Source organism: Psittacula echo (genome assembly GCF_963264785.1).
Source record: "Psittacula echo genome assembly, chromosome: 4".
Taxonomy (NCBI): Eukaryota; Metazoa; Chordata; class Aves; order Psittaciformes; family Psittacidae; genus Psittacula; species Psittacula echo.
Window position 1 is genome coordinate 369,898 of NC_137738.1, and position 144,179 is coordinate 514,076.

The 144,179-nt window shown below is 44.8% G+C and overlaps 1 protein-coding gene across 1 annotated transcript; it reads right to left on the reverse strand.

The window, feature by feature from the left end:
* Window positions 1–15,761: 15,761 nt before the first annotated feature.
* EML4 (EMAP like 4) lies at window positions 15,762–95,897 on the reverse strand. Its single transcript, XM_080615587.1, has 24 exons — window positions 95,727–95,897; window positions 77,445–77,627; window positions 69,514–69,643; window positions 64,715–64,888; window positions 62,558–62,686; window positions 59,417–59,442; window positions 58,966–58,998; window positions 48,058–48,181; window positions 44,467–44,616; window positions 42,945–43,014; window positions 41,519–41,629; window positions 39,176–39,271; window positions 37,129–37,263; window positions 36,771–36,906; window positions 34,835–34,986; window positions 33,186–33,311; window positions 32,936–33,067; window positions 32,278–32,345; window positions 28,164–28,252; window positions 27,002–27,099; window positions 23,449–23,536; window positions 22,098–22,196; window positions 17,681–17,811; window positions 15,762–16,648 (listed from the first exon to the last, which is right to left on the reverse strand). Exons 1-24 carry the CDS (start codon window positions 95,788–95,790, stop codon window positions 16,184–16,186), a joined length of 3,009 nt encoding a protein of 1,002 aa, XP_080471713.1. The 5' UTR covers window positions 95,791–95,897; the 3' UTR covers window positions 15,762–16,183.
* Between the last annotated feature and the right edge of the window lie 48,282 nt (window positions 95,898–144,179).

Genomic DNA, 144,179 nt, shown 5'->3' on the forward strand with positions numbered 1-144,179 from the left:
ACAAGAAAATGTCACAAGCAGCAGACTACAGGTCATTCCTTTTCAGAATAAAATGGGAGCCATCACTGCACTGCTTCGTAATGAGACCTCCAATCACTCCTCATTATGATGACAAATGTAAGGCACTATTCACCTGAGCTGAACGTAAATCAGAGACTGCACTGTAATAAATCCTGGCTAAAACATTAAACTCAATGGAATTACATTCATCAATTCAAGAAATAACCTATCCCTTGGCATATGGAAAGCTCTGTGCTGTTACGTGAGAGCAGCTGAAATCTTTGGGAATGGGTAATGGAGAACAATAGCATCTTTTTCATGGAAAGAAGAGTGGAAAGTCTATGTAAAGAATATTCTCCCAGGAGACACCTGGAAATAGGAATAAATAGTTTTGCATTCATAATTTACTGAATGGCTTAAAAAAAAGATTGTATTTTGTGAAGTTGTAGCTCCTCATAAAGAAGAGAGAGACATTTATTGAAAGAGCATGTTGACTCCCAGAGGATACTAAGAGTGTTCCCAGTAAAGATCGCAACCCATTGTGAAGCCTATCTTTATCATGGGCTCTCCTACAGTCTCCTCCTCTTTGAGTCCTTCTGCTTTCTGCCAGCTTTTGACCTCGCAAGCGCTCAGGAAATGTCATGTTACGGATGGAACTGGTAAGGAATTTTCCTCTGGCATTCCCTTACTCTCCAGTTCCTTCCTTGCATCCCAGGATATGCGCATCTGCGTGGACCAGCAGATCATTTCAGCAGTAAGCTTCCTGAGGCTTGCATTAAAACATCCAGCTGATGAGGTTACATTTGGAGGGGTGTCCAGCTTTGATTTCTGCTCCTGAGCCTCACCTGTGTTTGACATGAAAAGGCAAGGATGCAGCATCCACAGCTGGGAGACTGACCCCACTTCACAACAACTCCATTTACACACTGGACATTATTCACGTCTTACTTTTGGAAGGCTCAGAAAGCTGGCCAGATCCAACCCAATTTCCACTGAAACTCTCCAAAGTCCTTCCCAATGAAAGCTGTAATACCTGCCAAATGTCACTTCTCAGCTGCATTATCCAAATATTAATTCTGCAATCTTTCATGAAGGACAAAACCACTATTATAAACAGAATACAGACATTTCATTAACATTTAGTGAATGACGAAAAAGGGCTGCCTTCCCAAGCAATGTTTTAGCATCAGAAGGGAAAGATTCCACCTGAACGAAATGAGGTAATTTTGACGGCTGCATCATAGAATCCCAGACTGGTTTGTGTTGGAAAGGACACCCAGTTCCAACCCCTGCCACGGGCAGGGACACCTTCCACTAGAGCAGCTTGCTCCAAGCCCCTGTGTCCAACCTGGCCTTGAACACTGCCAGGGATGGGGCAGCCACAGCTTCTCTGGGCACCCTGTGCCAGCGCCTCAGCACCCTCACAGGGAAGAGCTTCTGCCTTAGATCTAACCTGAGCTTGCCCTGTTTCAGTTTGAACCCATCATATGATCACGCTCCATTCTTGCAAGATCACTGCAGCAAGTTCTTAATCAACAGTGTTAATGTTGATTCCTTGACAGAACAAGGTCACACCACCACATCATACCTTGTCCAGAGCATGTCTGGGTGAATGAAGCAGCAGCACTGACACCCCAAGTGCTGATCCCACACTTTTGCTCAGCTTGGAAGACCTTATAAATTAAAGCAATAAGCTGTCAAATCACATCATAACTTAGCACTAGATCATTCAGGAAAGAAGAAGACCAGCAAAGTGCATCATGACTCATGCTCAGTTTTGTATTTGTTTTTGCAGACTCCCAGAAGCCTGCCAATAGTTTGCTGCATGTAGGAATATTCTCTACTGCCCACAAAGAGATGCACAAACCACTTTATAATTCATCATTTTTACTGCTATGCTGACAAACCTTTATTAAGCCAGCAGAATAGATCTTGCACTGCGTCATGGGACATTCACACTGGTTTTGCCGCAGTGAAGTACAAATCTCAGGTTATCTGTTTTCACAAAGCTTAGGCTTTAGATTAAAAGAATTCAGTTTCAAGCTTATTTAGTAAATCTTTCTGCCAATCTCAGGATAAGTTTTCTGTCACATGTTATTTGAAGGATCTTATATCACTATGCTGGGAGAGGAACAAGACTAGCTGCTGATATCCGGGGGAGGAAAGGGAAAATGATCATTATTAATTTTGTACCTTGTTGTAAAACCGTTTTGATATTATTTGCTGGTTTTATAGGTTTCATTAGAATGTACAAAGATGGAACTTCCGCCTGCTTGTGCATGATTTGTTAGAGGCTTTATGCACAAAAGCAAACCCAAAAGAGAGAAGGAGAGAGGTGCCCTAGCAGACAACTTGGGGTCACCCCTTCCTCAGTGAGAAAGCTCCCGACTGACCTGCTGCACTGCTGGTATCTCCAGGAGCCATGGGCATGTCACAGTCCTCACCAGCCCACTCCTAAGGCTGCTGTACCATGATCTGGAAGGTGGATCTTCCCTCTCCAGTAGAAAGCCATCTGTGGAGGATGAAAACACCATGCAAGAAGACAGAGCCAATTCTAATCTCAACCCCTTCAGCTTTCCCTGCCTTTTTCACACTATGAGGAGGCAACATCTCAGTGTTGTCACTCCATTATCACCCTGTGGCTGAGTTTGGAATGTCCCTCATAAAAAGCCCTTGTATCTGTATTTCACTTCCAGACTGACATGACATTGCCAACTCTGTCAATCCTAAACCCAGGAGAAAAGTTGTGTTCTATCTTAGCTAAGACTACAGTCAGGGAAATCCAGATCAGCTAGCTATTTAGCTATGGGATCACAGCCAATCTTAGAAATATACTTGTGCAGCTTCGGTTGGAAAATGATTGGAGCTGGCATCAGACTTATTGCATAGGAGATTGTCTCTAAACATGCCCCATCGTTGTAATCACATGAGCCCATGGTCCCTAGAAGAGTTGACGAATTTGCTATGGGGAGGAAAACCAGCAGCTGTTCAAAGACACTTTATAGAAGATGTATTTCATTAATTACATCCTTCATTACATGAAACAAAGTAAAGTAAAAGCAAGGGAAGCTAGGAGATAACTTCTGCTCCTAAGTAAGCTGGAGAATGTGCCCTTCAATGAAAACACAAGATCCTCCTCAAATACCTAAGTATCATCCCCTTATCTCCTTTCCTCATTGCACCCAGCAATCTGACACCCTGGATATCAAACCCTTTGACCATGAACAGACTATTCTCCTAACTTGAATCTCCAAAACCCTGTAAGTACACATTTCCAGCATATTAGAAATACCTCTAGTCTGGGAATGGCTGGGCTAACTAGTGCTCAGTCCTTCCTGAGAAGCATAATTATATCCAGTTGATCTCCCAAAACCTCAATACCTCAACAGATTCAACTGACTGCCATCCTCTCTATTTCTTCTCTATTATTTTCCCAGCAGACCAAATCCAAGGCACAATAGATAGAGGAATATATGTGGAGTTAATTACAGGCACTGGAGAACAGCCAAGGAGATATACTGCTATGAAACATTTACTCACATTCCAGAGGTCACATGAAAAAATGTAATGGGATTCCCAGCTTCAAGACTGCATGGAAATGAGAGTGGGGAACTTCCCATAGGAATAGAAAAACGCAAGCTAAAAATGGCAAGTCAGACAATAGGGAAGGAAACTTCAGGACTTAATGCAGGGAGCTGTGCCCTCATGAAGCGAGCACACACATCTTTTGTACTGAAATGCAAAACGTAGGTTTTAAAACCCAGCATGTGAGTATGCAATGATAAAAACAGGGAAAATCATCCTGCCATCAGGTAAGGCCTCTCTCCAGGTACCTGACTTTGAGAGAAACACTCACATAGCAAACAGCAAACATCAGGCAGATTTGTTCTGATCTTCTTTTCTGATTTCCTCCTTATCGATTTGATACTTAACCTGTGCAGCCACGATCCAGAAGATCCTGGTTTGCATTCCCTGGAACCAAATCCATCCTGGTTAAATCCCTCGTTTCTGTACAGTCCAGCTGCCGACAGCAGGACAGCCTGGTTTCCCAAAGCCTCCAATGGGACAGACTGACGGATGCACGGGCATGAGAGGGGTTAAGATTCCCAGGTACAGTACTCCCAAAAGGGGGAAAAAGGATAAATTGTGATGCCTGGAGCACCTCTGTGTCTGCTGGGGTCAGGAGCGCAGTGTTACAGCAAATCTCCTCATGGATCCCACTCCCTGTGCTCGAGGAGCACATGTACTGTGCTTAGGGGCAGCGAGTCCGCAGGATCAGGCTCGAGTACACGCTGCAGACATCAGACTCCCCAGCATTAACTGTTTTACCTTACAGACCATCTCCTGCTGCAGAGCATTTGCTGTTAATACCAGCATAACCTTAGAGGAGTAATTACCTCATCCGGACCAATCTGAAAAGGAATCAGTGAGACCTGAACAGATTTATCCCACATTCAAAGACATTACATACTCCTAATTCACCTTCCTCTGACTGTTTTCTCACCTACATCTCGCCTACAAATACATCTCTCTCAAATACACCTCTTTCTTTTATACCTCCCAGTATTTGTTGCTGTCACAGTGAGTACCATGATTGCTATTAGAAGAGGTGGATCTGTTTGTCTCCACAGAAAGATGCCGTTGAAGGATGAGATCACCCAGCTACAAATCCACACGTCTGTCAGGAATCACTGACTTTCATCTCCGGGTTACCTTTTCACTTTGGTTTGAAGAGAAGTTCCTAGTCCAGGTTGCTGTAAGGGAAAGCTCCATCCTGTGATCCAGGAGCAGCGATTTGTGAACCAGGGAAAAAAAAAATCAATCAAACGTATTTATTATGAAAATAAATTCTCCTTATGATAAATTAAATGGGGGGCAGGGGAGAAGGCAGAATGAAAAGGGACCAGTGCTTAACCTGTGAATTCTTGTGGTTGACAACTCTTTCATCCAATCCCCACGCTGACACAGCCCCATTACAGCATTAATGCATAGTGGGACCTGTCCCCTGCGTGTGCAAACCACAGAGTTCTCTCTAACTGCACAGAACTCAGAAGCTGACCAAGTATCTTTTCAAGAACCCCCAAAACCTAACTGCAGGTATATGGGAACCTCACCCCTTCTCAGACACCACAGGCTGCAGAGCAGCCATGGATTTCTTGTCTTCTCAACCGCTGCATCAATTCTGGATGAGCTAAACTCCCCCCTGTGAGAACTAACAGCAGCTGGTAAGCACAGGGCTTCTTAGGAAGTTCACAGCTCCATGGACAAAATCGCAGCGACATAAAAGCACTCTGTGCTTTGGTTCAGATAATGAAGTATGCAGAATCTTTTCACGCGCATTACAGCACAGTAACACCACCGACTGCAACAAAGCTGCTGCTGCTTTTGTATGTGAGAGAGATGAACCTGGCCTCTCACTGTAAAATGTCTGGATCTTTCTTCTGTCATTCAGCCAACAGCACTTTCAATTTGTCTCGCTGACATCCCGTAGCCACAATGTCCATCCATGCCGTATCGTGCTTTCTGATCAGACTCATGTATGTGTGGGATGCAACTATATCCTTAATGCAGGCCTCCAAGAGAAATGCAGACTATTAAAAGCATTCCTTCCAATTTTAAACAGGATTCTGCCAAAATACTTAAATATAGCTGGTCAGCAGACTGCACAGTGGTTACTGTGATGAAGTGAGACACCAGCTTAAGCTCTGTCTGCAGCACAGATTTAACCAAGCTGGTTAGCAGGGCAGTCTGTTGATCTGGGCTCATCTCTCGCTATAATACATCCTCAGTCCTACTTGCTTCCATCAACAGAGCATCCCAAAGTGTCTGTGGGTCTAGGAAGGCATGTGGGGTTATGTGTGTGCTATTCACAGATGTGATGCTGTAGACATGCAGCAGAAGGAATGGCTAAGGGTTGTTTAAACTCTGATTTAAGGCCAGGATTTTAAAGGTGAGTAAAATGAAAGCCTGGCTCCCAGCACTGCTTTGCAAGCTGAGACCAGGTGAGTTTGTCTCTGAAGAGCTGATGATTTACTTTCTGATCCATATCCCTGGGTACTCCTTTTCTCCTTTCTTTTTTCACAGCACTGACGCAAAATAGCACTAAACCAACACCAGAGCCGAAGGATAATGAACACTTTCCATCACATTGCACTGACATTATCAAGCAGTGGGTGGATTCACTGCCACGGTAGTGGAAGTACAGCTCAGCATTGGTTCCATTCTTTAGACATGCAGCGCTGCTGGCACGCATACAGGAACGCCTACAGCTCTTGGGGGAATATAAGAGTTGACCTAAAATATTTGTACACACTGGGTTGTTCAAACAGTTTGCAAAATCCTTCTGAGATTGAGCCTCACTGCAGCTTGATCTCTGGGCTCCAGAAACAGCTTGCTCTTAACATGGAATTTACTGGGAATCTCAATTATATCCCAGTGCTGAATGCTTGGCCAAGGAGAGCTAGGGTCCCGGCCAGCAGAAATATACACAGGGAGACAGGCTGCCTCGGCGTCTTTTACCAGTACCCCACCACATCTTGGACTGATTTGAAACCACCGACTGCAGCTCTATCCCACCACAAAGAACAGTTAATTTGGGCGCATTTCACTAGGAACCACCTCAGATGGAAATCTTTATCGTGTAATCTTTAAAGGGAGGGAACAAAAGAAATAGATGAAAGGAAAAGAAACTAACGTTTACGTAAGTGTGCCCAGGCAGCCACTTAACCTCATCTGGTTTTACCTTTCTTTGCATGCAAGCCTTCAGCTAGAGATGCAGAAGTGATGAGGTTTCCTTCCCCTTAGAAGAGATCTACAAAATACACCCCTTTTTGCCATTATAACAACCAAATATCAGCTATGGAACAGAAACTGGAGTGAACGATTTGCAAGTATTTGAAGGTGAGCGAATAAAGGCATTCCAAGACATCAGAGCTGTCTCACAGCACAAAACAAGCCCTGGGCTAAAATTCAAGGGAAAGAAAACAACCAAGTAAACTGGAAGAAAACTGCTCAATGAACTGTATGCCCAGAGAGACAAAGGAAATGACACCGGTCACTTGCGGTGGTAGCAACTGCTCTATACAGAGCACAAGAAAAGGTGGGTCAGGAGGAGCCTTTAACGCTGGGGAGAGGACTGAAACCACGATGTCATAGACTAGCATGAAAATGTCAGTGTTCACCCATTTCATCCTAGCTCTCATCACATACTGGCTGCAGAGCCTTAGGTCCCAAACTCTGTGGGTTAGGCTAAAGCAGCTGAGCCTTCATGTTCATGGTCGCTTAGGAAGTCTGTATCATCGGGCTTCAAATATCAAAGCAGTAATCCCAGGGCTGGGTTTGTGTCCTGAGCAATAGCTCACCCTTCCTCTCAAGTTGCCCAGAAATAACATTGACATAAGACCAAGGGTTGACAGACATTTTCCAAACCCCTCTTTTTAACAGCATTCCCAAGCTGAATGTTATTCGCACTATCCATTGCTCCTGATGAGAGCACACACACAAACTCTGATCCATGCAGGGATAAAAAGGATGCATGCAGGCAGCACACACAGCATCCAAGCTACTGTGCCCAGGGCTGGTCACTGACACTGACTGTTGGTCTAGGACAGCAGCGTGAGCTCACCTTCCAGTGCTTCCATCCCCTCCACGGGAGGCAGGAGGACTCCACTGCTGGATGCTTCCAGCCCAAGGCACATCCTCACTGCCTCTATGCCTTTAAATTCATTTTCTTCAGCCTGGATCAGGAGACAGCATTCAGAACATCTCTCCTGGTTGTCATCACCTCGGTGTGCTTTGGGTTCACAGCCCCACGCAGTGGCACAGCATGCAAACCAGGCTTCCTACCTATGAAACCTGAAAAGTTTCATAGAAGATGAACTTGGATGGATCACAATGCCTCACTCCGAAGTTTCTGGGTTATTCTTTATCACTAGAAGCTGAGTTGCAGCACTGAAGCCTTATATCCATTGGTTCCACTTCCTCCTCTAATGGTGCACTCTGCAAACATGCCCACGCAGTTACCTGCTACCAGGACCCTTCCCTCTCCTTGAACCCATAGCTGGTTCAGCAGCATCCCAGGCAGTACTTGTCCCAGAAACCTACCTCTTCACAAAGTCTTCACACCCCCCGTACATTGAGTCCATTAAATCAAAGCAACACTGCAATGCAAATCCATGGAAATCATAAACAGCAACAGCAGAGCTTCCCTGCTCCCAGCCTCCAGGTCAGGGTGGATGAGGCTTTGGGTAACCTGGTCTAGTGGGAGGTGTCTCTGCCCATGGCAGGGAGTTGGAACTGGATGACCTTGTAGGAGTTTTCCAACCCAAACCAGTCTGGGATTCTATGATGTAAAACATGCTAAGAACAACTAGGGCCGAAGAGCCATTTTCTTGTAGTAGGTGCCCAGAATCCACGTCCTTTTCTCTGCTGTGTGGCCTTGAATTAGTTTAGTTGGGAACGCTTTCCCCAAAGGGCACCACGTTATTTACTGCACAAAACCCAACTGGATTCTCCGCAAGTACAATGAACAGCACTACTGGAATGAGCACATGGATCCCATTTCCTCCCTGCTCTCTCATCCAGGGTACATGAGAGAGTCCAAGAGAGCTTTACAACCTAGTTAGAATTCCCCTCATCTCGCACGTGTGCCTGTCCTGGTGACCTGTGCATTAATCTCACCTCTTTTTGTTGTTCTCATTGCTCAGATGTTTACCAGCCTTCAAAGCAAAAGCAAACCAGTTTAGATTATAGCGGAGTGCCACCTAGTGCCAGCCTGGTTTGGAGCCAAAGATGTGCTCTTATCTGCGAGCAAATAGCGACCAAACATCCACTCCTCACTTGCACTGGCAGCCCCCTCGGAACGGGTGCAAGGAAAGCCCACGAAGTGACAGCAGGGAAGATTATAACAGAGCCTGAACTGACTCCGTTCTTTGTAATGCTGATTCTTCACCATCTGCCATTAACGAAGCCCTGCAGCTCAAGGTGAGGGCATTCAGACTGTTCCATGAGCTTTAGATGTTGATGGATGTGAATGGAACAAGAAAATGTGACTGAAATAGGTTCAAAGTACTCTAGAAATGCCACAGAATGGAGAGGATGGGGGGACGTGTGTGTGTAAATATATACACACTTAAATATATGTATATATGTACATACACATACATACATACATAAAACTTTGCTTTAGGCCAGCTGAAGTGTTTGGCTTTAGCAAGGCAGAGAAACCAGTTCTCAATCTGTCGATGAAAGGAGAGGGAGCAGGCAGAGCTGCGCAGTGATTGCCAATGGGGGCACTTACCTCTATGCCAGACTTGCTCTTACCGCGCTTCTCCTGGTGCGGGATGGGTATGAGCTGCACCCTCGCTGTGGGTGGGCACTCTCTGTTCTGCTGACACTGCAGATTGCACTGTGGGCAGAATCGCTGCAGAAAACCTGGATTTCAGCGTTGCACTGGGTAGAATTGTTCCTCAAGCAACTGGACAACGCAGAACGAAGAGTGGAGAGAGTCAGCATCCTGTGCACACACAGGTATTACTGCTAATGCTAAACAGAGACTTGGCGTGAGAGCTTCAGGTGAGATGGCTGTGCTGCAGACAGGGCTCTTAAACGGATCCCGTTTGCCCCAAGTTTTGGCAATGGAGAATGGAACGTCAATGGAGCATGTGAAGCTGGAGCTCCCACGTCAAAAGGTGAACGCGTGTTCTGATCGATTCACAGAGCAGGGGATCTCCAGGACTGTGGGCTTCACAAATGGGGAACCCTCTGGAAGGGTTCATGGGCACGTCCCATTGAACAAGGATCAGGCATTTTACAGAACAACAAGCCTCAGCTAAAATGCTCCGTGGCCACTGAAAGCCATTCCCTCCCCTCCAGCTGATACAACTGGAACCAGTTTCCACCCATCCCACTTCTGTCTGCTTCCCTTCAGTAAAGTCTGAGCAAAGTATTTCCGCTCCCTCGCCCTCCTTAAGCTTAAGGCTGCCTGATAACCCTCTGATCCATGGGAACCGGGGGGAAAACTGCATGAGGTGCCTTGTTCCGTTAGAGACACAGCTCCTTACCCCTGGGACACGCTGGAAGGTGACAGTTCTGCAGCGGGAGAGAACCGTGAGGCTTGTAAAGTCATCGTTGAGAACAGGAGCCCTTCGGGAGAACTGGGTCACGTCTGACTGCTACCATCTGGCCACAGCACTCCGGATTACCCGGGAATGTGCTTCACATGTGCCTCTGGAGCAGCACTGCGAGCTGCCAAAAGGAAAACACTTCACAGCTGAGCACTGCACTTGGCTCCCAGCAGCTCCGACACAGGGACCCCAGGGAAGGCTCCCACCGAGAGCAGCACGGAGGCTGCTCGGGATCAGCCCCTTGGTTTCATCGGTGCAGTTGGGGCTCCTCCTTGTCTGCTGGATTGTGGTTAAAGACTTCGGCTGGGACAGCAGCTTCCCAACGCGGAGCAGGCAACTGCCAGAGAATCACAGAATCCCAGCCTGGTTTGGGTTGGAAGGGAGCTTAAAGCTCCTCCAGTTCCAACCCCTGCCACGGGCAGGGACACCTTGCACTAGAGCAGGTTGCTCCAAGCCCCTGTGTCCAACCTGGCCTTGAACACTGCCAGGGATGGGGCAGCCACAGCTTCTCTGGGCACCCTGTGCCAGCGCCTCAGCACCCTCACAGGGAAGAGCTTCTGCCTTAGATCTAACCTGAACTTGCCCTGGTTCAGTTTGAACCCATCACCCCTTGTCCTATCGCTGCAGTCCCTGATGCAGAACTGCTTTGCTGAGCTCTGGGGTGAGCTTCCAGGCTTTATTCCTGTAGCAACAGCACCATGTTTGTGCCAAGTTCCTTTTACCTAAGACATAGTTCTTTAAGTTCCCAATTCCAGTGCAGTGCCACACAGCACCAGAGACACTCATTTACAGCATAAGAACTGCCAGGGGCTTTTGTACTTCCATACTAGACAGCATTAGAAGCTCTATCCCTTGTCTGATGCAGGCAGCTTATGACTTCCTTCCTTTACGATATTCTGGCCTGCAGTTACAGGTGCACAGGAAAGTGTGAATGCTCTTCAGACAGACTAAACATTATAGCTCTGAACACAATGGGGACATACCATAAAGTCTCCACACACACATGGAGACTGACTGGAATGACAAGGCAGTGGATTTAAAGGTGAAATAGATTCTGAAGCAGCAGCAAAAGCAAATGTCACCTCTTGCTTCTAGCCTGGGCGAGCAGTGATGCACAGAGCATAGAGTGTGCTCTGTGACAATGAGGATTCAGAGCAAGGCAAAGCAAGAGATGTGGTACACTAACAGCGGATGATGGAGCATCCCACAATAGGGGATAGAGTATCTCAAGAGCTACCTGGAGCATTTATCAGGCTCATCAGAGAAAAGCATGTTCTAGAAATGGTAACTTAAAGGCATTTTATAAAAAACTAAAGCTGGGACAATGTGACTAATTCACCCATTAAGAATTCATTAACAACGGGTGTTTTTACAGCTGCCCCCAAAACCAACAGTCGAGGCCACAAGGATGCTCAGGGGCTGCATCACCTCCCACATGGAAACAGGCTGAGAACATTGGGGCTGTTCAGCCTGGAGCAGAGAAGCTGCGGGGAGACCTCAGAGCAGCTTCCGGTGCCTGAAGGGGGCTAACAAGGATGCTGGGGAGGGACTCTTCATCAGGGACTGCAGCGATAGAGCCAGACCCGCACAGGAGGGTACCAGGGACCCAACCCAGGCAACAGCCCTGGTACAACCATGGTCCCTCCGCCGCACCTCTCCCAGTCCTCTTGGCTCTCCATGCCGCTGGGAATGTTTCTCCCCCTGTGCTCCTAAACCTTCTTAATTCACTGTGGCCTGAACTCATCCATGTTTCCCTTCCAAACAAAAAGCCCCAAAGCTTTGAGCAGCCGCATGTTTGCTGCTTGCACGCACACGCAGATGCACCGTGCACATTAACTACATTACTGTGTGTACCCTGCCCACTCCTCTGTACTGTATAATCCTACTGTAAGCAGTTCTTCAGCCTCAGCTGATTAAAGTATTAGTAGAAAACATCTGTCAGAAATAGAGATCGGGCAACAGGCTGAGGCTTGTGCAGGAGGAAAGCAAACAAGCAGAACAAACACCGCCTAAGGAATAGCCACCTCATGTCACATTAATCCTTTCACTGCCAGGAACCAAGGTCTTGTTGGCACGAGGCACCGGAGAGTTTGGTGTTCGTTTGGCTCAGCCGACCTTAAATTTCACATTGTACTTACTTACAGCCTGATTCAGCCGAGACACTGCACCCAACTGAAGTGAATATAAGGGGTAAATATAACACATCTGAGGGGGTGAGGCAGGAAGTACAACATATTGACCGGTACAGACTGTAATCAACGTAACAATCAAACTTGAGCTGTTGCTGTGCTTTCAGAGACAAGAGCCCAGGCGCTCTGGGGATGACTGAAACAGAAAGAGGCTGGGATTTGACATGCACGCAGCATAGGCAAACACTTGTTATTTAGGAGAATTACAGCAAAATCTCTTGGTTCATCCCCACCCATCCACATCCCAGCCTCTGCCTCACCTATCCTGGGAACTGCTGTGGAGAAAAAGAACAAACTCAAGTACGTGGTTAAGTGCCCCTTATACATAACCCCCCATTCATGCTACTTTGCATGGCACACACCCACCGTGGACACTTACTTGAGCTTGGCATTTCATGCCATTCAAGTGCACCACTGCGCAACCTAAACTGACATCTTTTAAGGCAGGTTTTGAATGTAAACGTTCAATGTGTTAAATGGGATGCTGTGAGTTTGATGCCTTCAAGTGGAGTTTCCACCCTCACCTTCAGCCCCACATGGCCAACACCATCACTGCCACTGCCTGAAGTGATGCTGCCCTCCCAAACAGAGTGGGCTCCCGGAGCCCTAACCCGCCTCTACCACAAGGGAGGCCCCACAGAAGACCCCTTACCTCCTGCCTTACCGAGCCTCCCAGGGAGGGGGCGGCAAAAGCCTTGAGCTGAATCTGGAGAGGGAGGAAGCAGAGCCTGGAACAGCACAGCCCCACCTCAGACCATCTGCTTGGTGCTCAGGCTGGAACAGCACCATTCTCCTGGTAATACGGTGGGAAATAAAGAGTTGTTGAGGTTTCCACTCAAACGCAGGGGGTGACGGTGATGGGGGTTTGTTGGGTTCTTCCCTCTGAGCAAGGAACACAAGGTATTCATCTCCTGCAGGTTTCCTTCTTCTCTACCCCACCCTCCTTCTTTGTGAAGGACAGAAACCAGCTGCAAGAAATGATTCAAAGCCTTTCGAAAAATCGAGAACCTTTCACAAGGAGTCTCTTAAGCATGGTGTGACCTTTTGCATCTGCACTTGGACAGAGACTAGCAGGAATGTGGAGGTACCCTGGTATTTAGCACTTTACATCCAAAGTAAACTTGTCCTGTTTGCGTGACTTTCAGAAGGAAACTTCTGGCAGAACCCTGGAAGGCAGACATAGAATCACACAACCCCCAACTGGCCTGGGTTGGAAAGGACCTTAAAGCTCACCCAGTTCCAACCCCTGCCACGGGCAGGGACACCTTCCACTAGAGCAGCTTGCTCCAAGCTCCATCCAACCTGGCCTTAAGCACTGAGAGCACACAAGATGAACATTCAGCACTGCCAGCATTAATCCTGATGCTGAATTAACTCAGTTTTAGTCTGGGAGGCTATGAAAAAAGCACAAGTTCCAAAGGTTCTTTTAAAGCCATAGTCCCAGACATGATCTGTGATCCCAGCACCCACTCTGCACACAGAAGGAACCAGAACAAAGACACTGCAACGTATTATTTTGATGATTTTATTATTTAATCTTCAAAACTTTCTGCCTTGAGACAGGAATGCATGATAGATAGAAATGGCTCAAACATCTTCACATGAAACACTCGGAATCAGAATTCATTCACAATTAGTTCTCTAAAACATCTACAGTTACATAATCCCACCCATTTCCATCCATTATCACAGATTTCATTATTTGTTAAACAGTAGTTGCCAGCAATGGAAAGCTGTAAGGCTTTTTGCATATTAGTAGAGTCTTCTGCACTACAAACACAAGAGTATCACAACTATAACTCTCACTTTACGTGGCAACCCCAGGTGACAGATGTCCCAAAAAGAAATGTGTTGCGTTATGTGGCGTTCATGAAACCGACGGAGAGAGCTCTGCGCCTCCTCAGCTCCACAACCCTTCCTTTCCTAAGGTTATTTCCTAATCCTACAGCGTATTCCTCATTTGGAACCAAGACCTCCGCTGAGTTGACCTTTCTCTCGAATTGCTGCTATTTGGCAAACCTGCACGTCAGGCAAACTCGAGCTCTCCAATACAACTCTATGTACAGAGCACAGTTTGAACAGATGGGTTGCTTGGAATCCACATCTCCCTCCATCTGAAGGGAATTACTTTGAGGTTTTCTGGAACTGTTGTAAACAAGAGGATAATTTTTTATATATATATGTGTGTATATATATATTTATATATTTTATATATAAATGTTCTAAATGTCCTTTGGGAGTCCATTTGTTTTTTTCTTTCCAAATGATGACTAAATACCTGATCTGTAGCATTTCTCCTGAGAAGATACTAGTAAGGGAATGACAGTTTTGATGCACTTTGGAATGGCACAATCACGTAAACGCTTGCACAATTAAGACTTATGAACTCATCCAAAGTTTCTAAACATGATATCCTACCTAAGAACTAAAATACCAGCACGATGCAGCGAGTTAAAAAAGAAGAAGAGAATTCTATGTAATCAAAATATAAACAAGTACGTAAGAAATGGCTATCTGTCAGTAAGTCTATAGCTCTTTAAAGTAGGAAACGTAGGTACTTAAGGAAAAACTGTAGCTATCTGACAAACTCGGTAAAAAAAAAAGGTACTTTCCAAATGCATAACAAATGCCAAGATATCCCGTAACTGGCCAGGTATAGCCACATGAGAGCTGCATGGCTTAGAGCAACCCGGGGAGGGGGGTGGAAACAAACAAACAAACGAGCACAAAAACAAGAAATCAGCAAGTCTAGGGAAAAAAAAAAAAGAGAAAATCACATCATCATCATCATCATCATCTAAATTCCTGTGTGCTTCTATCCCAACTGCTAACGGAGCCAGGGGGGAGGACAAACCAAAAGTAGAGACTGCAGTTTAATGACTCTTCAGAGTTCTCTCTACAAATGCAAAAGAAAAGAATAATCAACTGAATACACTAATCCTAAGCACCAATTTAATAATTTAAGTTAACTGTATTTATAGTTCTCCTACTAGGGATGGAGCAAGTTCTGACTGAAGGCTTAACATTTAACTCTGGAGCCCATCTGACTTGTGTGTTCTTGTCCCGCTTCCTCTGCTGTTCACATCAAAGTCACTGCAAAGATCCTCTTGAAGGTTCGAACTCTAGGCAAGCAATTCCTTGAAGAGACAGTGACATCCTACAGTTTCAGGTCATGAAGAGTGAAACACGACAGCATTGGGTTAGTCTGTTATTAACCAGTCTGAAAATGGAACAGCCAACACCGTTCCTCGACGGGATTTGCCTTAGAACTAGCAGCACCCAGGGCAGACCAACTGCCAACACATCTAGACTCCACTGGGAATTAGTAGTGTTAGAAAATTGCATATGTGTTAGGTCAAGAAGGCATTGCCATACACGTGGCATCACGACGTTGTTTTTCCTCTCTTTTTCTCATGAAGAAAAACCAAAGGAAAACAGCTCCAACAAGGAGCTTTTTGGTTGTCTTTCTGTCACAGTGCTCCCCAGCTGGAGCAGCTCAGTGCTTCCCAGCAGCTTAGCCCTTTCAGAAAGCACTTTCACATAGTTCAGGTGGTCTACTTGAGCTAATTCTCAGAGCTAACCTTTTTCTCCAGTATGTATTTCATGCCACTTCCTGACAGCAATTTCAGAACTGAAATGGATCTATGGTAATGTCCACTACTAACTGTGACCGGATCTTGACACAGCCCATCAAGCCAGGCCCTTGGGATGGTTCCACACATCGAACTGAAGCTCAGACTAAAAAAATCTCACTGAAACTCAAAAAGCTGGGGTGCTCATGAATCTCAGCTACTTCTCCCTATTTGAACCCTCACCCTGTAATGAAAGCACGCACACCAAAAGAAACCACAACCGCCTGAGCTGGGAGCGTTAAGACACCGGTGAGATATCCTGCTGCTCTTCAGTGACCGTGGACTCGCTGTGCTCCTCGCTCATCTCGTTGGAGGGCTCCTCATAGCCCGGCTCGGTGGGATCCAGGCTGCTCCCCTCGCTCTGCTCCTCGCTCTGCTCCTCACTGGCCTCTGCAGACTGCTCCAAGTTGCTCTCCAAAGAAGCTGGGGAGCTGCCAGTTACACTTTCGGTTTGGTTCGTGTCACTGAAAGGCTGTGGCAGAGGAGCAGGGGACTGTGCAGTGTTGTCACAGGCAGGGATGGGCACTTTGGTTGTGCCGATGTCTACGACAATGTCATTTTGTGGCAGAGTGACCTTCTCCACGAGTTTCCACTGGATAATACTCATGTCTTTCCCTCCAGTTGAAATCAAGTGACAATCGCTGTGGGTGAAGCTGACATTTGTCACATGGCTACTGTGAGCGCTGTATTTGTGACTTGGAGCCTGTTGGAAACAAGCAGAAATACAAAGCATAGAATCCCAGACTGGTTTGGGTTGGAAAGGAACTTAAGGCTCCTCAAGCTCCAAACCCCTGCCACGGGCAGGGACCCCTTCCACTGGAGCAGCTTGCTCCAAGCCCCTGTGTCCAACCTGGCCTTGAACACTGCCAGGGATGGGGCAGCCACAGCTTCTCTGGGCACCCTGTGCCAGCGCCTCAGCACCCTCACAGGGAAGAGCTTCTGCCTTAGATCTAACCTGAACTTGCCCTCTTTCAGTCTGAACCCATCACCCCTTGTCCTATCGCTGCAGTCCCTGATGAAGAGTCCCTCTCCAGCATCCTTGTAGCCCCCTTCAGACACTGGAAGCTGCTCTGAGGTCTCCACGCAGCTTCTCTTCTCCAGGCTGAACAGCCCCAGTGTTCTCAGCCTGTCTTTGTATGGGAGGTGCTGCAGGCCCTGATCATCCTCATCTTATGCTGAGGACAGCAGCACTGCACACAGGGCTGCAAGTGGGGTCTCACCAGAGCAGAGCAGAAGTGCAGGATCGCCTTGTTTGACCTGCTGCTCATGCTGCTTCTGAGGCAGCCTAGCACTCGGACGGCTGACTATCATATGTTCTTCTAGCACATGGTACTGAAACCTAAAACTACCACTGGTTTTGCTTAGCCCTTCAAGAGAGCTCTTTATTCACATAAGTGTATAGAATTGCATTTATATTAGGGTTCACCCAAAACTATAACCTCCCTTCTTAAGGCTTGTCGCTCGGGACTGATTTAGATCTTTATGCAAAAAGCAATGGCCTTAACACCAAGGCCAGCAAACAGAACATGTCAAGTTTCTGCTCCAGAACTTAAGGATAACTGTTGCCACTTCACTTTCAGGTATATTATATGGTATTTTATATATTTTCTATATAAACCTAATGGGGAAAACCATGCTTCTGTCCCTAGCACTGTTCTCACATATAAATGAGCTGTAAATTTGGCAGATATAAATTTGGCTGCCAGCTTCCACAACGACTGAGCTGGAGACTTACCTTTGGCTTGGAACAGGGATACTGAAAGAGATGGACCTTACAAAAATCATCAGCAACTGCTATCACTTTTCGGTTCCGGGATCTGACAAGGGCATTGATGTCTGTCCCATCTGATCCCTCAGGCCAAACCCCTAGGAGAGAGCAGAGCAGATATTTAGTGATGGCAGTTTTAGAAAGCTGTGAGAAAAGGAAAGCTTAACAAAAGGCATTCAACTGAAAGCTGGAATATGTAATGCATTAAATGGTATTAATACTTTGCTAGCCCAAAGCTGCTCCCCCAAACCCTCAGCCTTGGCCAGGTAATCCTCTTGGACTTACCATAAGTTTTCTGTTCAAAACCTTAGTCTTGTTCAAAGCTTATTTTAAGATTAAGTTTGCTCCTAGAACTGGTAACACTTCTGTTTGTGCATAACGGGTTTAAAAGCAAGGCTGGTGATGGAGCATGGGACAACACGGAGTAGGCAGAGATTTCTTTTGGTTGTCTTTTAAATCTTAGTATTTGCATGATTCTAAGGAGCCTGATGACAGTTTGTACAGAAAGCCAGCCTGCAGGAGTTTCCTAGATGTAAGTGCTGTCGAGTGCTTAAGCACAATTCAAGATGCTTTCAAGTGAAAAGAATGACACAGATATGTCTAGACAAAAGAATAACAACAGGGCCTGGATGAAATGCACTGAACAGACTGGGGAGGGGGGAGGCTTTAATTTTAACAGTAAGTAAAGACCCTAGAGATCCCCATAGCAAAACTGCTGCTTCACAGCTGCAAATAAAGCTGAGCAAAAGGTGAGCAAGGGGTTATAAGACAGTCACTTATGCCAAAGGTGCCATATTTTTACAGCTCAGATTTGGGCTTCCGAGAAGTTCAAGAATTAAAAGGAATTTTCCCCCCTCAAATTTCATACCCTGAATAATTGTGCCCCTGACTCACCGAGAGGGATGCTCCCTATCAGATGGGAAAAGATCTTCTTCCTCCCCTACAAACATTGACTTTGGTAAAATAAAACCCATGTGCTGTCCGCTATTTCATACAGCGCAAAATGCCAGCTTAGAACTGCCTGATTTTTCTCAAACTCCCCCACTCTCTTGCCTTGTTTTTATGCAAAATGGCAAATATCCTTTAACTTGAAAGTTGGTTTTTTCCCCATTCTTCAGTGGGTGGAGTAAGAACTTGATTTTCTCTGCAGAATAACAAAGGCAGCTTGTTTCAATGCCAGTAAGCTACGTTGTGTCTAATGTACTAAGTAAAGACATGAAACGCTAAGGCAAGTATTTAGAATCATTGTAGTGCTCTCACATCAGTGAAATCAATCTGAAAAATAGGTATTTAAGAGCTTTCCAAATGAATGCATTTTAACTTTCTCCTGCATTCTATATATAAAATACTGTCATCAGGTGGGAGTAACACACAAACTTCTAATCAGATTCCTGATTTCACCTACCATCGCACACCCACTGTGCCAAATAGCTAATGCCATCGCCTCTTCTCTTTCACTTCAGATTAAAAAGACTAATATTCAAGCCTGTATTTAATATCTTTTGTGTTCAGAAATTCCTTTACCAGCTCTAAAGGTAAGGCAACCCTTTGTCATAAGACAGCAGGATTTGCTTTCAGTGCAGCAGGCAAATGTGGAAAACCCAAGACATTTATATGTCCAAGTTCTTAACTTGAAAAGCAATAAAACCCACATGACTTTGTTATTAAGTACGACAGCAGCACTTCCATTTTAATGGACTGTGCTGCCAGCAGCAAGCCTCTTGAAACAATCTGCTCCCATGGAAGTGTGGGAAATGTACAGTAAATGAGAGAGTGACTTCAAGTGCTCGGGATGCAGATTAAGGAGACTGCTGAGCCAACGAAGTGATACCAAGCGCCAAAAAGGAGTGATGCTATTCTCATCTGAAGCAGGCATTTCAATCCTTTCAATCTAACGCCTGAGCCTATGGACACACTATTCTACAGAGCTAAATTAGTAAAACACATACCCTGAAAGCCCAAATCCCATAAACTTAACCCTCTTTCCTGAACATCAAAGTGAGCAACCCTGGCTTGTTTGGATGCCTGAGCCAGCTGACCCTCGGGTCAAAGCCAGACTTCTCCTTTGGGCAGCAAATACCTGCTAGGTTGGCTGAGCTGCACTGTCTGATTTAATGGGAAAATCCTTGCCTTTGTCGGAGGCTGAGCAGCATTTTAAGTCTCTGCAAAGGGTGTCAGCCTCCCAGACAATATAAAACTGAACATGATGAATTTTGGCTGGAAGGTTAAATACATTCTGTTCTGCCCCAGAATAACATCACATTATCTGCTTTGTCTACTTCACTCCCAGGCCCTCTGGCACCCCAACGATTCTGAGAGCAGCTGAGATTGATTCAGAGTGGTTTAAGTTTGTATGAATCCAAAAGGGAATGCAGGCAGGATCAGCTGACTGAGCCACTCGTTATAAACAACAAGTGGAAAGGCTGCTCCAAACAGTGGTTATGGGAGCTGCTCATCTCCAGCCTGGCTCCAGTTACCAGTTAGCTTCTGTCCAAGAACTGCTGAAGACACAAAGCCAATGGTCTCTGTGAAACCAGACCCCTTCTGCACTCCCACACCTCATCTCCTTAGGTCAGGAGTAAAGGACTTCTGGGAAAGCGCTGGGATTCAAAGCAGTTCCCTGTCTGCTCTAGCACCAAATGTAATGGTAGAAGTTCAGCAGCAACAGAGCCACCGTCTGCTACCTCCACGCTTCTGGCAGATTTAAGTACTCTGCATGAAACATAAACCAGCTTCAGCTCCAAGGCTATTCCAGAAGGAATATTCAGTCCTTACAAAGTTGCTTCATTGCCCTTGAAGAAAGACATTATATTAGCATCAGTTTTGCTTTCCATTTTCTCTAGTATCTCCCGAACCTTATGATACTCCCTTTAAAGCAAGGCATTTGTGCTGCACTATTATTTCAGTCTCAGAAGCAAAGGCAGTGAGGAAGTAACTGCTGTGGACCAGTCCCCTGTCAGCCTAGGCTTACATGGACAGAGCATCAGGAGGGAACAGCCATTTCCCTTCTCCTTCAACCAGAGAGACTGAATAAAGCCAAACCAAGCACATACACAACCTGGTTCACAGTTCTCAGGCTAATGGGAGACATATTTTTCATCAGTACAAGACAGACACGGAGATGTTGGAGAGGGTCCAGAGGAGGCCACAAGGATGCTCAGGGGCCTGGAGCATCTCTCTTATAAGCAGAAATTACAGGAGCTGGGTCTGTTTAGTCTGGAGAAGAGCAGCCTGAGAGGGGATCCCATCAATGCAGATCTCAAAGGAGGTGCCAGGAGGATGGTGCCAGACTCTTTCCAGTGGTGCCCAGCGACAGGACGAGGAGCAATGGCCATAAACTGAACCACACCAAGCGTCAGCTCAACACGAGGAAGAACTTCTCTACGTGAGGGTGGCACAGCCCTGGCACAGGCTGCCCAGGGGGGCTGTGGAGTCTCCCTCTCTGGAGCCATCCCAAACCCACCTGGACACATTCCTGTGTGCCCTGCTCTGGGTGGCCCTGCCTTGGCAGGGGTTGGACTGGATGATCTCCAGAGGGCTCATCGAGCACTGATGGTTCCAGGGTTCTGTGATCTAACCAGCAACAATCACTTAAGGCCACTTGCTCATGAAGCACATGCCAGTCCTAAAATCCGCATGATAGGTGTCAGAAACCACTCAGACCTGACCGATATTCTTCTACCCTGCATATAAACTGATATTCAAATAGGCCTGAACTCCTAGCCAATGTGCAGAAAAGATACGTAGACCGAACCCTCACCTCTAAAGAATGTGACGATTTACCTGCTTTTGATGTTTCCAACATGAAGACCAGAGGCAGATATGTGATCTCTGCGATGGAAGCGAGACATTCAGCATCCTGCTCGCACAACTTGGCTTTATAACACCGCCAGGCTGAATCCTACTTTTTAACTCCCAGAGGAGCTCCTCATTTATGGCCAACAGCTGCCTTCAGCAGCGTGTATTACTCACCTTTGACTACAGGTATCAACGTGCTGTCATGACTTTAAGTCATGAACTATAACCTACACTCACATAGTCTTGTTCCCGGCCCCAAGATAAGGTAAGCAAAGGAGAATGCACATGTGCCATATGAGCACTTTAAAACACCAGCTTTTTGCTTCAGTGCCTCCGAAATTGGTAGCCTAAAATGACAGCAGAAAAATCAAATCCCAAACTTCAAGACTAAATAGAAATCAACTGTACATTGTCTGTAGCGCATCCAGTGCTCTGTATCACAGACAATACTGTGGCCAGCCTCTTTGGTCAGTCATCTCAGCACCATCCTCAACAATCATTAACTGGTTTTCTAATGACAGATTGAAGCAAAAGCAAACACAAAGCACAGCATGAATAGCTTAAAAGCAAGTTAGATGGTGCTTACCAAACACCTGGAAGCCTAGCACACAAGTGTATGTTGTCCAATCTATATCCTTACAGTCAGAACGATTCCTGATTAGCTTACAGCCACTTGGAATGTCCCCTGTAAAAGAAGTGAATGATGAGTTATGCCATAGAAAATCATAGCCACGCAGGTGCTCTTTTGAAAGTGCTAAGACAGTAAATAAATGCATCTTAAAATCAATCTGGAATCATATCGTAGAGGCAAAGACAGACCAGTACCTTTATCACATTTCAGCTACTTGAAGCTTTGCTTGATACATGAGTCACATTGTACTTCTCATTTCCTTCTTCAGATCAGGGTGCCTCAAAACCTCTTCCCTACAGCCTGAGTTCCCCGCTACCTACTCTACAGAATGTTTTAATAGAGACTGCAAGAGGACAATGTCTCCTTCCTACCAGCTCCATGGCTATGCTAAAACTTAACCAATGATTCAGGAAGCTGTGCTTTGAAAAGAGTGAGCAACTACTGCCAGAGGAGCCTCAGGCTGCTTTTCAGCTTCTAACTAGGAAAAGAAAGATTGTCCATCTTGTAATACCCCAATATTACTAATGGGTCACAGCTCTTTGCTTCCCCATACAGGCAATTGTAAGCACCAACACTCCCTTTTGGTATACTGAGATATTGCACTACCCAGACTCAAAACCTAAGTTGTGCCAGGCAGAAAGAACATGTTAAGCTGACAGATACTTGAACTCCTGGCTCTTCTTGCCTGTCCAGGAACAGAGCTACAATCCTCCTGGATCTAGTTAAAGCCACAGGAAAACACGAATACAAAAATCAATGGAAAATCAGACTGATCCGCTCTACGCAAGTCAAACATACTTTTGACATAACCACTATAGATTAAATTCATATTTCCATACATTAAAAAAGACAAACCCATTCTTCATACTAACCCATTAAAGTAGAATTATGGCTTTGCTTAGTTTTCAACACCACCAGCCATGAGAGAGCTTAAAAAAAGGAAAGCCCAGAAGAGAACAGTGGCACTGATTTTCTCCCCCCAGAATAACTGGTTACTGTTGACGCTAATTAGACAACTGTATATATTATGTTCAATCTATGGAACTTTGGGCCAACATCAAAACATAGGGCCACTTGTTCTGTACATTCTACACTGTGAAGCTGATTTATGACCTTGTAAAGAAGTAAGCTATATTTGGCATTGCCATTAGGTAATACACAGCTCTGAATAACATCAAGATATCTGGTTACACAAGTTCAAACTGGCTCCTTTGTCAGTAAGCATTTTGTACAGTTCTGATCAAACACACCCCTCTGACAGCTAACACATACTTTCTGTTTCCAGCAGATTTCATTCCATACTTACAGTATAGTATTTCATAGTCTCCTGAGTTTGACATTATATACTTGTTGTCTGGGGACCAGTCAAGGTGTGTAATATAGCTGGAATGTCCCTGCAGAGGAATGCAGTAACACCAATGTGAAACACTGCTTTTCATTCCAACCAGAGCAGAAGCTGCACCCACAGCTGGGACAGCAAAAAAGCTCCTCCCCACCCACCCCAGTCTGCTGCAGTTCACTCGTGCTCCTTTCAAGGCTCCTTACTGGGCAGTGCCACGAACAGCTACATTCTTCACTTGTAAACCACGTCCTTCTCAGAGCCCAGCGTGATTTACTTCTAGAAGGTCGCTAAGATATGGATGAACTCGCATTTGTACTTGAATTAAAGTGCACATTGCTATAACTGAGAAAGGCAATAACTTACACAGGATCGGTTTTAGATAGCAACAGAAGAAGTGACAGATGGGACTCTATTTCTTCAGCCATTCAAAAGAATTTCCATTAAATATAGGCACATTCAAACAACCTTTGCTCACCCTAAAAACTTGGTTAACTTGGTTAACAACCACCATGGAAAAAGACAGGATCAAGGACTGATGTTACAAAAATACCCTCGTAAGGTATCCTGCTGTGCTTCTTCTGCATGCATGCCAGTGCCAGCTTTGGAAGGAGTCTTCCCTATAGGCACAGGGTCATCTAGATAAGAATCAAACCACTTCGGCCTAATTGTTAGTTCTAAGCATGGAGAGCACGCTGAGGGCTAAAACTCCATCTTGGTTTTGAAGGAAGAAGCTGAATGCAGCTGGTTAGAATACAGTCCTGTGCAGGAACTTTTGTGTAGTAGTAGTAACAGTAATAATAAAGCTACGTAGAGACTCCAGAGAAGCCACAGATTTGTATAAGATTTGTATAAATTATTTCTCTGAGGAGGAAAGGGCAGGAAATAAATCAAAGTGACACCCGTGTCCCACTATTCTTCCTCCATCCTCCCATTTCTTCTTACTGCTGCTCTAGCTCTTGTAAGACCATCCATTTCCTCCCCTTCCTCATTCTGCCAGGCAACAAAATGCCACTTTCTTGACTGGTGGATGTCAATTCATCCCTCTCTCAGTGGGCATTATGAAGATCATGTCCCTCAGCACCCCTCAAGGTCTCTTGGCCCTGCCTGTGCCCACCATCCCAACTTCCTCTACAGAGAGCTACGAGATGCTTTGGATTAAAACTAACCTTTAGGATTCATTTACTAGTCTCTGCTTCAAGCAGAGGAACTGTGCATTGACATAACTGCTCTGCAGCATGGTGGAATATACGATATCAACGCTCACACTCAGTGTTTTGAAACAAGAAATCAATGCACAATTGACTAGGATTTGCCCCGCACTTCCCTGACTTCCCAAGCCTTTCCAAGCGACCTGCAACATGGAAAAGAACTGGTCAGTCACTTCCAAAACCCTGCCAGACATTTGGCAGCTGTTAAAATTCCTGGGGGTGGTGGGGAAGGGGCTCCACGCTGCAATATCCCTTCAGGCAGCAACCACTGAACGATGAACTGGAACAGAACATTATCACCTCGTTTTCCATAGGAGGATCCCATTTTCCATTTCAATCTTTCTTTGGGACCTGCCCACTGATAAGGCAACATTTCCCTCTTTCCTTTTCTGTGCCTTTATATAGAATGAACATAATTACTCTTCACTGGCTGATAAAACTATCTGACTAAATGGACATCCTCTCCTTCACTGGCAATGTTCATCTGTTTCAGACTTAGATGGCGCAAGGGTTGAAATGCCCACAGCCTGTAAAGACAGGCACATTAATTATTTCAGGTGAAGTCCAGTGCATTGAACACTGCAGTGTGGCTGCCCCTGGGGCTCTCACCCCACAGCCCTTTCAGTGAACACATGGCACTTGCTTCCCCTTTGCTAACATCTCGCTCTGATGTAAGGCAAACGGAGACAGCGCCAGTTACCCTGGAGCTGCTGACATGCTGGAAGTTCCTACCCCAGCCCATACCTTCCCACTGCTGACTGCATAGCTGGAGCCCTCAGGAAACAGCTGCACCACCCAAAACGGTGGTTTCAGCTCATCTGAAATTCTTTCTGATCACAACCAACACTGCCCCTCACTGGAAGCACGCTCTCAGGTCACAGCTCGCCCCTCTGGCAGCAGCAGCAAGCCCGCATGTGACTGAAAGGGATTGAAACGTAACAGCAGGCATAGAGCCCTTGTGCACAAACTGATGCTGCTGCAGTAGATCAAGTCCTCCTGAAAGTATTCAAATAACGTCTTCAAGTTGGAAGAAACAACCAGAAGTTGACTCACCAGGAGGACTGAGTCATACTACTTGGAGGTCACCCGCGAGGCTACTGAACGACAGCACAACGCCAGCAGGATGCGGTGCCAGCACCAGGACAGCGCTCTGGGTCCTGGGCATGCCTGGGTGTCTCTCCCTGCTTAGCGTCAAGCTGGGATGGACCCCAGTGTGCTGGCGGCAGTGACAAGGAGGGTACAGCCATAGGAAATGGGATAGTCATCCCAGTCAGCTAACACACCGATACCTTCTGCACAAGCTGCCCATTGGTCAGGGGAGCTCGGTCTCCACCAAAACCAGGTTCTCAATTCTGGCTTCTACATACAGGCACTCAGAATGACAAAAACAGTTAACAGAAACCTGCTTCGAAGCCTTAATGCTTCTGCCTGAGTATAAGAGTGCCTATAGCTCCCATCCCAGTTTTTACAAGTCCCTGACAGACAGACATAGAGATGCTGGTTTAAATCCAAATACGCTCTCTCCTGGTACATACAGGACATACAATATACAGAAAGAAATGGTCTCACACATCTTCAAAGAGCTCACAGAGACCTTGAAGTACATAGCAAGCTAAATATTACATACATAGAATCGTAGAATGGTTGGGGTTGGAAAGGACCTTAAGCTCATCTAGTGCCAGTCCCCTGCCATGGACACTGGACCATGTCACCCATCCAGCCTGGCCTTGAAGATGAGCCATCTCTGAGTGATTTCATCTTTCATGGTTAAAGAACAAGTGATGTGAAATGCTGTCCTGAAGTGCAGCCATCTGCTGCTGCCCCCACCAGCCCCACTGGGGCCGAGTCTGAGCTCCCTGTCAGCTCAGCCCTCTCCCCACTGCCTCAGCTCCCTTGGGAAGGATGCAGATCTGATTTCTTGTCTCACAAGTGCAGTGCTTTACTCCAAAGAGTACTTTACCTACAGGGGGAAAATACCCCCAGACAAGTGTAATATTTTCCCCAAATGAGTCTCAGCATTAGGTACAAGGCATTACTCCACCTGACTGCTAACTTCCCATTGCAAAGAAGTCAATAGTCTGAAAAATAAGTCACGTTTGGTGCCAAAGTGTTCACCCAACACTGACAGTTGCAGCACCCATTACACTAAAGTTTAAATTCAGCCACATGCTGAAAAAACCCTCAGAAAACCTGAAGCAAAACCTAAAACCAGAATAGTATCAGCCCATAGAGTTCCACTGCTTAACATCTTAGTGTCTGTAGAACATCTAAATAAAAGAACTGCTGACTGTGTTTGCTCCAAAACTTACAGTGCATTTTCCGTATCTGCTATACTTTCTTCCATTTTCTGTTACTACGTAGAGGTAAATGAAGTTGTCGTGGGATCCAACTGCAAGTAAGGTGCCATCTACAACACAAGAGATTTGCTATAAATGAACAGCATGCCTGGTTTCCACAGGTTAATGATTTCAGATTGATCACTAAGGTGGTCGTCTCAATGAAAACAACTGCTTACAAACTTTGGTTAAGGACACACAACCTTAAATCATTTTTCAGTCAGTATTTATTGACTTTGGGGGGTATGTTTTTGGAGCAAGTTCTTTCACTTCTGCTTTTTTTAAGGAAGTGTCCAATGGACGGGATAAAGCCTCAGACTGCACTGGATTTCCTGTCAACAGCAGGCAGTTTGAGTGTTCTCTATGGTTATCATCACTCTATGGTTAGCTCAACCCTGGGGTTGGGGACTGCACATGAATCAGCACTGACTAATGGCTACAGAAGATACAGAGCATCCAGACGTTATAAGCAGTTTTCTAACTGCGTTGTCCTCACTTAAAACCAAAGCGCATGGACAAGAGTTGCTGTGAATCATGATCAAATGCCTCTAGTTCCATGAACATCAGTGCTTTTAATAGTGAGGAGCCAGCCGCTGATGATCTGTCATGTCATGTCTGAAGAGGACACTCAATCCTGGCCTGAAATCCCTGTAATCCCATAGCAAATACTTAACAACCAGCTGAGTTTCAGAAAGATTTGAGCTTCGTTCTATGGGAAAGTATTAATAAACATGAAAATTAACTAAGAAGTATATAAAACATCACAGCTTTTGACAGACTCTTCTATTAACCCGTTAACTATTTAGCTGAGAACTTATAATTTTTCTGGGAACAATATTACTAATATTGCTAATTTTACTTGGTTTTACTTATATAAGCTAATATAACTGATACCAGCAGAGTGTAAGATGAAGGAAAAGCTGGAAAAGGCAACCGTAGAATTTATAGCTGCAGAACTCTGAGATTTAGCATACACAAGCAAATCTTTAAGCAATATTCAGTTAAGCATTAAGCACCTTAAAGGATCTTTTCCAAAGCTCTGCCTTTTCTAGTGACTGGGGTGGTGTTTAAGACGGGTTAACAGAACAGACATCACATTAATCAGCAATTACCGTGACTAGAAAAGGCTGCCTACCTACTGAGTAGCGCATCACCGAGAGCTGCTCATTGCCATCAGTGTGTATTGAAACCAGATCCCTCGTTTCCGCATCCAGAACAAACCACCTAGGGAGAGAGAAAGAGAGAATTCCTGTGAGAATTCCACTAAAAAAAGCAAGCAAAAGAGCAATAATCACTGCCTGACTTCATCTTCTCATGCTAGCCCCTCAAGGGCAGCACAGCAAACATCTGGTTTTAATGGAAAGCTTTCCTGGCTCAAAAAGCGATAGGAGTTTCATAGAATCCCAGACTGGTTTGGGCTGGAAAGGACCTTAAAGCTCACCCAGTTCCAACCCCTGCCACGGGCAGGGACACCTTCCACTAGAGCAGCTTGCTCCAAGCCCCTGTGTCCAACCTAGCCTTGAACACTGCCAGGGATGGGGCAGCCACAGCTTCTCTGGGCACCCTGTGCCAGCGCCTCAGCACCCTCACAGGGAAGAGCTTCTGCCTTATATGAAGAATATATAAAAGATTCTAAATAGAGCCCGATTGCCCCCCTTCCCTGAACACTGCAGTGATCACCATAATGTCTGCTGGATGATAAACATGCCACCAAACAGCTAATGACTGCCCCTCATCATCCTGAAGCCTTAAGGCTAAAGCTGAATTTTAATCTACTACTTCTTCCCCATTTTGAAAACCACCTGTGATACAAAAGCTGATCTTTCAATTCGTATGAAGGGAAGTTAAAACTCCCTTAAAAATCAGGAGCAGCAGGAGGGGGTGGGAAGCATTTCCATGTTCCTTGTAAATACAAAGCTTATTCTAATTTGGTATTTTCCCGTCAACCCTTTTCATTTCTATGCATAATGCTATCAAAGCAGGAACAACCATCTACTGACGTTTGATGGTTCACAACCATGCAAGCCTCCTGTATTTGACTGAGAGCACAGAGGTGGCACTGTGGTATCAAATCCAATGCAAAACTGCTGCTGCTCTTAAGAGTGCACAGTGAACATCATCTGGCATTAGGAGACAGCATTTTGTGGCACCAGTCCTCCTCCAGAACTTCTGAACAGGAGATACCAGCAGCAACATTAGCTGGGCATGGGAAGAGCCAGTGCACCATGACAATCTTGACAACAGAGCTTAAGAACAGAAGCACAGGTCACATCTAGTCTGATGTAATGAGACCTGCTCTCTTCAACCTTCCAAGCTCTCCCAGTGCCATGGCATCTCTCTTCTTCCCTTTAAAAAACATACCAATAACCTAGCTAAAAAATAGGCTTTCAGAAACAAACACTTTCTGATCAAATCACCAGGGAAACAGATCCTAAAGTAGTTATTATAGTTTTGCACTCATACCTGCAATTCCCACCTTTAATACTGAATGCTGAACCACCAAGGCATTTATGAGAGAGTGAACAAACCAACGCAGCTGACAGCATTGGTTCCCTGGGATACTTAGGCTTCTTCATCTTCAAAGCACAACAGATGCTAAACTGGTATAAATCTCAATAGCTCTGTTGACTGATTTAACCTCCTTATGGCTCTGGCTTATGCTGGTCTTGTCCTTCACCTTTCAGTTTTCTTAATAATGGTGTATTTAGTTCTTTCTGCAGTACATTTGAGTACTTGTATGCACAGCACTCAAGATATTCTACATGACTAGGCATAGAAAGGTCTACTTCCCTGCAAGTAATACCACTGGCAGTATAGCAAAAGGATCCATACAGTGCCTTGAAAACCCCACTTTTCCAGTAGGATTTCCAACTGCCAGCCCTCTTTAGTTTTCCAGCTGTGCATTCCCAGCAAACAGCAGGATCCAGAAACAGTTGTCTCCAAACCAGGCTTAATCCCAGAAAACTGATGATCAGGAACACAGCAGGTACTTGATGAAATGGTAACAAAACCTGCAGCAGAGCATTCGCCTGCAGCCCAAAAAGGGGAAATGATACCTTTTTGGGTATATAAGGTATACATGATACCTCAATACTCATCATGGGAAGTGGTATGTGAAAAACACACCAAAGCCATGATGATGTGCTCACCTGATAAAAACACACCACTGGGAAACAACCAACAAGAATGGGAAGAGAGGCAGAAAATGCTGTTTTCTTCAGATGTCACAATTTGAATCATCAAACTCAACTTTCCTAATGCTCCATTCCCTAGCCCTGTCTTACTAACCTCCACACTGGAAGAAGAGCACCACTAGAACAGCAACAGATGGACACATCCAAGGATTTGGTTTATTAGGTTCTAAAGAGATTAGGCTCCTTTCATGTTTGCTTTAAGCATTTTGGGCTATGAATCAAGTTATTAAATGACCTGTTATGGGTCTGAGATTATTTTCTTATACATTAATCAAGATGTATCATGCAGCCCTTTTACTCTGGGAAATAACTCTCTTGGACCATTTGTTCTGGCACAGAAAGTACTGTGTACTGATCCTGGTTAGGCAGTAAATTTGAAACTGGTCTGTTTATCCTGATTCACAACTCCATTTATTCCTTGTCTACTTGTACATTTACCAGGCCTCATTTCAATTCAGTCTCATTTGTGTATCTCAAACCTACCACTAAATCACGCCATTTCAGAACTCAATAAAACATAATAGCGAGAACGGAACTGCTTGGTTCCAAGAAGAACAGATTAAAAACTCAAACAAACCCAAACCCAAGGCCATCACCACAAACTCATCCAACACAGTATAAAAACTGCTTGCCTCAAGTAATTTAAAAGTAAGAATTGAAACTGAAAATGCTGAACTGAAAACGTTACGTTAAATGGTCTGAGGAGGGTGTATGTGGGAGTCAATCAGAAGCAAACAACAGCCTGAATGCTTCAGCCCCTCCATATACCTTGATTGCGCTTTGAAGTGATTTCAAACATGTCTAGTAACTCATAAAACATGGAGCCTGACCTTCTTTTCCCTTCTCCCTGTTTCAAGTACTATTAGGCCGGTATCTTCTGCTCTGTTTAATCAAGGGAGAAACACTTGCTTAGTTCAATGCTATAATTAGAAAGAGATGAAAAAGAGGAAAAGTACAATGTGGAACCCAAACACATGAGAGTTCAGCAAGCTTTTTCTCACGAAGGTGAAAACTAGGTTCCTAAGCCTGCTGTTATAGCTAATGAATTTAGTGCAGACTGCACCTTCATTCTGTAGAAGGCAATTCCCTATAAAACTACTTAACATCCTATGTTTCCAGGACAATCAAGGGGTGTTGCACATGCTCAGCAGTTTCTAAGAACCAAACTTTCAATGATTTTTAGGCATGAGGTTAGGTATGAAAGGATTTCTAGGGGGGGGAAATAAGCACACACAAAACACTCCCCGTTTTCTTACATGCACTATGCATTATTTTATCACTGAGTTGTCAACCATGAGGTTTAACTGAAGAACAGGATAAACATGCCAGTAGATTAGTATCTGCTCTTCTCACTGTTTTAATGCTATGAAGAGCCCGTTATTCCTTTCAATTACTACTTGCTAAAAAGACATTGCACAAGACTCCTTTGTTGGGAGATGGTATCAAGCCAGAGTTGGACTATGAAGTAACACAAGGTTTTCCCACCACTAAAAGGGGATGGAATTCAAAGATTCAGCTTGTGTTTTGATAACTTTCCAATATGCAATGATTTCAGGAAGAATAGGAACAGCTCAAGATCAGTTCATTGCAGCAATGTGCCATGTTGAACGCTGTCTTACACAAGTTCACTTGCCTATCCATGTCAATACAGGAGGTTGCAGGTGTTGTTTGGTTTGGGAAAGAAAAAGATCTGAACTCTTACCTTCTTATTACAACATACACACACACACACACACACTATTAAAATATATGATACTTAGTAAAAGCAATAAGGAGTGCTCATGGAATCCTCTACCAAAACAATAGTTAAGCTGAAATCAAGATCTGGGCTTTCATGAAAGAGTAGTTAAAACCAAAACAGACTACCAACAGTCAAGTAACCTTCTGCCTTCATCTAACCCATGTAAGAAAGGCTGCCCTCTTCTCCCAAGCTTTTTAGGCTGCATAATCTCAAGCACAAATAAAAAGCAAGTTAATTCATATATATACCATGCACAGTATCAAATTGTCTCCTTTAAGCTTGCAATCATCACAAGTCACTTCAAAGGCGTTTACCTGCCCGAGTGCGTTCCTATCGCAACCACTGCTCCGCTGGGATGGAAGTCAGCACAGTGCCCTGGTTCCTGAGTGGGGAAGCACAGACACATCATTCACCCTTCTGCTTCTTACAGTTAAACACCTCTCCTTATACCAAAGCTACCCTGCAAGTCTGAGGTGAACTGACCCGGTCAAAAACAATCAGGTAGCAGCATGCTCACAATCGTCTCTTAGTGACCTGCACTACATGAGCTTTCTGAAAGTAGAAAGCCTCAATTTCTGTGTAAGAAGATACTTTTGCTTGGGTATTAGGACAGAAGTAGGCAAAATGCAAAATGGACAACGACAATAAGGAAGGACAACCTTGCACAACTGTCTGATGCCCTGTTTCAACTGTCTGAATAACTGGGAAAAAAGTTAAACTGAACAAGAACAAATGACGAAGTTTTATCCAGCTTGGATTGTCAGGATGTCATCAGAAGTGGTAACCGGATTACAGTCTATGCAATGTCTGATGAGCTTAGTTAAGTTTATCAAAGCTTCCAAATAGCTGTTTCTAAAGCCACAACGACAGAATTTTTGCTCCTCTTGCAATCAGATGCAACAATGGTGTTGCAGAAACCAATTTTTTTCTCCTATTTTTCAGCTTTCTGTTTAACACTAAAGGGTTACATACATCTAGCAGCCTGGTCCATTCCAGTGTGTGGTCCACAGAATTCCACATACAAACTTGCCTATCTTGGGCACATGTTAAGAACAGGTCTTTGAAAGGATGGGATGCCAGTCCCCAGAGCTCATCTGTATGTCCCTGGAAAGACAACACACAGGATTTAACAAGGAACGGAATAAAGGCTCTCTTAGAATAACCCACCAGCAGGGAAAGTCTTTCCATTGCTGGGTTATAGCTTAAACCAAACTGTGCTCACCTGTACCTCTACCAGGAAACCATCATTAAACGTGCCCCGCAAGACAAAGTTTCGTGAAGTACCCACTAAGAATTGATCTGCTTTTCCTTCTGCTACTGCTCTGATTGTTCCGTACTGGTCAGGAACCTAGGAGAAGAGACATGAGAAACCACATCATGCATCCTGGAGGGTGCTTATTCCTGAAGGCCACATACAGTGCAACAACAACAGCACTAGAACTACAGCTCTCCCAGTTAGAGGGAACGATGTAATCATGTAATATGAGATCAGGACTTGACCCAAAACCTACCCCATTCCTTTGTTCAGTACAAGCGTACAAGATGATCTCACTCCAAGACAATCACAATGATGCCATTTTAATATGCCTTACAAATTAAATTACAGGGATTCTTAAGTGTCAAATCCACTGAACAAATGCACTCCACAACCTCCAGCTCACAAGGGCAGGAACAATACACAACTACTGCTTCCTTCTCAATACATCATGTGAAAACTAAGAAAAATCTTATAGCCTACAGCAAATGCTTCCTGATTTTCCTAATGCTTTCTGATTAGCCTCAAATAAATATTCCTATGCTTTATGTCGGCAATGAACCCGATTTCTGTTGAGTTTGTTTATTGCATGCTTGAATTCTAAGGCACTGCCTTATTTTACAGCGTGCATTTATTTGGTTTTCTAAATTCCTTCGCTTTAGAGAATACACTTATTTTAGCCACCCAAGATAGAGGAATCAATGCCAGCATTCAGGAAGCTGTCTGTCAGGGTTCTGGTAATATTTCTCAACATAAAAAAATTAGTTTTAACATAACATTATTAACAGAAGAAAAACAGTGGCACTGATGTGAACAGAGTCTGTGACTTAAGCCTAAGAGTTGTATATGATAGTCACTTCTTACTCATGTTTTCCAAAGGTCAATACTAGATTTAAAGCAATAAACTCTAGATGGAACTTAACATATGTGTTAAGTAAAAAATGCTGCTATAAATGGACATGAGGTAAGTAGGGTAAACCATTATTAGAACAACTGTTTAAGAAGAATGTATTATTTCAAGAGCTCATCCTATTATCATGAAAAAAAAGGGACTTTAAAATCCATAATGTCCATTATTTTTCCAGTCCATCCCCATTTACCTACCACTGCCATACAGCCAAATCACAAAGCCAAACATATTCATTAACCTGATCTAGGATAAAGTTAATGGTTCATAGGCTATGTCAGGAGCTTCTTTTAATTCTTACAACATACCCTGGACTGTTTGCTTTATGTCAAACCCCCCTTGGTAACACTGTCCTTCTTCAGACAGACAAACTTAACAAAACCCCAGGCAACACTAAAAGCTGTCCTCAAAAAGGGATGAATAAATACCAAACCAAATCCCCACAACCTAAGGAAGGGCTTGGAGGAAAGAAAAACCTTAACATTTCTGTTCAAATTAAAGAGAGAACCCGTAGCCTCATATGGGCTCATCTACAGGCTGAAAATGTGAACATTTGCATATTATACGTAAGCCTTGCCATCCACTTAAAGAGACAGCAATGAGAAGATAATCTATCATCCTAAATACTGATCCTCCAAAGTGCGGGGAGGATCTCTTGCCAGTCAGTCCCTAGCTCCTGGCAATTTCCTTGTCGCTCTTGCTTTCTTACCTCAATTTCCCTTTCAGGATTCATATCATGATCCCACAGGATGATCTTCCGGTCTTTCCCACCTCCAGTTAGCAGCATCCCATTCCTCATTTGGCAGAGTGTGAACACACTGCCATCGTGAGCTTTGATTTGTCTGCTTATCTGATATACTCCTACATGCACAGAAATAGAGAACACTACTTGGTTTTCCAGCTGGGCTTTACAAGAAGCTGTGCCTCTTGGCAGGACAAGGAAGTAACTGTGAGCAATAAATAACACCATTTGGACTGTCAGGCTATTAGTATTGCATTGGTATAGCAAACACAAGGTGGTAGTGTTTTCTTACAGGACAAAATGATCAAGCGCATGCCTTTCTGAAGAGAAAAATTTTTGTGACTGATTGTCCTACAACTTGTAAAGGCAAGAACAACTACTTGCAAACTACTTTCACCTCTCTGCCTTCCGAAAGAACACAACTTTTCCAGATCCAAAAGAACCTGTCCTTTAGAGTCAACAAATATTCAGCGAGTCATTATGAAGGAAGAATTAAAGCTATTTTATGAAAAGAAACTCCAAAACTTGTTGTCTATAGTCTCATGGGAATAAAAAGCATATTATTTATAGCAAAGTTTCCAGGATGCATGAGCCTAATACCTAATGCTGGATATTGCTATGCTTAAAAATAGTAGGACCAGCATTTGACATCTATCAATATACGCAAAGGAAAACACTAGGAAGAACGAAAGAGAGATGAGAAACTCAAACAAGACAGGTAGCAAAGGAAGCCTTTAGCATCTGAATCAGGTCTTGATGTCAAAAGAGAGGCTGTAGGAAAGTGTGTTTTAGAAAAGAGAGAATCTGGTGCTTTGAGACTTGCATATTTTCAAATCGCAATCACAGAAAAAGCCTAAACCAGCACCCAAATAAATCCCAGGTTAACTTCACTGCCTCTGCCTATGGCTCAGGTCAGTTCAGGTCAGCCTGCTCTCTCCCTGGGAAAGCACTTTGAGTTCAAGTCCCATGACCAATCTAATGCGATAAACTCATCAACAGATCCCAACTCATGAATCCCACACTTAATTAAGCTAATGTACATTAATGTTCTACTCAATATCTTTTAAGATTATACTGGGAAAAGGTTATTTTGACACAGGAATGTCAGATAATGTGTTAAATGAGTTTTCCATTGCAGTCAGCTTCAAAGGCAAGAAAAAGATTTACCTACAAAACCAGACTTACTTTTGACAGGACTGTTTTCCTGGCATACCCATTTAAACCAGAGTGTTTGAAATTGCTGCCAAGTGCAATAAATTATCCTTGCATTTATAAGTTATCTTACGGCTCAACTGTGCCAGGTCTGCATTTGTTGGGTAACAAATCATTTTCCTTACTTTCTTGCAATAGCTTTGCCCTAAAGAGGGAGTTTAACCCAGATTTCAAATCAGATGGGTTTTAAAGTATATTTTACAGCCAAGACTTGAGTATCTGCTAAACCAGACACTGTTGTTTGTTTAACTGGTACAACTACATACTGTGTTTTTCCTTTGCATACAAGTCCTGTTCACATTAACTTCAACACTTCATGGTATTCCTCTGAGACTAAGCATGGCACAACATACACCTCAACAGGCAAAGGTAGCCCACAGAATCCTCAAACTGATCCTACAGCCTCAGGATGAAAGCGAAGCTGACGAACTGCCCATGGTCTGAAATGTGAGGCATTTAAATGAAGCAGTTTTCCTTCATTTCAGGCACAGTCTCGTTAATTACTGAGAAAGCAGACTGCTCCTAAGTCAACAAACTCATGAGGCCTGAAGGACATCAATACCACCAGTTAGTAATAGACAGTGTACACCCTTAGTCGTGCCTGCTCCCCTATTCCTTTTCTAATGCAATCCTTTACGTTTGTCTTCTACAGCCTAGCTAAAACCTGCGATTAACTGTGAATGGCTCCTACCTTTAGGTCCTTTTCCTGGAGTAGATTCTACAGTAGTTTTGCCCCATATAAGTATTATCCCACCTGAGTCTCCAGTGAGCACATCACCATTTCCCAAAAAAGCCAAACACTGAACAAATTTGGGTTTTTCATATTTCTGAAAAGCAAAAAGAAAGGGATAATTGCTTGGACTCTTTCCATCAGTAGCATAATGTATCCATCCCCAGACACCCTGCACACACTTAAGCATAATTTAACCTTGGTTGTTTCTTTACTGCTCTTCTTAAACAGCACATGGGAACAACAGAGCAAATGTATAGGAAGCATAAGCAGATCATTCTGTTGATTTAAAACTGACCTGCTGTCAAGACATTCTTACCCCAAATATCCCTTGCTTTCTTGATAATGAATTGCCACTCCAGGTCCAGAAAAATATATGAGATTTGCCACACGTTATTATGGTATTTGCATCAGTTGGATGGAATTCTACAGCAAGAACAACTTCATTTGTAGTCTGCAAGAATAACAGGCATAATGTTTATTCAGGTGGGACATTAACTACTGGAAACAGATATAAAATACCAAGGTTCAGAACAGAGATAGGAGGAACTAAACAGCTCATTGTATGCTTGAAAGAAACAAAGTGTTCTGTGCTAAATCACCTGTCTGAATGACCACACGTAACTTTATATATATATTGATAGTTTACATTTGTAACACACCTTTATAAAACTTCAGTAGAAAAGTCAGGGGTTTACATTCACTTTTTAAATCACAAAAGCTTCTACCCTCTGGAATAGCTCAGATTTCTGCAATGGAAAGTGAACGATGTATAAAAGATACTTGCTTTGTCTTTACACAGACTGGTTTTCTCTTCTGGATAACACAGGCGTGCCAGAGGCAAGTGGGACAATGGTAACATGGAAGGATTTTATCCATCATTTTCTTCTAAAATTCCATCAGAAGTCCTTTTGGTTCTTTCCTCCTTCCAAAGAGAAGCCTGCACACCTTAAAACTCAGAAACACCGAGTCCCAGCTTTGTATCTTTACTGGCTGCACACACTGTTACTGAATTACTGACACATCAGTGAGTGTTTTTCACCCTTTACAAACTGAGTAACTTATAATGTGTATTCGACCAAACTGTCTTTGAAGATGGCCTCCTGGAGGCAATGGCTCTACAGAACACTTAATGCATCAGTGCATTCACTTCTATGGCATCTAAGCCTATGCTTCAGTGATGTACACATAAAAGCGCTGCTGAATCAGCAAGTGTGGTGATTTCCCCACTCACCATTTTTTGGCTCACTTCAGAAAACAACCTTCATTTTTTATTGAGGGCCATATTAATTCAGTTCTGCTTCTCACACACAGCTTCCTCCATGTGAGCAGATCTGCTCTAGCCACAGATCAGATGGAAACTGAGGACTGAGACATTTAATGGAGTTCAGCTGAGAAAAGGCTTCTGTTCTGCACCTGAGCCCAAGGGATGAAACTGTGCCGACACAGGAGATGCTTGAAATATTGCAAGATCAGTCCTAAAAGTGAGGAAGGGCAAGCTGACCCTGCCTCATTGTTCTGATCCAACCTGAAATCCCAAGGAACCCCCTGGACAGTAAAAGAAGGCAAACCAATGTCAGTAAAATAGGAAATATAACTAGTATGGGTCAAAGGAAATGGGTCAAACCAACATGATTCTGTTATGTGAAGTTGTAAGTTTGTGATCATATGGAGACAAATGCTTGTAGAGTATTCCGCTTGCTGACACATGATAAAGCACTTAGTTCCACATCCAAGTACTGTCTCCTTGCTCGGTGTTGTATAAGGCAAAGCAAGACGTCTCAAAATAAGGACTTCAATAGAAATTCATCATTGGATGGGATCTTTCCAGTGGAATTAACTTCACCTGAACACTGAGCACACCACTGAGCATTTCTCCTGATCAGAAATTGAGGTGGTCAGAAAAGAAACAGGAGAGCAGAGAGAACTGCAACCTGCAGAAGTACCAGTGGCCTTCAAATGAGAAGACACACATGTACCAAGAATCACTGCCTGGAACTGGAGTCAGACAAAAATGAGAAATACGGAATGTCTGTAAGTATTTAGCTTGTTTTAAACCACCAACTCCAGCCTGAGCCATCACTGCAGCTTCTGAAAGCTCCCAGCATTCACTGATTTTTAAATCAAGAGAATATTAGAGAATGGATTCGAACTGGCTCTCAGGGAGAAGTAAAACGTCATTTACAAGTGCTCCAATACTCAAAACTTTTCCAATCTGCAAGTTAAGAACACGTTTCTTTTGTGCCCTTACGCAGTATTCCACAGTTGCTGTTTCCAAGCAAGATTAAACGTGTCTCTCACAAACTGTTGTATACATGGGAATAAAACCACTTTTATTTCAGGGTAGGAATTTGTGCAAGAATTACCTTGATTTCTGCTATTTTTGATTTCCTCTGCCAATCCCACACAGTGAGCATGTGCTCATTAGAGTCATCGATTACACACAGATGAGTACCAGAGTCCTAGAGGTGAAAGACAAAGAAAGAAGTGCTGACAAAGTCCTATCATACTGCTTAGAGACAGGGCAGGTCTCTATTTAAAAACCCATAAAGGTACAAATACAAGCAAGTCCTTTTAAAGTAACTGTAAGGTTGATATATATGGTATAAAGTTAACACTTTCTGAATAAAATGAGGCTTACGGAGCAGAAAGACTGGCACCTACGGACAAGCAGCAAATATGCAAACATACTTGTCAATGATGAAGTGGAATAATCTTAAAGACACTACTGGTGCTGGACACAGCTCTTGCATGGGTTGATGGAACTGTGTGGGACACAGCTCTAGATACTGCACATTCACCGTTTCATTCTAGTGAGGAAACGTGAGACTGCAATAAGGTATCAAATCAGGCTCAGCTGCAAAAAGGAACTAATAAAATCCAAAATCTAGTCCTCAAAAATACCTTAGGGTTTGTGTTTGTGATGGAACATGTATTTATTCACCTTGAGAACAACTGTATCCGAGTTCAACAGTGTTATTGGTTTACTGGAGTGACAGGAATGACAGCCCTCCTTTCACATCATCTCACTTGCTTTATGCTACCCCTAACTGTAACCTCCCTCCTTCTCTTCACGTGCTAAAAGACAAAACCTATCTCTAACAAACCCAGCAACACCACAAGTGAAACTGCTGCAAGAGAGAGGCAGGATTCAGTTTTAACAGGTCACCCTGTTGAATCTCCATCCCTGGCAATCCCCAGAACCCAGCTGGACCACAGCCCTGAGCAGCGGCTCTGGCTGAGCTGGCTGTGGGCAGGATGCTGGATGAGGTGATTTCCAGACTTCCCTTCCCACCTCGGCTCTCCTGGGAATCTCCTCCTCTTTCAGCAAAACCAGTGAAACGTTCTTTTTCTGCCTTTTGCACTTCTTCACATGCATTAATGCTTCTTGCGGGGATCAAGAATCACAGCCCGGGCTTTCATAAGGTGTGATACATCCCAGTGCTTTGGCAGAAACACAAAGGCCGCTTAAAGATCAAAAGAGACACAGATTTTACCAAAGCAAATAAGCTCCTTGCCAATTTTGGAATGAAATCTTTATCAGTGCCAAGCAGAAACCTCCGTTTGCTACTGATGTTTCTGATAAATTCTGTTTCTTTTTGGCATATGCACAAGTAGGGGCACAAGTTGAACAAATTATTCCTCGGGAAGAAACAGCACAAGGTAACATGGGGTTTTTTGTTTATTTCCTGTTGGTGTATACTTGCTCCAGCTGCGCAAGCACAAAAGTCACCTTTTTCATCAGAACTCACTCAAATCTGTCTTCATGAACCTCACTAACAAGCTTGTTTTTAACACACAAGGGAAACACCCAAGCCCCTCACGAACAAAACTAAATCACAAACCAGCAGACTTCAATGTCCAGTTAAGGTTCTTCTTGCCTGCCAGTTATTCACATGCTAGTTATGACAATTTTACACATTGCTCCAAGCCCCTGTGTCCAACCTGGCCTTGAACACTGCCAGGGATGGGGCAGCCACAGCTTCTCTGGGCACCCTGTGCCAGCGCCTCAGCACCCTCACAGGGAAGAGCTTCTGCCTTAGATCTAACCTGAACTTGCCCTGTTTCAGTTTGAACCCATCACCCCTTGTCCTATCGCTGCAGTCCCTGATGAAGAGTCCCTCTCCAGCATCCTTGTAGCCCCCTTCAGACACTGGAAGCTGCTCTGAGGTCTCCACGCAGCCTTCTCTTCTCCAGGCTGAACAGCCCCAATGTTCTCAGCCTGTCTCCATACGGGAGGAGCTGCAGCCCCTGAGCATCCTCGTGGCCTCCTCTGGACTTGCTCCAACAGCTCCACGCCCTTCTCATGCTGAAGACACCAGCACTCCACACAGTGCTGCAAGTGGGGTCTCAGCAGAGCAGAGCAGAGGGGCAGGATCACCTCCTTTGACCTGCTGCTCACGCTCCTTTGATGCAGCCCAGTACACGGGTGGTTTCTGGGCTCAAGCATACACTGAAGTCGGCTCATGTTCAGTTTGTCATTGTCCAAGACCTCCAAGTCCTTCTCCTCAGGCTGCTCTGAATCACTGCTCTGCCCAACCTGTAGCTGTGCCTGGGACTGCCCCATGAAGTATACATAAACTTCACTAGCACACTTTCAATTCCCTAACAGATCATCTGGACAACCTCACAGACACACTCCAGAGACTGCCTTCCCATTTACAAGGGATTGGATCCAGGACCCCAGTGAGTAACCTCAGCCATCTTACCGCTTTGGAAAAATCCAAACACCCCACTCCACGTTCAAAGGTGCCAAGGCCGATAACCTGCAGCGTCACCAGGCTCACCGAGTCCCATACCCTAACATGGGGCTGCAGAGGCTGCGTGAAAGAGCAAGGGGACAATCAGCGTCATCAACAGTGCAAGCATCATCTGCAGGTGTCACATTTTGTCAAGCAGATGCTACCTGAGTTACAAACTGCAGACCGAAATGCAGGATGAGCTGTGCCAATGATGCTGCTGGGCAGTATCTTGAAGCTCAAGAGCTGAGAGTCAAGACAACCTGGCTCCCTGTGCCTGGGCTACAGGCATGGCAGCGGTGCTGCTGAGGCAGGATATAAAGCATCTGGTAGCTGTCAAAGCAAATCTTTGCCCAGTTTAAGTCACTGAACAAAAAATGGAAGAGTCATCTTGCATTTCAGACCCCAGCCCTAGCAATCTTAAGCAACAACTGATAATAATGATCGAACCTTGGGGTTCATATATAAAGTAGGAAAAAAAATAAACCCTGGTGCAGCGAGTACCCTGACCATCACCAAGCAGTGAATGAACATGTCCATGCTTGTGTTTCATACAGATCCCAAACCAGCTTAGCTTCAGAAATGTGAAACAACCACAAATGAAGTGGGGATTAAGTTGGCTTAAGGACAGCATTCACCATAGAAAGTGACAATAAATCATCCCACTGATGGAAAACAAACCAACCAGCCCTAAGAAGAGAGGCAGCGGAAATCATAACATCTATACAACCCCCCTGCATTCACTGCTTACAGAACCTAAGAAATCAAGCTGAACATCTGAATATGGGTTATATTTAACATGTTTCTGCACCTCATAGGCTCTATCTTTTGGTTCTCCACCCCCTTTTTTCCCTTCTAACTTCATGAAGATAATCCAATTATTCCAATTGTGACAGAGTTTGCCAAGACCCAGAGACAAGAGCATTTAAATGCACTTGCTCTCCAATGGACAAGTTTGCAGGAAGGCTTGACACACCTTCCATGAATTCTCCAAGCTGGTTCCCTCTTCCATGAAGCCTTAAGAGTGACCCATAGAACTGGGGACTTGTTCTCCTCTGGGATGAGACTTATTGAAAGGAATGTGACAGAACTGATGTGGCCTTAGAAATCAATGACAAGCTTCCCGTCTGCTTGCAAATTAAAATTGAGTTTCCTGTGTCCCTAGTAAAGGACTTTCTGAGCTTCTGCTCTTTTCGAGGTATGGATGAGTGCTTAGTTGTAACTGGCCTTTGCTAGAATACAGGCTGTCACCTTAGAAACAGCAACATAGCTCAGGAAGTGCAGTGCATAAACTCAACTGCAAACAGAAGGTGAGGAGGAGATTATCAAAACCAAAACCACACTTTTTCCTGATGTTCAAAACAAGATACTACTGCTCAACAGCTCTATTACTTACCCTTCCATCTTTATCCACTCCAGCTAACTGTCCTGTTGCAATTCTAATTTTGTCTGGATGAACTGCAAGACTAAGACAGACAGAAATATGACTTGCTTTTGCTGTCAGAGGTCTTCAAAACTGAGGTTTTTGTAAAGTTTTCTTTCTCAACAGAAGCCCATGAAGACACTTTAATGATCCTAAAGCCCACTTTCAATCAGACAGCTTGAATGGCTTTCATCAGGCTATTTAATTACACACGGTATGGATCAGGCTCTTGCGATGGGTGCTGGCACACAACCAGGAGGGCCAGAGGAGCCACCTCCACATGTGCTCTGACACATCTAAGGTTTGCACAATACCAGGGAGACCACTTGTGACAAGATACACATTGACTCATGATGAACTTCCTACATGTAGCTCTGTTTCACATTTATAAGCACCACAGCAGTGTTTACGCCTAAATCTACAGACAGCATGAATCTGGGGGAAAAAAACAGCTGAAAAGGTGGCTTGCGCACCCAGGAGTGAGGAATTACTGCCACCTGCAATGAGTTACTGATACAGTTGTAGTAACTGAGTTCTCCCATGTGGTGCACTACAAGTGGAAGTAAAGTCTGCTTTTGCTTATCACATTTTGTTTTGGAGCTGATGTGAAAAACCTGATTTCACAATACACATCCTCTTAGTACTAGTGATTTTCTGACCGATCTTCTTATGTGCTTTCTCTATAAAGTTACAAAGGTGAAGAAAGCCATCGGAATAGGACCGAGGAGCAGGGGAAAGCCTGAAGGGGTCACAACGCTGGACACCAAAACCATTTACAAGTCAGGCTAGCTTTCTGAATGGAAGTGCAGAACACAAGACTGACAGCATTCCTCCCACAGGAAGCAATTGCAGCCATCAAAGCACAGCCAAGAGAAGAGGTTTAGATGGCAACTCTTCTCCACTGAGGTACAGTAGGGAGCTTATATTCACCACTGCATTAAGTGCTCCACTCTTTGGACTAAATAAAGTCAACAGCTGCCCCCACAATAACATCACCTTCAATTTCCCTGCTTCTCTGTGTTGTTTTACAAATGTCTTTCTGATTTCCCAGACAGTTTTAATACTTGGATGGGCATCTGTTAAAAAGGGAGAAAATTAATGCTCAGTTTCCCCTTTGGTTTTCTCATCCTTAAGGCTACGCCTTTGCCATCCTGCCGGTAAATCACTGCTTTAGAATTAGGCTGACAATTGTTCATTTCTGGAATATCCATTTAGAATAATTTAACTCAAAGGCCTTTTCTCTCCTCTGGCACTCTGACATTGTCTAAATATGGTGCTGGTTTACATTCAAGCCAGAAATCCTAAGCTAGCATGGACTGCTCTAGCACCATTCATTTGTGCAGTGCTTACTACAGTGATATCTACTGGGACGGATGGAACGGAAATTAACTACAATTATGATGACACTGAGTTCATACAGACAGTAGGAGAGAATAAAATCAATACATTTCTGCATTATTACACACATACTTACATGCAAATGTTCTATACTAACCATTTAACACAGTCTGTGTGACCCAAGTAGTGTCGCTGAGTTCTCTCCTCGTAGTTAAATAGTACCACCACTGATGCTATGAAATACACGATTTCTCCGGTAGGAAGGAGGTAAACGTTGGCTCGACAGTCTCTTCCACGATACCCATATCTACACATGTATTTTTGTTCAAGTCAAGGTTTTCATAACCACTCTACAGCGGGAAAATAAAACCAAAACCAAACCACAGCTTTCCCCTTAAAGGCCTCCCTGGGAGCTCTCATGTCACCAAATGCATTTGATGTTTTCCCTCTGGACTTCCAGCACAATTTCAGGAGCACAATATTAAAAACCAAACCCAACCCCATACAACTGGAGTTCAGGAAACCAAATCCCTTAAAAAGTGATGCTCAGTGATGTAAGCAGTAAAATATGTAAGTAGAACAAATACAGTGTTAGCATTGTACGATAACCTTCATGTGACATTTCAGGACTCATTGTTCTGGTTTAACATTTCTTACAGCAACAGCGCTATGTGTCTTCACCCTCAGCACCAGAGCATTCCTTTCCTTTGGCCTCTTAGAAGAAGCACATGAACATTCCCAGTGTCCTTCAGACAAAGGCTTCTGCACTGTGGCTGTCAAGTGCAGGCAGCGTTTCTTTACACTGTTTTAGAGTGTTTTTAAAGCAAACAGAACTCAAAAGGCACCAACACAGTGAAAATTACTCTAGTTGAATCTACCAGAACTATATCAAAGGGATGAACTGTGGCAGGAAACCTGCTGCTAATGACATTCAGAGGCTTTATGCAGAGAACCAGCCTTGGTTAGCACCTATCAAAGGTTATTACAAGTCATTATTTCTTTGGAAACAGGTGAATTTTCTTCCTCTAGCCTGTTGATGTGGCTGCCTGACTGTACGTCAGCTCCCAGGGTCACCAGCTCAAGATTTTAACAGTTGCTCTGTAGCCTCAAGACAGACCATTTTCCTGTTATGCCCTGCACTTCAGAGAACTGTGCACTTCCATGCCAAGTAATACACCTGCAGCAGCAAGGAAAATATGGGAATTATATTAAGCAACTTAAGCTGAAGGATTCCAGGCTGAGTTCCTCATTAACCCGGTAAATAAAAGGGAGTCAGAGACCCACATAGAGCAAGCAGGATGGATGAAGCTGGCCCCTTCCCATGCATGAAAGCAGATGCAGCAGTCCAGTTTGGGAGTGTCTAAACTGCCATCATCTACGCTGAGAGCTGGATCTCTGTTCTTCTTGGGAAAGGACTACCAAAAATACCACTACAGCCCCCAAATGCCCCACCACACTACCTGTTCTCTTCTGCAGCCCCACTGAGCCACAGGACTGCTATAGCACAGGAACATGCACAAAATCAAACACATGCTGTAACTAAACAACAGTTCAAAGGGGGACGCTGCATTCAGTTGCCAAATCTCTGCAGAGTATGGAAAGCCAAACAGATTTCTATCTTGCTGTCTTCTGTTTGTTTCAGAACTCAACAGCTCTTCTGAAGCAGAGGTTATTCATCGCTCAGCAAATGGTATCAAGAGGAATGCTGATACAACACAATGCTGCAGGCAAGAAAAAAGAAAGGATGCCTCTGTTTCTTCTCCATCACTGTTTACTTTCCCACTAAATTTTCCTCTTTTTAATTCTTTTGAACACTGACGGAACAAAAAGAAACTCCAGAATGGCCTTTTGTTAAAAACCAAACCAACCAGACCACTGAGCTTCCAAAAACAATGGGCTGCAAAGCAGTGAACATCCTTTGTCTATCCAGAAGCATGAAGAATGCTATCCCAAATCCCTTCTCAGAGGAGAAAGGCAGATCTCGTTAAACTCCTGGATACAATAGGGAGTGTATTGATAAGGATTTAGTAAGATTGACATCTCTGAACATCCCTCCTAGAAAAGTATTAGTGATTTAGGCAAACATGCCTTTCCACAGCAGAAGTCCGCCATGCAAAGCTAAGGCTAAGACCCAACATCACTGAGCTCTGGCATCCATGAGACTCCAAAACGCAGGTTACATATTCTCAACGCATTTCCTTTCCCCTGCTACATAACGAATGGCAAAGAGTGGCTGCATTTTCTAGGAGCGTGTTTTTAGGAGCGTGTAAAGGACCTGCTCTGTGGGAGAAAGTTTTTGCTTTCTTCATTCTCCAACCCAGCCTCGCTTAGAGAGAAAAGACACGGGGTTCCTGCTCCCCAGCAGTTCTTTCCTTCCTCACACACGCAGAAGGAAGCAGCAGATGTGTTTATACAATAACTGTTAATACAGGAACTCTCCAGAAGTAGGGGTGACACAACTCTGATGTTTAATTTCCATTGAACTTCAGTGTTTATAGAATCATGGAATCCCAGACTGGTTTGGGTTGGAAGGGACCTTTAAAGCTCATCCAGTTCCAACCCCTGCCACGGGCAGGGACACCTTCCACTAGAGCAGCTTGCTCCAAGCCCCTGTGTCCAACCTGGCCTTGAACACTGCCAGGGATGGGGCAGTCACAGCTTCTCCTTTACAGTCTAAGCTTCCACAGCCTCACTGAAAAGTTCAGAGGACATGAGCTCCGCAGCGGCTCTTCAGAACCACACACCCAACAGCACGTTTCAAGCATCCATTAGTTAATAAAAGCAGGAAAAATAATAGAGGAATCTTCTTTCCTAAAGCGAGTAACAAGGGGCGGCTTAAAATACCTGCATGCCTTTGTGAGTAACGGGTGTGCTGAGAGGCAGCAGCAGCCTCTGTCTGTACACATCCTGGCACAGGACAGCGTATCATCAACATCCCTGAAAATCCTCCTGCCTTCAGCAACATCAGAGGGATCAAACTTGGGATTATTCCACGAACTCAGGTGCTGCTTAGACATGTTATTTCACTGAAGTACTGAGACACTTACACCATCACATCTCATTGGAAGAATGCAGAGAGATGGTCAGGAAGTCAGGATGGTGGTCAGGAAGACCCAAATGTGTGCAAACCCACATCTCCTATAATGAAGTTAACATCTCATCTACTAACCCTGGAGAACTGTCACCAACCACACACCAACTCCACTCTTCAAATGATAAATGGATTTAGTGCGTTTAACGTAAAATAGTCTCCGAGACATGAACCCCTTCACTTTGGAGCTGAAACACAGAAGCAGCGCAAGGAATGGTTGCTTCTGCAATCCTCGCTCCACAGGTGAGGACAAAGAGAAATTCAAGATCCTCCATAGCTCTAAAACCCCCTCAAAAAGAACAGATACTGAAAGCATGTTCCTGAAAGCAAAGCCTCCATTAATATGGCAGAGGAGGACATCTCTGAAACTCTGTACCCCTCCAAAGACACTTTCTTTCACACTAAAACTAAACTGCAACTGGGTTAAACAGCAAAATGAAGTGTGGCTTTCCTGTGCCTCCCTATTTTGCAGCTTAAACTCATTTCAATTGCAGCTACAAACCACTTTGATTGTTGCATTACATTGAACTCTTCTTCCCCACTCTTACGTAATTCTTACCTCTGAATACAAGACCAGAGTTGAAATTTGGGGGGGGGGAGGGGGAGGGAAGGCAAGACAAAAAGGGACCAACAAGTAGCTCCTGATGTCAAGGATACACCCACTCCAGTTTTAACTTCTCAGGAGGCAGCTCTGTCCTAATATCATCATAGTTTTCTACATCTGAAGGAATGAACATTGTGATAGGTCGACCTCGCATGAACATCTTGATATATTCTCCTTCTGTAGAAACAAAGAAGAGGATTAATCATGTGGCAAGCTTACACAAGGAGCAAGCACGAAAGGTATAAGCACGGAGATGCAAATAACACTTGTGACAGAGCAACTGCTTTTGAAAGGCGAGCTTGGGAAAGGACCCATTTTCTTTGGCAAAGAAAACAACCCAGCACACTGAACACACACGCACACATGCACAAGAAGCGTTAGTTGGGTTTGAGATAGAACAGACTCAGCATGTAACGTTTTAGACATGCAAATTCAATTGTAAAGGCAAATGTCAAATGCAAATTCAATTCGAAATGGAATAAGCAGTCACACAAACACAGGATAATGTATTTCACTGAAGGGCCATGAGGTCAGACGAGGGTTGCTCAGGGTTTTGCATAGTCCAGCCTTGAAAACCTCCAACGATGGAGATGGCACAACCTCTCTTGGCACCCGCCAGCACCCCCTTTCCCGCAGAGCAGCCCCTCTGTCCTCAGGCTGTATCCCTGCCAGGGGCTCTTCCTTCCTTGCCATTTGTCCTGGCTTAATTCTGGGAGGTTCCTGCCCAGATACCCCTGGTTGGCAGCTCTGCCCTCCAGCATGAGAGCTGCTGTCATCTGCACACTTGAGTGTGCACTGTGCTGTCAGCTCCATGTCACTGCTGAAGATGTTAAACAGAACAGGGCCAGGACAGAGCCCTGCAGACTCCACTTGTACCTACTGGCCACCAGGTAGATTATGACCCTCTCAAAACACCAACCATCAAACCGGTTCCTTTACCCACCTACCCAAACCATAGCAGCCAAGCTGAGAGACGATGCTGCAGCAGAAAGTGCTGAAGGAGTACTATTTGGAGTTACAAACCATCACAAAGTAATAAACTAACTTGAATTATTAATTCACTGAAATCATTCACTGTATGCTGCCACATCTTGCATCATACCCTTAAGAATGGAGAGAAGCAAGAGCTCCTTATAAAGACTCTAACACTGTCATAACACTTAGATATATGATAACACTATCATTATAACACTGTTATGTTATATATATTCTAACACTGTCATCATAACATTTTCTATAGCTGTGACAAAATGCATGCATCTCTCTGCTGGGGCATCTGAGCACTTCTTGCCTGTAGGAGTTCCTTTTCAAGGAACATGAGATTATTTTCCACTAGAGTAAACTCATTACAGAGTAGCAGAGTGGCTTGGACACTACCCACCCAGCAAAACCAGCACTAAGGTTAAACCAGGCCTCAAACCCACCAGGATTAATGCCAGCCTCCAATGCTGCTGACACAGGAGGTTCATTTTGAAATGCACTGACAACCAAGACCTCAGTGTTCAACTCATTTTACTTCTATGAAGCTGTAACTTTTTATCAGTCTTCAACTTCTTTAGTAATGAATATCCACCATTAATGCAACCAACAGCACAAACACAAAGTCGTATCCTATTGTGCTCTGAATCTGGAACTGCAATGCTTTTTATGAGTAGGAATTGGAAAAATCACAGCAGACAGGGAACTCAAGAGTTTCAAACCAAAATGTAAAGAGTTGAGTGGGAGTAGAGTAGAACAGCACCTGTGAAGCAGCAACACAGTATTAAGACACCTCTAATTGCATTTGGATTATGGATCCATCTAATATTGGATGCGACCAATACTGAGCCATAAAATTCAGGTCTTTAAACAAATACTTCTGTATTTCTCTCCAATGACAAGCATGAGACAGACTTCCCCGTAAATATACAGTATCCCTTAAGTGTTTGCTCCTTTGATGCTGGACTTGAATGGCTCAACTCTCATTGTATTGATCTTCTAAATAAGACAAAACCTTTATGCATGTGTTAGTTTTACAGTGCTCCATTAGAGGAGATGGAAACAGTCATCCCAATGCTTTTCAAGAACAAATACAGTTCTTTTTAGTGAGAACCCTGGGAGTCCATCTACTGACAACAGTAGAAAACCTGCCTCAGATCAAGTACCAAAGAATAAAGAAAATCACTTCCCAGCAGCTAATTTTGAGGGTTTTTTTACCAAAGGTGCATTGCTTCACTGCATGCTAAAGATTGGTCTTGTCACTAGCTTGACACCAATGTGTAGATAATTACTACAAACTGGTAACACGTCTCATTTTCAGTACTATGTATTTTACAGAGATAAAACAACACAGGCCAAACCCAAGGGTAAAGTATTAATAACGACCTTCCTATTAAAATCTGGCACTTGCACTCTTATAAATCAAAGCACAGCATAGCCTGAGGGTATTTAGTGAAGACCCGCCTTTTGTGCAAGTCAAATCCTTGATTTAACACCAAGCTTGGCACTTCAGGTTCCACAAGACCAGTGCAAATTGGTACCACAAAGTTAGGATCAAATTTCTCAGCGCTGCTTAGAACAGTGGAGACAAGCTGCAACTGAAATCCCTACGGACAGAGGCACCCGTGCGACTCTGCAGATGAAAGAGATGCAGAGTCCAGGGGGAATTCAGTCAGGTCTTTGGCCAGAAGAGATGAGGCTCTCCTGGAGCTCAGGGCAAAGATTCTCTGCTGGGCACTCAGATACAAATTAGCTCTTGGAACCTCACCTGTTTTCTTTGCTTTTATTAGCTAGCTGCATGTTATTGAAGATACATATTCAACACGCTTGTTAGAGAGACACAGGCTAGGCATAACTTGATTAAGCCTCTCCTTACAGAAGACGAAGGATTAAAAAAGAGGAGACAACCTACTGAAAGATTTTTGTCTAAGACTCTAAATTTCCTTTCATCACATGAACCTGTAGGGCAGATATAATATTAATGTAAAAGTCTTTTGAAATTCTAGAGAGGATGGCAGCATATCAACAAAACCATTCTCAAACAGCAACTAACTGCCTGAAGCCAAAGTCTTGTATTTGCAAGTTAAGAAAAGCAGTGATTTAACTCTTTCAGAGCATACTGGCTCAGCTGAATGCTCAAGAGCGTAAGACTGTTCCATTCCTGCATTTCCTGACCTTCAGTGTTCAAGGCCATGTTGGACGGACCTTGGGGAACATGGTCTAGTGTGAGGCATCCCTGCCCATAGCATGGGGTTGGGACTGGATGATCTTAGGGTCCTTTCCAACTCAATCCATTCTGTGATTCTACGATTCTCACTATTTCCAGGTACAAAGCAATACATCAAGATTTTTTTTTCCCCTCACTTGATCTTTTAGAAGAAAAAAGTCTTGGTCATCTCACAACAGATTTGTTGGTAAGGGGGTATAGAGGAAATAAGGTCAGGAGAGTGTGTGTGTGTGTGTGTGTGAAGAGACAACAAAGAAAAATCCTCAACAATACTGGTATCTACCAGCCTGAAAACAGGAGGTATGAAAGTAGAACCCGTATATATACCCCATAGAAAAAGATGCTCAGCCATACTAGCCACTGTGCAGGAGTACTGGGGGGGAGGCAGGGGAAGAGAAGGACACACCTGAAAGGTCTTCAGCACTTGCTAAATTAATCTGCAGCTGCAGGCATCCTATAAATCCTTCCCAAAATGAATCAAACCAACCTGAAAACACAGTTCAAGCTCTGGAGATGGCACACCCAGGCACTGTGGATTATCCACGCCACACAAGAAGGCCTAGGGATGCTACGAAAGGCAGCATCAGATGGATGCAGCACTATTGGCTTCAGGAGTCGGGTCTGCACCAGGAGCAGCTGTAACTGCTTTTCTGCAGCTCTGAGCTCAGATTCTCAGCCCTTGCCAAGCTCTGCTTGGCTCCGCAATAATTCACCTCTGCAACCTCAACAGTTTCTTTGCACTAGTGCCAGGGGACACAGGACCGGCACGTCCAAGTTTTACTCCCAGGCCTGGCTCAGCCTTATCCACCTCACATGGGGAGCCCTCTGGGTGTTTTGGACCCAAGCAAACTCCATGCAGGTCTCAGCTCTCTGTGGGATCCTCAGAGGTCTGAGGATCTATGAAATCAGCTCCAAAGATGCAGAAACACTTGATCTTACTACGCCTTGGCCCCAGTCAGCTGAAGGGACGTAAAACATTGCTAAGGAAGAGTGATGCAAAGACAGAGCCCATCAGCTTGGCAGGAGCCCACCTACAGATGGATGTGAGCACTGATCAGTCACCAGGCTCCGCAATCCCATGTCACGAGCTGGAGGAACAGCCTGACAGACGCACACATGGCCCCTGGTGAAACTCTGGTTTCTACTCTGGAGCTGCAGCACTCACTTCAGGCAGCAGAGACTGGGCTATTGCTGAGATACACACCAACACACTCTGCTGCTTTCGGAATGTCACCCAAAAGCCTCCTTCTCCTACGAGCTGGGAACCTCTCCACCTGCAGGCAATAAAGCACAGCAAGATGGTCTGCTCTTTGTGCGTGTGACAGCGTGGCTGTTAACTTCGGCACACTCTGCCCATCTGCTGCCTGAAAGCGCATCGGGTGAGCATGAGAAAAGCAATCGTGCTCTTCCTCCTCCCGGCCTCCAGTCTGCCAAAGGAAAACCATCCAGTTGGTTAAGTCTCTTTTTGCATGGTAAGGGTCCAGTCAGTCCCCACACCACCACGAAATTCACCTTTTGTGACTGTGGGTGGCTCTAACCGCAGCATTACAGAGGAGAACCTACCAAGGTTTTGATGCATTAATGTTTTCCATAAGGCTGCGTATCCCCGTTAGAATTCCTTCTGATACAACCTGGGATTGCATTGCGTTTTGAGAGCGAGTGAATGGTTCAATCTTTGTGTGATTAACTAGCGTGTTAGAGCCCTTTTCCTCACCATTTAATTCTGGTTTTATAGCTAAAACATTGCTAGCACGTCCTGCATGTGCGGTCTTTCCCTTTGAACGATTTAATTTTGGCTTACACTGCTCCAGGCCCCAGGAACATCTCAGGTTTACTGTATTAAAACCTCAGCTTCCACTGCACCAGTTGGGTCTCTCAGCTTCATGTCATCAGTGAAATTTCATCAGCATTCCTACTTTCCTGTGTTAAGTTCATTAGTGCAAACCCGAGGCCAAATAGGTCCCAGCAGGCTGGAGGCAGATGTTAGCAACCAGGGTATCTACTGTGGGTTCTTGGAATGTTTATAGTCTGCTAAAGAGAGGAATAAAGACATCAGTAAAACAAGGTGCTGCTACTGAGAGGGAGCCCTAGCAGCCTGCCTGATCTACAAGGAAACAAGTGCGTCTTCTTCACTGGCACTCACTGTAAGGCAGCGCGCTTGCCCTCCATGGAAGGACGCTTGCTAAAGCAACACCAAGAAGCCAGGACTAAAACTCGGGGCAAATGAAAACCTGGAGACAAGCAGTAGACAGCGGCAAAGCCTCCATCAAAAGGAGATTCCCACTAAAATAAATAAGCTTTTAATCGGGCCTCATACAAGGGAATAAAAGAACAACCCACAAAGCCAGGAAAAGCAGCACAAAGGTATCAGTAAAATTTACCTACAAGCAATGCATCAATGCACATTAATTCACCCTTGGAAGAGAGTTTCAAACCCAGTGATTCAGGGAAAGCAAGCTGGAAGGTAGGACCAGTGAAAACCACTGCAGGTGATAACAGACAGCAAAGATCTGGCAATACCAAACACTGGAAAGGGTGAAATGAGTGCTTCCATGAAGGCAGCACAGGAAGACCCATGCACTGACACTTAAGCAATTTATGACTTTCTGTAAATCAGGTTCTTAGGGGAATATGGAAGGTTTCCAGATGAAAATAACAGAATTAATAGGAACTGAAAGGAGGATGAAAAGAAACAATCAAAGAAGCCTTTGTAGATGAACTCACAAGTATCTACAGAGAAGAGCAATGCAGGAGACATGAAAGCTACTGTTCAGATCCTTCAGGAATGTGAAGACAAAACAAAACCAAAATACTCCTGGTTTCCAGAAAACCATCCTCCAAATGGGATGGCCAAGGAGGACACAGCAGTTTCCAGCAGGATGTGAGAAGCCCTCACCTATTGATTTCTTCATCAAAACTGGACAGAATACTAGGAAAATGTATTTTTTATTTATATCATTATAAATTATATTATATATAAATTATTAAATCATTATTTTATGTTTATATCATTACTTAGACCCTGAGGTCTGTGCTGTAATGAACTGCTCTTGAGCTAGCAAGTGTATGCATGGGCAGTCTAATGAGCATACAGTAGATTATACATGTATATATACACACACTCTCTCAGATTAGATAGTGAATAAATAACCAAATTATCTGTTTTCTGCATGGTTAGAAGTTTAATTCTTAAGGCATCATTACAACAATCTTCCATTGCAAATTATTAGTGGCTATTTTTCAGTAGGATTCCCCCATCTAGCCTGAAAGAGCAACACGGACTGATGCATCAAACCCTTGGCTCAGTTCTACTTGTGTTCAGCAATCTGAATCTTACCCTTACAAGCAACTGAAAAACCCCTAAAGACTCCAGCTAGCCTGGCCAAGCACGACTGTCTAATATACAATAAACTACCACATCCAGAGTACATTTATTAATCTGTCTCCACCTTCTAGTTGCCTGACCAGTGAAGTTATGCTTTCTAATACTACAAATAGCTTCTTTCCCACAAGCTTTCTGCTTTCAGGCCTGTGTCCAAGAACTCTGTAAGACCACGAACCTGAGAGACAAAGGCTTAGAAGCCTGTTTCTAATTTAAACAAGTGCTAGCAGCAGAGACGAACACAACCAAACGCAGCCACCATGCCCAGACCACTACATTAGAAGTTACAGTGGAATGAAAATCCAGCTGTAGGTCTGCCCCGTCTCACCCTGAGCTGTGTCAGTGCTTGCTGATCCTCACAAGTGGACATGCACTGTCACTATTGAGAGCTGGTGCAATGCAAATTGAACAGTCAAAGAAAAGCAGATGAGATGAGAGATTTGGAATTATTTTACAGCTTTGCCTTGTGATTTCTTAATAGATCTTGGGTTATTGATTTTATATAATAAGTAAATCACAGTTAAACCCCTGGTTTTGCAACACACCAGGTGATCTTAAGAATCTAGGTATTAACAGTTACCATTTGAATTGAAATAATTCTAGTTTAAGGACTCAAAAAGGAGCACTGGACACTGGCTTCCTGCTTGAATAATAAAATCCTGACCTCAGGAAGAATAAATGATAAAAGCCCACAAATACAAATTTGTTTTTCTGACAGTATCTATGGTTCCTAATAACAGCCCTGAAGGAGAGCAGGCGGCCCAATAATAATCATAGAATCCCAGAGTGGTTTGGGTTGGAAAGGACCTTAAAGCTCATCCAGTTCCAACCCCTGCCACGGGCAGGGACCCCTTCCACTAGAGCAGCTTGCTCCAAGCCCCTGTGTCCAACCTGGCCTTGAACACTGCCAGGGATGGGGCAGCCACAGCTTCTCTGGGCACCCTGTGCCAGCGCCTCAGCACCCTCACAGGGAAGAGCTTCTGCCTTAGATCTAACCTGAACTTGCCCTGGTTCAGTTTGAACCCATCACCCCTTGTCCTATCGCTGCAGTCCCTGATGAAGAGTCCCTCTCCAGCATCCTTGTAGCCCCCTTCAGACACTGGAAGCTGCTCTGAGGTCTCCACGCAGCTTCTCTGCTCCAGGCTGAACAGCCCCAATGTTCTCTGCCTGTCTCCATACAGGAGGTGCTCCAGCCCCTGAGCATCCTTGTGGCCGCCTCTGGGCCACAGACCATGTCTCTATTTGAGCTCAGGTTCATGAGCACCTTCAATAAGCATCTGACAGAAATCTGTGCCTAAAGCAAACCTGACAAGATGCAGTTACTGCATGTAGCACTCTCAGTGGACATGACACATTCATGCTTCCCAACTGACCCATTCTGTGAAGCTGCAACTCCACCACAGTTAAACTAATAGAAGAAGAAGTACTGGAAACTAATAAAGCACCCTCTAAAAAGAAACAAACTTAGGAATGCAGTGAATGGTTTTCATTAATTCTTTCACATATGGTTTTTATTGCCAGCCCCAACCAGCTAAGTGTCTCTTATTGCTTTATAATAAGTAACAAGTGATGCATATACAGAGCTGCTATCACTGAAACCCAAACTCCAACATGGGATCTCAGTGCAAAAAACCTACCTTTTATCTTAAAATAAGCCATGTCTTCTGTCTGTGCTGAAGTGAAAAGCAAGATGGCTTTTACAGGCAATTCTAGACACCTGCTGGTAAGGAACAATCTGAGCTAGTGTCCTTGTAAGGCTGTGATAAGCACCTGCTCATTTCACCCACAGCTTTATTGGGTTTTCATGGAATTTTAATACCTCCTTAATATTGGATGTGATTGTAAAACGTTGTCCTGGTTTATACGGGTAAACAAACAGATGGTTGAAAATAAGCTGAAAAACCTAAACCTGAAAAAAGTCACTTCAGCAAAGGGATGGAAGTACATAGAACACTTCCTTCACTGGACTGGCATCACCAAGTGTTCCTGGCTGTATTACTTCTGCTGCAGCACATACCCAGAGATGCATAGAGCTAAGGAATAACCTTCATGTGCAAGAGATGCAACTCACCCAACTGAGAGAAACAAAGGCTCTAAGAGAACAAAACTGGGTAGCAAGGTAGAAGGTAGGTGATGAACAGTGGTGCCATGCACGTGCGTACCAGAGGAACCTCAAGTGACTGCCCAAGGCAGCTAAGAGCTCAGCTCCCCATGCTGCTGCTACTGCAGAGGACAACACATACCAGCAGCACAAATCACAGTGAACATGCACAGATGGACACAATACAGGTAACACTACAGTAACTTCTGCTGCTAGAATAAACAAGATCCCAAGAACCAAATGTGCAAACCCATATTTCTCTCTATTTTGTGGTACTCTATAATCAACGTGTTTCAAAGCAGTTTAATAGCTGAGTCAAAACAAATTGATTCCAGGAAGTCGAAAGCTGCACAGAATTGGATCTTCTATCCTATTATGCCATACAAACACCTTCTGCTAGGATAATTTGCAAGTTTACTGCATTTCCAAGCTTATTTTATGTGTATGTAAAGACACTGAAGTGTTTTTAGGTAGATTTTCTTTGAAGCTTGACAGTCTGCACTACAAGAGAATTGGCGAGGTGTTGCTAAGCTTCTACTGGAAAGGATGGCAGGATCCTATGCAACTGCAGTAACTAACAGGCGGTTACTTCTGTGGCAGTAAATACAATACAAAACCTAACACAGCCTTACACAAACACACACTCAAAGCTGTCAAAAATACACCCCTTGGTCCATATAAAACCATAATCTTTGGAGGCTGAATCCTGCTAATTGCAACTGCACCCATGTCAACAGCAGAATAGCATTTTGCCACTGTACATGTTTCAAATGTTAGCAAACGCATTTTCCATGACAAGACTTTCTCTCCATCTCCCATATACGTGGGGCCACTGTTGTCTGCATCGCATTTCCCTTTCATTCCCCTTGGGCTGAGAACAGCCTATGGCATGACACATGGTGGAAACCCACTCACCAGTCTGTGAAAGCTCACATCTGCAGAGTAACACAACGGACAGCAGGGCACGCACACATTGAGGCCACGTTAAGTTATAGGTACCAGGACGAGAGAACTGAAGGATGGCCCATGCTGGGCAGAACACAGACAACTGTAGAAGCACACTGGCAAGAATCAGGACTGAAGGCATTGAGCAGTATGCAGCCTGAATTTGTGAAAAGCTGTGTTTGACAGAAAAGGGGTTTATTTAATTCTTGCAAAGCTACTTTGCAGCTGAACACTAAATCATCAGTTTGCTTTTTACAGGAACATATGTGCCGTTCCACCACCGGTGTTAAGCAACCTGGCAAAAAAGAAACATTTCTCCTTTGTAGCTGATGTTCATATGCACCTTCTATCACCCCTCTAGTCTTTGAAGGATGCTTTTGGCAGTCATCAATTTAGACTATTTTTAAATCCACAACTGAATCTATGAATTAGAAAGGATAACACCAATTGAACTGATGCTGATTTTGCTTTCACTACAGCAATTTATATAGTGACTTCCAAAACAATTTAGGGGTTTCTTTTTCTTTTTAGAAGAAAATCCAGAGGAGACCCAAAGTAATCAAGGTGTATATAATGTCATCTTGCTTATAGCACAGGATTTGGAGACTACAGATTGGTTAATGAGCAGCAAGAAAGCATGAGACAGAACCTCTGCACATAGATCTATGTTGTGTACAGCATGCACTTGGGTTACATGCTTTAGTTTGGAAACTGCATGCTCCAGTACACTGTGCAGGACATCAAAGCAGAGGAGTTTTGCAACACAAGAAGTGGATTTCCTTTGTTGTTATGTCCCGCCACGTTCACCGACGGCTCCTTTTCCTGTTGGAACAAGCCAGCAGCAGCAGGTAGCCACAGAATGCAAGATTCATCGGTCAAAGACATACACTTTACAAGCGACTCATTTTTCATTTGAGGAGCCTATATGAAAGCTTTCAGTCTCCGTTCATGTCTAATCAGGGTGCGTATGTTATAATATTGGCAAGACAGAAAGCTGAGATAAAACAAATCTTTTAGTTGGCAGTTCTTCACAGTCTGACTTCTCAGGCAACAATGCAGGAATTCGAGCACCTTAACTGAACACACGTTCCTCTCTAAGGAAATGACGTGTGTAGCAATTTAGTTAAGACTACCCCCAAATAATCCCCACGTATGTAATGCACATATGTATATATGGTTCCATAGTAAGAAAGGTGAAGTATTTATTCCAATGCTCAAAGTTTGGAAGAGATCATGCACTGATGCTCTGTGTGACAGCGAAAAGCCAAGTAAAAGACCTGTGCGAGTGCTCAGTTAGGAAGCAACCAGAGGCATAGCTTAGTTCTTACCTTGGCTGTTTTTTTCACGAGTTGACATTTTTGCTGGTTATGGGACAGAAGTAAAATATCTTAAAACTATTTCTAAAGCCCCACTCTCTCATTCAGCTTAGGTGAACACTGGCACATAGGTCAAACCCTTACACTGCTGCTTTCAGAACCTCTCTCTATGCACATGCACACAGAGAAAAGAAAAGGGGGATTCTTGTTTCACAGAAGTAAAAGGAATCCTCCCCCCCCCCCCCCCATCCTTCCTAAAGCTCCAATGTGATGAGGCACTTCTCCATCATTTCACAGATCCTTATACAGGGCTTGAGGAGTATTTGGCCAGAGGAATTCTTGCAGTAAGTATGAATGCCATTTTAGCTCTCTAGCCCTGGTTCATGAGCATCCGTTCCCATTTCAGTCAAAAGCAAAGCATTTCAACTTCAGCCAGCATTTAGAAAGGAATGTTTGTATTTACCTTGGCTGACGATGACATCTTTGTGCCTGGGGAAAAATACAAAATCATATTGTTAGGAAGATGGGACACACTTGGCAAGCCAATAGCATCTAGGTCTTACCCATTATTGCATTTGGCAAGCTCATCAGACTCTGTGCATAGTGTAACTGGAGTATAGGATGCTAAGGAACTATTCCTGCTCACCTCGATGCATTTTTACACATAGATTATCTTATGCACTTCACTGTACCTTTTGAGTAACTTCCAGTCTTTGGCCCTCTGGCCAGGGCTCCTAAGAAGTGCTGTGATAACAACACAATACAAAAGGATTTTAAAGATCCATTAGGCAGGGCATATTCCTTGTGCATGGAAAATTCCATGTGGAGAGAGCAGACGTGGAATACCCAAATGTTTTAAGCTGCCAAGCACCCTGAGGCCTGCATGCGAAGCATTTAACACCTGTCAAAAAGAAGCTGTCAGCACACACCACCACAGATTTTTCTAGGAATTAACCCTAATGGATACATGGATTAAACGTAAGCAAGCTGTAGTTCCGTCTAAACCAGATCCATGCGGCTTTACTGGATGTACAGCACAAAGGAGTGCAGCCACGATGTCCCTCTTCACCAGAACTACTCACAAAACTCCTCCATCTTTTATTTGCAGAGGGAAGAAACCTTCATTTCCAGCATTAGCTACTTCTTCCCAGAAAACCACTCCTTGACAGCAGTGTGTATTGCATCAACCCCCTCTTGAACTCATCTGAAATCCAGCAGGAAGGTATGAGTGGCATCCAGTATTTTTAGCTGGATGGAGGTCACATTTTTGCAACGGCAACAAAGGTCAAGCATATGCCTGAAGAAAGTCATCTCTGGCTGTGGGGAGAACCAGCCTGCACCACGCTGCCAAGTGGGAAATGAAAGCTGGCTTCCCAGTCTTGCCTGCAGAACACTGGATGATGGGCTGCTCTGCGAACCTGCTTACTAATGGCTTTATCAGGGGCTGATTTACAGCTCAGCGCTGAGCTTACTGAACAAAGTTCATATCCTGGGCTGGTAGCACAAAGCACGTGTAAAACAGTTCTGTCCTGGGCCCATATCAGGGGCTGAATTCTAGTCCCTTGCACAAGACTTGGGTAACTTCAGGCAGATTAGGCCAACATTACTCGACTGGGAATGATAAATGCAATATAGCAATATGCCTTAGCACAATAACAACCAATTCTGTTAGAAACAGGCCACGCAGGATGTAAGAAATGAGAACTAATGTGTGCTCTTGAATGCAAAGAGTGCTTTTATTCTAAATCTGAGCAGAACAAGGCACACAAACAATACAACACCCAGTCTTCAATCAGATGACAGCCTACAATTGGTAATGTTTAAAGCTTTGTTTTCTCCCAAACATTTTAAAGATACAACAGCTTCAAGTTATGAGCAGACAACTTTATTATTATAATTATATTATAATAATAACTAATAACCCTAATCTTTCCTTGTCCAGTCTTTTGTTAGATACCTGATGTTTTCTCTATATGAGATACTGTAGATGGGCAGCATATAAAGTCTTTTAGAAAATAAGCAGACTCACAGGGGAATGAAAGAAGATGCCTCTATTCTGACCATGCCTGAACCAACAGACCAAAGAAAAAGGTCAATAAAAGTAAAATTCATATTTTATTATTACGACATGTGAAGCATATACCGCATTGTGAAAGGTATTTTAGTAGCATAATAAACCCCAAGAGAAGAATCTTGGTAAGTAGAAATCAAGACAGAGGGTTTTTCATTTCCAAGTATTACCCTCGCAGTCTCCTGCTCTAACCTGAATTGCCAAAGGGCTGTGAAATTCCAACAGTGAAAACCAATTATAAAAGGAAAAGAAATGCTTGCAAAATACGTGAGCCATAATCCCTCACACAGCACTGCCCTGCTCTGCACAACTCTTCAGGCTAAGCAGAAAGCTTTCAGTAAACGCGCTGATATCCACACCCAAGATTAACTTAAGGTGTTTTTGTTCTTCCCATTCCTAAGAAAGAAGGAATGCACTTACACTGCTCTTGACGTTACGTATGTATTTGACAGTCTTAGATGTAAGCTAAGGAGAGCACTACAGACACGATCAGAAAGAGACTGGAAATCACTCAAAGATCTGAAGGGTTTTATTTGTCATAGTGGGAGGGTTTTCAGGGAGTTCAGCCCTGGACCAGTTAATGGCTACTGGAGTGAGGACTGATCAGCAGATGTGTGAAGCCTGCAGATGACTTAAAGCTGGGAGAAGCTCCCAGCACAGGGGGGAGAGCGCAAACAGAAGAGGGCTCAGTCAGAAAGTCAACACGGCAAATTCATCAAATCCAGCAAGATTACAACAAGGTCAACGGGAGAAACTACCTGTGTGACTGTGGAGTGGGAAACCCAACTGGCAAAGAGGGTTAAGAACAAGAAGGCAGTCACAACAGGGGTCAGCAACGCAGAGTTATAGCAAAGAGCAAACTCTTGGCCTTGTGCTGGCAGGAGCAGAAGTAACTCATTTGGTGCTACTCGTCGTCGGTGAGGCCTCCACTGATCAAACCTGCTACTGAAGAAGGGCACGAGAGGAACGATGGGCTACAGCACATCACCTCCTGAAGGGGGAACTGAAGAGAAGAGCCCTGCCTGTCACCTACAGCATGCAATCAGGAACCCATTAAACAATTAATTTGAGAGACCTATGCAAAGTCTTACAAGCATATTCACATCTAACTTCAGAAACACACATGCTGTCAAATCCAGCAAATTAACTTCAAGGAAACACACCTGCATTTTCAAATCTGTTTTCATTAGGAGAAAAAAATATGGTTGGAAGCTTCACCACAGTGGCATTAACCATAAATCTTAACTCAGAGTTCATCCTTTCACTAGCCCAAAGGGGCAACATTAAAATACATTTACACCAAAATCCTGTATTTGGAGTTAATAACAACTGTAAGATTCCACAGGCACGTGCAGTGCCACATAGGCAGGTTATGCAAGTAATTACTCCTGGTAAAAACAAAGATGCAAAAGGTCCTGGCATACGCATAAGCAGGTTCACTAAAATGAAGCCTTTTTATATATACAGCAATTTATATATAAAACATTTTGACTCTCAAGTTCACTGGCTTTTCCCTACCAAGCTGATACATACTTCTCTGCATTCTTTGCCACTTTTGATATTAATTTAGATGTCGATGCTACTCTCAGCAGCTTGTTCCGGCTGTCGTCTGAGCTCTCCCAAGCACTGTGAGGCTTCTCAGCAGTCAGGGATTTCTTTATGCTGGAAGAAACGGAAAACCATGTAAAAACGACAAGCGAGGCAAGACAAGAGCAAGTGGAACTGGTATGCAACGGACAGATGAAGCAGCAGGAGACAAAAGCAGAGCGAGGTCTTCCTTCAGCTGAAGCGTGAAACAGGGAAAAAAAGATTAGTCAGAAAGTTCTAACTGGATGAATGCAAACAACTGAGCAAGACAGTTGGCCAAATGTTTTATCCATTCCTTTCCATTTTCAACTGCTTTTACGTACAGACTTGAACAACCTCTGCACTTCGTTACTACATTCCTAAGAAATTACTAAAGGAGAAAAAAATGAGGCTAATTTAAAGAATAAATTAGGGACAAAGTCACTTCAGAAGGTAAAAAAGAAAGAAGAATTTTTTTCCCCTGATTAACTGTTCACCAGCTTTAACACGCTGATTTCTGAGGCAGAACAGTTCCATCAGCTCAGTTTCCTCAGGCTGTTTTGCAGATCCTACATTCTAAACCACATTACCGGGTTTAAGCTTTTTGAAGCAACTATCTGCAAACTTCTTGCATGAATCAGGCAAACCAGGTTGGGCCCAAGACTACAGATGATTCAACCCATGAATGTGGATTCCAGTGTTCAACAGTCTTAGTGTAGCCAATTGACACGAATGGGAGCCTGCGAGTTTTGTAGCGACTGAATTTTACACCCATTCTAATTATGGGAAACATGGTCAAAAGTGAGCAAGCCCAAATGATTCTTCAAATCTGCATTATGTCCTGCTAGCAGTATCCTACTTCATCCCGTCAGAAATGCTTTTTGCACGAGTAAGTCCTGAGCTGCAACCTCAGGAACGGCAAGCTCCTTCCACAGCACCGCAAGAGGCTGAAAGGTCCTGCGACAAACCAGTTAATCACATCAAGTTAAACCAGGAGGAGATTGAATAAGGCGTTTATTTCCTTCCCCACACTGCAAAAGATTAGTAAGCAAGACTCCAGACAAACATCTTCACAGGGAGATACCAGGCAGGAGAGCAACAGGCCGCGAGTTCAGCTTCAGACAACTTGAGAGTGCGGGCAAGGCACGCAGACAGAGCCTTTATGGAGTGTTATAACATGCACCAGTCAAGTGAAGGCTTCAATATTGATTAGAGCTGTGAATTCGAGCAATGCAAGACAACAATCTTGTGAACTACAGCAAGTTTCAGAAGAAGAAATGGCTTTTGTTTAAGAGCTTGAGGCTCCTACAAGCAAAACAGTAAAAGAGAATTTCACACATTCCATGAAGTTGACCGTGAACCAAAAGAAGAAAAAACGTAATAGAGTGATCTGTAGAGTTCTGAAGCTCAGAAGGCATCACCCAAATCTTAAAATCAGTTTCCTTGACTTTAAAAAGCCGCTAAAAAGTATCATTTGTCAGCACCTAATTCCCACTGAAATGAGGGGGAACTTGGAGGCGACTCTAAATACACTTCTATGGTCAGTCAACTCAAGTACGTCTATGATTTGGGTGTAAAACCAGAAATTCAATCATGTAAAGAATCAGAACCAAAGTGAGCCACCCTGCAACCTAGCAGGGACTGAAAAGGGAAGTGCTGCAAACAAAAAGCCAAATGCAGCCACTTTATTGAGTAATTTGAGAAGAACAGCTCCCCGAGAGCTGCAATGACACCAGTATTTAACAACTGCTGTTACGAGAGGTAGCAAATGGGCATGTGCAAAATACACTCCACAATTCAGCTATGCCAGCCAGAAGCCAGGAAGTGTATTTTGTAAAGGATCAAGTCAGAGGTGTCATTCAGTATTTTATAGTTTATAATAATGCCCGATTAGAGAGTTTCAATCCCAGAAAACAACCCCCACCACACCCAGTGATCTTCATGAATTCACTTGTACACAATTGCTCTGATGCAATGCATGTCGAATGCATCTCCTTTAGCCCCCCAAATACCAGTCATTCACTTGCTCATCAGGCTGGACTAATTTCACATGACTTGTTGTCAGGTATGAGCTCAGTATCACTACAATCACTTTCTCATTCTGTACGGTGGTACTGTGAAAACCTTTTAGCTGGAGCAGAACTCTTGCTTTCCTGGGTTTGCCTGTGTGTTTGCAGAGGCTGGGAGGAGGGCTGGGGAGAAGGTGATGCTTGAGTTTGTGGACTTTGATCATTAGAATGAGATTCCTCTTTTTTTTCTTTCTGTCCTGGTGGTTTTTCCTTCTTTTTTTCTGTACCGCTGTAAAATAAAGTATAACAGAGGGGGGAGGAAAAAACAAAACAAGCAAAAATGAATTAAAAAGGTGAGAGAAAAAGCTGACTGTGAAAAGAAGGGAGAAGCATTTAACAACTTACTATATATAATCACCGAAAGAACATCTCAATTATTTCCTCGCTCTCTTCAGGCTAAGTGTTTTGCTGAAATAAGATTTATTCACAATAACGAAGGGGAGGGAGGCATGGAAGGGTACATCCAGATTTTTCCTGTGCAGCTGTACTAAGTTGACTTTGATTTTAAAATGGGTACAACTTTGATTTGAATACGCAGGTTCTTCTTAAGAAGAACTTCTTTAAGGCCAGGCTGGATGTGGTTCTGGGCAACCTAATCCAGGTGAAGATGTCCCTGCTCCTTGCAGGGGGTTGGACTGGATGAGCTTTGAAGGTCCCTTCCAACCCGAACTATTCTGTGCTTCTACGTCCTTCATTTGCAGGTGCTTCTGCACAAACTGATGCACCACAAGTCTGCCATCCCTCAGAGAAAACCCATCCTCTGGTTCAGCTCATGGAGAACCTTTCCTTGCTGCCAGCCAAGGCATAGCACAAGCAAAAGGAAGGATTATGACCTGCATTCCCTCTGATTAGTTGAAGCCTGCCATGAACCTATACCTGTCTTTGTATTTCTGGACACGTTTGGTACGACTTCTCTTTGCACTGTCATCAAAGAGGGAAATGCTGCTGCTGGTCCCTGGCTACCAGAGTTCAAGGGAAAACATCGCTTTTGGATCTGTATCTGATTAACATCATATTGTCCTGCCGCTTCTTTAATGCCTTTGGGAAATGACAGCTAAGGATCCATCTTTAGTTTCATAGTGCTGTGTTTATTAGGTTACCATTTGAAACAGCTTTAAGTACATGTCATTAACAACCTGAAATTCAGTAAGAATCTCACCAAAGGGCCATTAAGCCAACAAAAAGATTCATTAAAAGGTTATTCTATGCAATCGCATGCTTTGCAATACACTGAAGCACACTAACCTGCAAAAGAGGATTATTCCGTAAGACATGGCCTAATTCTTTTATTTAAGATTAAAACCCCATCTTTCAATAAACATCTCAGTGAACAAATAAAGCAGGATACAACCACTGGCTAAAAAGGAAAATACCAAACAAGAATTAACCTGCAAAGTAAAGAAATACTATCTTTCCGATGGGGAAAAGCCAGATTTCTATTCCCTTGCACTAAATCCCTGCTGAGCCATTATATAATCATCATTATAGGTGTTTCCATTTACCTTTCCCCCCAAAACACTCAATACCAGGAAGATAATATTCAAATTAACTCAATAAAAATGGGCCCCGAATTTTAATGCAACATTCACAGGACCCTCTTTTTGTCACTTCACTTACAGCTTATCATCTGCCACCACTGAGACAGAGCCCTCACTGCTTATTTGAGCTCAACTTCCCTAAACGGCATGGGTGGCACGGTTTAGTGGGAGGTGTCCCAGCCCATGGCAGGGTGGTTGGAACTAGATTATCTTAAGGTCTTTTCCAATTCTAACTATTCTACGATTCTATGATTCTAAATGCTTCCAAAGCAGCATTGAAGAACAGGTCAAAACATGAAAAGCAATATAAACCTTGACATACATTTGCAAAGCATCACTCAGGGTTTCTTCTGTAAACCTGTGAAAAATGGCAATATAACCCAGTGAAGTTCAAGCTGCCTTTCAGAACAACAGATGAAAACAAATCAGAGCTTTCCTGAGGATAACTATTAGGATCAAACAGAAAAAAGCTTGAAGACCCGTGGGGTTTTGGTTAATAATTTATAGCCAGTAGCCCCTTCTTAACTAGAAACATTCAAATGATTCTTCTTTAATCAGAAGACTTTGCTTGCATTGCAAGCACAGGATGCAATCTTAAAGCTTTTCGCAGTCCATGGCAAGAAAAGCAGTATAGCAACATTAATGCACAGACTCTCTTGTCACTAAACAAGTGTCTATTCCTGCTCCAAAAGGTACGCTCCTAGACCTTTGCATGCACTCTCTCATAAATGCCAGTTTCTCACAACAAAGTGCAGCTACTAGGACAGAGGTTTTTGGGTGGTTTGGGAGTTTAAGATCTCATCTTTCAGGAAGACACGCTTCCAATTTTCCCCTTCCCTCTACCTGGGGATTTCAAAATGTCTAATAGTAAAAGAGACAAGGGAAGCAGGAGGAGGGAGAACACACAAACAGAATGACTTGCGCACCTCCAGCCTGCACATCTGCGATTTGAGCTGATCCATCTCCTAGAACCCACAGGTTCAGTGTGGGAACCTCCTCAATGTTTTACCAAGTCTGTCAGCTGGGGGCTGTCTGGTTCAGTTAACACCTCTGCCACAAGGTTCACTCCTTGACTTCTCAGTTTGGCCATAAGAACGACTGGACCACTCTGGTTCCTCTGAGTTGCAGCACAAGGCATACCTTGGGTTCCAACACAGCGCTTTTATCTACCACCAGGCTGCAAGTGGGCTGCTGCTTCTGACTGCTGTTTTAACTTGAAAGTAAATGACGTTGATGTGTGGCAGCCTGAGTATCTTTGTGCTGAATTTCTCTGGTTTGCTCACTTCTGCTGAAATCTTCAGCTTAATTGTAGTATGACTATTACACAGTGGCTCTCCCACTCATACCTCTTTAACTAGGTCTTGTGCAACAAATGGAAGCAAATCAAACCTGGCACCTTTTCTTGCAGGTTTCTAAACAGTAGTAGTTCTGGGAAGCAACCATTTAATGCATCCAAAAGCTCTTTCCAAACCCCAGCCGCATGAGGGATTTCTTCAGTCTACATGTGAGGAGTTGGGAGCAATTACTACCTGTCTTAATTTTGCAGCATCCCACGACCAGCTGATCCTCTCCTTTGGCCTCCCTCCTCTTCACTGTGACAAATGTTAGAAATAGGCACTTTCACCCTAACTTCGTTAAGGGAAGGAGACTGCTCCTGGCATTCACCTCCATTTCTACCAGGAACACTATCTGGTACTGGACAGTTGTGCTGCTACTAAAACCCCACATGCACAAAGCCTGAGATGAGGCATTTTCTTTCACCTTTCTTGACCTGGTAATTGTACAAAAGGGCAAGTCTATTTTCTCCCAAACAGCAAAAATTTCCATGGAAGGATGTACAAAGACAGGAGAGTGAAAGGAACTGCTGGAACTAGAGATTTAGACCTTCCTGAAAGAAGAGAAGAAGAAGGGAGTCATGTATCTTCAGCTTCACTGGAAGCACCAAAACATGCCCTGGACAGTTATTTGGGGACTCAGGGAGAGCTGCCCTCTGCGTGTTAAGGTTTACCTCATTTGGCCTGTGCAGGTCTCCTTTTAGAGACCGTAACTCAGATGAAAGGGATGCTGGCCACTCCACTCTGCTTTTCTTCTGTAGTTAAGTGTTGAGCAGCCAATGAATCAAGGTGATTCAGCACAAAGGCAAGCTGAACACCACGGGAACTGGACTGGCTCTCATCAAAGTGCCAAGAGCCACAAGCCACAGGGCTAAGATTAATGGAAAAGTGCTAACTAAGGAATCCCTTTCGCAGGAATGTCTTTTGTCCCCGTGCCTGTCACACCAACAACACAGACACACAGTGACCACTTCCTGATTTATTGCTGAAAAGTAAACAGAAAGAGTCAATAAAGAGAAAGATATGCAACGTGACACAGCAAAGAGTGAAGAGCAAGGCATTACCCTTGCTTTCCAAATTCCAAAGGGCACTAAAGCTTCTTCTGACTTGCCCTCATGCAGTTTCTATTTGCATGCAGCGTTTTTATTCCCTGAAGTATATCACTTGCCTGTCTTGTTGTATAGCACAGTATTTACATCCACACTAGAAGATAAATCAGCCACTGGAGTTACCAGAGTACTCTACAGAGGCCAAGAATTTGTTCCCATAATTCACCACAGTTCCACATTAGAGTATTCTCTGCCCTGTGGCTACATCTGGCAGCCTGCTCTTCCCAGCAAGTACGAATAAGTGCAAAACCTCCTGATTAAAGAAGGCACATACTCACTATCTAACAGACCCGCAGAAGAAAGCAGTTATACAAACACCGTGTTTACTACGTGCAATTGAAAACATGACATGGGGGGGAAAAAGGCTATTGTTTGGTTATTAACCCAAACACTGTTATTTCTACACATTTGCGACCCAATAAAGATATCCTTCAGAAAGCTTAACTAGCCATATTTTGGGTTAAGATGTCTATACAAAGTGGTAAACTTTTACCTTAACACAATTCACTGTTGTTTCACAGCTCTTTTGCTATTGCCTACTATTTACCCTGCAGACAACAAAGTCAGTTTTCTCCTTTCATTTCCTGGATAAAAGAATAAAGATGCAGATGAATACCAGAAGCAAAACTGTTCCGTTTGCATTGGAAATACCTTTGCCTGTTCTGTCCCTTGTGCATTTTGGATACCGGGCCCTACAGAAATACTCTCCAGTTAGGAATTCTTTTTAGAACCCTGCTGTAAGCTGCCTGAGAACATGGTACAAATCCAAAGTGTAATTTGTGCCTTACCAGACTTGAGGGTCATGCAGAGGCAAAACTCAAACTCTTACTCTGTTTAAAGACAACGATTTAAGTGTTAAGAACAAGCCAGTACCTTTTTGCAGCAGACGAAAGAGTTTCTTTTCTGGCAACAGAAACAGATGAACTGTGGCTTGTTTTCCTGCTTCCTGTACTCCCATTGGTTATACAGGACATGGAGATCGCTTCTCGGAGGCTTGGCTGACCTAGGGAAGAAAAGAGTGAAGAACACAAGGCTTTACAGCTGTATCCAAGGAAGCATCTGAAAAACCAAAAGCTTTCAGATGTGGACCCAATATCACAATGGCAGCAGCCCCAGCATTCAGGACAGCTATGTAGCCTACATCCAGTGACACATGCTCATGAAATCCTTCACCTGGAAATAGGAGAGCTAGGATACTAAGAAAGGCAAGAATCCATTTTGATAGGGGTATCTTTACTGCCATGCTGCTAAAAAGTACTTCAATGCAGTGATGTAGCACATCTCTTTCCAGTTGTGATCCACAGATTATAGACTATGGCTAGCCTTGGGAAGTTGGATAGCTCCAGTAGCTGTGGGACAGCAGATCTGGTTATTCCAACTCTGTTCAAACCCATCACAGCTCAGACAACACCACATGAGGTTTCTTGCTTTGTTTGTTTTCTCTTTACTGAAGAGGAAGGCAGTTGCAGGCAGAAGCCCTCTCTGTACTTAAAGCATTAGTAAGTTATTTAAGGGTTGTGATCCTAAGGATTCAAAAATCAAGCTTTTCAGATGCCCCTTCCACCTTAAAAAGGTATCGCCCCATGGCACAGGTCGATACAGAACTACGGTATAAAGCTGCTGACACAGTTCACTCCGTGGAACATCTGCCACATGCAGTTTCATGACAGACTCCCTTGGGGGATGAATCAAGGCTGTGTATGTGAAGAAGGCTGTTGTCTGTCAGATGCCCACTTCACTCATTGCAGAAGTTTGAAACTATGCAGTGAATGTGGGAGGGGACTGCAAGGAAGACAGGGGGAGCCAAGGCTCTTCTATTTAAAGAGCTGAATGCTCGTCTGGCAATTGGCTCCCAGACCTGCCTCTGCCCCAGCCCATCCGGGAAATACAAGGCACTTCAACCTGACATTTCACCCTTTCCCGCTGTGTCTAGCCTTTTTTTGCGTGCCTGTCTTATTCCTAAGGTCTTACTCAGAAAAGAGCTTTGCGCCCTCCACCCCTTGGGGGCTAAACTTATGCTTTTCCCCTCCAAAGGATTACATCCCCTGAAGAAATTCCTGGGCTAATCTCACATTAAGCATTCAAAAATCAACAGTCACTTTAGAGCCCATCTCCGTGCCACATCCCCATTTAACAAACAACAAGTTGTTACAGCGTCTCATGAGGTCATGATGTCCAGTCACTGACTACAGCAAAAAGTACAAAGGACAGGAGAGAGAGGGAAGTAACAGGTCTGTGTTCATGGCAGGCTTGGAACAGTGTGACACAGATAAGGCATGAGGCCACACATTGAACATTAAAGTGAGCAGTAAAAAACCAGCAGGGGAGAACTGACTGCTCTGCACACAGAGAACAAACTCACACTGATGCGTCATTTGAACACCAGCATTTGGTCCATTTATCACATCACACTCGACCAGGCAGGCTGACAGGTAAATTAATTCTTACTTTAAGCAATCACTTTACATACGAGATGCACCCATTAAGGGCATATTAGATTTCAGTACCATGTGATGAAGGCAGAACCAGGCTGACCTGCACTAACCTACAGTACTTCAAATGCACCAAGCAGCATGTGACCACATCTGAAAGGAAAGCCAAAAGGAGCATGTGGAATATGCCAGGCAGAAATGAGAATAAAGGAACCCTAAAGAAAAAGAACCCCACAGGTAGAATCCCAGACTGGTCTGGGCTGGAAAGGGCCTTAAGAGCATCCAGTTCCAACCCCTGCCACGGGCAGGGACACCTTCCACTAGAGCAGGTTGCTCCAAGCCCCTGTGTCCAACCTGGCCTTGAACACTGCCAGGGATGGGGCAGCCACAGCTTCTCTGGGCACCCTGTGCCAGCGCCTCAGCACCCTCACAGGGAAGAGCTTCTGCCTTAGATCTAACCTGAACTTGCCCTCTTTCAGTTTGAACCCATCACCCCTTGTCCTATCGCTGCAGTCCCTGATGAAGAGTCCCTCTCCAGCATCCTTGTAGCCCCCTTCAGACACTGGAAGCTGCTCTGAGGTCTCCCCGCAGCTTCTCTTCTCCAGGCTGAAGAGCCCCAGTGTTCTCAGCCTGCCACTTAAATACAGAAAGACTGCAATGATTCTTCCTAAATTCTGCATAAACCAACCCAGCACCATCCCTTCCAACCGCTGGTACTTCGAGATCCTTTTATTTGTAACATGCACATTTGGAACACAGACTTTACTTTAAAAATTAAGATACCATACAAAACCTTGAAAGCTGAAGTGATTTTTACCTTCTGTGTAACTCAGATGCAAGAACAAAAAGTGCATAAGCTTAAAAAACACTTTTAGTATTAGAAGCCTATAAATAAGCTTCTTTTCAGTGACAGAAGAAACCATCTCCTTTGTGGAGATGCATAATATCAATGCCTATGATTCACTCCTGAACTGTGGATGACCTTAACATCTCCGTCTGCTCACCATAAGAGATCAATGCCTCTCCAACCAGCACTAGCACAGCTTTCCAGAAACACAGATCAGCAGACACAGTAGCCGTAGCTCCCAGTACAGTGGGGAAAGCATTCAGTGGGGAGTGTAAAGAACAACAACGCTACAGACACGCTAGGAGAAGTTAATAAGATGGGGAACAAACTGCTCAGTTTTGTCAAGCAAGGAACACCGCTATTTTCTTCACTGACAACATCTAGCATAAAGCCCCCTACTAGTTTTGACAAGTATCAGTTCCTGCTTTACATCCACGGACAAAGCAGATTATGGGTAAGACCCTACATCCCTGCATGCTCGTGGCAGGAACGTGCACTGCTCCACACAACGAGGAATGCGAGAACGATAAAGGATGCGTGCAGCAGGTTTGGGGTTATTTGGTTTTCAGTAAAGCAGATGTTGATCTCAGCCTGCAGAGTACTTCCTCATTTCAACACGTGGCATGCAAAACTGAGGTGGAGATGAAGGTTTCTGAACCAAAGTGACTCATAAATTACACATAACTCCTGAATCTAACACTTGGACAAGTAACTGAAACATCTGGACCCAGAGCAAAACATCAGTATCTAGGACAAACTGCACGGGCAGACTTCTCTCGCATGTCAGACACACATCAGGCTTTCTCACGCTGCAGAACCAAATCCTGGTCGGTCACAGACGAGCTATGCCACACTCTGCGTGCAATGAAACATAAAAACAACAGTGAGGTTAGTTTTAATACCACGGATAAGAGCCTATACCCTGCCTCTAAACATAAGCATTTTCCTCTCTACCCTTGTATTTCCTGCTTAGACAACCTAACCATGTGCAGAGTTATTAGAGCAATTCTGCACAACAGCATGCTGACCAACACCACAAGCGGAAGTCCATTTCATGCTTTCATTGATGAAGCTTGCATCAATGAAACTGAAGTCAATTCTTGTTAATACAAACCCAAATGACTTAATGGTAGTGAAATGAAACCCCTGCAATGAACATGACACCTGAAGTGCTGTGCTTCCATTAACGCAGTAAGATGGAGTTTGATGCAAAACACTACTTAGGATTTTTACGCTATTTCCCAAGAGAGAAGGGAGCAGGAAAGGAAAACTCTCCAGATTCCCGTTATAAAAACACACTCCGCTTCAGTACAGAGCTGGTTTTGCCCATCCCCAACATAACTGCTTTAACTAAACTGCCTCTTGGTCTGCCAGCCTGCACGCTGAGGCAGCCTCTCCGGAAACTGCCACCCACTGCTTCAGTTTCCCTCCGTGAGCTGCATTTGTGTATGGGTTATTTGGTATCTATTCTTGTCCAAGCAATGGGGAATGTTCCTCCAAAGGTTTAACCTGGGACAAGGCTCCTCATCACTTCCAGGTCCAGAAAAAGGACATGAACTCTGCTTCTCTACAGGCAGACATCAGAGGTGCTTTAGGTCGATGGGCACTTCTTCAGGCACAAGCTCATGCCCCAGTGATAGATATCATTAGTCTGAAACACTTCACTGCTGCTATTGTGTGCCATGAACTTGCCTCCACACCCAGAGCCTGAGGGATGGATTCTCCTGTTACACACATCTTGACACCCTGGAAGACTGCAATAGGTTTTCCAGGCACCAGCTATGACCCAATCTATCTTGCTGGCAGCCACAAGTACCAGACTGCTTTATGCTTTCCTGTCCTCTGGGTCCAGGCAATCTTTGGGTTTGGAACTTTTTGTGAGCGTTAACAGCATCAATCATGCAGCAAGAACAGAGACGTGTGGCAACACGAGCACAGAGCAGCCAAAAGCAAAGACCTTCCCAACAGAGAAAAACTTCTTACCAAGCCATCTATTAAAGAAAAGAAAGAGAGAAAGGAAAAAGAGATCAAACCAACCCAACCCCACACACTACAACTCCCCCAACGCTGTAGCTGCTGCGAACCCATATCCTAACCAAGCTCTTCCACATTTCCAGTCCCCAGGTCCTGTTAGTTTCTCCTTTGTGTAGTTTCTCCTCAACTGTGCGCAGAGATGGAGAAGTACCACTGTGGCCTTTTTAGTTTGAAAAGATTTTCTCCCTTTAGGATGACCTTGCTTTGAGAAATACTAAACAGGGAAACAAGCCACATATGAACACTCCCAGTCTGCTTTCCACTATGCAATAACAGACAAGTGTCAATTCTGTTGCAATCCCTACTAAAGGTATTTCCCTCACAGAGTATCTCCACTTCATGCTTTACTAAGGAGGCACCGAAGTGGCTAAAAAATCTCACCCTTTATATCTCATACAGTTTGCAAAACACCTCTCCTTGCAATGCAGAGCAGCTTGCTTCTGAGACAGGGCTACAGAGACAACATCAGAGGTAGTAACCTCCTGCCTGACAGCCCATGGGTTTGAACAGAAATCTACCCATGCCCATGTGAGTTTTTCCACTGAAGACATGACTAAGCTCAAAATAAGCATGCGGCAGAAATATAGGAGAAAACACAAACCCAGACTACAAGGATAATGCAAACAAGTTATCTTCACCTGTAGCTGTGCCAATCTATTCTAAACTAAAGGGATAAGTAAACTCAGAACAGAATGAGCTCACCAGATATGCAATGCAGACAAACTAACACGAAGGATGAAGAGATCTCTTTTTGCACTAAGTTGAGCCATAAACTGAATGAGAAAAATGAGTGGACAAATGGTGGGGATTTGTCCCTTTCAGCACAACTCCTGCTCTGTTCACAACCCTTGTTTTTAGCTTATGGAAAAGCTCTCTTCAAAGACCCTGCTGGAGTGGCAACAAGAAACAAAAGAGGTTTCAGAAAACCCTTTTCAGTAGCAAGTAGGAAAGACTAGTCCAAACTGGGTTAGATATTGCCTCTTACTCCAACTAAAACTCTTCTGGTCAATGGGAAGATTCAAGATGGCTTTTTCTGGTACTATATTTCCTGTAAGCTCAGGATATTTCGGAAGTATCTATCTCACTGTGTTGCCATCCTTCAAATGAAACATCTTCAGTATTCAGAGACAGCCACATCTTTTCTCTTTACTCCTTATTTCTGTCAGCAGGTATTTAAGGGCTGCTGGAGAGACAAATACTGCTGTGAACCAAAGCCTCAGCAGTTCTTTCTCTTAAGAAAACCTGCCTATAGTATTTACCAGGAACCTGCAATCGTTGTAATGCAGATTCTTAACAGGATCACGAACGTCAAAAAGAGTTTGGGAGGAATACAATTACCTTTGCAGCAACCATGACGTGACCAGTAAGAGCCTGTTATGTACCTGTACGTTACTTCAAAGTAGCAACTACTTCCTTGAGTATTATTTTTGCCTGACAACTCAGCTCTCCTGCCAACCCTGCTCACTGGTGAAGAGAATCCCTCCCCCTTGTCAAAACATTTCAACAGTTCTTTCTCTACTGAAGGAACATAAAACAACAGAAATCTAAAGTAGAACCTAAGGTATCTCAAAAAGCTATGTGCCAGCTCGATTTGAAATGTTCATTAGTATATCGATGTTTAAATCAATGTTCACCTCGAACTTCTTCATCAAGTCTCATTTCAGAGTTGTGCAGTGACTGTGAAACATTTTCCTTTGTGACATCTTTATACCAACTACATGGAGCTGATTTCATTATTAATGAGTTAGTATCTTATTAACAGTGAAGTTAATGTGTTGCCTGTTGGATAACTGAACACAATGGGGACACATCCACCACAATTTAGATACAGTGCTAATTAGTTAGAACTCATTGAAGTTCAATACATTAGCTCATATGTGTACATCTCTGAGCCTGTCGCCATCTCTTTCCCCACAGTTACATGTTATTGTCATTAACTGGTAGAGATGTAATAGCCCAAAGCTGAAGATACTTAGATATTCCTCTCCCCAGTAAATAATTGCTGTATTATTTATTTTTTGCAGTAATATTTATTGCAGTAAATATTCACTGAATAAATCCACCTGGAGAACCTGGTATGGCCAAAGACCCCCGGAGTCCCAGGGAGCATATAGCTCCAAGGCATTCTGCAGAAGACACCAAGTTTCCTCTGCTGGTGCATGGATTTTGCTGGGTACTAGACAGCTCCAAGCCAAAGGTCTTTAGCCACGTGTGCATATCCCAGCTCTTCTGCGTTTAAATGGGAAGAACAGGGTCCTATGCTACACATATTTTGTCCAGAGTTTTCCACTTGGATATCTTCCTCTTGTCATAATGGACAGCAAACAGCAAAGAATGATTTAGTCGCAATCCTTACTAGAGCTCTATTTTACACCGAGTTCGAGAAGTAAGTCTCAATCTTGATGAGACTGGAACTGCATCTTGAGTAGATAAAAGCTGCATTTATAAGCAAGGATGACAACAGTCTACCATTTAGCCAGCAAGAGAGAATGGCAGGATTCAGAGCCCAAGCATCACTTCCTTCCATCTGGCAGAGAGACTGCAGAAACACTGCATTAAGGAATCTGATCTCTCTGCCACATCTAAGATAATTCAAACTTCCAGCATTTCCATCCCTTGCATTTTCAGCCTGCACAACGCAGCCACCCAGACAAGCACAGGCTTTGATGTGTTCAGTGATACACTGCTGGTGGTGGCATGGGTGTTTTTTGAGGCTGAAGGTAGGGATCGAGCCCAGAGAACTCCACGCTGCATGACTTGGTCGGGATATACAAGCACTTATGGTGAATTACAACTGTGAATTATCTGAAATATGACCTAGCCTTCTATTTAATCATCTGGTTTCTTTACTTTCAAACAACCCTATATATTTCCAAGTTGCAATGTACAACTCGCTAGCCACTAAGCAAAAGAGATATTGCTGAGTAGCTACAGGGCTACTTCTTCCAAGGAACCTACTGGTGATGATGAACAGCAGATGAACAAAAATTAACTATAGTCAGAAAGCTTCCTCATTTGGTAGCAATGTGTTCTGGGCTATTTGTTTTGTTTTTCATTTAGGAGCAGAGGGAAATATAGGCTCTAACGTGCCCCTTCAACTGAGTAACTTCTACGTGAAGTCAAAGTTGAGACTCAGAAGTGCCCATAAGCCCCATACCCCCTGCGGCAGACTAAAGGCTGCAGCTGTAAAGCCTTTCACCATTTAAATTAACCCAGGAATCTTTCAACAAGAAGGAAGGTAAATGTTCAGAGGTGTCAAGCAAACACGTTAGCAAACAGTCAGATTAACGCAGTATTTCAGAGATCCATTGGCCATTTCAGAGATCAGAGCCACATACTATGAAGCCACTCTAAAAACCCCAAGTCCTTCAGCTCAAAACGTACTTACCTTTGCAAATGAGACAGAAAAGGGAAAAAAAAAGTGACCAACAGAGAACATTCTAAGCGACAACATTCTAACCCTATAAAGAATTCACCAAATACGGGCTTACCTTTGCTTGGTGCTGATTTTCTCACAGAAGCTACATGATCTTCAGAGATAGCGAGACGCCTCAGCACATCAGCCAGCGCTGCCTTGAGCACAGTGATTTCATCTTCTTGTTGCTGTACTCTCAGCTCCAGGGCTGAAAGGCGGTCCTGGACATCAGATGTGCTCGCAGCTGAGATGCTGTCATCTGTACAGAAGGAAAACAGAGTAGAAAGAGGCATTTAACTGACGTGTTCTAAACGACAAGCCACCAAAAACTTGATGTGCTGCATGAGTATGTGTGTGTCCCATCATTCTGCAATACTGAAGGTGTTCAAACAAACATGTTCAGGCAAAGAAGGAATGGGTATTAAGTTAAACTCATCAAATTAATGCTTCAAGACAAAAACATTATTAATCACTGGCTAAGACAGAAGGCTTAAGGAGCATGGCTCTATTACAGTCACAAAAGGCCATGTGCTTTCTGTTAAAATAGTGCTTACCGTCAGAAGGAAGACCAGGATTAAGCTTATTTCAATAGCCAAGTGAATGAACTAAAAATGTCTAACTGTGGTGAAGTTTCACTATATATTCTGTGGGATCTGTTGAAGAATTTTCACTATGATGGCTTAATATTAAAGCAAGTTGTAAAGTTAAATAACTATATAAAGCCACAGCTTGACCACACAAGTACTGCTAGCCATGACCTGATTGCATCAAGTGGCAACCTCAGTTTCAGTGGTCTGGATTCAGAGTTCTTAACATCAAGTTCTTCTCTTTAGCTTTTTTCACATCACCACCCTGGACGTGCCAGAAGCCCCATGACCTTAGAACACTTGGCCTGAAGTGAACAGCAAATAAACAGGCTACAGAAAGGTTCCAGAAATCTGTTTGGCCACACAGAGCTAGGTTAGATTGGAGACACAATCCAGCCAACTCTGTTCTTCAGTGGTAAAAGGGAAATTACAGCTTCTGCATACTCTTTGCCTTTGACAGTTCTTTGCATTATTTCTGCCAAGCCAAAACAACACAGAACAGATCCTTTTTATTTGCCTGTTCCAATAAGTTCCAGGCCAACCATTAAAAAAGCCTCATAAAAGACTATGTTGCTCAATCACAAGGGACTGAATTCCTCCCCCAGACTCATTTAAGGCTTGCTAAATACTCAGGAAGGAACTTTCTATTGCAGGTTTACAAAATTTACGTGTATTATCCTCATACAGACAATGTGAGCTCATGTTCTATGAAATACAGACAGCCAGGGAATTTAAACTGAAGGGTAAATAGCTGGTATTATTACTGTGATCATATACAAGCTAAACTTTAAGCTCACTGATCTTATGAAGAACTACCAAGGGGTGGGGGAAAGAAGTTAATATAAGCAACAATCCTAAAACTCCATTTTTCACTTAAAAAAGCCTTAATCATAGACATACTTGCATAAGGGCACTCTTAAACAGATGTTAAGTAAAAGAAACACTGAGCCAAAACCCCTCCAGTGAATTAAATACGAACGAGATTAAGGAGTTTAATGCCACCTTCCATCCAGGTAAAACACGACGCTCACTACTCAAGGACCAAGAACTGAACCGACCAAAATGAAAAGCCACAGTCATGTTTTCACAATGCTAGCAAAAGGGATTAGTAAACCCCCCGATATGAGCAGCGCAATGTATTCACAGTTATCATTGAACCGAAAGGGACAGCTGAGATTTCATTGACAAAACAACTGCCACAAGAAAGCAGTTTTGCGTATGAATTCTAAGGAGGTAGTACAAGTTCTGACAAGTACAAGTACTGATGGAGCATATAAAAAGGAACTAAGGTAAAGGTACGTTAATTGATGAAGGAAACCTTTTCCTTCAGGGAAGTAAATGGAATGTAAGAAGTGCCATATAATTCATACTTTGGTATCCTTACAATATGAGCCTTTGAACATACCCATTGGACCAGTTAAAATGGATGCTGCAGAAAACAAGGACAGTTCTTTTGCAACTATTATAACATTAAATCTTTATAACTCATCTGACAGCCTTGGCAGTGCTGGGCAACAGTTGGACTGGATGAGCTTAAAGGTCTTGTCCAAACTCATTGATCCTACGAGACTTTGAACCCTGGAGATCCTTTTCACAAACCTGCACTACGCAGAACTCCACTTTTTTCACAGAAGCTTTCCAAATCCCTTCCAGACTTCTTTAAAGACCTGCTCCTAAACAGTTTAAACACAAAGCTTCCTTCGAGGGCATACCCTTCCCTCCTCAGAGGGGAACGACCTCTTATGCAAGTACAAAGTCAGTCACTCATTTAGAAGTGGGAGAAGAGCAAGGGAGGAGATGGACTTCTGCTTCACATCTGGTCTTTCCTTCACGCCGTCTTGTATCTATCCAGGCCTTCCATGAGCTACTCTCAGTTTACTGCATGACAGGGAGATTTATTTAGGTAAAGAGGGAAACAAGTTAAGGGAATACAGCAAGAACTTTGTCAGTGCAGGTGACTACTGATCAGCCATTCACTTTAAAAAGACCTTTTCAGTTACCTGGTTATTTTTACAATAAACAAATAGCATCATTTCTGATTTGCTGGTCACATTTCCAAAGCTGCCCATGACCTACAAGAGACCTGCTGGGAACAAGATCCACTGCGATAAATGCACCATCTGCAGTGCTTGCTGGTAGTAATGAGGAGGCAACCACACAGATGGGGATCCTAAGGCCTTAAAGAGTGGTTTATGGTAAGAGCATTGGTACTCAAATGACAGCAGAAACATGCTAAGCATACACGTATGGTACTGTCAGCTTCAAAACAAGACCTTCCACCAGAGTAGCTTGCTCCAAGCCCCTGTGTCCAACCTGGCCTTGAACACTGCCAGGGATGGGGCAGCCACAGCTTCTCTGGGCACCCTGTGCCAGCGCCTCAGCACCCTCACAGGGAAGAGCTTCTGCCTAAGATCTAACCTGAACTTGCCTTGTTTCAGTATTCAGTACTCCTGAGACATCTGGATGACCCTAAAAACAGGGTTCATTTTTCACAGCCAGTGAACAGCATTAAATAGATGCATTCTGCTGTGTGCGACTCCTCAAACCACTCCTGGCAGATTGACTAAAGCAGCAGTTTTAACCATCCCTTAGGCTTTCACCAGGAGCTTCAATAGGGGTATCCTGTCCATAGCGATGGTACTTAACAGACCTCCCAGCCCACACATCACCCCTCACATGTCACCAACCAGGCACGTGAGCGTAACAGCATTTGAGCAGGATCACCTTTCATCACTCACTGACTAGAAGAAACTGGCTGCAGTTCTTACCACTGAACCATCTATTCTGGGGCCCCGCACCACTTCCAGAGCATCCATTATCCCGTCTCTGACTCAGTTCCTCCCAGTCCCGACTAAACTGAAGGGCTCCATGTGAGACATAAGCAACATTTCAGAAAAACAAATCCTACAAACTCCAGCGGATGGAAATTTCAACCACAGGGTGGAAAATCCTACATTTGATCCAATAAAGCCACACAAACCACAGGTATTTTTAAACCTCTGCCTGCGAAGGGACCCACATGGTTCTCTCTTTTCTCCAGAGTGGCAGGAGTCTTTTATTACAGAAAAGCAATAAAAACGACTTGGACTGGTATAAAGATTGGCCTTGAAAATGTCAGGAGACAACTGACCCAAAAGAACCCCTTGTCACTACGACTGTGATCTGTCCATGTGCTCAGGGAGTGTGTATTTGCACAATTTGGCACTTTTATAGAATCCCAGCCTGGTTTGGGTTGGAAAGGACCTTAAAGCTCATCCAGCTCCAACCCCTGCCACAGGCAGGGACACCTTCCACTAGAGCAGCTTGCTCCAAGCCCCTGTGTCCAACCTGGCCTTGAACACTGCCAGGGATGGGGCAGCCACAGCTTCTCTGGGCACCCTGTGCCAGCGCCTCAGCACCCTCACAGGGAAGAGCTTCTGCCTTAGATCTAACCTGAACTTGCCCTCTTTCAGTTTGAACCCATCACCCCTTGTCCTATCGCTGCAGTCCCTGATGAAGAGTCCCTCTCCAGCATCCTTGTAGCCCCCTTCAGACACTGGAAGCTGCTCTGAGGTCTCCACGCAGCTTCTCTTCTCCAGGCTGAACAGCCCCAATGTTCTCAGCCTGTCTCCATACAGGAGGTGCTGCAGTCCCGGAGCATCCTCATGGCCTTCTCTGGACTTGCTCCAGCAGCTCCATGGCCTTCTTATGCTGAGGACACCAGCACTGTGCACAGTGCTGCAAGTGAGGAGTCAAGTTGTTCGCTACTCTCAAGAGCAGTGAATAACTTGACTCTGGTTGATGCTTATATTTCCAGGGAGATAACTGACACATCTGTTTTTCCTACCATGTTAAGAGAAAGAAAAATCCCATTTTCTTCAACTCAGTTAAGACAAGCTTATAAACAGTGCAAAGGTCAGGAACTCTGTTCCCTATCTCTAAAACACAGTAGAACAAGTAGAATTAGACATGACACTTTGGCCCACAGAATCTCCTTCACCTCCTCCAAATGCCAACATACATTATCTCCGTTTTGGAAAGGACATGAGTCACAGAAAGAACATGGGAACAGGACACAACACAAATGTGGAAGATTAAGAAAGCTCCTTACCCCCCAACTAATTCTGTATTAAGTTCTAATGTGCTCCCAGAAGCTAAACCTGGTGGCATGGATTTGGAGTGGTAAGTTTTCCCTTCCTGCAAATGCAACACACACCTTTAACACTCTCAGCTACTCCAAGTTATCTCTGACAGCCTTTGTTACTTGTTTGTTCTCTTTGCCTCATCTCCCAGGTTTTCCATTCGGAATTAAAAACAAGGCACAGACTTTCCTTTAGGTTTCCAGGAAGAACACGCTGTCACACACCACTCCGCTCAGGGTTGATGCTGCACCAGCACCATCATATTGATGAAACTGCCTTCCCTGGCCAGCTTGTGAGACTGTTGAACATTTCATAGTTCAATCTCACTTCAGTCCCCTGGGAGCTAGGTCATCAAACAAGATGCATTAACTCCCCAATAGCCTCTCACGAACCATTTTGAACGCAAGTCCACAGCAAGCAGTGAATTTATTTGCACAGATCGTACTGCAGAACCAGACCGTAAGCGAGAGTGCAATGTCTAACGCACAGGGCCTTAAACATCCAAAGTGATCATCCCAATGGCTTCCCTGCATTTTAATCATAAACCACGTAAAAATGTTGCTTGTTATTCCCTGTAAAGAATTCACGCAGGACTAGAACACATGTAAACTGGCCCATCTGGCATAGATCCATACAGATCTGGGTAGGTCGGTACAGTTCATCACACACCCCAAAACTCAGTTAAAAACCAGGGGGCACAAAGCCTAACTTTAAATCCTGACAACACTGCATTATTGCATATTACACATTTTAAAAGAACAACAATATGGAACTACTTTGGCCAAAGCTTCCTTAGGACTTTCCAGTTGAGCACAGCATGCATTCACTATCTAAACTGCAGTATTGTGTCTGCACACCATCCATGAGATGGTTTTCCTGCAGCACGGGACTATTCTGCAATGCAGTAGTTGCTCCCGCTCTTTGCTATTTGTGGACTGCTTTAGGGTTTATTTGAAGCAAGTTCAGGTCTATGAAGCTACTACCCCACCATTACATTATAAAGAACAGTACCCATGTTTTCAGGCCATCTCATTTCAAACGGCTGGTGTGGCACAGAAGAGGATCAACTTCACCCGTAAGAATTCATATCTCTATTTGTTTATGCTACACAGACATGTGCACACAGGCTTCTTTCCTGGATGCAACCAACCCACGCTGTACTTGACCAGCACAAGTGTTCTGCTTGCCTAAGTTTCCAGTAAGTGTAACCTTTACTGGGCGAACGTTTTAAGAAGAAACAGATCAGATTCTAAACTTGCCAATACTAGTTTGGATAGCTAGACTGCCAAAACACAACACTTAACACACACTGCTCATATCTGACGTTGGCATTCACACAGTTACTGAAGAGGCAGATAATTACGCTGATGCTCTCATGTATCCTTTCCCAACTGCATACTTCCCATCAGCTCCACCTCCATTAAGATCTATCTCAACAGTAAGACCTTTGATGGGATTTTCACCACCCACTACTTAGAAAGCCTTGTGGTTTTCAAGTGCATTTCTTCCCCTAACATTGCTTAGCTCTTGATGTTCCTGAGAGCGCTCCACAGCTCCAGACTCTTGGACCCATGGCCTTCAACCAGCAGGACAAGCCTTTCCCTTCCAAAGTGGTGTTTCTGCTAAACACAAGTGACCCCTACACCCCGTAGACAGAATTCACCTCCTTGGCATCCCCCTATAACTCTCTCAGCAGCAACCTCAGTCACCCCAAGCTCTTTTCAATACCTGATGCCACCCTGTTTTCATGTCTCAGTAAGAGAGAGGAGGACAGAGAGTACCTTTTCTCACACCTAGGTCTGGAGGCTCCCATCGCAACCAAAGGAACAACTGCCAGGAACTGCTCTCCTGGGAAGTTCCACGTGCATTAACAAGAACACTTTAGCACACATGTAATAGCACTCTTTTGTCCAAAGGATTTCAGGTTGTACTAGAAGCATTAGAGTATTTCCATGATAAAATTGCGATTTCAGAGTCACAAGCTACTAACTTAGACAAGCATGAAGCTACGTAGGATAAAACACCACGAGCAGATGGCACCCAGCCACCCCATGGAGTAACTCATGGCTCCGGCTTTGCAGGACAAAAGCAAAGCCAGCCACTGCCTGGGGCTCCAGGGCAGGACATGAGGAGCAGGACACAGCTCTCCTGCACTCCCAAGGCCACATGCAAGAAGAACCTGCATGTTCAGCCTAACCTGAAACCTCAGGATGGGGAAGCGCTGGGCTCCCACAGGAACCTTGCACCAGATGTGTCCAGGGCCGCACTGTGACAGTCAAGTCTCCCAAGTTTTAAATTGGGCAATTACTTAATGAGAAAATCAGGTAATTAGCAGACGCTTTCGATCTTAATCTCTCTTTAACTTCACTCTTCATCTGTTAAATGCAAGCATCATCCCACGCATCAGAAAGGTGTGCGGCTACTGCGGCACTACTGTAAGCGCTGCAGCAAAGCAGCAGCTTCAATTCACCCATTTCTTCACCATGCAAGACTCAAAGCTTTGCTTAAAAATAATGCAGGGAGACAAGGAAAGAAACTGAAAGCAACTCAAAATCCTGAACAAGTGCTTTTAGGCAGAATTACCTTCTCCAAGTTCTGAGTTAGGGCAGACTATGATCAAGTAAAGGCTGCATTTCAATACCTATATGATCCAGAAGAATAAATACAGGCTTGAAGCATTCACCTGATCCTGACTTTCATGTTCAGCCTCTGACTTCCTACCTGGAACACTTTTCTTCAGCCATGTCATTACTGCATTAATGTACAAATGACAGCAGCACTGATGGTCACAGACCTGCTCAACACAGTGAGTGACAGTAACAACCGTATTCAGACTGAACTATCCAAAACATCACCAAGCCCAGCAAAAGTCGAGTTCACAGAGAACAACGGGACCATGTGCAACACTGGTTTTCCTGGAGTATTTTGCCATCTCATCTCCACACACAGGATACCCCCCTGGCAGGAAGGGAGCTGGTGTGAAGGCCTGTCAATAATGGGCAAGGGGGGACAGCAAGAAACAACACAGGAGAGAAGAGTACTCTCAGTAAGCTCAGACTGCCCACCTCTCCCTGCGGCCACTGATGTCCTAACTGCTCTTGTCCGTGACGGGGGTAATTCCTGCTCGGAGACATGTTTGTGTATTCATGGATTTGCACTGTGCTTCCCCTTCGAATGTAAACCCAAATCCACACAGGTTACCTCTGCTTTCCCAAGCTACCTTTCCAATCAGTTTTCTCCATTAACATGCAAATCAAATCCAAGTTTGCAAAACGACAAAGGGGAAAAAAGTCCAACATTGCCATCACTGCAGTGGATCGCCTCTGCCGCGCAACACTGGAATTCAGGATTAGCAACGCAAACCAAACCTAAAACCTACAGAAACCTTCCAGCATCTTCAATATTTATTACCTGTTTGGTCAACAAACTTCCCCGGGGGTTCTGTGTGCGGTGTACTGGTAACAAATGCGGGTTTGCCCCAGGGGAGAGCTGTTTCTACCCTCTCAGCTTGCCATATTCCCCTCAATTCTAGGCTATCATTTCAGCAGCAGAACAGAAAAGCACCGAACTCACTAAGAAATAAACCAGGCAAAGCAACATCCCTTCTTCTTTTACGGATGCAGTTTATCTTGTGCCACGCAATGTTTATTTGCTAATTCCACTGCTCTCAAACCCTGAAACGCAAACGAATGATCTCCAGCTCCTGTTATCTACCAATCACATCAGACATTACCGCTGTAAATCCAAGCGCTGGAACATCTCTACAATCTGTTGTACTGACTGCTTCATTGGGCTGCTTTTTCTGCCTTACCCCAGGCCCCATAAGTACCTAATATGTAACATCAAAACCACCACTGTGCAAACTGAGTTTCTTTGATGTCATTCCGTGATACTCTAAGGCAGTCCATCAGAAATGCCAGTAAGCACAATTCCATCAAGGCAGGAAAAAGACAGTCCTGGCCTATTTCATTAACTTCCTTTCCCAAAGGAATGTGGTTTTGTCCATGCTGCACAGGTTGTACAGGTTGTGCAGCTGGCAATGGCTGCTTGTGTTTAACAGGCAAGAGGATGTTATCTTGCAGATTTAGCATGATGTTTACTCACCAAGAATAGTCTCCTATTGAAATAATGGGCATGCATATGAAAATAGCTTTAGTAGTGTACTGCCACATTAAAGAGATTCACTTCCTGATACTGCTATCAAACACAGAGCACAGTGCACGCTGTTCTCGCTCATCTTCATCCTCCTTCATGCTTGAGAGAACCTGCTCTAGCCTGTCCCCTGCAGCATCATTTCAGGCCTCAAATGCAGGCACCCTTGTTCATCAGCACAGTGAACCCCTCGTGGGTGCCTACATAGCAGGGCAGGATGCCACGCTCTTCCCATAGCTCCTTCCCAAGGAGGCTGGGGAAACACAGCCCCACTGGAATTTGGTTTCATGGTGCCAGCATCCACATGGGTGCTCAAAACTCCCCCTCCCCAACCACTCCTCTACCCTGTGAGGGAATCATGGAATCAACCAGGTTGGAAAAGCCCTTTAAGCTCATCCAGTCCAACCATTCCCCAGCACTGCCAAGGCCACCACTGACCCATGGCACTGAGGCCTCGTCTCCACGGTGTGTGAACACTTGCAGGGACGGTGACTGCAGCCCTGCCCTGGGCAGCCTGTTCCAATGCCTGAGCACCCTCTGGGGCAGGAATTGTTCCTCAGCTCCATCTAAACCTGCCCTGGTGCAGCTTGAGGCCGGTTCCTCTTGTCCCATCCCTTGTTCCTTGGGAGCAGGTGGGTGGTTGTGCTCAGCAGAAACATGCTTACACAGAGGAGGCACCAGAGCTGGTGTCACTGCAGGATATTTGAGCTCTTATCTCTCCAAGCCACAGGTCACAGTGATTCCAGATAAAGTTCAATCTGTTTGGAAAGAGACTAAACAACCTGCTGCCTTATCTCAGCTTTCTGGTATTACAGGTACAGGAATTCCTTCCACTTAATCACAGCCCTATGTGGCCAATGCTTTATTACCTCCCCATACCAAAGCTCACTCAGTAAAATGCCAACTTTTTCTTCAACAGGCTAAAGTGACCTTGAAAAGTTGCTGTCTTCCTTTGCGTTTTCTTATCCAAAAGCTAAGGATGACAACAAGCTCTATCAGGAGAGAAGCCTTCTGGAGGGAGCATTAACTCCAGGGTTAAGATTCCTCCTGTCACCACTGCCGCAGCAGAGCCAGGATGGCTGTGCTGTACCAGGATGGATGCCCATCGCACTCCATCCCAGCAGCATCTCCTGCAGCAGGCACCCCTTATGCCAGCTCTGCACTAAGATGTTGCACTCACTGGTGCAACAGGGGATATTAAACCTCTCCTGGATCGTGTCGGTGAGAACAGACACAGGGTTTGCTTTTGGTATTTGATAAAACCCATTGTTTGTTGGGAGCGAGAGATTAAACCTCTCTGATCACAAGCCAGAGCCAACACAACACTTCCAAAAGGAGCAGTCCAAATCCCACTTCTGTTCACCTCCATAAGGATGCCTTCCCAACTTCTGCAACTGCTTGCAGCTTTGGTACTAGAGGAACACCTCTCCAACAGCCAATGCTTACTCCAGCTGGAACTAAATCAACAGCAGATTTGGTTTTTACCTGGTAGAGAGCTAAAACCTCTCTGTACCAGCCAGTCAGAGTACAGATGCAGCTAAGCTGTCTGCTTAGTGTCCAGGATAAAGCACGAGCTGCTGACTCCCACACAGCCACAGGTGGTTATCTGCAGCTACTCAGGGCACATTAGTCACCATCTCCATTTCAGTTACTACAGAGCAGCAAGTATTGGGAAATGAAGAGAATATCTGTGTCATAGGAAACACTGTTCAGACCAGACAGCAAGCAGAAACGTCTGTGCGGGTGCAAGTCAACAGCCACCCTCAAAAAGGGGAACCAAGTGTAAATACAACTAACAAAATTACTAGCTCTTTAGTTAAGCTCTTTCTGGTTTCTTCTGTTGGCAATTAAACAGCCCCAGCAAAGCCTTGAAGTTCCCACCTCTAAACAAGGTGTAGGTGGGAGGCACTGCTCACACCTTTCCTGCTGCTGCCTGACTTGCTGTGTGTGTACTGAGTATTAACCTTAATGATCCTACAAACAGAGATGCTCTCTCAAACAACCCAGACCGCAAACTACCCCCGTGCGTTGCCACATTTCCCTTAGCAAGGACACTATCAACAGGAAGTTCTCACCAACACTGTATGAAATTAAACTCATTTAAGTCATGCAGAACTCTGGAACAGCATGGCAGGCTCCTGTGTGTGACTACACACGTATTGTAAACAGCTACAGTGAGGCTGCTTCCGCAGAACTGAGAACATTACAAATGAAGCCAGTTTCAATGATCATTTCCATTGTTAATCCTGGCACTGTTACGCCTAAAATGGAAAGCTCCACTGAAAAGGAAGGAATTAGATCTCATCTCTATTTAGGCTAATCCACAAAGCAGGTTTCAGAATCCATCCACCTGCAAGCAAACACAACCCCCCAGGAACAGTGTTAGGTGACGCTACAACTTCCCAGAGAAAAAGCAATCCCTGAACAGACCATCTGAGATGTAGAAGTCCTACACGGTATTGAAGTGTCACAGTTGCTATTGATAAATCACATGAAACCGTCATGAATGCCTGCATGGAATTTGCCTGCATGGGAAAAACATATGCCTTTTCCCAGGGATAGCTTAAAGCATAAGATGCTTTTTTTTCCCCCATTTTCTTCTTCCCCAGAACGACAGCATTCATTCTTCAAGAACTGACATCAATCAAAGCCTCCTCAGAAGGGGATTCTGTATGTGCTGAAGTACTCTCAAACAAAGCAGCAATGTTTTGCTGCCCATGTCCACCAGCACCAATGCAACCACCCAGCCTCTGCATTGCCACTCACTCTGCCACTACTCGCAGAGCCACCTCTGCAGTACATTGGGTGTATCACTTCCAGCTTTTCAGACCACATCAGGAACAGCAATGCTAGATAAAGTCTGCCTGTATCCATGGAAAGCAAGTTTCATACTAATACACTTCAAACTCATGAAGTGGCAAATAAACTTGGAAAAGCTATATAGTGTTTCAAATTCAGTTCTCTCTCTTGCTTAAAATCCTGGAGATTTCTATAACTTTGGAAGCTGGTAAGGGAAACAACCTAAAGCCAAAAAAATAGACTAGTTACTCTGAAAGCAGCTATCGTTGTATGCCACAGATTATCCAGTTCATTCCTTTAATGCTTATGTTTTAAGATTGATTAATTCCACATACACTTATTAAGCATTAGCGTTACTAATTGAGCTCTTTCTACGTATTAAAGAACCATCCAGGAGCATGCTATTTCTGTGGACTACTGCCAGCCAAAGTAACAGGATCCTTCATGCATGAGAAGAATCCACCACCACTACAACAAAACACATCAATAAGAACAAAGTCGGTTTATACATTTTTAGCCTCTTCTAACCTTCTTTTGATTACCTTACATTATTTTCAGTGTTAGCAGGAAAGAACTAAAAGTGAGTTAGGAAGCACATGTTCTTTGGGTGACGACCCAGGGTACAGACCCATAAACTACCAGGGAGCGAGCCCAAGAGGGAGGTAACAACACAGTAGCTACTCAAGGGCGCACTTAATCAGGACTAATTGCCAGGTTGTTTAACCTACTAATCCACATTTCCTGACCTAGTGTGGCAACATGCTCTAAGTTTCCACCTCCCCTTAGCACCTTGCAACTCAACTGCAAGCCCACGCTCTATCTAGGTGTGACCACCCCCTGCGACCTGCAGCTCACATAGCGGAACGCTCTCGTGCAAGAGTGGTGCAGCCTGTCCACCTCTGAGAAGGGTTTCACACCTCCCAGCATCAACACACAGGAGGAAAGACTCTGCTCCAGGAGCCTCACTGCTGCAGTGCACAGGGAGCAGGGCCAGGAGCACAGCTTTGCCCCTGCCAAACCCATGCCCGACAGCCCCCAGGGCCACGCATGTCACTGTAACCCTGATGTAGAAATTGCACGAAATCAGCACAATCCACTTTCAGCTCCGATTTTTGTCCTTTATCATCTAAGAAAACCAACCCCCCTACCCCCTTTCTTGCCCAAACCACTGAGCCACTGAAGCCATCGAGCAAAATGAGTAAAAGCAACGGCAGCAGCAGCACGCAAAAACCTGAAGGACCAATTCAATCGGCTTCTTGTTCATTTCAGGTCTGACTGTGGGTATCCTCATGGTTTTAAACGCTTCTATGCATCACAGACAAACAAGGGCAAACCCCAGCACTTTCATGCAATTTTAGAGCATCTGAAGAACAAGAAAGGTGCTGGGAGAGAAGAGCAAAGGCAGAAGACAGGGCACCTGAATTCTACCTGGCTTTTATGGCTGTATCAGAGCATCTTCTCATTGCCCAATACACAACTGTGACTAACGAGCATCCTTTGTCTGCTCATTCCTTGTCCTTCCCAGCTCACAGCGCAGGGGCTGCCCCGTGGTTTTCCAGTGTTTCTTTGCAAGTTCTGCTCTCAGAGCTGCTCTGGCTCACTGCAGAGGGAGGAGGTTGAAGCAACACTTCAGTTGTGCATGCTGCAAAAGGGAGATCTCCAATGCTGCTGGTTTCCTGACTCATTTACATATCTGTGTGAAGCAGAGGTGCGATGTAGGGCTCATAAAGACACTTCCTTAGGTTTCTTAATCTGGGCATTACTCAGAATTTGAGAGCAAAGACTCAGTGCTGAGAAAGCATGTGCAGTCTGACCCTTTTTAGCTGACCTTTAATGCCAAGTCTGCTGCACCAACCAGACCTTTGGTATTTCATTAACTTTGACATTCAGCAGCTTCAGCTGTGCCTTGCAGTTACTCCACCTTGCAACTACTTACTGCAACTGCTCAGAAACTGCTAACCGCTGCCCTGCACAAGTCGTTACCTTCTCAACCCCCCTTTGATGAGTAATAATAATGAGTGTTCCTAGAACTGTGAGCAGCGAGGCAGAGCAGGAGAAACACTACCAAAAACGTTAGGCACCCCTGCTAAAAGTGTGGTTACAAGTTAGAGAAATGAGACTTTGCCACTGAGCCAGGGGAAGCATTAACCTTCTAAACAGCACGAGAGAAAACCCCTCGGGACCTTTATGGTATGTGCAATTTTACATTGTGCCTACACAGCACTGCTGTTTCAGTGTAATCCTGCAGATATTTAGTTCCATACTATAGAGTAATAACGCAGCTATTTACCAAAGTATGGTATTTACCAAAGACATCTTGTTTTGTTGCTCAGCAGAGACATACATTCAATTTCACGTGATGAAGCCTGGCAACAGCTAACCCAGGTAGCTCACAGCTCACTGCATTAAGCACGAACTCGCTAACTCACAAAGCAAGTAAACACTACTCAGTCCACCTGTGCTTAGAGTTACTCAATACAACCACCCCATCAAAGCTTGATTTAACTCTGGTGGTAAGTAATATTACACTAACCTGATTAGGAAATAGAACTTGACAACAAGCATACATTATCCTGCAAGTGATGGTAGACTTCTGGGTGCATAAGCAGCAGCAATGCTACTTTCACAGACTGTAAGGAGATGGGATTTCACCTCTAGATGCAAGACAGGGATCCTAGCTGAAGATGTGGAAAATGATGCCAGTAAAGAGTAGTGACTGTCACCATTTCCTTCTGTCAAGTACAGTATGAGCAACGAAGCACACAAAAGGAGACTAATATGACCGCATCTGTCGCTACATTCAGAAAACCCCATTTCCAGCCTTTTAAGCCCTTCACTTACAAGCATGAATGGCCATATCCACAAAAACACAACCCTTCATATTCATTTCTTGGTGACTACTGTTCCTCCTACTGCTGCTAGGGCCCAGTTTGTCCTACTGTTTGGGGATCAACAGGAGGCAGAGAATTTTCCCAAAATCCAGGCTAAAGCATTTGGATTACAGTAACCTTGGAGAGAGGAGCCCCAGCTCTTATGGAATAGCTGGGGTGCACTTCATTAGACCTAGAAAACAAAACACACCGCCTCCTTCCCTCGGGAAACTCACTGTGGTTCTTTAGGCATGCCACTATCAAACAGGGTTTAGTCTGGAAAACGGGAAAGCAAGTTCAGAGACACCAGTAACACATTCCTAGCCCAGGACTGTGGCCAATCCTATTCTAAACCTGCTTTGAATTCTTCAAACCTCCCCAGTAACAGAACTCCCCAACAGCAGAAATGCTGAGATGAGTCTTGGGCCACTTCAGCATTCCTGACCCTCATTCCCCAGGGAAATGGTGCTCACTGAGCACTGGATTCAGATACACATGGTACGTCAAAAGCCTTCGCTGGTCTTGCCACTTGGAATTCTCTCCCAGGTCAGGCAGGGCAGGTTTATAAGCAGGTGGGTGGGAATTCTCCCTCCCTTCATAAAAACCTATCAGCTGAAGGGAGGAGCTGGCTCCGAGGCTGATACATCTGCGAGATGGGAATGATAATGTGGTTGATTACTTAACAACGACTCGGAACAAGTCGTTTAAAGCAGCTTTAAAACTGGCTCTGACAGCACTGACTCCCACACAGTCAAATCGTGGGTCAAATCCACTGCAACCTACAGCAAGGAACCCTGATTATTGTAACATGTTAGGTGAGATGGGCTTTTTCAGACTGCTTTTTAAATGTGATTTCTTCAGAAGCATTAAGATACCGAGATTTACATTTATCATCATCCTTGGCAGTGCCTGGAAGGCCAGCTCAAAAGCTTCCAAAGCCATTACACCAAAACTTGTCTCATTTCAAAAGGCTCCACTGCATCAACACAAACACTGCAGCTGGGGCAGCCCAAGACTATAAGAAAAAACCCTACTTAGGGAGAGGTGATCTCCCAAATGGGATGATCGTTGGTTTATTTAACTCGTCCCCATTCAGTCCCTAACAATTTTATCTAAAATTCCAAGCTGAAAGTAGGACTTCTATGTCAGATTTGCCTGGCTCTGCCTATGTAACAGGCACCAGAAAGAACAAAGCTGTTGTAACATGTAAATCCTTAAAGCACAGTTCCCCACTTGGGAGAGCCAAGCCCAAGGAGGACCCAGTCTCACCCCTACAGAGCCACCGTAACACCACCACCTCTAACACCACTGCCTCCAGTGACAGGCAAATCCCCACCTTAGGTGGGAAACCACCACCGAAGCAACCTCTCTGCTGGTCTTAACACTGCTGTACTGAGTTGTACCATCGAAGCTAAATTCTAGTCCAGATCTAAACTGATAGCTAAGATCTTCCAGAAGAACACATTACAACATAAGCCCTTGCCTTAGTTTTATTTACTTTGCTAATTAAATACAAGTAGAAAATAATCAGTTACCTCTACTGATACCAAGCAAGCTTCTTTAAAAACACGGTTAAGCTGCTCACCAGCACTGATACCCCATATGTTAAAAGGGAGGGCTAGTTCTTCATGCTGAATTGGGAATTTATTCTTAGCTTTGGCAAGAAAAGAGCAATTGGACATACGTACACCTGCACGTATACATGTGCACAAAACAAATCACAAGTAAAGGTAAGGCAGAGAAGTTCCTATAGGAAGGTGTTTCACTATAGGATACAAAACCTCACCTGAAATACTCAACTGTTAGTACAAAGCCTTCATCCCCTTCCAATACAGCAAGAATGAGCATGTGTGCCCTCCCACTCCCCAAAATCAATTGTTTCTACAGCTCATTCTCAGGCTTTTTCCTACTTGTTACCACTGCAATGCTGCTAAAAAGCCCTCAAGGCAAGGAGCTCTCAAGGATGAGGTTAGAGATCTCATATGAACAAAGCACTTGTGGATTCTCCAGCACACCAGTTTCTTATCACTTGAAGTTTACTTGCCAGCCAACACACACTTTCCTCAGTTTTATATAAAGGTACATCAGGTTTAATGACATAAGTAGGAATCAAGTTTTCAATCAGCAGAACACTGATTTAAATCCGCAGAATTCTTAGCAATACACTGCTAAGAATATCCAAAGCCACATTTGCTTTTAGTTGGAAATGCACCTCAATGAGAAATGCCCTTTCATTCAGCAAAATCCTCAGCCTTGTATCAAAATTTTAGTACAACTTCTTCTCTAAGATGCATGGAAAATAAAATACATCAAAGAAGAACACGTGCATTGGAAAAGAATGTATTTCGTCCACCTTCTTCTGCTGGAGATATAGGCGAATCCCAAAGGGAAGTCCATCATGCCACACTCACTGCTGAAACTCAAGATACGCCTCAAGCTCAAGCCTGAGACACTACTACATTCTTTTACAATCGCAGAAACTCTTGCTATGGTTCAGTGCCAACGGAAACCTCTTAATATAAACCTCCCCTCACGAGTAACAAAGCTGCAAGTTACAGCCATAGACAGGGCTGTTCTTCGGAGTTCTGAAGATAAAAAGCCAAGCATTCACCTTTCCTTTCTACCTTAAAAATCCCTGCAACAGGCTGCACACGCAGGACTCGTAGTTTTACAGTTTCCAACTCACCCTACCTCTTCCCCAGGGTTGCAACATCTCGGATTCTAAACCGAATGCTTCGAATGCTGAATCAGATAAAGCGCAGCGCGCTGCTTGCTTTAAGAGCTGTAGCGAGGTCATTCCTTTCCCCCAGCAAATACACATAGGGACCTACGCATTAAATACCCGCCTTTTTCTTTTGCACCGTTCTTTTTAAACAAACTTTCCTGTTTCAGGCCAGAAGCGTAAGTTTCCTATGCAAGATGCTGCATTCATATCAAAACTGCACGGCATGACCCAGCAAACAAAGACGAGCTGCTCGGCGAGGTTTGCTTCCTTCCTCCGCAACACGCTTCTCCACCGCACACAAGAGCAAAAACACATTTAATCTCTGATGCCATTTGTTGGTGGCGGGTTATTTGTTTGATGGGTCTTCTGCAGCTTTAACTCATATACTCTGGGCTGATACGGCTAGAACGCTGCAATTAATTACGTGATTTACACTGATTTGATAGCAGCCGTCTAAAGAAAGGAAACGAGTGTGAAGTATTTCATTCTTCCTACGACAACAGTAAAAACAAAGCGGGGCGAAACAAACCAGCTTAGTCCTGAAGGGCAAACGCATGTTCTACAACACACAAAAGCATAGCTGCAGCAATAGTTATTTATGAACGAGGCTCTGCTGCCTCCTGCCCGAGGCCGCATGCAGCCCGCACGTCCTGCAGCGCCTTCCTCCTGCTTTTCCTTTGTCAAACTAAAACGGGAGGTCGGGATGAACGACGGGACAGGCAGGAGCAGCTCTTTCCCAAGGGTCTCTTCACTTAGGGCAGGAGCGCCCCGTGGGAGCACCCACACCAGGAGCCTTCCGTGCATTAACTTTGTCATTATCCCCCCATCACCGCCCCTGCTACCACAGACCTCTGAACACCGGCTAACGTTGTTTGTACTCTCCCCCTTTCCCCGGGGTTAGGATACTGCTGAGAGCGGAGCGAGCCGCCCCAGCCTGCGCTAGTGCACCTTGCCGCTGGAAGCAAGGACGCGGAGTCAATTTCCCCACGCCAATGAACCCCGACCGCGGTATTCCCATCACCGCTTCCCCTCCTCTCCGTGCAGGGACGGGCACTGCCGCATGCAAAGGCGGCTGTGGGAGCCCGCGGCGCGGGGGTACTTTACCCGTGCAGCAGCTGAGCGCGGCGGGCTCGCAGCCCGCGCCCAGGCAGGACAGCCCGTCTTCCATTCCTCTCACCGCCTCCGTGGCCTCCCCACCGGCACGGCTCAGCCCGAGCCGCCGCGCCCCGGCCCGGCCCGCATCCCGCGGGCGAGACCCTCCCGGGCCACAAAGCACGGCCGGAGGCGCCGGTCCCCGCAGCCCCGGCAGCAGAGCGCGGCCCGAGGGGGCGGGATGGGGCCGAGCCGCCGCGGCTGCGGCAGGGAGGGGCCAGCGCCAGGCCTCAGCCGGCCCCGGCCGCCCGCAGCACGGCGGTACCCCCGGGACACCGCGGTCCTAATGGCCCGGGAGCTCCCCCCGAGCCGCCTCCGAGTACACCCGGACAGGGCCGCCTCCCCTGCTCCCAGCGCCAGGCACTGCCGGCTGGCTCCGAAACCCCGGCATTAACCGTAAGAAGCCAACAGGAATCAATTTGCTCTCGGTCCGAGCGCAAGGAACCACTAACGGAAAGGGTTTTTATACTTCAGACAAACCATTATTGCCCCGAAGCGCGCTTGTGTGTCAGAAACACCACGGTTCTAATCAAAACAACGCGACATGAACAGTTCACACGGGGGGAGGAGGGGAGAGGAAGGCGGAGGGTGTTTGTTTAGCGTTATATCCGAATGTTTTTCATCTGACATCTTTCGAGACGAAAAAGCAATGACATCACTGGTAATATACTCACATCCATTATGTTGAACCGGAGCAAAGCACCGCGGCTTAAAAGCGGCAGCTTCGCAAAGCTGGCGTCCTGTTCAGCAGAAGGCAACTCCTATTACAAATGCATTACAATCCATTTAATGTGGCCGTGATTTCGTCTGCCTTGCAAGATGAAGCGCAGCCAGATGAGAACTAATGAATGCAACATGTGTTCATTCTTTTGGTAGCCGTGCCTGAAGCCAATTGGCAGAACGACTACAGCAAGATAAATGTCAAAACAAAACTATTTGTGAGTATGTACTGCATGGAGTTTGCCTCTCCTCTCTAGCATACTTCACATAGCTCATGATTTTCAAGCTTTGCAAGCATATTAAATAACTCTGAACTAAAGTTTTGATTCCCAGACAACAGTGAGATAATAAGAGAAGAAAGCACAGGGGAAGTCCATGTGTTCATTCAAAAAACAAGGAGGGGCAGGACTTTATTCCACTGTCACAAATGGTTGATGAGAAGGTTTGTGTGTTTTCCCCAGGATTACCAATCTACATCATTTCAGCAGTATCGTCTTTTTCCAGGACACACTGGAAGAAAGAGATCTGCAGTGGTTTAAGAGAAGAGAAAGGCAATCAGGTGAACACAGCTCCGCAGCCACACAACTACCATCATCAAGAAAAGGAAGAGACTAAGAAACTGAATGGTGGAGGATAATAAAGAGTAAAAGGGAAGGGCACACCATTAAGGAAAGGGGCCAAATGAAGGCGTATGCCTCAACACACAGCTGTGGCATTGGGATTGACCAAGAACCCATGCTCCCAGCTTCTCCCAATCTCTACTTGCATCACATTGTCAGATTAAACACTCTTGATTGCAAGCTGAAACACTTGAGTCTTACCTTGGGTAGGCTGGACACACAGAACTATTGAACATGCACAGACATACATTGTGATATCCCTTCAAATTCAGCATCCTCCCTAATACAACTATGAAGCCTTGAAAGATACTGCTGGCAAAAGTGCTCCCTGAGGCCTGACAGACATTGTATGATCTGGTAAAGACCAGCACGGAGAGTAGAAAGAAGCTTGATTTGCCATTTTAAGTGGTCATTAGTGCTCTAAACAATGAGAGAGTACATAAAACTGGCAAAGCAGCATCCAAAGCAGTTCAAACTAATGAATGTTTTTAGAATGTCTCATTTTTAGAGTAAGTAAACCATTTTGTATTTAAAGAGTTAGGATCTCCTTCAAAGGCTATGAAATACTGGTATTTCCAGGTAGCTATGACCCTAATTTTTAGCTGTAATATAATGGATTACCTCAGCATAGAGAAATAAAATAAAGCTGCATTACAGCACAATTTTAAATACAGCTTAATGCTTGCTGAATAAAGAACATGCAGGAGGAGGCAGAAGGAACCAAAGCAAATATCAGAACACCTCCAGAATGATGCTCTTACGTCTGAAGTAAGATTTCAGGAGGCCCACCCCGAAAACAGCAGAACCAGTCTCAGTCCTGTTCCCTGCTGGGCTAAAGACTTGCATCCAAATTCATGGATCTGCCTTTAAATCTCTCTTTGAAAGCCTGAAGTCCTCATCAGAATTTGCCACTCTTCCAGCTCTGGCCCATACCCATCCTTTCTAAGCAATCTTCCCATCTTCAACAGCTGTCTACCTCTAACCTTAAACACCATCTCAGGCTCCTCTTCTCCTTAACATGAATGGAAGGGGGATGATGAGATACTCTTCTTATGTACTTCAGATAGGCGCAAATGATGAAAGAAGTACTTAAAATATGGCACAGACCAAAATAAAACACATACGATATAGGTAAGTAACCTTTGCTTAGAAAAAAAAAGCCCTCTTGGAATATTAGCAGCACAAAGTACAATGTTACACCATCAAAAAACCAACCCTCTTCAATCTAACATAATAAAGCCAGTTAAAGATCAGGGACAGAGCTCTGCATATTGCCAGGTACATATTCATCTGTTGTCTGTGTGTCCCCATCAAACGGATACTTAAGAACATCAGACATCTGATAAGAACAGTGGATGTCTCAAAGACCACAGCAGCAGCCACATTATGAACCTACAAAAGGAATCATTTTAGACACACCTCAGGTTTCCATGCACCAAAACCCACTGCAACCCACCTTCTCTTCAGAGGTGGGAGCAAACAGTAAAGGTGTTAACTCTTTGGAGTCATCGCTTCCATATGAAGAGGAGCAAGGGGATCCCCTACCCCATGTCCCAAGTTAAGGTGGTTCCAGTGACCCAGAGCTGGCTAAGGAAACTGGGGGTGCCCCCGCTAAAGCCATCACACCCCCCCCCCCTCCCCCCCGCAAAACAGATACCCTATCCCCAGGACACCTTTAGTAATTGAATATCACAGAGCAAGATTATTCACCGAGTTTCCTTGGCAAGTGATCCTGCTGCAAAGAAAATACCTGCAGTTCCATGAAATCGGGAAATGGGTTTTCACAAAACAAGGGTCTATTCATCTCCTCCAAATTTAGGAGACTGTAGATCCAAGCCCTGCTGCATGAGGCAATCACACTGTTATCTTCCCTCCAAAGCATGACTGGAAACTCCTATCTACCTTTCCTTCAAAAGGCCTGTAACTATAACTGTACCTGAACAATGTGAAGTACTGAAGCTAGTTTACTGTCTTGCTGTTGCACTGCAAGAGGGCAGCACTAGTTAATTTTGTTTCTTCATACATATAAAACCAATTGTATTTCCACTGGCAAACAATCCTTCAATTACTTGGCTTTTCTCTTCCTGAGAAGAAACTGCAGCCCTGTTTCAGTTAGCAATTAACCTCACAGCCAAACAGGATCACCTTTCAGCAGTCGCATGCATCTCTGTTCCAAGTATTACCTATACCCCATGGAAAAGAGAGAATAACAACGATTTCTTTAATTGCTACCCAATTTCTAAAGACTTTAAAACTTTTATTCTTTTTTTCCTTGGTGGGAAAAAAAGCCAAACCCAAATCCTTTCTGATAACAAGAGTGTTTTTAAACCCACGTTTTCCCTGCAATCACCTAACCAGTACAACCAATCTCACCAGATCAGACAAAAATACACACTTTGGTTAAGGATGCTCATTGCATCAGTCCTGTTTCCACTTGTGAGGTGGACAGAGGTTAGTAAGCCATGGAGGACAAGGAGAGCCCCAAGGGATACAGTGCTCCCATTAACTGCAGGATGCAGCAGCCTCTGCTCACTCTTCCTCTTCCCTGCAGCTGCTGGCACTGTAATAAAACCTATTAAAGTCCCATTCTCTGGAGCATTAATAGCAAGAGTGACGGAAGATGGAACCTTTGGCTATGATTAAGGTCACTTACAGTTGGCATATAGCAGCGCTACTGCTAAAATAAGCATCCCTGCCCTTCTCCTGCATCCTTCCCATCCTCATCCTGCTCCTGCCATTGGCACAACAGCTCGCAGGGCTGCACAGGGAAGCCCACTGGGAGACTGAACAGCATGAAAACTAACCCTTCACACCAGAACAGGATAACTCACCAAGCCAGTCATATGGCACAATGAACAGTGTTGCAGCACCCTCTGGGAAGAGCGGTGGGAACCATGCCCGTCACCAGCAGCTCTGCCCATGGATGACGGAGGGTGATTGTGAAACAGCTACACTTGTAAATCACACTTCACTGCCAGAATCTGAGTGAAACGACTGATACAGAAGAGTGTGAAGTCCCTCACTGAGCAGTGCCAAGCCAAGACACAGCAGAGAACATAGAGCTGTGCCAGAGGCCATTCCCTTACCACCCCTTGCAAAGTCTACACTGAGCTCATTCGTCCTACAGGTGTTTTGCTCAATCATAGACAGCATGCAGAAAACTTGATGAACAATCAGATCGTAGAATCATGGACAGGTGTGGGTTGGAAGGGACCTCAAAGCTCATCCAGTTCCAACCCCTGCCACAGGCAGGGACACCTTCCACTAGAGCAGCTTGCTCCAAGCCCCTGTGTCCAACCTGGCCTTGAACACTGCCAGGGATGGGGCAGCCACAGCTTCTCTGGGCACCCTGGGCCAGCGCCTCAGCACCCTCACAGGGAAGAGCTTCTGCCTTAGATCTAACCTGAACTTGCCCTGGTTCAGTTTGAACCCATCACCCCTTGTCCTATCGCTGCAGGCCCCGATGAAGAATCCCTCTCCAGCATCCTTGTATGTTCCAGACCACAGTCCAGACTGTGTATCCCTACATGGTGGCCCATGAAGATATGCAGCTCTGCCCCTGAGAAAAGGCAGAGCCTGAACAGCAGCATCCTTGTTAGGTGCAGTATTCCTGTGGAGAGAACCACAGTTTTGTCCCTGTTCAAGGACCTGCAAGGCTTCAAACACACAAGTTTTGCACAAGTGCTATTTTTAAAACTACAAGACAGTCATACAATGGTTGTTTGTATTTTCCGAAAGTGATCAGCAGAAGTTTAAGTCCTATTAAAGACAACTACTTGGTATCTTAGTTTTATCAAGGCTATGGTTATGGACTAGCTGTGATTAAGTGACTGCTGTCTAATTATTTAGCTCATGCCGATAGAAAGAAAAACATTGCTTTTGCCATGCAAAAGTGGGGAAACAGCAGGGGAAAGCCCAACTGCAAACACGCTTTCAGAATAAAGTATCTACTTCCAGAAACATGACACTGCTCAGGAGCGCTGCATTCCTTCAAAACAGGATTAAATGTCATTCTTGCGTATCAAAACATCTCTGAATGTTGGCCATTTCCACTAACAGACTGCTCTGATGGTGACTACTTTCACTCCTTTCAGAAGCATTAAAAAATAAACCAAATTAAGTGTAAAACCCAACAGAATTTGAGAGTCCACTACTGAGGACAAAGACCAGAGAGTTGCTCATTTACTGTCCGCTTTGAGATGCTGAGGAAGTGGAAAAGCCTTTACAAACACATCCCCAAGAAGAAGGGCAATCCCTCACACAGCACTGTTCCACATTACAGATGTATTTGCATTGAGGATATATTTACATTGAGATAATAGCCCCACCTGAGGAGTGGGGTGATCATCTCCATTTGTGACCACACAGCATAAACACGGTACCTCTGGTTTAAATATTACCTAGTGCACACCAATGTGATGTAAGAGCTTAAGGTCTGACACCTACAACACTTGAGGGTTTGACCTTATCAAAAGATCATTTATAGCGACACAGTTGTGACATTATATATAACAGCTGTACAGTCCCTACATTAATTGCCCTTGTGATGGCAGACTCCTAAACAAAGTGGTTTAAAAGGAATCTACCGTAGAGAGACCATTTTATACCCTTGTCACTCGTTTAAGCTGAGCTGATGGCAGATTCTGTACTGTCAGTAAAATGGGTCACCGTAATAAACATCATGGCTTATTTACAACTATAGGATTGAAGTATTGTGAAATCCTCTGGCAGGGCCGATGAGCTATGCTGTTGTAAGAACATAACAGATATACATAGCTCTTTTCTGTCAAAGACAAGTACGGAAACTCCTGCTTACTTTTCTTGTTTTTCTGTAGTGTTCTCAACATCCTGTTTCAGCTACACTTGAAAACTTGGTGCACACAAAATGGGGAGAAGAAGGCACCACTGTTTCCATGACATGTTTGATAAAGAATTGGCAGTAGGAGCAACAAGCTTGGTTCACATGCAGAGGCCAAGAGACCTTTCAACTATGTCAATAAATGCAATCTGCCACACTACAAGTCACACTTACTCGAACGCCTGAATAACATTTATAGAGCCAAAACTAGGTATTGATTTCCAATGCATTCTTCCTGTAGGAACAGTAACGTTACAAACAACTGGCATACCTGACACCTTTGCCAGCCTCTCTGGAGAAAAACCAAAGGACAGCGAGAGACAACAAGCAACCCACCATTTTAACTGGTAGCTCTTTCACATGGCGAGACCAAGGGCAGCGTTTGCCTACAGAAATGTCTGTTGATATTGCCAGGATAAAAATCATTCCATAGGTCAGGAAAAAGAACTCCTTCCTCTGGCTCATTATGAAGCTAAAGGTCACAGCCAAGAAAATAGCTGGTTAGGGAAAGGGAGGAGAGGCAGGAAACAGTGGTGTGCTGCGGTAGAGCCCGACTGAACTGTCAGCTTAAACAGCTGTGGTGTCACCAAGGCCGTACCGTGCTATGGGGGAAAACCACCCCACAACAAGGAGAATGGAGAAGGTCCTTGGTGGCTTTAAGAAACGCCGTTGTATTTCCCAAGAATCCAGCTTACCAAAGCTTCTCAGACCTACTAAAGGTCAGCAGTGGCAGGAATTTGATGGTATCCTATTACCTAAAGAGGCATTTTCATACACTGCAAAACCATGAGCCTGAGGAGCTGGGGATGGTTAGGGCAGTGTATGAATCAAGCTCACTACGTCCTGACTTCACCACAAGATGCTTCTGTATTCCAGATCTAACCCAGTCATCTTCAAGTAGTAAGAGCTGGAGAGCAAGAGGACAATCCGTAACATACTGAAGTCACAACTTCAACAGGAAGTAAATCAAGCCTCGAGTGAAATTTACCCATCTCTCCTTTGAGAAGGATGAAAGTCCATGATCTAAGTGAATCAAATACCTCTAACACCTAGGGGCTACTTCTTCCCTTGCAGAACAGACAGCAGCACTGACTGCTCTAAGCTCCCGAGGCCTTGGGATGAGGAATAATCTATACATCTATTTGCATAGGAAATAAACTACAAGAATGAAAACTATTTCCAGCCCACCCCTGCCACCTTTCCTTGACACACAGACTAAGGCAGCGTTTGTATTTTTCTTAACAGAAGAGGGCATCCCCAACCCATGCTCAGCAGGCTCCATGTAACTGTAGCTGCTTACATGCACATTGTCACAATCAACACAACTCCACCACGGGATTTTCACAGAATCCCAGACTGGTTTGGGTTGGAAAGGACCTTAATGCTCATCCATTTCCAACCCCTGCCACAGGCAGGGACACCTTCCACTAGAGCAGCTTGCTCCAAGCCCCTGTGTCCAACCTGGCCTTGAACACTGCCAGGGATGGGGCAGCCACAGCTTCTCTGGGCACCCTGTGCCAGCGCCTCAGCACCCTCACAGGGAAGAGCTTCTGCCTTAGATCTAACCTGAACTTGCCCTGTTTCAGTTTGAACCCATCACCCCTTGTCCTGTCACTGCAGTCCCCGATGAAGAGTCCCTCTCCAGCACCCATTTTCCCTGAACGTGTGTTTCTCTGGGCACCGTTTGAAGATGCAGCCAGTTTGCAAGGTAACAGATTTGAAGCAACCTTAAGTGTCACCATCCCATCAAAATCACTGTTTTTCACTCTTGTGTCAAAATGCTCAATATTCTGCCACCCCATATGAAAATAAAGTGTAAAATTACGTTACAGCAATCGGGAAATAAGGAATTGTTGCAAGCCACCTGGGCAGCTTTCCTGCCCTTGAATGCCTGGGATATTCACATTTTAACACCAAACACATTCCTATCTCAAAATTTACCCTCAAAATAACTGCTCTGCCCTTTCTTCCTTGTCATACAACACCTTCTCAACAAGAGTCTATCACTGTCAGGTGGATCACAAGGACACAGCTTATCCCAGCCCCTTTCAAAGTCAAGAGAGAGCAGTTGTGGATTGCACTGTACTTCATAGCTTGCAAGCTTTTCCTAACAAGAGGATTTGGACCTCAGTATTTTTCTTTGCTAGTCTCTTAAAAGAGATCAAATCACTCATTTTATTTCACCAAAGGAGGATTATTTGATTTAATGAGTAACTCATTTGATGGGTACTCAGGCAGCTGATTTTATCTGCTTTGTGGTCAGCCTCACCTTCCATTAAGGCAAATTACAGGTTTGAAAGCATACCTGCAACGAGAGGAGATCAGTTTGTTCCTGCAGCACCTTCCAAATCCCTGGAGGATACGTGCAGCACTGGGGGAGTGGGAAGTAGTACAGAGAAGAGGATTAAATTAAGCAACAATTTGGAGGAAGCAGCTTGCTGCTTTCTGTCTCCAGTGGTAAAATCAGGTCTATGGCATTAAAATCAATGTGAGAGAACACTGCCGATTTGCACTGTCTCCTTCCTTTTCTCATTTAGAAGTCAACTGCTCTCCTTAGGCAGCACATGCGTTGGAAGGAGCAAACTAGCAAAGCTCCATCTGCAGCTTGACCCTGATCTCCCACCCCAAGAGCCAGACAAGAGATGGGCTGCACCCGAGACCACCGAGCACAAGCTTCACTGGTCAGTGTGTGATCAACATCGGGTCTACAGAAGAAAAACAATCACAGAAGCACAGAATGCTTTGGGTTGCAAGGGACCTTCACAGCTCATCCAGGCCAACCCCCTGCAATGAGCAGGGACATCTTGGGCTGTCTGTACCACATGCAGGCATACGTGGTGTGGAGCACTTTTGATGCCGGTGGGAAGAGCACAGTGGCTTTTCAGCACAGGTCCACTTTCCTACAGACAGGATGGAGCCGGGCTGTGGGAATGAGTCAGCCATCCCTGAAAACACACCATAAAACACTTGTAAATAATTGCTTTCAAGGTGCCCCTCTTCAGTAACAGGGATTAGGGTGGAAATAGCCTGTACTTGGCACGAGCCTCTAGGGTGAGGAGTTTGGTTTAGGCCATTAGCGAATGAGCAGTTCAAACTAGATTCCCTGTTGGAAGATTTGATTTGGTAAGGAATTGTTGGATCCTGCTGCCCAGTTTTGCAGGAGGAGATGCTGGGCAGCTGTGGCACTGGGTGGAAGGGGTCACAGCTCTGAACACACTCCTAAGAGAGGTGAGGCTAAAATCAGTGAGGAGCCCCAGCTGACTGCAAAGGGAACCGGGACTCTCCTCAAGGCTACTGTGCCCTTTACACTGCTATCATTTAACACAACACGGCAATTCTGACAAGTTATTAAAACAAGGCAGCCATGCAGGTACAAAAGTACTCTGAAAAACAACACTTCAATAGAACTATACATAAATAGCATTTGGACAACTTGGGCTATAGTAAATACATGATACTGTCATTCCTCCTTTTGTGGCATCAAGTTCCAGAAGATTACCAGGGGTACCTTCGTAAAAGGAATGGCTAGTAATGTTATTACTCCATCAGATAACATCAACATTGCTTTTGCAAATTATTCAAGTGCTTTGATTTTCATCCTTGTGTTTTTAGTACATTTATAAAGATGACAAAACTAAACGGAAGGCCATCGAAGCAACTGCTTCAGAGCAACCCATGAAGTAGGACCAGCACAGGTATCACTGACTTGCTTCCCCATCAGATGAATTTCACTGCTGTTCATTAAAAGTGAGTCTCTGGACTATGATTCTGTATTACACAGTGCTATGTTAAGTACAGTTTTGCCTCCCAGGAGACTGCAAACCTGAAAATTAGTCCACACCAGTTAATTACTATTAAAATCTGGAGCACCAGTTACTACCACAGACATTCTCCTTAGAGAGAAAGCGGCACTGATTTGTCATTTGTGTTTTAGCTCTACCTTAAAAGCAAGGTGGTATAACTGAAGTCTGAAAAATAACTCTCTTTGCAGTTAATAACAGAAAGTCATCTCTTCCCCTCTAGGTTGCTGCCCTGGTACTGTTTCAGATACCATGCCTCATGGTATGGAATAGTATAAACTAACTCCCCAAGCAAGGCATGCATTATTCAATTCACTCTTTTTTTCCAGATGTTCCACTGCTTTGGGTTTCTTTATAATTTAACCTAAGCAGACAGTGCACCATCCTACACACAGCATTAACGTACTCAGAGCCATCTGCTAGCTTCACAACACACAAAAGGGATGCAGGAGGAACAGACAGCAGGATGCGTTAGTGAGATAGCAGCTTGCTATAAACAGTGTCAGTTTAGATTCAATGTTTGTTTAAACCAGATGTGGCAGATACCTGTCATATAACATCTGAGCTTTTACAGTTCATGAAGCAGATCTGAAATACAAGGCCAGCCTCAGAACGCTGAATGACGGAGGGGGGCAATGCTTTATTAGACCAGGTATTTTTTCCCTTCATGCTGCACACCTGATTTTCATGCTGTTTCCTCCTGCAGCTTTGAGGGCCGCTGACTTCCCAGTGTTATTAAACACAGAAATGCTCTTCCTCAGCGAGAGTGGCCTTAACACCCCCAAACTTGTGACGCACCCACAACAAAGTCAAACCCACAGCAACGGCGCTGATGGTGCTGTAAAAACCCCGCACCAGGAGCTGCACAAAGCCTCCCCCCAGGAGGACTGCTGGAGTTCAGTCCCTCAACACAGAGCTCTTGGCAACGCTCCCTTCTCTTACTTGAACAGTCACAGCAACAGTGAACAAAGCCTCTGATTTCCATGGGTCACATTGATTCTTCCAACACGTGCTGATCCTGCCACTCATCTCCACTTGGTCATTGAGCCACTGACCGTGACTCTTTGAGTGCGACCACACAGCCAATTCCTCATCCAGTGAGTGGTCCGTGTGTCAAATCCATGCCTGTCCAGTTTAGAGACAAGGGTGTCATGCAGGACAGTGTCAAAGGCTTTGCACAAGGCTGTATATGGACAGGTACGTTCCCAAAGGAATTTCAAAACATGTAACTAACAAGGAAGAATAAGGAGTTTGCCTTTCTTAATGTAATTCCTAAAATCCAACCACATTCCTGCTCTCGGCACTGCTGACATTGCAGGAGTATTCCCACCACAGTTAGGAGGGGCTGCGCATTGACAGCACATCCACGCATGGGAATCAGCAGTGCCAAATTCCTCAAGTTTCAGTTTAAGCCAGACAAGGCTGGGTACTTTTTGCTTCTATTCATTCTTCTAGATGCACGCTGGCATTTGGGGCCCATTTCAACGTATAATTCCTTTGCAGATCATGAAAACTAAGCAGTAAAGTATATCAATGAAAACAAAGTTGTCGTTTTTCCATATTAAGGAAACAGTCACATTTCCAATCCACTGGAAAATCCAGCAAAGCAGGAACTCATTAGCCATATCCAACAATTCAGAGGGACATCAGGACAACAGCATTCCAGCTACACCAATTAAACACCAAAACACAAGCCACATGAACATGGATCACCCCACAAACCCTCCCGGGCTCTCTCCTAATGATGGGATGGATTTCCCTACTTCAGCCAGTGCTTTGTTTCCCAAACGTTGCGCTGAACAAGACCTTTCCCAAGGTGAACCCCTGGCTGCAATGCTTTCCTAGTGAATACAAGAGCTGCTTCCAGCTCTGAGAGATGTGACCCACACCAGCCCAGCCTCTCCAAAGCAACGATGAGAGGAGACACCACACACCCCCAGCAGCACTGCACAAAGGATCTGTTTCCACAGTGCTCCAGGGATTGCTGAAAGTCACAGCGCTGAACCGGTTTGCTCCTCTTTGTCAATGTGCACAAAGGTGGTAACTCCATAGCTCTGGGAACAGAGATGCGAAACGGGCATGTTTGACACTAAGCACCAACCAGGAAACTGTATGTAGGGGAAGCTGGCAGTGAGGGGAGAACAGAGGGCCGAGGTCCCTGAACTGCCTTTAAGTATTTCCTTTTAGCCTGTTTTTGCTTTTCTTGCCTATTTAAAGCATGAATTGTTGTTACAGGAACTGCCCAAAGGCTCCTATTATGCTAAAAGAGGTGCTCAAGTGTATTATGAAAGGATGTTTTTTTAACTTCTCAATTTGTTTCTCTTAGGACTGTTTCTGCTTAGAAACATACACCCTCAGTGCAGGATTCCTCACAAACACACAACCCCAGCCCCCTCTGAGCATCAAGAGGACAGACAGAAGAGATTCACAAGTCACACTTGATTCCACTCCCCAAAGGGACCCTGATAAAAACGAAACCTACAAGTAGCAAATAACAGCGTTCCCCATTCACGATTTGCACTTCCCCAAATACAGCCTAAAGACGCCCTTTCTTGGCAGAGTGGGACTTGGTTCTAATAATCCCTAGATCTCAACATGCAGTCTTCTTAAATATAACCTGCTTATGGGGTTAAGTAGGTCCCTTAGCGATAGGAGCAAACAATATCCCACCTACACAGAGGACAAATGAAAGTGGCCTTTGAAATGTAGCTATATTAAGAACACTATATACGTATGTGTATTTAATACATACCGTTTAAGAAATAGTATGTATTTTATTTCCCCCATTGCAGTTACAGGCACCCTCACTGACCAACACCAACACTGAGCAATGTGCTGTGCTCAGTACAATCTTAAACCACCACAGCTCTGGAGCAACTTAACACCAAATACAGTTTAAAACAGCAAGTCCACATTGCATATCTATGTATCTATGCACGCTACCTGTGACCTACAAAGCCAGGCACCTACCTGGCCCCTCAGAGCAGCTCATAAAGGACAAACCTAGAACCAAGGTAGGGAGTGCTTACTACAAAATGCAGCTGAGTTTTACCGGGTGCTCCATCGGCTCAGTGATCATTAAGAAGAGGAAGGAAGTACTGTGTTAAGTGAGAAAGCAAAATGGTGTTTATAAATGAGTTGGTTTGGGGTTCAAAAGGGTCGAGATCCTTTTTCTGGTACAAGTCACTACGTGACACCCCTGGAGACCTCTAAAGCCATCTTGTCTCACCCTGCCCCTTCTGACCCACTCAGCATCCTTCCCTGGGTGTGCTGGCATTAACATTGAAAACATGCTCCTATTGAGCAGCAGCAGCGAGATGCCTGAGGCTAATTGACTACAAAGGTCTACAGAGAAGAACCAAGCCTGGAACTGTCCACTGGCACAGACAACACGAGGCAGAAATCTCAATAGTTGACAACACAGAACGTTTTCATCCTCCTCTGAACAGTGTCACTGCACACGCTGCAAGCACAAATCATACAGCATCACAAGCAGCTGTTCGGCAGGATGTGCCCCACTTCCTCTTCCTCCTCATCAAAACCTAAACATAAATCATAACCGCTTCTTTCAACTATAATCAAACCCTGCCAGGCATCGCAAGATGCTAATGCTTGCCCTCTACTGTTAGAAGAACCAGAGTCAACCAGCTGGTGCAGTCAGACATGTTACACCTCTTTCCATTCCTAAACCTTCTCATATCCTAAAACTGCAACTAAAAGTAAAGGGATCATGTCTGGAAAAAAACCCATACAACTCCTTGGGGTTAGACAGCCCCATTTCTTGTCCAGCAGCTAAAAATCTGCCCCTATTTCCCCTCTAAATGTGTTTCTCCAGTGATTTCCGCTCTCCCACCCAGCCTTGGCTCTCAGAGCGACAGCCTCCTGCAAAAAAGGGGGTTTCCTTTAAACACACACACAAAGTAATTCAGGCACACAGTTCTCCTGCTTGATGAATCGTTTTCCACATTAAGATGACAGTGGCAGCACTGGAGTGTCCTGCCACAGAAGAGGGAGCACACTACACGTTAGGTTCAAGAGGTTGTGTAGGAAAAAGTAAGCAGTAGAGAATAAAATGCTACACTGAAGATGAGCGTAGGATAATGTTTATAACCACATGCAGTGTGGAAACAAAATGAGACTATTTACAATAAAGGAATGAGGGGATCTGGATAATCTCCAGCCCATTACACTGGAATAATCGGCGCACGGAACCAAAGAGACACCAAAAATCATTACAAGAGGGAGGGGGAAAGGAAGTAGTCTGAGAGAGAAGGAAAAGCGATCTCAGTGCTAAGAGCACATAAACATGACCTTGAAAACACAAGATCTGGACAAAAGAAATCAAGGAAATGTAACTGAACAGTGAAATGAAGACAAGGCAAACTTGATTCTACCTGGGTAATTTATTCCTCAGAAAAAGATAATATAGTGACCTTAATCCACAGTTAAAGCAAGAACCCACGTGGTGTCTCATGGATAATATGTAAGGTAGAGACCTATAGCATTTCACAGATGAACAAAACACTTGATGAAGACAGCCAATAAAAAGATAAGCTATCTAGCCCAGGAGAAGGCACTGTGTTCCTGCAGGTTTGTGACATCAGGGCTACTAGGTAAGTTATATAGCGACCACACCAAGAAGCAGGTATCCTCTAACAAGGTCTGGGAGACCAAGGTTTGGAGAATTCCCTGCTCCCGAAAGCATCTCAAAGAAATCCGACAGTCTTTTGGGCTCGCTGGAACACAAGTGGAATGAAATTTAAGTGTATAAAGACCATTATGGATATAGACTTGTGCTGTGATCTGGGACCCATTCACAGGAGATGAAGGGGAGAAGGGATCTGTCAGAACATCAAAAGACCACAGGATCCTACTAGCCCTTTCAACCGCTGTTTGTTAGCAATGACTTGCAATAGTTCTACACACACACACATAAAAGGTATTTTCAGTAGAAAACCAGAATCAATCTATTATATAAAGTGCTGGCAAGCCACTATTTGCAATTTTGTGTATCTAGTTGTGGCTACTCAGAAGGCTCAGGGTAGAGAGAATCCATTCTATAAGGACAGCTAAAGCACTTGTGATGCTCTAGCCTAGCAATTAAAGCAACACAGCTCTGCAGATACAGTCTTGTGTAAAGCAGGCTGGAACTTATAGCAAAGGAAGGCTTGTTCAGGGGGAAAAGCAGAGGCAGAGGGTGGGAGTGCCTGTCAAATGGATGGGGCGGCTAAGGAGCAAAACCTGCTTCAAGCAGACTCGCAGACACATGAGGACCAAAGGCAACCCAAGAGCTCTGGATCTGAGGCTTCAGTCTGGACGGTTTCCTAAGAGGCAGCTCAAGGCAGGTTCCTTGACACATCACAGACTATAGGACAGCAGTTTAAACTCCAGCAACCCACAGCCTGGCTCAGGAGTGGAAGGTCTCCCACTGCCCCAGCGCAAGAGGCATCCCTCCGGATGGAAAGAGACTTCAGCACGTTACTCCTATATGTACTGCTGTGTGAGTGAATGCTTCTCGGGCCAGATTTCTGCAGTTTAGGTAGGATGTGTTCCCTCCCTCGGCTACTCATTTAAATTTAGTACATTCCCTACTATAACAGCGATGTAGGAAAAATGTCTCTGATCTTTTCTGCTGTCTCCTGGGGCACAGCACAGCTTATTCACTCTTAGTCTTTTTATTAAGGCTTTAAATCTGTTAGAGCACATGGAGACAGGGAGCAACAAGCCCATCCAGATTTAACCTTTCCTGCTTTTACATGACTGCTAGGGGGAACTGTCCCCTTCAGCCCTCCACTCCCAACCCAGCTGTACTTTAATAGCCCATTACAAGAGAAACAAATCTCAATATTTACTTTTTGTGGAACTATCAGATAAACGCTGGGGCTATTTCTGTTCTATTCACATTCTCCCACAATTTCCATGACAAGGTATGCACTAAACACTTCGACAAGTTCTCCCCTGCTAAAAACCTCGGTGCTAGAAGAAGAAGGAACTATTTATTTAGGTTTTGGTTTCAAACTGCAACGAAAGTCCTTGCAATGGAAACGCTTACCCCAGCGCAAAGGGGCTCTCACAGCCCTGCAGCTCACACACTCGACGTGTTGCCAGGTGAACGTGAATCCCATTTGATTGGCAACATCCTTGGTTTGTTTAACTGTTCTGGATGACCAGTGAAACCTACACCTCTTCCAGATTCAGTCAGAAACGCCCCATGGTACCTTTTGTTCTCTTGCCAAGTTTGCATGGCATCCCACAAACAGGGCTACCTGCTCCGAGTGTCACATGCAAACTGCAGGAGCATCTCAAATGCGTTTTTGGTCATTAAAATGTAAAGATATACATACACGCATTGTTTTCACATCCTCGGTAGGGCAGACTTATGGCCTAAAAAGGACATCTCCCTGAGACTTCAATAGAAAGCAAATACACACCTCAAAATTACTGTTTTGTAGCAAGTTTACGTTCTACTTTGCATGTCTCACCCTTGCTTGAAAGCATGAAAGTGTAAGTTCCCTTCAATGTGCAAACATCTCTGCACCCTAATTAAAAATGAATTCAGCTCTCCATCCTTCGTTGTTGCGAGACCACCAATGTTTTTGACCTCAGAGCAGCTTCCAGTGTCTGAAGGGGGCTACAAGGATGCTGGAGAGGGACTCTTCATCAGGGACTGCAGCAATAGGACAAGGGGTGATGGGTTCAAACTGAAAGAGGGCAAGTTCAGGTTAGGTCTAAGGCAGAAGCTCTTCCCTGTGAGGGTGCTGAGGCGCTGGCACAGGGTGCCCAGAGAAGCTGTGGCTGCCCCATCCCTGGCAGTGTTCAAGGCCAGGTTGGACACAGGGGCTTGGAGCAACCTGCTCTAGTGGAAGGTGTCCCTGCCCGTGGCAGGGAATTGGAGCTTGAGGAGCCTCAAGTTCCTTTCCAACCCAAACCAGTCTGGGATTCTATGGAATTATTTGGGGTGAGGGGTGCAGGAAGCAGTGCTGTGTGCTTGAGGTGTTTTAAATAAACAATGTCACGGTAAGCTGTGGAAAATGGTCTGTTAGTTGTGCAGGAGCAGCAAACTGCTGTTGAGTCCAAAGCAGTAAGATGGACTAGGAAAGGAGGAAAGTGCACTGATTTGCATAGCTGATGATGATTTTATCCCTGCTCGATGGTGACTTCACAGTCAATAAAAGAAAGACAAAATGAACAAGATAACTGACACGAAGTCTAAAGGGCACAGGTGTATTAAGGCACCTCAGCATTATTTCATTTTCTCAGTCTTTAACACGTATAAATGAAGAGGTGCGAGCCTCACTGAAAACCTCTGTCAGGACTGGTGTGTGAGAACACATATCACATGCACAATCACAATCACATCACTTGGCTCCTGGCACACAAAGCCACATCAAAACTAAAGCCAAAGCAAAACCAAAACCTAAATCAAACCAAACCAACAAAACCCCCCTCCAATGAACAAAAGCAACAAAAAAAGAAACTCTGCTGGAGCTCTCATGTGCCACCTTGGAAAGCCAGGTGACACAGGAAGCCCATAGTTACTGGACTTGGGAGACGGCATCAACAGAGGAGTCCGTGTGTTGTTAGTGAACTTGCTGAGCACCCACCCTCTCAGTTTTACCATCACATTTTTAACTCCATTGTTTTCTGCAGGAAGGTTTTCTGGCCAGGCCCATGAACCAATGATCCGATAGCCATTAGGAACACTTCCTTCTCACAACTGATGTAAGCAACAGCGATTCCATCAATCATGGCTGGAAGAAACCCATCATGCTTTCTCTGTCCTTTTATTCCCTTCCCCCCTTTTTAAATACATCAGCCCCTCAGTAATACAGAGCAGTTTTCCTGCTTTTACGTATTCGGCACATACCAGCCTTTTACTGTGCTAAACAGTGTTTCCTCACGCATAAAGCATCTCTTTTCTCCTCCTTGTGCTCGCCTGAGCTCTATCCAAACAACCTGAAGAGACAGGATGTTTAAACTCAAGAACTGCTCTCTGCAAGGGATAAAAACCCAGCTTTTTGCACAGCATTGTCTGTTCCTGAAAAGCAACCCAAAGCGCTGTGCAAGCGCTGCCTACCCTTCATGTTACATCTCAGCACAGCACCCAGTCCCAAGCAGGTTTAACTTAGGGCTGTGGTGACAACCCTGTCATCCCTCAAAAGCATTCTTTTAGGAAGTACTCCGGGCAGAGACAGAACATGAAGGTATCCAAGATGCACAGAGCTGGAGGGTTACACACACTGCAGTCCGTGCTGGACCTGTGCTCCTCCCCAGGAGCCAAGGGCAAAGCTCCCATTGACTCCTAAAGGAACAGAACCTCTCTCACTTGTTAGCTCCCCACGGCTGCTTCCTCCAAGGTACCGAGGCAACTCTAAGGCTCCTTCTCTTTAAGTTATACAGCAGAGAGCTACTCACCTGGCACATGAACTTGTGCAAGTCAGCTTATCATGGTCAGGGCTCTACTCTTCTTCTCCCATCCTCACCTTCCAACTACAGCTACGATGAAAAATGCTGTTCCTCCAAATGTGACATTCAAGCCTCAGCCAGGATTTTAAGCTTAGTAAAGAACATTTTGCATCTTGAGCACTGTAATGCCAGCAGATAAAGGTCCCTCAGCAGGGATCTGCCACAACACATCTTGCTCTTGAGCATTCCAGGCTAAGTTACAGCCACTTCTACCAAGTCTTCGATAAAAGCCCATTCCTTTACTAACACATCTACACACAGAGCTTCTTGAACAGCCCCAAACTGCATGAAGATCTCTACAGTCTCTTAAAAGTCACAAACTTATGAGCTGTTAACCAAAACGCCAGTAATTCCCATTAGGGAGCATATATATGTACATCAAGTATTTCTTTAGCATGAAGTCTTTTGCATGCTTGAGCAAGCCCCAATGAATCCTGCCACAGAGTAGGTTTCTCTCTGGTATAGGCATGGTGCAAGATGACCCGCTTCTTTTGGCCACAATGGAAAGGTGACTACTCAAAGTAAATTCCTAGATGCTCAGCACTTCCCAAAGTAACACCAGCAGGAGCGGAAGCTGAACACACGCAGTGGTATTTATGGAGACCTTCCCTTTCCAGACACTGTGCTCACAAAACAGACTCCTCCAAATTCACACCCACGTGCACGTGCTCTCAAGCAGCCTGTATTCCCCACTAGAACAGGCTGACAAGATGCTCCTAAACGTGTCGTATCTTCATCTTCAGTTTTACACATCAAAATGTATATGCTGAAGTAAATGCCTTTTTCATTGGGAAAAAGGAGAACAGTTGTGCTTATTAATTCAGTGCCCTTAGAAATCTGTTCACTAACAGCAAACCAGAATAAAATGAGGGCTTCATCCTGGATCGGGAAGAGAAAAAACCCTTTATTTAAAGGCCAGGTATATTGTCCCAGCTAAGTGCAAGCCACAAGACTCCAACTGACATTTACTTTGGCAGCCTCACACAAATCAAGATCAGCCATTCTGCCTTCAAAAGGGGATTTTGACTTGACCACGTTTATGGGACATTGTTCATTTCTAAGCACGCCGGTTCACACAGACTCGGGTTTCAATAGGAAAAGTCACAGATGAAAACTATTTCAGTTCCCCCTTGGAAGCCAAAAAGCTTTCTGTGACAGTTAGCAATGTCCTTTGCCTTTTCTCCAGTTAAGAGAACAAAGACGCTGCAGGAGAGGTGGAACCAGCTATACAAGAAACACCGTGAGAGAGCACACAATCCTTCTGTAATCTGTAACTCCAAGGACCAACCAACCATTGCTGAACCATAGCACAATGAAATGGGCAAAGCAACAAGTATAAAGCAAGGGTGTCTACATGCTGTGCAGAAAACACAAAAGGAAACTAAAAAGCTCTCAATTCCTCAACCCCAGAGATAAACAGGGAGAAGGTTGTACACAGAGTACACAGAAAACTGCTGCTAGAGGAAGAGCAACAAATACCAGCACTGCTTTTCCACCCAGAAGAGAAAAGACTGAGTTAAGGCATGGAGCTGTTGGAGCAAGTCCAGAGGAGGCCACGAGGATGCTCAGGGGCTGGAGCAACTCCCGTATGGAGACAGGCTGAGAACATTGGGGCTGTTCAGCCTGGAGAAGAGAAGCTGCGTGGAGACCTCAGAGCAGCTTCCGGTGTCTGAAGGGGGCTACAAGGATGCTGGAGAGGGACTCTTCATCAGGGACTGCAGCGATAGGACAAGGGGTGATGGGTTCAAACTGAAACAGGGCAAGTTCAGGTTAGATCTAAGGCAGAAGCTCTTCCCTGTGAGGGTGCTGAGGCGCTGGCACAGGGTGCCCAGAGAAGCTGTGGCTGCCCCATCCCTGGCAGTGTTCAAGGCCAGGTTGGACACAGGGGCTTGGAGCAAGCTGCTCTAGTGGAAGGGGTCCCTGCCCGTGGCAGGGGGTTGGAACTGGATGAGCTTTAAGGTCCTTTCCAACCCAAACCACTCTGTGATTCTGCGATTCTAGGACAAGTGAGGCAACAACCTTGCCTGACCGTGTCCTGGCACCCTGCAGCAGTGACCCACCACCTCCAGCACACATCGGACTTGCCACAGATGCCCAGACGCTCTCTGAAACCTTTTCTGCTTGCCAAGCCAAAACCACTTTTTGCTGCACTTCTGTTTCTTAGGAGCCATTCCACAACTGGTCACAGCTCCGAACCTCAGAATCAGAAGCATTTCAGAGGCAGTTGTGTTCTTCCTACCCTCTCCTATGTAATAATCAGTGCTAATCACTACTTACGCAGAGTAAGCTTCATGCAAACATATTTGGGTGTTGAAGTCTCAGGGCAGGTAATAGAGATGGATGTTCTTTCCATGACTAGAGAATTTTCCTTGAGCTAATTGAAAACAGGCACATTTTGAGTAACGTGTTCTACTGCCAATAGTCGTGCAGGGAGGCAATGCAGGAGTGATTTATGGGCTGCGAAGATCACGTAAATCTGTCTTCACGTAAAAAGGATCATCTCTGCATAGAATAAAGTGAAGTACTCAATTAGCAACACTCTCCATTTTCAATAGTTCCTAACCAAGCAAAAGGCACCCACAGCATACCCAGGCCCTTCTCAGAGCTTGTCACACCCCGTGTGAATGGGTATCATTTCTATTGAAATGCAGCCAGAAAACCAATGCTCAATTGAAACATTCTTCAAGTAGATGATTTCATGCTTTTCCCAAGTCTTTTACTATCCCATTTTCACATCACCTCAGCAGTCACCACTTACTTTGTGGCCCAAGGGGAAGGCAATAGTCAAGTCAATGTCCTGAAAACTAGAAGAGCTTTTTCCTCACTAACAGCTGTTGCAAACCTCCTCTTTTGCCTCTTCCAGCAAGCAGGTTGAATTCAAGTAAAGTTGAGGTTACTGTCTCTGGAGACTCTCACTGTCTCCTAGACAGATGCAAGCTCTGAGCACACTGAGCACAGTGGATCCCTATTTGCACTGCAGCAGGCAAGTCAGCATATACCAGTGCCTGGGAATGCATTCAATAAGGAAATTGTTTGGGATGACCTTTTCCCCCCAAGGGCAAATTACACTAAATACTTTGGTAACCGTATTAAAATCTTTAAATCTTTATATTAAAACCTTAAAGAAATTAAAAAAGACAGTTTCTGAATCTGGTCACCATGCGTCAGTCAGACAATGCTGCCCATGAAGAAAACCTAGGATTATAAAATCATTTGCCTACTCCATGCGTAGTGGAAACGGCTGTTTAGTCTTTCAAGGTTCATAATATGCCTATATCCTTCAGCAGTTCCTTCCAGGGCCTTAGGGAAGGAGTAGTGTTGATGAGCCCTGGAAGAAGTCAAGTCAGAAAGCAGAAACATACGAGAAACATTGCATTCTAGGCAAGTTAGAGGAAAAACATGTCTATTTTTGTAAAGGGAGAATTTTGCATGCCCATTTTAACTCACCAACAGTGGGCCATGGTGATGAACATCATGCTGTACTCAGCATGGTCCAATGAGGGTCTTTGTCAGCTGCCCCATCATTTGGTAGTAAAACAGTACAAAGACAAGGCATAGCTGAACACAGCGACAGAAAAACTACCGTCTCCACACACTGCTACTATCACTTCTTCACAAGTCATTTGCAAAAAGATTGCTTTATTTACTCCTGTGGTAAACAAGAGTTCAAGCCCTGGCATCACATCTGGTTGGAGAGGAGTAGTTAACAATGGACTGAACGCTCTCCAAGCCTGCAGCTCTCCATTTCAGCCCTCTGCAGTCAGCAAGCTTTCCAAAAGGATGCTTACAGCATTTCTTGGCTTGAGCTACATTAGCGTTTGCATCTGAACAGCAAACTTCAGAAGTCTCAGTACCAAACTTTGGTATTTGATGGTTAAGAGCTGCATGTGTCTGGGTGTGCATAAATACGGGTGGCTCCGGGCAGAAATGGATGATCTGCTTTTGAAATGCTGATCCTTCGGGACTTGATTTCAAAACTCTGGGCTTTCCCCAAAGCAGTTAGAACAGCTAATGTGCAATGACACGCTCGCTTTCAGTCTGATAGCGGTGAGAATTCACGCTCATCAGAAACCCAGTCTGTGCACTCACCCGAGCACGTACAGCATGGGAACCGAGGTCAATATCCGCAGCAGAAACAGGACAGGGAAAGGGACCAACTCCGCACATGAGCAGTGAAGTATGCTTCAGAGCTGTAATTGCTGTCCAAATGCTATTAATCTTGAAGGGATTCTTACAAATCCATAATTACAGAAAAGCAAATCCTCATCATAAAGCAGTGGAAACTAGCTTTACACAGTCCTAGAGGGAGCACTTTCAGCAGCATGGCTCATTACGAAGGTATTCTTGCATTAAACACCATTACCAAAGACAAATGTTAACACAATACCCCAGAGCCACATTGAAAACCATATTATGACATTAATGATGTACCTACTTAATTTGATCCAGTATCCCTGTGCAACTGGAGCCAAATGATGGCATCCTGCATTGTTTTCCCGGTTTCAAGCATTATGAAATCCTTTTCTACAAAGCCCATGTTCAACACTTCCAAACATTGAACCCTATCCTTACCACAATGATTAGGAAGAGAATCCATTTATCCTGCTGCCGTCCAGTCCCTTTGACACAGAGCTACCGCAAACCTCAACAGGACTTGCTGCTGCCTTTTCTTCGGAAGCTCTGCCTTTAGCGGGAGAAAGCAAACCCGCTCAGATGCTTTGCTGGAAAAGGAATATAGCTGTGAACAAAGGTTGAGACTGAGCGCCCAACTGCTCCGCAGAGGTGTGGCTGCTGCAACCTGACAGAGTTGCGTCACCAAGGCTTGACTTCAGCAAACACGGCTTCCTGAACTCAAACAAGCCTTAGACAGAACTATCTTTTGTTCCAGCAAGAAGCACTTAGGCACAGCCGTGCTGTCAAGGTCACCGGCAGGAAGAGCCATAAGCAAAGTTTTCATGTTAACACCAAGCAAATAGGTATTTCAAGCCTTCCACGTTTAGCTGGATGCAAAGTGCTCGCTTCCAACTGACCACGAAGCAACATGAACAAAAAGATTCGTTCAAAACCGCAACCGATATTGCAGAGCTCCACATTCTGCTCTATTACACCTCATTTTTAACATTCTTTACAACCAAATCTGTTCTTCTATGACTTTGGCAAAGTAAAATTAACTGTCTCATTTGAATGATTTTGGTAGAAGAAAGTGTTGCCTTCAACACAATTTGAAGAGAGAAAAAATATTAACCAGGGGCTTTGCTCTCCTTTATATTAGGAACTCTAACACTGATGTATATTTGGAAAAGAAGCATTTTTGTATTTATTAACGTTAGGCAATGCAACTTCCATCAATGTGCTCCCTAAAACCAGGAAAGCACTCTTAACTACAAGCATTGTTGTATTTATAATAAGAAGAACAAATGCAAAGTCAAAAGGTACAACCATTCCTACAAATGTCACTTATTCTTTTCAGGAGGGCAATAAATTACTATTGACCAGAACACTACTGAGATTACTGTTGATCAAAACAGGCATAAAAAACCCCAACCAAACAAAAACCACAAAGAAAAGCCAGTTTTAACACCAGACATGATAGCCAAAGTATATAAAAACCCAAACACAAGTGCTTTAGATGAGATGCAAAGCATCCTTCTCAAGGATGTAAACCAAATTCTGTTAAGGAGGAAGATCATCCCACATTTGCCTGGCAGGGGGTTTTACACTTCTCTTGACATCAGCTGCTGATGCCTGAAGTTAAATACATGATATGGGAGGTAAAGTGTTAAAAACAGTAGTTTCTTTTCATTCACCTGTGTATTCACCCTTCAGTCACCATTAAATGAATGTTGATAAGGAAACACAATATGCAACTGCTGTAATTATTTTTGCCTCTGAGAAACGTATGAGTCATCACGTCTAACACTTTGGTAGATTGAACTGTATTTCAGGACGCACACTTCTACTTCAGCTTTACTCTGCTTCAGAATATACAACAGACAAGCATTACAAGAGCAGTTTTGGGAAGACACTGTTCATCAGTGGCTCCTGGATTTTAAAATGCTTTCAAAGCACCTAACACAGGAAAATCACCTTCTTGAGCACATGGAGATGAAGAAACCATTGTTAGATTTACTGCCTTCAGAGAGCACGTTCTCTCTCCATGCACATACACACATGGGCAATGATTAACTCCCGTAATTCAATGCAAACAGTAATAAAAGGTGGTTTTCCACCCCCTCCAAGCAGAGAAGTGGAGCACCTTCCTTTCGCAAGCCTCAGAAACATGTATTGAGATAACACTTTACCAGGAGGCCTCCCCATACCCAAGAGAGTTTTTCACATCCGTAAGTCAGACTCTGAAGTGTGGGGTTTCTACTTGAACACATCTGCACAAGCAGGTTTACACAGACACACACACACCTGGGTGAAAACAGACTCTGAGAAGCCTACCATAAATGCAACAGGCACATAAACTGCTTTGCAGATGTGCTCTGTAAACACACAGTGAATGAGAAAGGAACACTTGCCAAGTGCATTATAAAGTTCAAAGCCTCTCTGAAAACCTCTTTCATTCCATTTGATGCATACTAAGGGCAACTGGTTGGGATTTAACCTGCCCATCAAAAGCAAGGGTTATTTCATAATCACAACTCATGGAGCATCCTGTGCCCCAAGAGAGGGGCATGGCCAGGAGGCACCATCTGCACTACATTAGATGGTTCTCCAATGTGATTTGCCAGAAGACCCATTTTGAAACTGCATAAGAGATGTCAGAAATCTCAAGGAGTGACAAGAAGTTCCAACTGGGCATCAACTCACTTAGCATTTCTCTCTACTAAGAGAAGAAAGAAGTCAAGAGTTGTACTGGAGAACTTCAAGACTGATTCTAGTGCCCCAGCCTTTGCTTCAGACTTTTCATTGCATACCCAAGACGAGAATTCATGGGTTACAGGGCAGATCTCAACTCCTCACACAGCTTTCCTCTTGGGACACCAATGGCTATTCAGTAGCTGGAATTGGGTAGGTGAAGGCAACATGGCTGCAGCAGTCACTAATGCCTGGAAGCACTTCAACTATTACTGCAGTTCAGTTTCCAGCCAGAGCAATTCCTCTTTAATTCTGTTGCTATTCACAGAGCCAAGGGCCCACAACATCTCCACTCATACTACAGCCTCGTGCCAACTTCTCAAAAGTGGAAGATACTCACATGTTCTTAAGACAAGTGGCTCCTGATGATTTGCCCAAGCAAGAGCCGAGCAACATATAAAAACAAAGGTTTTGGGGGTTTTGTTTCCACAGAATCAACCAGGTTGGAAAAGACCTTTAAGCTCATCAAGCATTTGCTTCTCCGTTTATGGCATCTGGAGGGATGTAAAACTAAAACCCGATTCAAACCAACAGAACAACTCTGAAATGCACTTAATGCCCCAAACCACAGGAATTCTGCACTTTCCTAAGCCCAGCTTATTTACTGTAACGCTTCCTACTTCCACTCATACAACTGCCTAAATCATCTCAACCCTCATGAGAGTTCCCAGGCTCAGCAGCCTCCCAAGGAGATACTAATTCTGTGAGAAAAAGGATAAGGAAAAAAAGAGTGGGTGGGAGTATTTCCTTTTCCTTGGATTTAGTTGTGCTGAGTGTTCATTGTTCACAGGACATGTTCTACCTTTCCATTGCCTCATACGCTTCCCCCACCCCTTTTTTTTCCTGGATCCCTTGGAGACGAGCACTAAGATAAAGCAACCTATTTTCTTCCACGTACTTAAAGCATTGCCCAATTCTGGATTTAGACTCTCTGTCAAGGTCCTCTTTTATCTATAAACTCATGTCTGTCTTGCCCCCTTCCTTCACGAATTAAGACGCTAACTAAGCCTCTGTTAATCCTCTTAGTGCCACGTCCTTGTCTCCTTGTTGCTCCCTCGTGCTGCTTTATCAGGCTGCTCTGCATGTTCTTATAAACCTGCATAGTCTTAAACAAACCAAGTAACTGACTATTCCCAAACGGCTTTTGCCATCTCGCCACATTGCTCGCACTGACAGTAACACACACACATCTGGAACAGAGCAACCCCATTACCCTTAAACTCTACCAGAACCCTTTGGCAAGCTGGTCACAACACTTTGCTGTGCTGCAGTGCACCAGCCTGAGCATCTTTTTACTTAACATCCCAACACCCGACAGTAATTCATTCTTGTCAGTCAAAAACCTCCCATTCCCCAGCAGAACCAGAGCACTTACCACCACAGCACTTACCACCACAGCCCCACCTGATTTTTTCCCTTTATCTATTGGAAAAGGAATTATTTCACTTACTTGCTATTTTTGTGAGGTGACGCATTACTGAGTAGACCATCTGCTTCACAGCCTTACCACCCCTCTGATTTCCTTCCCATACGTTTGTCTGATGTATTTTATGGCTTTCTGTATTGCTTTCACTAGGGTTGAATTCCCCTTTCCTGAAGAGCCTTGGTGTTGCAATCTGTCTTCCTGCTTCCCTTCTGTCCTTCCCTCTAGCCATATATATCCTTTCTGAGGCCGGATGGTACTTCAACTTTTGTGACCTATGTCTAATCATTCAGGCTTCTTTGCTTCCCAAGTCAAACCACTGATGGCACACTTGTGTCTGAACGGGGAGGAGGGCAGGAATTACATCCTTCCTCCACAGATTCATGGGGCTTGTTTGGGCATGGCATTAGTCACCAGTTGAGCAGTACTCCTGTATATTACAGCTAGGAAAACAGCTAGAAAAAACTCTCCTATGTAAAAAAGACAAATATCACAGCTTGGCTTCTGTGTCTATCTCAAAGATTTTCCAGAGCTTTCTGACTGTGAGCTAATCTGCTTCCACTTTAAATACAGGAGGAGGAGATAGAAGAGGAAGAGCTTTCTAAAGATGTTCATTGAGTTTCATTGTTTTCCCAGGGATAGCTGGTATGTCTGAGTTGAAATAATTACCACTGATGCAGCAGGACTTGGCCAACCCCAGTCGGCTGCCTCTGTACTGACAGCATCCGAAAGGCAGGCATTCAGAAGTACAGAACCTGTTAGAGCACGTTGTGCAGCTTTGCTCATCTTTCCAGCTCAGGAAGCGCTTCCAAAATCCAGTAAACACCTTTTAATGCAGAATTGTATGAAATAGTTCTTATACTGGCAAAAAAAAACCCAACCAACTTTCCCTCCTTCATACTCGGAGGACTAAGAAACACAGAGTAGCATAACACAGAAAGGAAATGTGTTGTTCAAAAGTAGAGGATTTAAGATCTTATGGCTAAACCGGGATTATGGAGGAGAAACTGCTCCATTTCCTAGAAGCAAAAACAAATTAAACATCAAAAAAAGGCAAAAACCCAATTATACCTCTGGTACCCTTTGTATCAGTAATTAGTTAAGGCAGGGAACATTCATTGTGTAGACAGAGGCTATTTATTTAGTTTTAAAAGACTTTGCACCCTACATAAAAAAGATAGAGGTGACATGGTCCTGTGTGAGGTGTTCCTGCCCATGGCAGGGGGTTGGAACTGGATGATCTTAACGTCCTTTCCAACCCAAACCATTCTATGATTCTATGATTCAAGAGCAAAGGCCTCATAATTAAGTCCCTTATAAACTGATGTAAATTCAAGCCACAGGAAAAAACCCCAGATGTTGATTTACATGTATTTAATTTAACTGTAGATTAGTAAAGATCAACAGCGTATCAAATGCTGATTAGGTACAGCATCATTTCTACGGATTTGGGGTTTTTAATACAGCAGGATTTTAATATAGCTTAATAGAATGTTAACTGTAACTTCAGACCCCAGATCTGGAATCCTTTAATTCTTTAGAGACAAAGAGCAATTTTGCACTTTTAAGGCTATTGTGTGAACTACACTCAAGTTCAGGTTTTGATTCACAAAATAACCTCACTACTATCTGCTGATCGTGTACTGCAACACAGTATTTGCAGTGGGTTTTCAACAGACCGGTCACTCGAGTTGGATGAGCTTGGGTATTCACACACATTGGTTTTCCCATGCTGTCATCCCAAGAAATGCTCAACAAAGATCAGAGCAATAAGCACTGGACAGACAGACTGATCTGGGGAGTTTACACATAAGGTTTACAGCCAGATGACATCTGGTTTAAGAGAAATGAGAGAAGCACCAGCACGGAGCAGTGATGGACCACACTAAGCAAGGTCCAGCCAAGCGGATGGATGCCTCAGAAGCACAACACCTGCTTGGAAACAGCACACCCAAACTTGTGTGTGCAAGTGCCTATCTTCACAGATAGGAATTACATTTTCATTGCTTCTTGTTCTCAACAACACCACTATTTTTACTCTGCACCTAAAAGATCACAATGAGAAATGGAGCAGAAGCTAAACAAGTCTCAGACACTGGAGCTGACAGTTCATTTATGGATTCATGCTTTAATCTCGGATCTCCAAGCTAAGCTTTAACTGTTCAGGGTCAATAGCCATTTAGCCTACTGGAACAACCATTTATGCTCTTTTTTTAAGTATCAGCTATACTGAAGCAAAACACAAAACCAAAGCAGAGAACAAAAATATTATTCTACAACTAAAGCAAAACAGAAAAAAGGAATGTGCAGTTATTTTTAAGCACCTCTGCGGAAGTCGTACAAGAGATTCCATACTGCAGTCCCTTTAGTCAGCTTGTAAGTACATGCAATAATGCATAATCACTATTTGAAGGATGCATTTATTGCTGCATGTCCAGGAGCTGCAATCAAGAGATTCTGGCTCTAAGAACAGAATTAAGAAGACAAGATTTCAGATGAGTCCTGTTACAGCAAGTCAAAAGAAAGCTCACAGTGAGTCTTTCCATGAAAAGGGTTCATTTTGCTCCACTGCCAACGTAAAAGGGTATTAGCAGCTGTATTTCATTGTCTCAAACATCAACAAGCACAATAATCCATTCACCTTGGAAGAGCTACAAGAACACCTTCTTTACAAGTCTTCTCCGCCCTCAACAGCAAGCTGAGGGTTAGAATCACTTGAGTGTCAGTGATCTCCCGCATCCTGTACACAATTCCCAAGCTACTTTTTGTCCTGCCCTGCAAACAAGCAGCAAGACTCCACCGTTTCCAAAGTAAGCAACATAATAAGCCCAGACTTCCCAGAACTCCAAAGCTGCCGACACACTCACATATGATTGCACTTGTCAAAAAACCAACCCAACAAAGAACCCATCAGCCCCAAATTCCCAGCCTGCTCCTCAATCTTCTTGCATCATACATCCATTCTCCAATTCCCTTCCCTGAGGAACAAAGAAACTGAAGTACAAGGACACCTCAACAATCTTTCCAGAAAGCACTTACTTAATTCTTCCAGGGCTCATGGCAAAACAATCCAAATTCAAAACTCTGTGTTTTAGTTAGAATCATAGAATGGAATCACAGAATAGTTAGGGTTGGAAAGGGCCTTAAGATCATTCAGTTCCAACCCCCCTGCCATGGGCAGGGACACCTCACACTAAACCATGCCACCCAAGGCCTCATCATTGAACACCGCCAAGGATGGAGCATTCACAACCTCCCTGGGCAACCCATTCCAGTGCCTCACCACCCTCACAGTAAAGAATTTCTTCCTTAGATCCAATCTAAACTTCCCCTGTTTAAGTTTGAACCCGTTACCCCTTGTCCTATCACTACAGTCCCTAATCAACTGGGTTGGAGAAGCCCTATAAGCTCATCCAGTCCAACCGTTCCCCAGCACTGCCAAGGCCACCACTAACCCATGGCACCGAGGGCCTGGTCTATCTGGTGTGTGAACACTATTTGATGCTGACACAGGCCAGGATGCTGGTGGCCTCTTGGCTGCCTGGGCATACGCTGCTCATGTTTAGCTCTGTGAATCAGCATCCCCAGGTACTTTCCCACGAGCAGCTTCCAGCCTCTCTTCCCCAAGCCTGGAGCGTTGCGTGGGGTCAGAAGTTAGTTAAAGCTAACCCTACTTCTTTGCCACATGAGCAAACCATCAGCTTCTTCATTCAGCAAGAAACTGCAAACAAACCTCTTCTGCCTCGAGACATTTGAAGCTACCCCTTACGTGCACCATCTGATAACATTCACAGATTCTTTCCTAACTGCAATGTAATCTGCACCTGAAGTGCAGATCCTCCTGGGTTTAGAACACTACTTAAAAACGGACAAGTTCTGCTATTACATGAACACAGCTTTCTCCTATGAACTACAAACATAATATGAACTATTTCTGTGTATGCGCAGCTGGGGTGCTTGTTGAAAGAAGTGAAACTTGTCAATAGTCTTTAGAGAACCCAAAATACACATTCTTGCCCAATGCATTATTTTAAGCTTGCTGAAAGCTGATGCAACACACAAATGCACCTCTTCCTGTTTTATTTGTAGCATAGGGATCCACCTCCCTGCAGCCTCAAGCTATACCAAGGGAGTATTACGATAATCTTCCAGTAAGGAAGAATTCCGTATGCTTAATAGACAGGGTAATTACCACTGCCCTCACAGAACGTGTAATTGTACTTGGCTACAGATGGTTAAACATGGATGCAGTCAGATGGATGCATTCAGACACTCACCCTCTGACTTTCAAGCCACATACAGAGAAATTCATATGTTATAACTAGGTTAGTGGTAGTAAAAATGGTAAAGGCTTATCCGTGTCTCAGCTTCATGCAGCTGAATCAATTAACAATAGAAACTCTTAAGACAATACAAACATGGGAATTCCTTGCAATTCCTCACGGAAACCTGCCTGGAACAGAACAGAATGCAACGCAATTTCCCAGCTCCTGGAGCAAGCAAATCCCATGTGTTGAGGTGGGATGTTGTGACCTCAACACATCCCACCAGCAGAGGAAGAAGCTGCCTGTTGCTGCCAGCAAGATGCTTTAAGCATCTGCCTGCACCTGGGGGAGATAAGACAAGGCAGCAGCCAAGCCATGGGAGCAGAGGATGTGCAGCAAGAGATGATGGTGCATCACCAAGGGATCAGTTCTGAGGCTGCAAAGTACTGCCCACAGTCTGAATTTTATCTATAGGCACATGGAGTGCAGATCAGGCTTCAGCCAGCGTTTTACATCTGCAAGAGGAAAAAGCATTCCAGAAGGTAGCAGGAACTTCTGCATTTCTCTTTTGCTTTCAACCACAGCAAGATGAGCTCCAGACAACATGCAGAGAGGGATGGGAGGAAACCAAACCAAAACCCCCCTCACTTTCCACTCTAAAGAATATTAGATTTCACCATAACACCACCAGCACACATCCTCCATCAGGTAAACGAGGTGCAAGTTGATAGCTCCCACTTTTTGCCAGCATTTAACAGCAGATAGTTTAGGAGAGCAACTACTCCTCAAGGTATGGAGAACAGGCTCCTACTCAAAGGCATCCTCTATATTGTAAGTATTGCTGCTGGCATCAGTCAATACATCCAGCACCTTGAATAATGTTGCTTTATAATCCTGGATTTGTGGAAGGAAGAAGAGAGAAAGGAGGAGGGACCCTGCTCTAGTATTTAAATGGTGGCCATGAAGGTGGAGACTCCCTTTTCACAGAGCGCCCCATGGAAAAGACAAGGGGTGATGGGCACAAGTTACTCCCGGGGAGATTCCCACTGGATGCAAGAGAAAATTGTTCACACTGAGAACAATCAGCCATTGGAGTCATGTTCCCAGGGAAGCGGTGACTCCCTAGGTGTCCCTTGGACACTGCTAAGATCTGGCTGGACAAGGTGCTGGGACATGGAGTCTAAGTCATGCTTTGCCTAGAAAGGTTGGACCCCATGATCCTTGAGGTCCCTTCCAACCTGGGATTCTACTGTTCTATGATTCTGTTCCATGCTTTCAGCTAACTCAAGTGTTTAAGAATAAAAAGTTGGTGCATCCCCAGCCTCCTTTCTAGAGACAAGTGTCTCTAGTACCATCCCCAGCTGTGTACATTGATTCATTCACGTAAACTCATGGAAATCTTAGGATTTCCAAAGCCACTGCAAGAACTCCTCTAAGATACTGGGTTTGGTTTGTTTTCACAAGAGCTGTTTGGAGATGGGGTGTCACAACAGTTTCCTGCAACCTTCAAACTAATTGCATCAACACTTGGGACAAAACCAAATCACATGCACATTTGCAATAACCATCTTTTACTCACTTCCATTAACACCAATTCTGATCTCTGCCACCAAATGTTCTTTTGTGGGTGATGCTTTGACCGCTACATTTGATATAGAAAGTCCTTTCCCTCCTTGGATATGCAAAACTCAACAGCAGCAAGACCCTGAGTAACACAGCCCATCTTTGCAGCCAGTGCTCCAGGGCTGGGGGGGCTGGACCAGATGACCTCCAGCGGTTCCAACCTACATTTTTCAGTGATTCTATGATCTATTCTAGGAGGGCACGCATGGTATAGGATTACAAATGTAATAGACCAGCAAGCCAAAACGCACTGCCAGCCAAAATGCAAGAATAGAAAATACTACTCTACAGCCTTCTGATGTGCCCTTGTCAGCAGATGCTCCAAAATGCCAGGTCAAAACCCATGGGCAAGGGGAAGGAAAGAAAGAAGAAACCAGAAATGCAAATGCACAGCTTTTCTGACACATCTCTACAAAACAGCTTCTACCTTAAATACAGCAGATGATGGCTTTTTTTGTGGCTCAACAGACACAGGTAGTACGTCTACACAGTAGACGCATGACTTGGCTTGCAGGGGAACAAACAACTGGGACAAAAGATAATTGTTCTGAAATGGAAATCATCCTTTTAAGATGCTTTCTACTGGTTTATTCCCACTAGAACCTCCTCTGAAGTCATAATTCAATGAGCAGAGATTGCAGGAGCTGGGCCTGGTTAAGTGCAGAGAGATCAGACTGAGGGGGGATCCCATCAATGCAGATCTCAAAGGAGGTGCCAGGAGGATGGTGCCAGACTCTTTCCAGTGGTGCCCAGCGACAGGACGAGGAGCAATGGCCATAAACTGAACCACACCAAGCGTCACCTCAACACGAGGAAGAACTTCTTTACGTGAGGGTGGCACAGCCCTGGCACAGGCTGCCCAGGGGGGCTGTGGAGTCTCCCTCTCTGGAGCCATCCCAAACCCACCTGGACACGTTCCTGTGTGCCCTGCTCTGAGCGGCCCTGCCTTGGCAGGGGTTGGAGTGGATGATCTCCAGAGGGCCCTTCCAGCACTGATGGTGCTGGGATTTCTCAATGTGTTTGAGCAACTCCCAATGCCACCTATTAAATCCGCACATCCCTCCTGCTCTGTCTCAGTCAGGGGTACTTCACTGCACAACATCTTGAAAGAAACTGGGGAAGCAGCATGCTTGCAGAGAAGCATCTCAGCCAGCCAAAGGCACCACAAAACACCGATAATAAACAGCCCAGTGAAAACAGACTTGCTGCAGCACAGCTGATACAACAAACTGTCTTCCACTATAAATGTCCCCGAGAGCCATGTTTGGGAACTGAGAGCACTGGACATGCTGGGACAGAAATTCATCTGGTGTTAAGCAACAGAATCCCCATCAAGCAGAGCGGATACGGCCTGCTGGGCTTTGGGTGCATGTGGTGAAAAGGCTTCAGTGAAGTCTGTTGTGATAACTTTGATTTCTGTTAGCGGGCAGTCCTCACCACGGAGAGCCTGCTCAGGAGAACAGGGTGAGAGATGGGTCATCTCCATGCCTGAGTTTAACTCGGGAGGGGACAGAAGTATTCCACCTTTTTGAGGAATATGAAAGCGGTCTGCTCTACACATGGAACATAGGAGTAATTATTGCTTTTTTGTTAATAAGCATTATTTAAGATTCTGTGTCTAAAGTCCATGTTAGCTTTATCATAGACTCAACCAGGCTGGAAAAGCCCTTTAAGCTCATCCAGTCCAACCGTTCCCCAGCACTGCCAAGGCCACCACTGACCCATGGCACTGAGGCCTCGTCTCCACGGTGTGTGAACACTTGCAGGGACGGTGCCTGCAGCCCTGCCCTGGGCAGCCTGTTCCAATGCCTGAGCACCCTCTGGGGCAGGAATTGTTCCTCAGCTCCATCTAAACCTGCCCTGGTGCAGCTTGAGGCCGGTTCCTCTTGTCCCATCCCTTGTTCCTTGGGAGCAGAGCCCAGCCCCTCCTGGCTCCATCCTCCTCTCAGGCACTTGTAGGGAGCGATCAGGTCCCCCCTGAGCCTTCTCTCCTCCAGACTGAACCCCCCAGTGTGGCCTCACCAGTGCCCAGTGCAGGGGCACAATCACTGCAGTTCACTGCGCAGACTGGAACCCGGCCACAGCTCAGGCTGCCTGGCAAGAGAAAACACGAGGAACTCACATTGCTGAAAGGTTTAGGTGCCAGCAGAACCTGGAGACTCGATGAGAGCCAGGAATAAGCTGGCTCTCACACATACTTATCTTCTGGCTTCCTGTAATTCCAAGGACACACCTCATCTACTCTCTTGAAAACACTGTTTTCACTTGAAAACAGCTCTTCTGAAGAGTTTTGTTCTCACTGATAGCCTGGGGGGAAAAGGAAGGGAGATAAAAGAAAACAGGCTTCTCCAGCACTCCTCTGCAAAAACACATCCTCACTCCATGTTGCTTTAAGCCGAGAGCATTTGCAAACAAGGAATACACAAGCAAAGCAAGCAGACTGCGGGGACCAGGCTTGGGTGAAAGCAGCTGCAGAAGTTAAAACACTGGAGAACTTAGCACTAAAAGGTCTGTATGTAAAAAGTGGAGGTGGAGAGACATTGCAGAGTAGGCACCCAAGCATTAATGCCAGTTCTGACATCTGGAAAACGTAGCCTCTATCATAAGGGTTTTTGCATGAGCCACACAGTTACTGGCATGGTGCATGGATCCATGTAAAAAACAAAAAAGTCACAAGAACAGAACGGGAAAGAGGAGAAAAATTCAGAAGGTTCCTCATTTTGTTGGCCAAAACGCTGTGTTCTGAGACATCCATTACTCAGAGCAGCCTGAGGAGAAGGACTTGGGGATGTTGGTCAATGAGAAACTGAACATGACCCAGCTTCAGTGTGTGCTTGAGCCCAGAAACCACCCTTGTGCTGGGCTGCATCAACAGGAGCATGAGCAGCAGGTCAAAGGAGGTGATCCTGCCCCTCTGCTCTGCTCTGCTGAGACCCCACTTGCAGCACTGTGTGGAGTGCTGGTGTCCTCAGCGTAAGAAGGACATGGAGCTGTTGGAGCAACAGTGATGCAGAGAAACTCCTCTATGAAGAAATTCACTGTATCACAAAGTTGTGTCAGTCAACAATACTTGAGATTTTTGTGCAATGCATCATCTTATCTCTCAACACATTCTGGTTACTGCAATCGCCTGTGGCAACCCAGGCTATGAAGAGAGACTAAACACTATTTGCATAGCGCAAGAGCTACTACGTATTAGAAAATCCTCACTTAGGTAACAAATTCTGCTCTGCAGGAAAAGCCAGCATGGCTCTCACTTGGAATAATGTTTGGTATTTCTTCAATTAATCTTTACTTCTTAAAGTGAATAAAAGCCACCTCTGCCATCTCCCTTCAGGAGTACATTGACAGTGGTCTGTAATAGCTCCTAATGCACCCTCTCCTCCATGCATCTTCATTTTTACACGGATTAATGTAATATATTAATGAGATGTTTAAGTGTTTACTTAGAGACACAGTGCTGCCTTTTGTCTCACATTTCACCTGAAGAAATGCTGTTTCTCTGGTGGGAGGATACACTGGGCAACTGCACCTCCTGTTACAGCATCCCCTTCCTTTTGCCAAATCTTAATTTCTCCAATCTCCAGCAAATGACTTCTGCATGGGCCTGTGTTCTTCACAGAACGGTTTGGTTTGGAAGGGACCTTAAAGCTCATCCAGTTCCAACCCCTGCCACGGGCAGGGACACCTTCCACTAGAGCAGCTTGCTCCAAGCCCCTGTGTCCAACCTGGCCTTGAACACTGCCAGGGATGGGGCAGCCACAGCTTCTCTGGGCACCCTGTGCCAGCGCCTCAGCACCCTCACAGGGAAGAGCTTCTGCCTAAGAGCTCATCTCAGGCTCCCCTCTGGCAGGTTCAAGCCATTCCCCCTGCAGACTGCTGCATAAAACCGGTACAGTCACAAGCATGAGAAAACGCTGTCAGCAATCCCAGTCTCCATCCCGCTAAATTTTGCTCCCTTCTAATCCTGGCCCCTTTCCTCGTGGTATTGCAGAAATAGCCCTGGACAGGAGGTTCTGTACTCCAGAAACTATTTTACTTGAGCTGCACTTTTCCACAAAGATGCTGCTTTTCAAGAGATCAAGCTGATTCCCCTGCAATCACATACAGCTGCAGCACTGGTTGAAATGGATGTTTTTAGAATGTTCAGATCTTATTCCTGTTCACATCTGCTGTAAAAAGGACGTGACACAGAACTCTGCTTTCTTACAGCGCATAAAGAAACCCCCCATTCTGCAGGCACAACCAGCTAACAATTCACTAAAGCACATGAAGAAGCTCTTTACTCACTGACCATTTGAAAGTGGCTGGGGTGAGCTCAGAAAGTCTTAAATGCCACAAGGCTCTGAAAGACCTATTTTATACTTCACATGACTCCTGAATAATCAATAAACAACATTTTTAGCCCCCAGAAGTAGTAAAAGAAGGATAAAGTTCTCTCAAGCCCATCATGTGTGTTATTAATAGGGCACACAAGGCCCCTGTGTGATGTTCTGATAGAACTTAAAAATAAAGGCTCTATTGTTACGGGTACAGTTATTATTTCCTACAACACTGACTTACAAAACAGTTATAACTATGTGAGGAAGAAGTAAATAAAAAATAATAGTAATAAAAAGCAAGGAAAACACCAATCAACATGTACAGTTAAGAACTACACTGATTGTCCTGAGCTACCTTCTGATATCCTAGTGCCTTATCATAAAGAATAAGCAAACAAAAACCAATTAAGGACCTGAAGCATGATTCAGGCACTGCCCATGGGGATCAAGAATGAGCAGCCTGACCAGGACAGGAGGGTGAGAGCTCCGGAGGACTGCTACAAACCATGGCTGAAGCAAGAAAGTCCCAAGTGACCGCAGATACAGGAACAATGATGACTTCATTAACTATAATGAGACCCCACTTGCAGCACTGTGTGCAGTGCTGGTGTCCTCAGCATAAGAAGGACAAGGAGCTGCTGGAGCAAGTCCAGAGGAGGCCATGAGGATGCTCAGGGGCTGGAGCACCTCCTGTATGGAGACAGGCAGAGAACATTGGGGCTGTTCAGCCTGGAGAAGAGAAGCTGCGTGGAGACCTCAGAGCAGCTTCCAGTGTCTGAAGGGGGCTACAAGGATGCTGGAGAGGGACTCTTCATCAGGGACTGCAGTGATAGGACAAGGGGTGATGGGTTCAAACTGAAAGAGGGCAAGTTCAGGTTAGATCTAAGGCAGAAGCTCTTCCCTGTGAGGGTGCTGAGGCGCTGGCACAGGGTGCCCAGAGAAGCTGTGGCTGCCCCATCCCTGGCAGTGTTCAAGGCCAGGTTGGACACAGGGGCTTGGAGCAAGCTGCTCCAGTGGAAGGTGTCCCTGCCCGTGGCAGGGGTTGGAGCTGGATGATTTAAGTTCCTTTTCAACCCAAACCACCTGGGATTCTGTAACCTGAAGTTGCATTTCTCCTACCTTACCATGAAAGTGCAGCTGCAATTACTGACACAGGATATTTAACAACTGCCAAAGGACTACAAATGCTGCCTCAAAACCAAAACCGAGCTGGGAGGTAGAAAGCAGCTGAAGTGCTCAATACACAGCTCCTCTTTAAGGCATACTCAGAAGGGAGCAGAAAGAGAAACACAGTATGACTGCAGAAGATGATATACGGCAATAACAAGATCACGATATCTAGCAGAAGAGCTGCACTACCCCTTGGTAATGACAACTATCCTATATGGCTACTACAGGTCACTTCCTCAACCAACAAAAGCAGCAGCACCAGAAAGCACTTAAGTACAAAACTGTGCACTCAATAGTAAAACCAAAGAGAAGTTTCCTACTAATTGTGTTGATGCATGTGGGTTCAAAAGAACACCCTCAGTGATAAAGCAGACACAATACACACCCTGCATGTGAAACAGGCAAGGAATCATTCACTTGAACACCACAGAACAGAAACATCAGCTGTAAGAGTGATCTGATGCTCCACTTCCTCCTGGGCTTCCTGTCCTAGGTGGGTAATTGCTGCAATAAAAGTCCTTGGAGAAACGAGTCACATCGAACAACATCAGAGCACAACGATGAACAGGAGAAGTGGAATGCACCTGAGAGCGTCAAAACTCACCATTACCTGCTCTACATTGAACAAGCACAGCTCTACTTTGCAAATCCAAGCCGTGGTCTATTTCCACAGTGAAAACGCATGAACCACTCTGCAAGCCAAAGAAGCCAAAACTAACCCACCACATGTAAGAGCCTTTGGGAAGTCATGGAGCCTATTTCACAAACATCACCAAAGCATTTTCCTAATTCACTAAACCATGAGCACACACACTGTGCTGAACAACAAACAGAAACTTACCTACTGTCAGTGTTACACCAGCATGGAAATGGTCCTCCTGGTGCTGTCAGTACATAAACACACATGCAAACTGAAAAGCAAGGGGGAAGCAAGAAAGTCATATGGCAGCTACCACCTGCATCTAAGCTGTAAATAAGGATGGTTCTTGTCAGACAACAACCAAAGATGCTTGTTGGACTGACCACGCAGCACCTTCCTGCTGCTCTAAGCTCCCAGGACATGCCCCAGCAACACATCGAGCTCCCAGAGCATCGATGAGATTCGGTTTTCCATTTACTGATGGTTAACACAGCACAGAATTGAAACTGCTGAACCCTATCCTCACAGCTGCTTCAGGAGAGACAATGCCTTCTGTGACACTGAAACCATTCAAAGGCAGTGCCCAAAGAGGACACAGGTTAGAAGAAGACTGACATGACATAAAATAGCCCATGGCAACCAACAGCATAATGGGAGAACATGGGGTGCACGTTGCACACCTCTAGATTTGGACAGGCAGAACTGTTAGCAGAGCAGGGCTATGCTAGCACTGCTGCTTGCGTGCCACAGGGGCCCCCAGGCTTGAGAAGTGACTTCATTCTGTCACCACCATGAGGCCGGGGACACGCTGTCAGGGATCCCAAACCACATCTTGTTGATCCCAAAGCCATCAACAGGAGTGCAGTCACCAGCTGGGGCTAAGGGATCCACAAGGTATCAGTTAGAGACAGGAAAGCCTCCCCATTTCCAGTTTATGTATTTTTACTGTACAAAAAGCAATGTAAAGAGCACGTCAGCTCCACCATTCCCCTTAGCACAGCAGCACCATGCAGCAAGACCACAGCCCCATGTCCCTCTGCCATCAGACAGGGATGGTCATCACCTTCCCTGCCTCCTCTCGCAGGATGAGTGCGCAGCCTTGCAGCTACAGCAGAAATACTCAGGACTCGCCTCAATGGGTTTTCAGGAACCAAAAGTAACTTCAACAGCAGGCAGTGAGAAGCAGAAAGTATAACCCAAGGGACTGAAGTGTAACACACATCCCCCACAACACAGCGTCCCTACAGGTACGATGGAGGGGAGGGCAGCGTTATACGGTGTTGGACACACTAGGAGTTTATAGTGAGGAGCACATGTTATGGCAGCCTAACACAAGAAGACGACACAGGAGTTGCTCTGCAGGGACGGTTTCCATCGTAAGCAACTCCTCAAGGGCTTTCCCCCTGGATGAGTTACACCAAACCCCAGCGGGGACCCAGCTCCGCTTCCCAGCACGACGGTGCCCACGGGTAGCATGCGGTTTAAAGCTCATGGAGCTCAGCTACAGCACGTACTATGTATGCACTGCACAGGAGAGAGGACGTTAACACACACACACACATCAAAGCCAACGAGGCAGATGATGAAAGTCACTGCAAAATGGTTATTTCTGCACCCCTATTTCCCAACAGAGAATGATGCAGATCAAAAGCGGAAGCCGGTCCCCAGGGCTGTTCTGCCAGTGCTGCAACTCAGGAGGCTGTAACATCCCAGTGTAATTAAGCTGATGAAGAAGAGTTAAAAGTGAACAGGGAACTCTTAGGTGACATCAACCCTACCCATTTTTCTTCTAAAAATACACACATAAGGATCATGGGATAGCACAGAAGAGCTCTTTGCCAAAATATGGCTTCTTGTGCATCTAAAGCAAGTCACTTCTTTCTAGTAAAGATTTCCATCTTCTTTTACGTGCCCAGCAGTTTAACTTTGGTGGTACCTGGGTTTTAAACCATACGTTGTCTGCAAAAGACTTGTACACAGCATTATGGCAAAGGGGAAAAAAGCTACTTCAAAGGTAGCTTAAAGCTCTGCAAAACCAAACACATACTGCAGTGCATAAGATAATCAAAACCCAATAATACCGAAAAGAAACAGAAATACGTATTGATCACACATAGAAGTAGTACCCAAAAGCAGGGCTGTACAACATAACTGTAATGTTTCAACTGAAGAACGCATATATACTTCAATGAGATTACAGGAGCACTGTGCAATGCTTTCCTGCAGTCTCTTGTACAAGTTAAAAAGCCCTGTTGTAGATGATGCTGTAAATGGATGATATTACCAGGTCCTGAGCAAACTGTAATGGCATCCTTTGAAATGCTCAGTTACGCACTAAAAAAGGCCAGAACGGATCCCCTTTAACCAAAACCTTTATTTTTTATTTGAAGGAGGGGAGGGCAGGGGTATATAGATGAACACACCAGGGTCTGGAATTGTCTCCATTGATTCTCCAAACAAAATAAGGACTACTCCAATTTTATCTGTTTAAATTACCTTCAACCAGCGGCTGACAGACAGATGCAAGTGATCCTTAAACACAAACACAAACCCACACACCCCAGTAAATACCAGCTTCACGCTGCAGATACACTAGACGTGTTTCTTGTCCATTCCCTTTTGCTTCCTTGCGATGCCCTTTGTCATTCTTTCTATAGCTTTGACAAAACATCCCTTTGTGGTCTATAAAAAGCAAAGAGCAAACATTGCCATTAACACACCAAACCAGCAGCCAAGTGCGAGCCCTTTTGCTCCAGCTATAGGAACAGGAAATTGAAATGTCTGCTGCAAATGGTTGTGACGTAAATGGAGATGAATCAAACTCATGGTAGCATTAAGCCCTACAGACATCTCTGTGTGGCTGAGCGAGGCAACAACTGAACCCGGATCAGAGAGCGCACAAGTTTTCAACCACCAGATTTAGATATGCTCAGGGGGTTGATCAAGTAAGTCTAATCCCACCTGGGATTCCCAGACTTGTAAGGCTTAGGGCAAGCGAGCTGCTGGTGTGGGGGACAACAGAATCCACGCGTGGAGACAAGAACAGTCAGAGACCTGGAGCAGGACAAGGGCAGCAGCATCAAAAGGATGTCCAGCAGCCAAAGGAGGGGATCCTGCCCCTCTGCTGCGCTCTGGGAGACCCCCCCTGCAGCCCTGATCCAGCTCTGGGGCAGCAGCACAAGAGGGACGTGGAGCTGCTGGAGCGAGGGCAGAGGAGGCCATGGGGATGCTGCGAGGGCTGGAGCAGCTCTGCTCTGGAGCCAGGCTGAGAGAGCTGGGCTGGGGCAGCCTGGAGAAGAGAAGGCTCCTGAAGGGGAGACCTGAGAGCAGCTCCAGTGCCTAAAGGGGCTGCAGGAAACCTGGAGAGGGGCTTGGGACAAGGGCCTGTAGGGACAGGCCAAGGGGAATGGCTTTAACCTGCCAGAGGGGAGACTGAGATGAGCTCTTAGGCAGAAGCTCTTCCCTGTGAGGGTGCTGAGGCGCTGGCCCAGGGTGCCCAGAGAAGCTGTGGCTGCCCCATCCCTGGCAGTGTTCAAGGCCAGGTTGGACACAGGGGCTTGGAGCAAGCTGCTCCAGTGGAAGGTGTCCTTGCCTGTGGCAAGGGGCTAGAACTGGATGAGCTTTAAGGTCCCTTCCAATCCAAACCAGTCTGGGATTCTATGATTAAACAATAACCTACAGTATGTAACCTGCACATCACCAATAAAGTTGGATTGCTTTTCTGTTCTCACAGTTGTTCTAAACATCAGTTTGGAAGTTTCCAAATTGCAAGCTTCGATCTATTTTCTTTGCATCTAAACCAGGTAGCATGGAAAAGCTTGAGGGCTGCTGTTCATCTCACACAAAAACTACCCATATTCTCTGCACTTTGATAGACATTAAAACCTATATCAATTTGTAATACTGCATGTGGGGGTCAGCAGTCATTCCCTCCCAAAGCCGCTACAGGACGAGGAGAGCAGCTCCCAACCCTCTCACACACACACACACACCATTCACCTCAAGGCAGCTGAGATGATTCATTTCTGTGTCTGTGTTCCCCCAAGGTACAGCAGTTCCCTGGAAAAAGGCACATTCCTGCACCCCTTGGATTATGATCCCCAGAGCATCCCAGTCACCCAGCCATACTGGTCCCAGTTGGTGAGCACCTTGACAACTGAGGCGGCACATGAGCAGTAATGGATATGCATACACACCCATTCAATGCTTGTAACCAGTCAGGTTAGCTGCATCAGCAAACAGGACAGGAACACGCCAGGCTGGAGCATCACTTCTAATGAAACACTTATAAACCAGATGAAGTGTTCAAGAATCTGAATTATTCACAGTTTTCTACTACTACACCTAATACCCATTTTCCTCTACGTTTAACAGGAAAACAAGCCATTTCCTTCTGAAATCTAATCTGAGGATATCTCAGATCACTCTTTGTTGATAGAGCCACTAAACACTTCATAGCTATAGCTTCCATTAACTTCACAGCACCAACAATGGTTGAATGCTCCTAGGATCTGAAAAATCAAACAGCACTGAAATACAAAGTCGAAATCAAACTTAAAACACTCTACCTAAACCAAGCCAACAATGCAAACTGGGAGAAGCCAACCCAATGAGCTGACTGGAGTCAGGAAACACAGCTTTAGGTCTAGAATTAAAGAGTATTATGCTACCATGCAGAACTTAAAGTCACAAGGAAATACATTATCACCTCTATTACCCTGCCTTACTGGATCTGCCCTCATCACCACTGGGCATTGCCCCTCCAGCCCACCACATCACACCAATCGGTGCACTGCAGAATGGCTTCTTTTGGGTTAAACGTCCTGCAAATGCAGACAATGTGGATCGATTGGAGGAAACGTCTGCTGCTTTTTCACTGGGGAAATTTGGCAGCCATGTGTGTAGCGTATGGGACCGTATCCTGGCATCCTATTTTGTGAACCGGGATGAGACAGGTTCTTTTTATAGCTCCTATTCCCTCTAACCTGACCTGTCAGAACCTGAGTCCTCAGCCACAGCAGCTACAACAGACTTCTGCTGTGGGGTGAGAATCGAGAGGAAAACAACCCAGAAGGGATGCTCCAGGAAAGGCACACACCCTCCCGAAAGCTCTCCCTCACAAACAACCACACACACCAAACCCAGAACAAGATTTCAGGTATTTCTTAGCTTCAGGCTGAATACCTGCCCAAGCTGGGTATGGTTTTGCATACCCAGCCTATTAAAAGGAAGTTAAAACAATTTCAAAGTGTCAATAGACAGAAACTGCATCTCCCCTAGTGCATTTTTAACACAAAAAGTAATACTTCAAAAAAACCCCAGACATTTACATCAGGAGCATCACCATCAAGTCTGTACTGGCTAAATGAATGGCCTTACTACTCCAGTTCTTCAGTGTAAAGAATGAACTCAAAGAAACTGAGCATTTCCCCATATCTACCATATCTGTATGATATATATATCTACCATATATATATCCCCGTATCTACCATTTCCATATCTACCTTCAAACGCAACTTATATATTCATGGTAATGATGCACTCATACCTCCAGCAAGGATTCAGCCCAAGAATTGTGCAGACTGTTAGCATGGTCACAGCCTAACTGCTGCCTTACCCGTGCTAACCAATCCCTCTGAGCATCTTTCATCAAGTAACTATGGTCAGAGCTTATAGAAAACACAGCAAAACCAACCCAAACCTGGGTTATTAAACATTAACATGTCATTAAACAGTAACATTAAACATGTCACATCATTCTGATGGAAAAAATGCCATCCCACATGTCACGTGTTTTAGGGAACAGACATGCAGCAATCATCCCCACCACCAATCCCAATGCACACGAGTCTAAAACCCTCTCAAAGCAGCGCTTATTCCAGCTATTACAAACCTGTCAATAGGGACTTGGAGCTCTTTCATGCTTATCCCATGGGAAAAAAGAAGGCAAAGAGTTTGGACTTCTTGCTCTTGTTGTCTCCTTTGCCTGACTACATTAATGGACACATTCAGAGCTCAGAAAGCAAGCATCACAGCCACACAAAGCACCGGTTTCCTGCTCCATCTCTCCGATGGCATTTGCACAGTCCATGTTGGGAGAGGAGGCGACAGCAGCTCAATACAGGATTTCACAGCTAAACAAAGGTGTCATTTTCTCCTTGTTAGAGTTCTTGTTTACAAAAGCCAAGTGATGCTGTGCAGTTGTGAGCACTGCCAGGGCTCCGAACCCTGCAGCTCAAGCACTTTAATTGATGGTTCCTACTGCTGGAGGTTCCTCCTTTCCACACCACTCCCTGGAGATACCAAGAAGCCCATTTACACGAATGCTTTCCTGAAATTCAATTCAACCACACAGCACCCAAAGAAACCCCAAACTGCTGTAATGCATGTCAATACACCCGAACTGGCCTTTGCTCCCAGAGAAACCCAGATGCATGCATCTGTAGCAGTCATCTCAGAAGTGCTCCGGGTCCAAGCGTGATTTCACCACAGCTACATCCATCTGGAGATGTGTGAGAAAGTCTCTAACAGCAACACTTTTCCTTCCGTTCTACATGGTCAGGTTTCCAGTATCAACTGCTCCTGGAAAGGAACCCGTCCGCTGTGCCCTCCCTAAAGGATTACATCTACACTTCAAAGCCACTCCAAAGTCTGTTGGTTATAAAAGCCAGAGGCACTGCAAGATGTTTATCCTACAGTAACAGAGCTGGTGCAGGGCCTGGAGCACAGTGTGATGGGGAAGGGCTGAGGGACCTGGGGGGTTCAGTCTGGAGAAGAGAAGGCTCAGGGGGGACCTGATGGCTCCCTACAACTGCCTGAGAGGAGGATGGAGCCAGGAGGGGCTGGGCTCTGCTCTTCAAGGAACAAGGGATGGGACAAGAGGAACCGGCCTCAAGCTGCACCAGGGCAGGTTTAGATGGAGCTGAGGAACAATTCCTGCCCCAGAGGGTGCTCAGGCATTGGCACAGGCTGCCCAGGGCAGGGCTGCAGTCACCGGCCCTCCGAGTGTTCACACACCGTGGAGACGAGGCCTCAGTGCCATGGGTCAGTGGTGGCCTTGGCAGTGCTGGGGAACGGTTGGACTGGATGAGCTTAAAGGGCTTTGCCAACCTGGCTGATGCTGTGACTCTATATTGTAAGCCTAAAAAAAAGCCCCAGTTAGCTCGGGGAGGTGACATCCACGGTCCAAACCTGCAGGATTGGGCTTTATTCTGCCCTTTTAAACAGAGCTTGGCAACGAAACTCACAAGTCTGATTAGCTAAAGATAATGCACACAACAGGACCTCTTCAGAACACGGTACCGTCTGCTGGTGACCATGAAGAAGGGAGAAGGAAACAAACCGAAGCCCCCCTCCTTCTGCTGCTCTGCACAGTGATGGGTGCAAACCTCATCAGAACCCTGATGTGTTCTCTAAGGAGGAGGAAAACGTAACATACAGTAAAACGTAAGCAAAACAGTAGCTCTGCTGTTCATCTTCTTGTACATTTGGGATTACAAGTGTAGTTACACATGCGAGGGCTTGCTCACCTCAGCTCCTGACTGACATGAAGCATTTGTAAACTATTTCTACACCTTTATGTCCTAATTCCATTTAAAACCATAAAACAGTGGCAACATCATCACCTCTTGTGGTTGAACAGCAAATAGAAGCTTCTCTTGTGAATAGCTCTTTTCTTGCTTTTGTGCCCTCAACTCAGAAGAAAGAAATCCAACTCTGGTCTTTATAATTATAAAGTTCTCATGCAAAAGCATTTACTTTAATTAAACCACATTTCTAGGCCTAACTAATTTACAGCATCCCTTTAGGGAACCAAATCTGGGGCTTAAGAAGCTTTTGTGACTGTAATTTATCCACTGGGCTCCAAACTCCCAATTTTCCCAGCGGATTACGACAGCCTGCCAACGGAGCTTGATGCATTAAAACTGTTTACACAAACCCAAAACACATTCCAACACAAAACAGCCCCCCTCCACTTCCCCTCTTTTTCGTAAGCCCAAAGGAACTGGCAGGAGAAGTGGGAACCAGCTCCAGGCTGGAGCACTGCACTCACAGCTACGGGCTGGGTTTCATCGAAGCAAGACTGAATTCATGCAAAAGCCAACAGGGAGTGGTTTTCCTTCATTGAATCCATCTGAAATCCAAGGTGGTTGTACCTCTCCAACATATATAGCTGTTTATAGAACATAGCTGTGCTGCTTCCACTCTTCCCCCTTCCACTGCGCTTCTATTAAGAGTAAGAGCCGTTTACACATGCAAACAGCTCCAGAGAGCTAAAGAAACGTATTTAAATATGGAACTATGATGAATACTACAGTAAAGCAGATTTGCACTCAAAATTATCTTGCCTAAAAGCTGCAAGAGCATGCAAAGCACATCATGAGATGGGGCAGAAAGGCAGCGTGGACCCCCAGCCAAAGAAAGAACCTGGATTCTCCAACGCTTGCTGAAAAAGCAGTTGTAATTCCTGCTGAACAGCGCTGTTGTGCAAAGCAGAGCTGCACAGACATTAAAAAGTCAGAGGAGTAGATGAGAAACAAGCAGTTGAAGAACATAAAGACACAGCTATATTTAGCAGAAACTGCTGAGGATGAGCAGAGCGGCAACCCACTGAGAGGCAAAACAATACAAACAATAATAAACAACTAGTTCAGCCAACCCAGTACGAAGTCTTAGGGCAGAAAGCTGACTGTAGTATACTCACTGATGGTATGCAGCACGAACACTTACAACATGGGGCAAAAGAAACACAAATATTAAACAGAAGTCATCAGTAAAGGGGAACAGGAAGGAGGAAGAAGTAACAAAAACCACGATGAAAAACAGAAATAGCAAAACCAGAAGAGAAAAACATTTCATATGTTCCAAGATTCAGCAATAAACTCAGGCTTTACTGACTCTGGTGTCTCTCCTCACATCCCACCCATTTACTTCCACTTACTGAGCTATCGGCTCAGGCTGCGAGCCCTTTCCAATCTGAGTGCACACATCTGTGCTTCCTGAAGATGACTTGAACCTCTCGGAAGAGCTTGCACATCGCCACACAGCACCCAGGTACCCATCCTGCAGTGCCCAACGAAAGACAAGCCTAGCAACCCAGAATCCTGCATCGCAAGTAACTCGCAAGTAAGATTTCCTGCCGTGAGTAAAGCTGATTCAAAGTTGTTTATTGGGTGATTCTCATCTCTTTAAACAGAAGAATGTCCTGTTAGAAATGCCCAACACCAGCAAGCACAGAGACACTTGCGCTGCCATCCTACATGCCATGTTCTTAGAAAATTAATCACCCTCTAACCCCCTTCCTATTACATTATGTGCAAGTAAAACGGGAACTACGGTCTTGGCCTTAAAATTGCATTCATAAAAATTATATTTAGCAAGGGCCTAAAGAGAGAAGGGGAAAATAAACCTCCATACCTCATAGAAACAACACGAAGAAGGGAAGCAGCTACTCTGAAGAGCAAGGAGTGATTTGCAGATTTCCCTGTTTAGTGAGTTGTTATTAACTGCACAATCACCAATATAATGCTCGTAAGAGCACTGTTCTTGACCAACCTTTTCCTTTGATTGTATCTTTACACCCTGCATGATATAAAGCATAGAAAACCACATAAATATCCTTCCAGACCAGGTT

Excerpts from the sequence above, each read along its gene's own strand:
- EML4 (XM_080615587.1), bottom strand. The coding sequence starts at position 95,790 with ATGGAAGACGGGCTGTCCTGCCTGGGCGCGGGCTGCGAGCCCGCCGCG. Across the intron at positions 37,264-39,175 it reads CAAAAATAGCAGAAATCAAG|ACTACAAATGAAGTTGTTCT; the intron begins GTAATTCTTGCA and ends TTATTCTTGCAG. Across the intron at positions 33,312-34,834 it reads ATCCTGAAAGGGAAATTGAG|GTTCCTGACCAGTACGGAAC; the intron begins GTAAGAAAGCAA and ends CTCTTCTCCTAG.